At 35.5% G+C, this 144179-nt stretch overlaps 1 protein-coding gene across 3 annotated transcripts; it reads right to left on the bottom strand.

Moving 5' to 3' along the window:
- Positions 1-37251: 37251 nt before the first annotated feature.
- EMB2763 (ribonuclease II family protein) lies at positions 37252-123363 on the bottom strand. Of its 3 annotated transcripts, none has more exons than XM_089796960.1 (25): positions 123086-123363; positions 122881-122982; positions 121092-121229; positions 120763-120920; positions 120263-120318; positions 116053-116175; positions 115693-115817; positions 115315-115555; positions 115042-115198; positions 107215-107455; positions 106735-106891; positions 106533-106601; positions 85923-86048; positions 85743-85795; positions 76227-76333; positions 56406-56460; positions 56217-56316; positions 55936-56047; positions 39934-40054; positions 39651-39710; positions 39319-39424; positions 38242-38337; positions 37958-38039; positions 37787-37852; positions 37252-37626 (listed from the first exon to the last, which is right to left on the bottom strand). In XM_089796960.1, exons 2-25 carry the CDS (start codon positions 122932-122934, stop codon positions 37392-37394), a joined length of 2838 nt encoding a protein of 945 aa, XP_089653086.1. In that variant the 5' UTR covers positions 122935-122982; positions 123086-123363; the 3' UTR covers positions 37252-37391. The 3 variants fall into 3 exon arrangements, with proteins under 3 accessions (XP_089653086.1, XP_089653087.1, XP_089653088.1); XM_089796961.1 differs by having other exon boundaries at positions 122881-122963; positions 123086-123348; XM_089796962.1 differs by having other exon boundaries at positions 122881-122949; positions 123086-123315.
- Positions 123364-144179: the final 20816 nt, after the last annotated feature.

Below are 144179 nucleotides of genomic sequence, written 5' to 3'. Positions count from 1 at the left end.
ACATATACATGATTGTCCTTATGATTTATGGTTTGATCCCTTTTTAAATAGACAACTAGAGAAGGTTCTAGATCATGATGAACAGTCCAAAGTTCTAACTTTTTCCGCTTAGTCCTTCTAATTTTTTGATTGGTTACTCTACCTTCCTAGAGATTGATGTCTTCTGACAAAATAGATAATTATCTCCTTATTGTCTCCACAATCCAAAAATATCACATAGAAATCAGCCAAAATGATTTACATAAGTGTTTATGCCATCAAAAACACATGTCAAAAATTGTTTACTTGACACTTGAATATCCTGATGCTCAGTCATAAATAATATTCATATTGTCCCTCGACTTATGTATGCTTGGCAATTACTAACTCACTAGACATATATTATCTTTGCTTTGCTTGGCTTCCTTGTCTTTACTTGACATATACTATGACTTGGTCTATATTGGGGTACTCGGCAACCTTAGACTTTCTTGAATTGTAATGAGATATAAATAAGTCCATGAATACTTGACCTTCATTATTTGGCTCAATTGCAGTGATGACCAACCAACTATACCTAGAAAATAACTAAGTGTTGGACATTAATAGGCAAAATGGCATAGAGATCAACAATAATTAGGTATTTTTGTAGGGCAATGTTCAAAATCCCCACCATCAGAGAATTATACATGGTTCTAAAGAATATTGATGATAATTTATATATCCCTAAGTACAGCAAATACAAAACCTAGAATCCCTTAGTTTAGGTCTACCCAATATTGGAAATAAAAAATTGGAGGGCCTTTGACGAAAGAGAGGAGGTGATAATTCACAATTGGATGTTCCTGTTAGCTATTACCAAAACTCAAATTTGTGCTGACTAGAAATAGATGGGATGATATTTCCATGAAGAAGGGTTCTGTTAAGTTTGCATGTTGAAGAGTAATTTATTTTCCAAGTGGTTGGTATAGTTTTTTGTGCCAACTATTTGAGTAATGTAACAAGTAGAGGTTTTGGTGGTAATAAAATACCAATAGTAGAATATATTGTCCATAGTTAGGCTTTTTAAAGAATTTCTCCTATTGGTTTTTCGTCAAATTCTAGTGTTTCTTGTCTATGTTCTATAAATATGTTAGTATAAAGATTCGCTAATATTAGCAAGGCTTTGTAAATAGTTCCCATCTTTTCGTAACTGCAACAATGGTTTTTGGGGTCCCCTATCACGGAAGTACGCCAATTAGAGTCAGCAAAGTCTTCATATAGATTCTCAATCAAACTTCTTATAATGTACATATCAAAACTGCTATAATAGAAATGAAGTTTATGCATTAACTAGTTTTGTGGAAATAGAGTGTCCATGGGGCTTGGTTTAGCCTAATTTTTAGGTTTTTTTTCCTTATCACATGAGTTTCTCCTTCTTAGCTTTTGTCTATAATCTATAGCCCGCAAGATCATTGTAAATTGATAAGTTTTAAATGAAATACAAGATTTGTAGCAGAATCTTGGTTTCTTATTTATAGCAAAGGCATTTTGGTTTACCATTTTTTTCCTACTGCATTCATCCTTGATCAAATAATATACTTCAAAATAGTCACACTTTCTTAAATTTTAATTAATTTAATTAGATAATCATGTCGATGGATTTCTATGTGAATGACATTGTTGAGAAATCATCTGGTGTAGACTTAATCAAATTTTAAGGATACATATAGTTTAAGAAGTATGATTTTAGGTTTATTTAGTAGCAACTCTAAAGAGGAAATCAATTGATTAAGCATGAAGGGCTAAACTAAGATTAAATTGAAAATGATATGAAATTATTACCAAACTGAGAAATATTAGCAATTATTTTCAAAGACCATAACTTTATCCAAACATGCTTAACAAAGCAATAATGGAACTCTACAACATTAGCCAAAAACTATAAAGAGTGAACAATTAAAGAAAATTTACTTAGAATGATTTCTTCTTATTCAAAGAACAATTTAACATATTAAGATCAACCTCATTACTTTTAATTTTGACTAGCATTGCAATTCCCGTATTTCTTTACACTCTCAGGGGTATGTTTATAATCATTTTAATCAAAAGCTCAGAGATAGCAATGTCTTCATTTATATTCTAAACTGTAATATACAAAATGAACATGTTAAGTAATTAAAGTTGCAAAGGTAGTTGACCATTTCAATTCTCATGTTTCCAATGAATAAGATAGCTATATCTTTCGGACTCCTAAATGAATGCATAGTTATTCATCTCCCTTGTGGATCACAAGTAGGTGATGAGTAGAGTTAGAGCATTCCTCTTTCCCTAAAATGGTCTTAATGTAGTATCTATTAGTTTTTCGCAATTGTATCTTATGGATGATGCCTTTAATCCCTCTCTATTCTCTCAATCGGTTACTCATCCACCTACTAGAAATCTATATAGCACCCTTTATATTGTTCATCTTTCATTAGACTCCCAAGATGAACTCAATTATCAAGCTAAGAGGTCCTTCTCTTGAAATTTCCTTTGATAAACCCATTACAAATCTTCACCTCTCTCTCATCTTGCAAAACACGCACTTCCTCATTAAGAGGTCTATTTTCAAAATCCCAAGTAAAGAGCTTGTAGACAACATTGATTGGTAGAGGGTCCTTAGTGATATTTTCTCTATGCTCGTGGCCTTTGCTTGTGTAGTACCCTACATATCAACATTATGCAAATGGTATTTTAAGCATGAATATATAGGAAATTTGGACTAAGTAATGACCTACATAAAAAATGATATGTATATATGTCATCCATGTGATATACCCATTGATCAGAGAACTTATTTCACTGTATCCCCTTATTTCAACTTTCAATGCTAGCAGGATGCTAAATGGGCTTCCCATTATCAAAAGAAATATAGAATTTCTCTTGACTTTATTCCCTATATGTCCTGCAAGTAATAGCAACTAGATGATACTTTATCTAGCAAAAGAAAAACATTGAAGTATGGGATAGTAACTCAACCTTGGGTGCCAACATGTTAGAACTACTGAATCCCAACACTCAAGAAGACCATGAGGTTAATGAAACATCATCGCCCCTTATAATGCCAAATGAATAGAATAATATGTCTTTATTTGAAGGATGCAATGTTTATTTTCATTATGGAAAACTATAAGGCAATTGAGTCAGAAACGAAATATAAATAAAACTAGTTTTAGGTTAGAACAAATATTACATTTCTTATAATAATCAGCAATGAGACTATTGGTTTTAAGAAGAATCGGAAATAGAAAGCTAAGTAATGAAATTTCTTAACTATGGAAAGGATTAACTCTTAAACATCTATACAAAGAATAAATCAATAATCCAAATGGTAAACCTATAAATCTAAAAATCAAACTGATTATAAGAAAGATTAAGGAAATAAAGAACTAAGCACCAAAAGATATTATCACTACATTCCATATGTTGCAATCAATTCAAAGTGAAGAGAAATACTAATTTATAAAATAAATTCATTACTTCTAAAAATGCCTCAACTAAAATCACCATTATAATTTCTTTGCCACAAACCTTTAAAATATACTTCAAATCCAAAAAGGAACTATTAAAAGTAAAAGGAGAACTAAAGAATATATGCATAGAATCAATGATTTTTTTATTGACGCTAATGTGTGACATTGGGGTGTCTTTTTTTAATGATACACAAGCCTATAAAGGAAGGCAGAAACAAAGAGATCGAAATGGATAACATACAAATATACCAAGAAAAGAGACATCAATTTCATGTACACTAAACAAGTGAAATTGTGAAGGAATGAATGCTTTTCAAAAGACTATATAAAGGGATTCAAGTCAAGGAAGAAATTGACCCACACTAATTTTTGTAAACTGGGGTATGCACATTTTAATTTTTTATTTATTTATAGTACCACTATTTTGAGATAGACTATAGGTTTTCTTCTCTATTCTTTCCTACCAGTGCTTGTTTGAACAAAGCCTCCATAATTTTATTTATTTATTTAATATAATATGGCTTTGGCCTTTTACCGATAAGAATAAATAAATAAATAAATAAAAGATATTTATTAATTTAATTATGTTTAATTCTAATATGGTAAAAATGCTCAAGTCAAAATAATATTAATTTTTTTAATTAATTAACTCAATTATAAAAAGATAAAGTTGTTAAATTAATGAATGAGATAAAATTGTCATGAAATGGCATCTTTGAAAAAATCTAATTCAAATTTGAGAATTGTAAAAGCATAAGCTGACATTAATGCATGACATAAAGTATCATTAATGACATGACATGACATATATTTTGTATTTTTGTTGGGGGAAATTTTTTTTATCCCTATCAAAATTAGCGTAGACCAATAGAACTAGTGAAATAAGTGAATTATAAAACCTTGAATAATAAAGAAGAGATGTAAACATTTGAAATTTCACTTAGCCTTTTAAATTTTATTATTTAATTGGTCAATTTAGTTGGAAAACTAAATTGAATGCATGCAATAGCATCATGCCTTTTGATGAAAGTTGCTCCCCTTAATACCATAAACACATAAAAGAAACAAAGAAACAACAGCAAATGTGAGAACAAAATATGGACTTCTTATTATCTTTGCAAATGCAGAATTACAAAATTTACAATTACAATATGCTAACCTAAATAGGTGTCTTCATTCCAGTTATCTACTAGACAATGCTACAAACTATTACCTAGAGTTGTCTTAGACAATGTTTGGGCGTTTCTTAAATAGACAATTTTATGCCGCCTGGAAAGTTTCTAGACATTGGAACTTAAAACTTAGGGATGACTAACACTAACAATACATATAGAGTCGACAAAATACATCTTTGACAATTTTTTTAGAAATTTTGAGTAGCCCAACTTCAGAAGGTCATAACTCTCGAATCTTTGCTCTGATTGGCTATTATAACCACTTTTCAAAAATGTTAGCTCCTGATCTACAAGCTTAGAGCCATGCAAGCACCCTTAGTCAAGTTTTCAAACCTCATCCAGGCACTCTAAGGCCTCCAACGATGAGCCTGAAATTTTTTCCATCAAAAATGTGCAATAACTTCTCTGATACTTAACCTAGAGAAATGAGATTTTTATGGTAGGCTTATAACTCTAAAATGAACCTTCATGTAGAAAATGAGAACATTCCAAGCTTGTATGACAAACTTACTAAAAATAGCAAGTTCCCATAAATAGTAACCACCCTATCCACTACTCCTTATTAAAACTGAAAAGATTGAAAAGAAAATATTTTTGGGTGATGCAAGATTGCTCTTACACCTAGGATTCTCCTACATCAGACATCGAGGTAATTTAAAAAGTGATTCCATCACGTCTTAAGTGTTCAGAGGAAAACTAAGACGGTTAACCTCCTCCCTTGCTAATCATGATGAATCCTCTATTGGTCTCCCTTTCCATTTGACAAGGTATTCTTCATTAGTTTTTTTTCTTGTACTTTTTCTAATATGACTATCTAGTATCTCCTCAATCTCCTTTGTAGCCAAACTAGCTACTAGAATACTCCACTATGCTTCTGCAACTTCATCTCCATCACCTCCTTCATAATACTCTGTCAAATCTAAAATATTAAATATTGGTGAAATATTCAACTCAGCAGGCAAAACCAATTCATAAGCATTTCCAGAATCATGTCTTTTCACTATCTTGCACGTGTAGACACCTAAATTTGATTACACCACTTTGGTAATCCTATTTAGTTATCTCTAAAGGCATCATTAATTAAATTCCTATTTAATTAATCCTTGGCCATCCCCTAGCTGATTAAATTAATCACCTATAGTCCTAATTGATAAATCAAATAACCTATTATTTATCAATTAAAATCCTATTCTTCTATCTAATTCCAAAATCCCCATTTATTAAATAAATCTATTTGATAAATAAAGCCCTCAAATCTAATAAGCCCCTAACTTATTCCTAAACCCTCTTTTTAGCCTAATCCACCTCATCCACCCATACTAACCAAGCTTAGCCACTAACTCACCCACCCTCATGAATGTCATCCACTTGCAAATCTCTAACATCCCTAATCTAATCCTAAATCCAAGCCTAATCCACCCCCTAATGTTGTCACATTCCCTAAACAAGCTTAAGACTTTCCTAAGCCAAGGAAAGTCAACAATCTCAACTCCCTCCAAAATATCCCAACCACCCAACAATGAATGTTCTTACAAAAGCCATAAAGACTCTTACAAGCTCTTACAAGCCATAATGAAGGGTCTTTATGAAGATATTATCCCTTGAGCCTCCTTTGTTGACTCATCATTCTCCTTTGCTCCATCCACTCACCCTGTGACATGTGTCACTCTCTGATTGGTGTTAAACAAGCACAATCCATGTGCTCCCCTTTGAGTGCATCCTAGCCCTCCTTAAGCTTTTATCTCTCCTTGCATCTTAACCCTCCATCCCTCAAGCCCTTAGCCTATAAATTGAATCCCCTCCCAAGTCATTTCATCACAACCTTTTAAGCTAAAGTTATAATGCTAGTTTTGAGAAGCAAAAGCCTTAACCATACCCTTATAATGCCAAATTGAGAGCTCACAAAGCTACTAATTTGCCATTTTCCATCTCCATTGAAGCTAGTTTTTGAGAACCTTGAGCATACATCCCAATCCTTAGACTCATCTACCAAGCAAGGAGCTAAATCCTATTGGGAGAGTCCATTCATTTGGCTCACATTTCCAATTGGGGTTTCCTCTTTTGTTTCTCATATATGTTATGGTTTTTATGCTAGTTAATGCCTTGTTCTCTTGATAGATTAGTATTACTTGCTAACATATTTCTCATATACATTTTGGCACGCCCGGTGGGACCCCACTATGGGTCATTTAATCATCTATTTCTATCTATATATTTTTTTTGCTAATAATCTAATGTTTCTTATCGTTTGAGTGAGTTGTAGGGTTTAATCTTGTTCTTGCAGGTTAAAGGAAGCATTAGGGAGAAAAAACAAAGCTTCAAAAATCAAATTCCAAAATTTTTCTGAAGAAAATTCACGTGTTTTAAACCCAATTCTGCGTAGTGTCATCTCCACAGATCGGCGTCTCCGACTGGATGACTGTCGTCTCTGAATCCTGAACTATCGTCTCCGAAGTGAATTCTTTCGTCTACGCAGATCAGCGTCTCTGAGTTTCAGCATCTCCACCTGGCTTTTATCATCGTCTCCACCTCTAACCATCATTTCCACCTGGCTGATTTTCTTATTCAAAACACACTCTGTCGTCTCCGCTGTCGCCATCAGTCAAACTGTCATCTCTGCAACCTAGACTATCGTCTTCGTCGCCACCAACTTAATCCGTCGTCTTCGCCTCTTTCTCTATCGTCTCCGCAGATTAGTGTCTCTACAGATCAGTGTCTCTGCAGTTTGGTGTCTACGCCTGATGAACTGTCATCTTCGCCTGTCTCTGTTGCACTTTTATTTTAAAATCTTTATTTCTACACTTTGTAGTTTTTTTTTAAAAAAAGAGTATAAATCAAAATTTGACTTTTAGTGGTTCCGTAGGATTTAGACCATTTTAAGCATTTTTATGCCTAGGAAAAAGAGCAAAAAAAGTTTTAAAAAAATTTCTCATAGTTAAGCTTTCATTTTGGAAGATTTTGGGTGACTAATCAATTTTCTTTTTTGTCTTATTGTAGGTTGGAGCAACTTTTTGTGTGACTAATCATGTTTTTTAGGTTTTTTGTGAAATGAACATGAATAGTTAAATACATTTTTCATTGAATGTATGTTGTTCAAAACACACTCTTGAATGCCATGGATTAAAAGCAATTTTTCTTGGAATGCATGCTTAAAAAAAACAACTCAATCTTGAATGCAAAGATCAATTAACCATTGCAATATCAAACACTTCATTTGGAGCTTTTAAAATTGAACAAAACAAATCTCTTTTCCACATGCAATTCAGGCAAAGTTTGATTTTTGGACATTTAAGAAACCTCGTTAAGTTAAATACAAATTTGTAAAAATCAATTTGAGTAGTTCCTTGGACTCACCTCTTTTCTAATCACCCATCAATTCAACCATTGGTTGCAATCTTAGCGCCATTTATGGAGATGGGTCTACTTGAAAAAGGTGTTAAATGTTCCACAATCTAACTCACTCACTTGGTCTTTGAACATTTGCTTTAACTTTATCAAAATTCTTAAATGACCAAAATTTTAGATTAAATCAATCACACTTCAAGTTTGGGCACTAAAATTGAACAACTATTGACGTGGAGGGCCTCCGGGCGCGCACTTGACAATCGAGTCTCACACATCTTTGTTTTGAGCTTAAAACAAAATCACACCAACTCTTGAATGCTTTAAAGGAAATTAATTGATACTTGACATGGAGGGCCTCCGGGCACGCGGGTTTACTTTTTTGTTGACCCTAACTCTTCTTCTTGTATTCATTCTTCGATCAATTTTTCTTTGTTGGCGCATTTCAAAGTTGGAATTGAACATTGTCTCTTAAACATGAGTGCTTGCAAAGTCTAGATCAGCACACATAAGAGTCAGCTGGTAAAAAGAACAAGCGTGTTTTTTAGCCCAAGGTCATCCAAGTCTTCTCTCCCCTTGTCATCTTTCGAGGCCATCTTGGGTGCATAAGATTAGGATCCAAAACCTTGTTTCTTTTTAGGAGGCCTACTTGGGGATTTCATCACCCCTTGGATGACCTCAACTCCAGCATTCCGATGGAGTATAAGAACCGAGAGGTGAATCAAAAGACACCTCTCTTGGAATCAAGATTTTTGTCACTCGAGCTAAGCCTCAAGGAACTTTATACCCTTGAGAAGTGAAAGAGGAGAAGTGAGTTACTGCTCCTCTTGGTTGTGTGACATCTTTTTGGTTTCATCTACGGATTTGGGCCTCACGTACCTTGGGTATATTGAGGACTCCCTAGCTAAACCAACTATCAACCTTACAGACAACCATCTAGGATGTTAATGTGTTTGAAGTGATTGATCGAAACATTTGTAGAACACACACACTCCTTGGCGCAAGTATCACATTCTGGGAATCAAAACTTTTATCTGGTTGTTTCTATCTATTGCTTGGTCTTTTACTTATTGAATGCATGTTTGCCAAACTTGGTCAATCCTAGCTTAGGGCACACTTAGCATAGTCACTGCCTATTCCAAAAGTTGAACAAGTTGAAGAAAAACAACCAAGATCTCTCAAAGCCAAGCAGATTCAAGAATTGATGTCACAGCAACCCAAACCCAAACAGAAGTTCCACAAAGTTAAACTCAAACCATCTTAGGCATACCAAGAACTTTCAGCCAAGAGAAAGGAACTAACACCAAGTCCTCGAATTGCCAAACTCCACAAAGCAGAGGAAAAAGCTGCTGACGAAGCCCTTCAAGACACCTGGTTAGATCGCACCATCCAATTTAACCAACATTCAAAAGTTAACAATGCTTATGCCTTACCAACTAGCCATGATTTCTATGATTAGACCCCCTTGTTTCTCCACATCTTCTTGCATAAGCTTCACTTTTGCATTAGAGTCATCTTTGTAGGAAAGCCATCCATCTTTAGTCTTCCCCTTAAGCATTTTAGCTCATCCATCTCATTTAGAATCAAACCATCTAGCCAGCAATCCAAAATCTTCACATCCAAACCTTCAAAATTGTTGTCACTTTTGCCAAAAGTTTGCCATTCCTAAAATCTTCAAAATCCATCAATCTCACCAAGGTTATCCCTTTGACAGAGCTTTGTCTAGGGTAATCTAGCTTTGTCACTTGTCATCCCTCATCACCTTGAGCTAAAGGTTGGGATCCACAAGTGGTCAATCTCGTGTTCTTTCTAAAGGATCATTAGTCTATCCTTAAGTTGACACAATCACCACCAAGCTTGCACATAGGAAGCAGACCTTTCGTGCTTTGGCAACATATCTTTGAAGTTAGCATCCCCAACCCAATCCTCCTTAGGTTTTTTCATATAGCTTTGCCTCAACCTAGGAAATAATTTGCATAGAAAAGCCTTCCCCTTTTGCATCCATCAGCATTGTTGCATCTCATACCTAGGAAACATTCTGCATTTTTCATGCCACCCGTCACTCGCTTAGGCAAGAAGAAGGAAACAATGGAGCCCTATCATATGGATCCAACAGCATCGCTCCCCTTGAGCACTCAACCATCCTTCATCCCAGAGAACACCATACCATCACCTACTGACATTGAAGCTTTCATAAAACAACCAGAAAATGCAGTATTGGTGAATGCCATTATAGACAAAAACAAGGAAACAATCATGGCTAACTTTCAAAGGGACAACATTGGAGCCTTCGATTTTGGAAGACCTCCTCCCCTATCAGAGCCATCTCACCCATTGTTTGGACAACTCTCACCACCGATAGGCTCTTATGATTCAAATTATCCTCAATATATGCCAAAAGAAGAGCCTCAACCCACCCCATATTATCCAACAGACCCAAATATACTAGCCTCCACTCAAGTTGAAATCTCCCTTCCACAAGCCAATCCAGCCACCACCACTCTAGCATTGGTCCATACCACTCCATCCCAAACCCCCTTTGCCCAAAACACCTCGCCATTCACTCCCTTCACTATTGTTGTTGTTGCTCTCCAACCCAGCCTTCCAAATCCACCCATCTCCCAAATCAGTGCTAGCATCTTTGGCCAACCTCAATAATATACAATAGGGATGCCACCCATGGGGCCAAGTAATCAACCCTTCATCACCCCCAGCTTGTTTACCTCAGCTCAAAACACAATTCCATCATTTCCACTAGGTCCTTGGAGCTTAGTGCCATCAACCACAAATCCACAAGCTACTATCCTCACTCCACAAAGCTATCAAACCCCACAAGCTACTACCAATGTTATGCCAAGCTCTCAAGTGACCCAAGCTCCTGCCACCACTTTACCAAGCTTTCAAATCTAGCCACCAAGCTATCAAACCCCATTTGTTCCATTCCCAAGCTTTCAATTCCCACCACCAACCAATCCATTACCTCCTATTACCAACTATTTTTCTATGCCACTTTTAGGAGGAAATCCACCACCACCAACTACCAATTACTTGGCCTCTTTTGCCATGCAGACACCTTCCCAAATAGGGGCACAGCCCGCATATATTGGTCAAACTCCTCAAATCCAAAGTCAAGTTCCACAAGCTCCCTGATCCTTTCCCCAAGCTTCACACCCATCTTATACCTTACCTCCACAAGCAATCCATTTATCCCACAGCCAGCTTATGTTCCTCAATCCCAACTTCAAATCCAATATCAGCAGCAAGCCTCGCAACATATGCAGCAATATGTGCCACCTCCACCTCAGCAACCCATCATCCACCATTCAGTTGCCCAAGCCATGTACAATCCCTACTAGCTCATACCTCAAAGCCATCCATATTCCATTGCCCCATCTAGCACATATCTACCTCAGAGCACTCCTACATTGGGGGCACCCCAGCCATCACCCATTAATTCATATGGGAAGCCATGAAAACAGCTTTGAAGAACATCCAAGAGGGAAATGATCCAAAAACTTTCAAGTTTGAGAATGTGTGTCCTTACCCATTTGACAGAGCCATTACCATGACACCATTTCCCATGCATTTTGAGACACCCAAATTTGACAAATTCAGAGGAAAAGGAGACCCTGTCACACATATCAAAGAATTTTACATGCACTGCCAAGAAGTGGCATACCATGATGTCTTCCTCTTGTGTCTCTTTCCCAGAAGCTTGGCCGGACCAGCTCTGGAATGGTTTTATAGAATCCCCTATGGCACAATTAAAAATTTTGCTGAATTATCTAAGGCATTTGTAGCCCAATATGCCCATCTTGTTGAAACAGAGCTATAAGTAGTTGATCCTGTCCACACTAAGCAAAAAGGTGGAGAAAGCCTCCCTGAATATCTGCAAAGATGGCAATCCCTTACCACCCACATATCTTGTACCTTGCCAGAGCGCCATTTGGTGAAAATGTTTATTGATAATGCCCATCCCAGCTTGGCTCACCACATGACCATGAACTGTTTGCACACCTACAAAGACATCAAAGAGAAAGGAATGATCCTTGAGCAAGGACTCATTAAATATGGTGTGGTCAAGATTTACAAGGAAGCCAACCAAAATCAATCACATTCCAATGACAAGTCTAGGTATTGGAACAAAAACAAGCACGTTGCAATAGATGGCGTCACTGACACCAGACATGTGAATATTGTTGGTCCTTCTCAAAACTAGTCCAACCCACCATATCAACCAAACAATTAGCAAGCTATCAACTACCAACAACAAAATAACCAAAGCTATCAAAACCACAATCCAAGACCCAACTTCCAAGGGTCTAGCAATCAAGCTAATGCCATCAATGTAGCTGCAGGGCAAAAGCCCAGATTCCAACCTGCACCTAGAAACTATACCCCCCTTGGTGAACCTTTGGATGTCATTTTTGAAAAATTAGTCAAGGAAAACCTCATCAAATTTCCTCCTACCCAGCAAATCGACCCAAGCCAATCCAAAGCTGTATGGTACAAAGATAATGAGTATTGCAAATTTTATAGGGTAAAAGGTCACACCACCCTTAGATGCATGAAACTAAAAGATTATGTGCAGGACCTCATTGATCGGAAGGAAATACTGTTGGTGCCCAAACCTCTCCCAATGCAGGCCTACAAATCTATCAAAATGCTTTTCCTCCTCACAACAATCAAAATCTTGAAAAAGCACCTATCCAAACCAACAACAACAACACCAACAACCGCCAGCCAAACCAATAGCATGGGAAGAACAATGACCACACTTCATCCTATATAGACTATGGTAGCCTTATAGATTGTACATCTGAGAAAGAGCCTTCTGTCAATGTTATCAATATCCAAGGACCAAACAATGAGTGTTCAGTCACCACTCGAAGAGCATGATTTAACATCGCAGGCCCACCCATTCCGCCAGCACCATCAGCTCCATCAAAAAGCTAGTACAATATCTTGGAACACCTTGGGAACATGCCAACACAAATCTCCATTTTAGACCTTCTCCGCACTAGTCATGTGTACAAAAACATCCTTGATAGTTCTCTCATAGAATCCCATGTCCCTTCAGATATCAATGCTATTGATTTTTGTAATCTCGTTGGACACTTATCCTCCTCATGCGCCCTATCATTCAAACCCTGGTACATACCCGTGGTCGAGCCAAATCACACCCTTCTGCTTCGCATAGCCATCATGGTATCCAATTTTGCCGTGAAAAGAGTAATGATAGATAATGGATCAACCTTGAATATTTGCATGCTAAAATTCATAAAACAAGCTGGGTATACTGAAGCAGATATCATCAGTGAGGTTATCACCATCAAAGCTTATGACAACTTGGAAAGAACCACAGAAGGAACTATTTTTCTCCCAATCAAGGTTGGGCCAGTCATCCAAGAGACACTCTGCCATGTTATTGATCTAAACCTACCATTCAACATCCTCCTCGGTCGCCCATGGATTCATGCCATGAAATTCCTTCCATCCACTTACCATCAGTGCATCAAATTTTTGCATCAGGGCACTGAGGTAACCATCCATGTCGATCCAGAACCCTTTGCTTACTGCAATGCATTTAAAGCCTCATATACAAACCATTTCCCTCGAATTGATATCGACACATCTATCGCCAGCTCATCCCACACTTGTAATGACCCAAAAACCATCCTCGCCTCCACCCTATCTACCGTAAAGATCAATAGCAAAGGTTGTGGAGAGTATAGTCTATCGGATGCATTTGCTGTCAGGGCACTCCCACTTGATCCACATGCCCATGGATGACTGACATATCACAAAGCTAAGGAGATTCCACCTCCTCGATACAAATAGTTTGGCCCAACAACCTTTGTATCCTCGAAAATCCCTCTTTATGAGGAGCTCACTCTAGATATCAACAATTGGTTACATAAGGATGCATCTCAAATAAATCAAGCACGCCTTGATCACTTTAGCTAGAAGTATCTCCAAGAACATAAGCTCATCACTGATAAATGGAACTATCAAGGTGGTGGTCTAAGACCAGAAGAAAGAGGTATGCAGTGCCCCATCAACTCACACAAGTGGGAATCGAAGTCAGGTCTTGGCTTTGGCATACCACAACTGAGGGCACCAATATGGACGGTCACGCTTTTTCGAACATTCACTGTGACCTTTTTGAAATCAAAGACATTCCTGAGAAAGTTGAAAAGAGAGCCTACAATGATATCCTAGACCGAATCTCCCTCGGAGACTCTGTTCTCCAAGAACTATCCATCCACCTCATTGACCTACCACTCGCCCATCCACAACTCATAGATTGGGACCAACCAAGCGTCATACACATTGATGAGTTCACATTAGAGGAAGCACTTCTGAGATTCATGGGAGCTGAAATTCCTCACAAGAAAACAAAACCAGATTTTGCCTATATCTATAAGCTAGATCCCAAGGGGTATTTTGGAGAAAATCCCCAACCTAGTTTCGATACACCCAAAATTGGAACTAAGGTGAATCTAGGACTAGCTAAGGCAATGAAGAGAATCCCTCAATAAGGAAATTCAGAGCCACAAGCAGAACATGACGATTTAGCATTGCCTCCTCAAGATAATCAACCAGAGGTGTCTTCTATTCTAATTGAGGATACTAGAGAAGTCAACATCGGTTCTTCAGAGATCCCCAAACTTGTTCACATTGCTGCATCCATATCACAAGACCAAGCTAACCTCCTCTTTGAGGTCTTAAGAGAGAACATTGGTCGATTTGCATGGTCATATCAGGACATGCCAGGGCTTGATCCAAAGCTTGTAGTTCATCATCTTGCAGTCGATCCAAAGATCAAGCCCGTCAGACAAAAGCTTAGAAAAATGCACCCCAAGGTGGCATTATTGGTCAAAGTTGAATTAGAAAGAATGTTAGCTGCTAAGGTTATACGACCTATCGACTACTCAGAGTGGATCTCCAACATGGTCCCCGTCACTAAACCTTTCGGTGACATCAGAATCTGCACTAATTTTAGAGATCTTAACAAAGCTTGTCCAAAAGATGATTTTCCCTTGCCCAACATAGATATGATTGTGGATCTTACAACTGGATATGAAATTTTGTCCCTCATGGATGGATTTTTTGGGTATAATCAAATCAAGATTGCAGAAGAGGATCATCATAAGACAGCATTCACTACCCCTTAGGGAACCTTTTGTTACAACATGATGCCTTTTGGCCTAAAGAATACTGGGGCTACCTATCAAAGAGCTATGACAGCCATTTTTCATGATCTCATCCATAGCATTTTGGAGGATTATGTGGATGATATCTTGGTCAAGTCTCATACCTTCATGGATCATCTTGCTGACCTGGAGAAAGTCTTTGATAGGTTAGCCAAATATCATCTCATGTTGAATCCCAAGAAATGTGTCTTTGGGGTCACATCTGGCAAGCTTCTAGGCTTTATAGTTTCTAAACGAGGTATAGAGATCGACCCCAAGAAGTTCAAAGCTATCTTAGACATGTCTCCTCCCTAGACACTGCGATAGCTTCGTTCTCTTTAGGAAAAGCTTCAATCTGTTCGGCACTTCATCTCTCAGCTTGCAGATAAGTGTACACCATTTTCACATTTACTGAAGAAGGATGAGAACTTCAAGTGGGATCCTTTATGTTAGCACAGCTTCGACCATCTCAAGCAATATCTCATCAATCCCCCTATCTTGGTTCCACCAATTCTCGGTCATCCCTTGATTTTGTACATATCAGCAACGCCTACTGCTCTAGGGGCACTTCTAGCACAGCTTGATGACTACAGCAAAGAAAGAGCCATCTACTACATCAATAGAACCCTAGTTGGTTATGAACTCAATTATACTCCTATGGAAAAATCTTATTTGGTAGTTGTTTTCTCAACTCAAAAGCTTCGCCAGTACATGCTAAGTCATACCATCCAACTAGTCTCCAAGATTGACCCTCTCAAGTATATGCTCTCCAGAACAGCACTTACAAGCCGTTTGGCCAAATGGGTTATGCTCCTTAGCGAATTTGACATCCAGTATGTGGATAGAAAGGCAATCAAAGGGCAAGCTATAGCAAATCACCTAGCTGATGCACCTCTAATTGATGCTTATTCTTTGATCACAGAATTTTCAGATGAGCATATCTATCTAATTGAAGAACAGCCCCCATGGAAACTTTATTTTGATGGTTCATACACATCTCATGGATTAGGGGCAAGAATATTGTTGGTCACACCTCAAGGGGATTACATTCCAAAAGCCTTCAAGCTACAATTCCCTAGCATCAACAATATAGCTAAGTATGAAGCTCTTGTAGTGGGATTAAAGATAGTTGTAGAATGGAATATCACTGAGTTACAAATCTTTGGTGATTCTCAGCTCATCATCAAGCAAGCCCTAAATGAATATCAAACTAAAGACGAAAAGCTATTACCCTACAAAGAGCTAGTTCATTAGCTAACCCAGCATTTTACAAAGCTTTAGTTTACACAAGTGCCTTGAATACATAACAAAGTTGTAGATGCTATGGCTACTATAGGCTTGCTCTTGGAAATTCCCCAAGCAGCTACATAGTATGAGTTTTTAGTCGAGCAGCTCCTCACACCTGCCTATGCAAATGATGACTCAAATCGTGTTTGTATCTTGGTTGGTCCCCAATCCCCTTGGTACCATGAGATTCATGCTTACCTTAACGATGGTATCATATCCCCTCACCTCACATGTACCCAATGCCAGAACCTCATCCGAAAATCATCCTGCTATGTTATCATAGCCAATACCCTATATCGTCGGGGTTATCACGATACTCTCTCTCAATGTTTAGACCAAAATGAGGTCGTGATGGTGTTAAAAGAAGTACACTCCAAACTTTGCGGTGCCCACATGAGTGGTATTGTCCTAGTGCGACAAATCCTTAGAGCAGGCTACTATTGGCCTACCATTGAAGAAGACTCATGTGACTTTGTCAGAAAGTGTCTCCCATGTCAACAGCATGCAAATCTCGTGCACGCTCCAACACAGGATCTACAGCCTATTGCACCACCTTGGCCTTTCGCTTGTTGGGGCCTTGATCTAGTTGGAACTATCACACCTCTCTCATCTGATGGCATAAATGGATAATAACCACTACAGACTATTTCACTATGTGGGTGGAAGCAGTCCCCCTAGTCTCAGCTACAGGAGTTCAGGTCTCCAAATTTATCTTGTACCATATTGTTTTCCACTTCGGCATCCCGTCCATCATCTTCACCGACCACGGAGGCAACTTTGAAAATCTCAACATGGAAGAATTATGCACTTCCCTCCACATCCATCACCGCTTTTCTAGGCCATATTTCCCACAAGGTAACGGCTAGGTAGAGGCAACTAACAAAACCCTCCTCAAAATCCTAAAGAAAGTTGTCAATGATTCTGGCCGCAATTGGCACCTACAAATAAATCCATCCCTATGGGCCTATCGAACTTCCTTTCGTACATCCACAGGCACAACTCCATACTCCCTCATCTATGGTGCTGAAGTGGTACTACCTATAGAGGTTGAACTTCCCTCTTTGCGCATATCTTTGCAAGGGCAAATATCAGATGAAGAATACAAAGTAGCTCAGCTCACCTAGCTAGATCTCTTAGACGTGAAGCAACAACAAGCCTATGATCATCTCACAGTCTATCAAACTCATCTCAAAAGGAATTTCAAGAAGAAGGTGCTCCCACGACATTTTCAACCAGGTGACATGGTCCTCAAAGAAAATATGAAAGTCCAAGCAGATCGAGAAAAGAAAGGCAAGTTTGAACCTACATGGCTTGGTCCTTATGTTGTCACTGCATCCTTTGGCTCTGGAGCCTATCAGTTATCTACACCGGAAGGAGAACTCTTGAATGATCCTACTAACATCATTCATCTCAAGAATTTCTATGCTTGAAAATCCTTGGTATACCCAGCTTTTGAAAAAAATAAAAAAATAAAATAGTAAAGAGAAATAAGCGTCCAATGGTGAAAACTTGGCAATTCAAGCACCTTGGATAGGTACCTTGGTGAAAACCTGGTAATTCAGGCGCCTTGTATACTAAGACTAATCCATTAACTATCACTATCCTATCCCTCATCCATTCACCCACCATCCCATAAGACACACCTGCTTGTTCCCTTGGTGTTCCAACCAAATATCCAAAATCTGATGAAGCTTGTAAAACACCTCTTGTACAACTTGTAAATCTTGTACCTCAGCTTGTAAATCTTGCACCCCAGCTTGTAAATCTTGTATCATCCCTTGTATCATACTTTGTATATCTGAATCTTGTCCAAAGCTTGTACCATATTCCAGCTTGTAAATAATCTTGTATCCTAGCTTGTATCCTATCACATGCACACAAAGAATCCCATTCTCCTTAAGCTTTTCACAACCATCTACCTATCTGCCTATCAACTATTGTAGACATCCCACCCTTCACAAACATTTCCATCTCATAAAATCCAAACATAAACAACCTTGTACATTTGTAACATATCTTGGTCCGTCAGCTTGTACATCCTCTTTAGCTTAGTACCATTGTATCTATCCAGCTTTCATGTCAGTTCCTCCCTGATCAACATCTTGCACACATCGCACAACCCTTGGTTAGCTATCCCAATGCATCCTTTAGCTAGATCTCCTGTCACCAAAGTGTTATCCTTCTTAGTTCAACTTGCCAGACGCATCACTCATCCAGATCCATCAGCTTAGGTGCTCTCTGATAGATCCTTGTAGGATATAGCTTTCCTCATGTATGATCTTGGTCCGTTAGTACCTCGTCCCACCCATCTTGTTGGCAAATGGTTCTCTTTTGGATTTTCACTTTCTTTTGATTTGGAATCTTTTGTTTTGGGTCTTGAAGTATCTTTTCCAAGCAATCTCCTTGTTCCCTCCTTAAGGTTGCCACAATCTTCCATATCATGGTATACTGCGAATGGGGCAATCAGAGCGTAAGGTCTTGATCATGTCTTTTGCTTGTTTTCTTTTCTGCTTGTGAGTTACACAGTGTCGTTTCCACACTGCTTCCTCTGGGATTCATGTGTGATGCTGGGGAAATCCTTGCATGTTTGTTTTGAGTCAGTCCATCAGTCTTCTGGACGGTTGGTGAAAAGGCCTTGATGTTCTTGGTAACCTTGGCAATTAACCAACAGTCCTATAGCAAATCTAGTGCTCAACTACATAGTGGTACTTCTCTTTGAAGTATCCCCCTTGCTCAAAAAGCTTCAATGGATTCCCTTCATCTCCATTATCCCCCATCCATATCCAGCATCCATCTCTCCTACCCCAGCTTGTGCAACCGTATCTCTCAGAATCAACCATCACTTTTAGCTTTAGGGATCCACAATCCTAGTCTTAGGGATCCACCAATCCAATCAATCCACCAAGCCTCATCTTTCGAGATCCACAATCCTAGTCCTAGGGATCTTCAAAACCCATCTTCCACCAATCTGACTCTTTGAAATCCTACTACATCAGCTTTTTCCATCCCATCATCCATCTCCCTATCCTAGATTCCCTTTTATAGCACTCTGCTCCTTCATCCTCCCCCCAATCTCGAAAGTCTTAAGCTTGTTTCCTCTTGTGCATCTGATAGCCCTTTATCATTCTCCCATAGTGAGAGTTTGAGCTAATTCAGCCCCTTCTCTTAGCCAATCTGAGTCTCCTTGCTCATCTCAGATTCTTGTACTTTCCAAGAAGTCGTCGAGCCTCACTTTCTCTTCCCATCGCCTTCTTGAGGGGGCATCATCTAAGTCTAGTCTCTCCTCTTCTTATCCGAGCCTGGGGAAACCTTGTTGTTAAAATATCTTCCTCGTGTCATCTTCGTTCGAACTTCTTTGAAATAATGTTGTCTCAACACTATGTCAAAGAGGGGCAAAATGTAGACACCTAAATTTGATTACACCGATTTGGTAATCCTATTTAGTTATCTCTAAAGGCATCATTAATTAAATTTCTATTTAATTAATCCTTGGCCATCCCCTAGCTGATTAAATTAATCATCTATAGTCCTAATTGATAAATCAAATAACCTATTATTTATCAATTAAAATCCTATTCTTCTATCTAATTCCAAAATCCCCATTTATTAAATAAATCTATTTGATAAATAAAGCCCTCAAATCTAATAAGCCCCTAACTTATTCCTAAACCCTCTTTTTAGCCTAATCCACCCCATCCACCCATACTAACCAAGCTTAGCCACTAACTCACCCACCCTCATGAATGCCATCCACTTGCAAATCTCTAACATCCCTAATCTAATCCTAAATCCAAGCCTAATCCACCCCCTAATGTTGTCACATTCCCTAAACAAGCTTAAGACTTTCCTAAGCCAAGGAAAGTCAACAATCTCAACTCCCTCCAAAATATCCCAACCACCCAACAATGAATGTTCTTACAAAAGTCATAAAGACTCTTACAAGCTCTTACAAGCCATAATGAAGGGTCTTTCTGAAGATATTATCCCTTGAGCCTCCTTTGTTAACTCATCATTCCCCTTTCCTCCATCCACTCACCCTGTGACATGTGTCACTCCCTGATTGGTGTTAAACAAGCACAATCCATGTGCTCCCCTTTGAGTGCATCCTAGCCCTCCTTAAGCTTTCATCTCTCCTTGCATCTTAACCCTCCATCCCTCAAGCCCTTAGCCTATAAATTGAATCCCCTTCCAAGCCATTTCATCACAACCTTTTGAGCTAAAGTTATAATGCTAGTTTTGAGAAGCAAAAGCCTTAACCATACCCTTATAATGTCAAATTGAGAGCTCACAAAGCTACTAATTTGTCATTTTCCATCTCCATTGAAGCTAGTTTTTGAGAACCTTGAGCATACATCCCAATTCTTAGACTCATCTACCAAGCAAGGAGCTAAATCCTATTGGGAGAGTCCATTCATTTGGCTCACGTTTCCAATTGGGGTTTCCTCTTTTGTCTCTCATATATGTTATGGTTTTTATGCTAGTTAATGCTTTGTTCTCTTGATAGATTAGTATTACTTGCTAACATATTTCTCATATACAGCACGGTCTAAACTTCTTCATCTTCAGCTTATTATATGTACCCACTAGAAAATGCTCCTATCTCAATTGAACCATGACTTCATCTCCAATCTAAAATTCCTTATACCTCCTTTTTACATCCACCTTAGCCTCATACTATGTATTCATCTTTATAATGTGCTTCCTCACCTCCCCATGGATGTTCTTCAAATGTTTAGCAAATTCTTCTGCTTCAGCACTACTTATCTCTCATTTTTCCAGCTAGCTCATTTCAAAAGCATTTCTGGGACTAATCCTATATACGATTTGGAATGGTGATTTACCAGTACTCCTATTGACAGAATTATTATATGAAAATTCTTCCTATGGTAAAATCATATCCCATCCTTTTGGTTTGTCTCCAACCAAACATCTTAGTAAATTTCTCAAACTTTGATTCAGAACTTTTGTTTGTCCATCAGTCTATGGATGATGTGATGAACTAAACTTCAAATCTATCTTCAACTTCTTCCACAATGTATGCCAGAAATACCCAACAAATTTGGTATCTCAATCTGAAACTATACTCTTTGGTAGACCATGTAGCCTCACCACTTCTCTAAAAAACAACTCTGTTACATGAACAACATCACTAGTCTTCTTGCAAAGAATAAAATGTGCCATCTTTGAAAACTTGTCACCAACCACAAAAGTAGAATCATACCCTCACTGTGTCCTTGGTAATCCAAGAACAAAATCCATGCTGACATCCTCCCATGACTTCTCTGGTACAGATAATGGCTGATACAACCCTGTATTTTGCTTCACTCCTTTTTCCATCTAGCATACTCTGCAACTTTGTACAAACTTCTTCACATCTTGCTACAACTATGGCCAATAATAATTCTCAACAACCAAAGCTATGGTTTTATCTCTACCAAAATGTCCAGCCAATCCTCCACTATGCTTCTCCTTGATGAGATTCCCTCTCATTGAACTTCTGGGAATGCACAACTGGCTTCTTTTGAACAACAACTATCCTGGATAATGAAATCCAACCACTTCATCTTGCCAATTATAACAGGTTTCGTACAAGCTTTCCACACTTCACCAAAATTAGGATCATCTGGATAAAAATTACTGACCTCCTTGAATCCAACCAACTCTATCTGCATTTTTATCAGCAAAAGTTTTCTTCTACTAAGAACATCTGCAACTTTGTTAGACTTCCCACTCTTGTGTTTCAAAACAAATGTATAACTCTGCATAAACAGAACCCACTTCAAATGCCTTTGGTTTAATTTTCCTTGACTATTCAAATATTGAAAAGCTTGATGATCAATATACTAAACAAACTCCTTACGAAGACGATAGTGTCTCCACTTCTTCAATGCTTGAACTATAGCATAAAATTTTTGATCATAAACAAAATATTTTCTTTTTGCATCATTCAAATTCTCACTAAAATAAGCAACAGGTCTACCTTCTTGGCTCATAATAGCTCCTATTGCAGTACCACTAGCATCATAGTCTACTTGAAACACCTTGTTAAAATTAGGAAGCGCTAAAATAGGTTGCTCAGTAACTTTTTGTTTCAACAGATTAAAACTCTTATCTACTCCTACAATCCACTTAAATTTTTTCCTATTCCCCCTCATTGTTTTAGTCAAAGGTCCACAAATACTGCTCAAACCTCTTATGAAATTTTTGCAAAAACTGTCAGTCCATGAAAAGATCTTACCTCTATCGTACTCCTTGGAGTAGGCCATTCAAGGATAGCCTTCACTTTCTCTAGTTCAATTTTCAAACCTTTTGCTAAGACTACAAATCTCAGGTACACCAACTCTTTTAAAAAATTGCACTTCTTCAAGTTTATCAACAATTTTTCTTCCCTCAACTTATCAAACACCTTGCAAATATGAATCAAATGCTCCTCCAATGTCTTACTAAAAATCAAAATATCATCTAGGTGAACAATGACAAACTTACCTTAAAAACTCCTTCATTACCTCATTCATGAACCTTATGAAAGTTCTCGGTGCATTGGTTAGCTCAAAAGGCATGACTAACCACTTCTATAGTCCTTCCCTTGTCTTGAAAGAAGTCTTCCATTCATCTCCTTCTCTGATATAAATCTACTGGTACCCACTCTTCATATCTATCTTTGTGAAATATTTAGCCTCACTCAAACAATCCATAATATCATCCATCCTTGGCAATGGAAATTTGTACTTCATTGTGATCTTGTTGATAGCGTGAGAATTTGTGCACATCCTCCATCCTCCATTCTTATTTGGTGCTAATATTGTTGGTACAACACATGGACTCAGACTCTCTTGAATCAACCCCTTCTGCAACAACTCATGAACTTGTCTATTCAACTCTTCACTTTTTGCTAGTGTCATTCTGTACACTACCTTGTTTAGAAAACTAGCTCCTAGAAACAAATCCATCTGGTGACTGATCTTCCTCATTGGAGCAATCCATCAAGTACATTATCTAATACAATATTAGAAAACTCTCCCAACGTATCTGCAACTTTTGCCGATACCTCCTCTACTTCTTTACTATCTTTTGAAATTATAGAAAAACACATATGCTCACGCTTCATACTTTGAGAAACACTTTTCCATCAACAAAACATATTTTGGTAGCACTACATACCTTTTCTTCTTTATCCTTCAACGACTTCAACTTATGCTTCACTCTATCCTTGGTCAGAGTATAGGTATTTTCTCACCCATCATGTACAACATGCCTATCAAACTACCACAGCCTACCCAACAACATATGACATGTGTCTATAGGTATGATATCACATAGTACCTGATCCTGGTATCTTCCAATTATGAACTTCACTAAGCACTGCTCATTGACCATGACCTTATGGTCATCTTGCACCCAGGCAATATGGTATGGACGTGGGTTTTTCTACCTTTTCAACTTCAACTTTGTGACCATCATTTTGGACACTAGATTGTCAATACTTTCACCATCAATGATCACATCACAACACTTATCTTTACATTTGCACCTGGTGCGAAACAAATTCCTTCTTTGATCAGGTTCATTCTTACTACTCAACAGGACTCTTCTGTTAATTAGGATTTCTACTCTTTCAGAATCCTTAGAATGTGATGATCTAGCATCTTCGTCAACATGTGCAACTCTGGCCTAGCCTTTTGTTCTTTGATCTGTCCTTCCTTGGTGTCGGGAACATTCAAATGCTCTATGCCCTTCTTCTCCCCAATGAAAACATTTCCACAAAAGCCTCGTCTTCCAGATCCTTGTCCTATGCCTCTTCTTCTTTGACCTCTATTGTTCATATCATGGAAACAATTGGAATTGGTTCCCCTCTAGTTCTGACTACTACTTCTAGCCTCATCCTTGTTCTTTTGATCATCATTATGATCACCATGAGATCGTCTGCCAGATCTTCCATTGCGACCTCTTTCACTATTCTTGTTGTCAAACTTCTCACTCAGTTTCTGCTCAACTCTTAGGGAAAATTGGTATGCCTCCTCAATATTGTTCATTCGAACCAGACTCAACTCATCCTGAATACTTGGCCTTAACCCATTAAGGTAACGGGCCACTTTCTCCTTATCAGCTTTTGCATGGTCGATTCTAATGAGAACTTAGAAGAACTTTTCGATATACTCTTGAACAGATTTTGTTGCTTGCTTCAGTCCTTGCATTTTCTTCAATAGATCAAGCTCATAATCTACGGGAATGAATTTTCGTTTTAGTTTAGCTAACATCCGATCTCATATGGTGATTTTGTCATTTCTCTTTCTTTTCCACTCCAACTGAACCTCCTGCCACCAGATCTTTGCATGTGTCTTCAGTTTTGCCTTCACAAACTTGACCCTATCAAGATCCTCAATATCTTCATACTCAAAGTACTCCTCTAACTCATTGATCCAATTGATCAGCTCCTCTGGGTTAAGATTTTTCGAAAATGTGGGAACTTCAAACTTAGGTGTTTTTCCAATCTTGGAGATGGCCTTAAAAAGTCTCTCTTCCTTTGGATTTAGAACTATTCAGGTCATCCTAAATACTTGGCCTTAACCGATTAAGATAATGGGCCACTTTCTACTTATCAGCTTCTGCATGGCCGATTCTAATGAGAACTCGGTGGAACTCTTTGGTATACTCTTGAACAGATTTTGCCGCTTGCTTTAATCCTTGCATTTTCTTCAACATATCAAGCTGATAATCTACAAAAATGAATTGTCGCTTTAGTTTAGCTAACATCTAATCCCATCTGATGATTTTGTCCTTTCCCTTTCTATTCCGCTCCAATTGAATCTCCTGCCACTAGATCTTTGCATGTCTCTTCAGTTTTGCCTTCACAACTTGACCCTATTAGGATCCTCAATATCTTCATACTCAAAGTACTCCAATTCATTGATCCAATCGATCAGCTCCTCTAAGTTAAGATTTCTCGAAAATGTGGGAACTTCAAACTTAGGTCTTTTTCCAATCTTGCAGATGGCCTTAGAAAGCTTCTCTTCCTCTGGGTTTAGAACTGCTTCTAGTTCAACATTTTCTTCTTCTTCATCCTCATCCTCACTTTTATCTCTTATGAGAAGATTTATTCCTCTACGCATTTTTTTTTCCAATGCTTGCATTTGTCTTTGGACGGCAGCTCTAAAACCTTAAGGTGTGACACCTACAGCTCATCTGTCACGCTCTCTTCATGGAGGCATTTTCACGCTAGTGCAAACTGCCTCACAATTAACGATCTATCTACATGCTCAACCCAAACCATGGTCCTAGTGTGAACTATTTCACAGTCGGCAATATGTCCACACACTCAAGAACTCTTTCTCTGATACCACTTGATGAAGGGTGCTCCCCTTAATACCATAAACACATAACAAAAATAAAGAAACAATAGCAAATGCGAGAACAAAATATGGATTTCTTATTATTTTCGCAAATGCAAAATTACAAAATTCACAATTACAATATGCTAACCAAAATGGGCACCTTCATTCTAGTAATATGCTAGACAGTTCTATGAACTATCACCTAGAGCTATCCTAGACAATGTTCGGGTCTTTCCTAAATAGGCAATTTTATGTCACACGAGAAGGTTCTAGACATTAAAACTTAAAACCTAGGGTCAACTAACCCTAACAATACATATAGATTTGGCCAAATACATCTTTGACAATTATTTTAGAAATTTCGAGTAGCCCAACTTCAGAAGGCCATAACTCTCAAATCGTTGCTTTGATTGCCTATTATAGCCACTTTTTGAAAACACCAGCTCCTAATCTACAGACTTGCAATTGCGCAAGTGCTCCTCCATCAAGTTTTCCTACCCCATCCAGGCACTCTAAGGCCTCCAACGGTGAGCCTAAAGATTTTTCTACAAATTTTTCCATTGAAAATCCACAATAACCTCTCTGATACTTAAGCTAGAGCAATGAGAATTCTATAGTAGACTTATAACTCTAAAATGAACCTTCATGTAGAAAATGAGAACATTCTGAGCTCGTATGACAAACTTACTTAAAATAGCAAGTTCCAATAAATAGCAACCACCCTATCTGTTAGTCCTTACTAAAATAGAAAAGACTATAAAGAAAATATTTTTGGGCAATGGAAGATTGCTCTTACACCCAAGATGCTCCTGCATCACCTTTGGCAGGAACTAAAAAGGCAGGCCTATCTAGTGACATGCAAAAAATCAATATTGTATGTATATTCTTCCCCTATCTCAATCTTCATGATTCCCTCTTCTTATTCTTCTCCTACCTTCATAACCATCCAAACACTTGGACTTCTTTTTCTTTCCTCCACATTCATAACTTACTCATGATTTTGAAGTCCAACGTTAACTATTCCCACTAAAAACAAAAAAATATTTCACTCCAAGATTTCCTCATTTTCTCAAGTTGCATCTTGAATAGGTAGGTCATTCTATTTCACTAGGTACTCCTTGATCCCACGCTTCCTAAGAATATGCTCCCTTGTCTCAATGGTGGCCTTTAGAATTAGCATTAGCTTCCCTTCTTCATCTAGAGGTCATAACATAGTAAATGGTACAACATTATGGCCAAATGCCTTCTTCAACCATGAAACATGAATCACATTGCGTACCTTATTGTTTGATGGTAGTTCCAACTCATAGCCAACTCACTAACTTTCTTCACAAATTAGTAAGGGTTGTAAAATCTTGGTTTGAGCTTTTTTGAACCACTTCTCTTAAGAAAAGGTTTCCTATAGGGTTACAGCCTCAAGCACACAAAGTCGTCAACTTCCAAATGCCTTTCAACCCTACATTGATAGGCATAGTGTTTTTTTCTTACATCTGGGCATGTTATATGTTATCCTTCAATGAGTTAATGATATATTCACTGTGATGCAACAAGTCCATAACTTTTGATACTCTATTATCACTTCAAAATAAATTCATGAAGCTTGGTAGTGTTTACCCATAACGAGTCGTGAATGGCGACATTTTAATGAACATATGATATATAGAGTTGTAAGAATACTCACCTAAATGCAGTCATTCAACCCACATTTTTTGCCCTCATACATAGTTTATCAAATAGCCCTCTAACCATTAACTGATAGTTTATGTTTGACCATCAATTTGCAAGTAGTGACTTGTTTTGAGAGTGAGTTCGATTCTCACGTAACTTGAACAATTCCTACAAAAGGATTAAATTTGAACCTCACAAATTTTTATAGAAGTGTCCAGTGTGCCAATAAAATGAGAATGAGAACACACACCCTATTAATTTGTTACACCATAACCTATACCCTACAAAAAATGAGAAAGTATTTCTATGGATTTTATAACTAAGGAATTGCATTTGCGTTTTGGTTGACATGTTAACTAAAATTTTCTCAATTATTTTCAATTTTAGTGACATAACATAATTTCTATCCCTATCCTTGTTACTTACTATATTCTAAGGCAACCTATAGGGTATGAAAATTTTCTTCCAAAATAGATATGTTATGTCACTAAAATTACAAAGAAAAGAGAAAATTTTAGTTAACATGTTGACCACAACACAGATGCAATTCCTTTGATACAAAATCCATAGAAATACTTTCTCATTTTTTATTAGGTATAGGCTATGGTGTAACAAATTAATAGGGTGTGTGTTCTCATTCTCATTTTATTGGCATACTGGACAATTCTATTAAAATTTGTGAGCTTCAAATTGAATCCTTTTCAATAGAACCCCTCTCTATTCTGCTTATATATCTTAAAAAACAAGGATGGCCATCTATAGTAACATCATGAAAATATTCCATAATCATCTATTTTAACTTAGAATTAAGCACCATGAAAAATCTACCTTTATAGAGGATGAGCCCATTTTGCACCATTTGCATCTCATCATCTATAGCACCTTCCAATAAACTTGAAGCCCGAACATCCTTGGCATATTCAGATATTATGTCCTTCCAATTAGCCACGGTCTCTACAAACGAGCATAAACGTGGCCTTCTAGATAAAACGTTAGACACTGCATTTGTTTTCCATTTGACATAGACTATGTCTAATTTGTAAGCTTGCAATTTACTTACCCACCTTTTTTTTTTTCCTTTCACTCAAATCTTGTTGATTTTGGGAATATTTAAGATAATTATGGCTAGACTTAACTATGAACCTACCTCCCACAAGATATTAACTAAACTTGGCAAGAGCATGCAAAATCACCACCATCTCTTGTCATAAATTGAATAACTCATTTTAGTTCCTCTCAGCTTTCAAAGGCAATGGGATGCTTATTTTGCATTAGGACGACAGCTACTCCTTCACCAGATGCATCACATTCTAGCTCAAAAGGTTTGGTACACTCAGGATGGCTAATACTAGGACTATGCTTATTAAATCTTGAATTGATCTAAATACTTTGGTTTTTTTCTAACCATGCAAAAGCTACCTTTTTTGTCAAAACAGTCAATGAGGAAAAACTTGTGAGAAACCTATACAAACCTCCTATGGAAGCCACATAGCCAAAGAAACCTTTCGATGGAGACAAGTTTATTAGAGGCCAATCCATGATTGCCTTAATTTTCTCACAACATGAACTCCTATAGAGCTGATAATATGGCCAAGATATAACAATTTTATTAAGTTGAATTCACATTTAGGTTCTTTTGCATACAAAGATTTTCTCTCAAGAATACTAGGCACTTCTTTTGGATGTTTCAAGTGCTCCTTCCATGTCCTATTGTATATCAAAATATCATAAAAAAATATTAACACAAACTTATGTAATTGTTGGTTGAACACTTTATTCATACAAAATTAAAAGGCAGTGATTGCATTAGTCAACCCAAAAGGTATGACTAGAAACTAATAATGACCAAAGTAATATCTAAATGGTGTTTTCTCCACATTCTCCTTTAAGACTCATTTGATGGTAGTTGAACCATCTCTCTTTGAAAATCCACAAGCTCCATGCAACTCATCTATTAATTCATTAATATGGGGAATAGGATACCTAATCTTTATTATTTTCTTGTTCAATGCCCTATAACTAATGCAAATTCGCATTGTCCCACCCTTATTTTCAACCAAAACCATTGAAGAAGCATAAGGCCTCTTATTTGGAATAATGTCTTATTTCCAACATCCCTTTACTAGATTTCTCAATCTCATCTTTGTGCCTTTTAGAGTGTTTATTGAGAGTAGTTTTGACTAGTTTAGCCCCTTCCCACTCTATTCAATACCCGTCTCGTAGAACTCCACAAGGAATGTCAATGAATACCTTCTTGTGCTTATCTAAAAAAAATTAGGCTAAAAGCTCTTTTTTTCATGTCTTGAATCATTAGGCATGATACCACATTTAGTTGCCCACTCCAATTGATCATTTTGTATTAGTTGTCCATTCTTTTAAAAGCTACTATCTTTAAGCCATCATGACATACCTCTAAGAAGAACCTTCTTCCCATCAACTTAAAATTTTCATTTCCATTGTTTGTGCATTCATCATGAACTAAATTTTAAAAACCACATCAGCATCACCAATGCTAACAACATAAATTCATCCTTGAATTCTTATTCACCCACTTGAAAACATATATCTAGTATATTCCTAGCGCAAGTAAGAGTAAAGGCATCAACAACCATTACTCTTAAACCTTCAAAATTCACACTCTATAGTTCTCAAACCCTTTTTACCAGAACACCTTTATCAAATAAAATTGTGTTGTGCCTTTATCAATAAGAGTAACTATTTGTTCTCCACACAATACACCTCTCACTCTCAAAGAGCCTATTTTTTGCAACTTTTTTAATTATGTCATACAACTCTTCCTACCTTGTTTCTTTTCTTATTAAAATGATGAAGTCTCCTCCTCACTCGTCTTGGATTCATTTTTTTGTTCTAAATTTTCAAAACTTGAATCAAGAGTCGTGAAGTACTCCAATTCATTTGATTTATCCTTAACAACACATTGGTGAGCTAGATCCCAAGGTTCTCTGCATCGGAAGCACAATTTCTTCTTCAACTCACTTGGTTGCTCATCGTCAAGTCTAGTCTATACTTTCTTAAGCCAATTTGAATAATTTTGTGAGTGTTTTTTGTCCCTTCCATTTTTGTAACAAAGGTTTCTTGGATAAAAATTACTCCTTGCAATTGAAGCTTCCATTTCTTTTTCACTTTCGATTGCATGTCACAGATTTGTTGGGTTAAGGGCTTTAACCCACCCTTTTCAAGGTTCTATCAATCCATCTATAAATAAGACCACTCTCCTCATTTCTATAATATCAATCACTAAAAGCTTTTGGAAATCTGCAATGAACTCTACAATACATCATTGTTTCAAATGCCCCAAATCCTTGAAATCTAATTCTAAATCATTCTTATCAAAACACTCTATATGTTTCTCCCACTCCTAGTCCTGTTCGAATTCTTGGAGCTCTCACTCCTGGTCTGGTTCGAATTCCTGGATCTTTCACTCATGGTCCTGTTCGTTCTGCTGGATCACCCGCTCCTGGTCCTGCTCGAAAACTTGGACCTTCTGTCCATGGCGTCCCTCCTCCTTCTACATCTGGTTATACTAGTCGCATGGGTGGAGGTGTTGTTGGTGGGCTATCAGTGGATGGGGTGCAGGTTTCCTCTGCACCTCATTTGGATTCTATATCTGGAAAGGGAGTTGGTTGCGATAGCAGTAAGATCGCTACTAGGGTTTTTGGAAATGATGGTGTGATGGCTTCTACATCTGCAAAGGTCGCTAGAAACAAATGTGGGAAAAATTGTGCTAGGGTTTCTGAGGCTTCTAAATCTAGCAAGGTTGCTAGTTGCGGAAGTGGGAAATCTGGCAATAGTGATGTGTTGGCTTCCGATTCTGGCAAAGACACTGGCTGTGGAAGCAGATCTGTTGTATCCCCTTTGATCCCTTGTAAGCCTATTTCTCTTACTCTAGGGGATAAGTCACTTTTAGAAATTGAAGAACGCTCGAGGGATCTTTCCAAGGATTCTATTATTTGTCGCTTTAAAGGTTTTTGGCCCTCTCTATCAGAGCTCCATGCTTGGATTTCTAAGAATTGGGATCCATATGTTACAGATACTATCGAGATTTTCCCTTTGGTTAAAGGTTTTTTCATTGCTACTTTTATTAATCTTGAGGACAGGAATGCTATTCTTAGTGATCGGGTCTTTTTTTGGGAGCAGCGCTTTCCTTTAATGGTTAAACCATGGCATCCAAATTTCGATCCTCAAATGGAGTCTTTCAAAATTCCGACTTGGGTAAAGCTACCTAATCTTCCTCTTCATTTTTGGGTGAACTCTATTTCAAGGAAATTGGTGAGGCTTTAGGGGATTTTCATATGGTTGATCCCCAATCCTTTGAGCATTACCATTCTACTTATGCTAGGATTCTAGTGGATATTGATGTTTCTAAGGGTCTCCCAACTGAGCTTCTTTTAGATCATTCAAGGGATCTTGGACTCAGTTGATTGATTATGAGGGCCTCCCTTTTAGGTGTAATAATTGTTTCAATACTGGTCATTTGGCTGCTAAGTGTGTGTATAGGAATTCTTCAAACAAACGACCCTCCTCCTGGTGGAAGGGTGTTCTAGAACAGCATTATACAATTTACAAATCTGCTCCTATGGATGGGGATTCTGGATTTGTGTTGGGGAATGCTTCAGCTCCCAAGGTGGATGCCCAAGGTGTTAGTTCTGGTTCTCTTGGTGCAGGTTCTAGCCAAGTTAACGGTGTTGTGGGTCCTGTAGCAAAATTAGGTCGAGATGCTGGTTTTGAGGCTGCTATGGGCAAGTTGCATGTTGTTTCTACAATCTCTAATCATGGTGCTAAATCTGGTACTCTTGTTTCAGAATCTAGTCGAGATAATCTGATTGTTGAATCTGGACAAAAAGGGAAAGTATCTAATCTTAGTGATAAAGTTGGATTTCAAACTACTAGTTCCAATTTGGGGGATGTTTTGAAGGCAGATTGCCCTGGTCAAAAGGATGGATGTCGTTTTGATGTTGTTGCTGGAACTCGTAAACAAGGTTGCAATTCCAGATTACAGGATGTGGTGATGGCAGATGGTCGTTGCCATAGCTTGGATGATTTTCCAACTATTTTGAATTCTCAAAAGTGGCAGTCAAAGGTTGCATTGGTTGAGGGATGGATACATGTGACAACAAAAAGATCTGAAAAGACCCTCAATTTGATATGAATTTGCACTCTCATAAAAAGGGAGTGAAATCAAAATCTTAGTCCTTGCTTTTCTGGTCTGGGAGGATTCTCTAGTTGTTATGCTTTCCAGTCTGTCTTTCCAGGTTCCAGGTTTCTCTCAGGTTTCTCTTTCTAAACTTATCTGTTGGTTTCAGGTCCCTATTTGACCTAGTTCTGTTGTACTCTTGGTTTCAGGTCCATTTAAAACCTGGTAGAGCTTCATGGTATATCTTTCTTTTTGATGTAAAGGGTTTTGGGGGCCCTTCAAAACCTGCTTTTACCTTAATCTAAAACACTATATAAGTTTCTCGATAAAACTCTACATTTGATACAATTTGACCATGGCCTAAAGTAATCAACCCATGATACCACCACTCATGAACACATCCTTCCAAATGTAAAGTTGCATATTTTAGAACCTCAATCTCCGAAAAATGGGCTTGAGCTTAAAACAGAGTATTATTTTTTTGCACCCAAGACCTCATTGTAATCTTTCCCAAACCATCAAGAAAAGGAAAAGTTACCTTGCCAAATCTCCTTTGCAAATCTTGGTTACGAATTCTACCACCACCTCCTTTTTGGCCCAATCCTTTCTCTTGAGACTGTATATTCTAGGAGAAGAATTTCAACATTATAATCTCCCCCCAAACGCTCATCAATCAATCCAAAATTGTCATGGAATTCTTGACCAATCTGTTCATTTTTAGTTGGTGAATTGTTTTCATTAACAAATGTAGGCATTAAAGACCTAGAATTCACTGTAAATCCAAAAGCTTTATGTTGTTCATTTTTATTATAGGTTGATTTGCGTCCTTGGTTTCCATTCCTTTCCTGTCCTTTCTTCTTATTATTTCCATTATTTCTCTGATTGTCATTCTATTGTACCAATCAATTTAACATTTGAGTCATTTGTTGGAGGGATTGAGTTAGCGTGATCATTGTTTCCCTTTGTGTTCTAGCGAACTCCTCCAGTACATTTTCAAGCATCTCTATCCATCAAATTAGATTGTCCAACCTCTAATTGTGAGTTCAAGTTTGAGTTTGATCTATTCCTCTTGAGATAATAGCTATGTTCCCTAAGGACACGTCCCCACCCAAAATGGCCAAGTTTTGGAAACAGGGATGCCCCTAGGATGAAGAGATGAGTAGGGGACGTCCCCACCCCATCCTTCTTTTCTAAAAATTCCCACTAAACGTCTCAAAAACTTGGGGACTTTGGCAATATTTTGGGGGATGTTCGCACATCTGAGGACGGTTGGGGATGCCTTGAAAGTCCTCGAGACGGATGGGCATCCTTCATTTTATAGATAACATCAATACTTTTTTAAAAATATATATTAAAAGAATCTCTTTTAATTTTAAAATGGGCCCCTCCTTCCAACTAACATGTTTATTACTGTTTGGTAGTTAATTTCTAGTATTTGGGGCCCTTTGATCAGTATTTGACAACATTACCTTAAGAATCAGTGAATTAATATTTATTTTACACTCTTGCTACACGCTCATAATTATACAACAAATTATTTGCAAGGTGCTAAGAAAGTTAGAAAAGTGCATTATAGACCTAGAACATGCATCCTTAGCTCATTTTCCTAGCAATACATCAATGTTTGGTTGGTCCTGGGTTGATCTAGGTCCTTTGTGGAAGATATGGTAAATATTGGAAGTTGCATCAAGATACCACCTTACTGTAACAAACCTCCTGTTAAAAAATTGTTCAGCGCTCCCCTCGAGATTCATGCCAAGGGCTTAACCGCCTCTTATGTACTAAACGTTGATTATTTGTATCGGGTATTGACAGATTGGTTTTTTGGTGCAACAACAACCCCACTCTAATAAGTGGTATCAGAGCTTGGTCACAAGTTCAAATCTTCAAACTCTTGTGTAACGTTGAGGAGGATTTTTTTTGAAATTTGTTCAATGCTCTCCTCAAGATTCATGACAAGGGCTTAACCGCCTCCTGTGTACTATAAGTTGAATGGTTGTATCGAGCATTGACAGATCAATCTTTTGGTACAATGACAACCCCACTCAACACCTATATCATTATCATAACTGTATAGAGAACCTTTTGTATTAATATCAATCCACTTACAATGAATTGGAAGTGTGATTTCAGAATTAAATGATAGTAGTGTGTTTCAATTTGGAAGGTTGGTTATTGTTCTTGTTGCTATTGGAAATGAATTCTTAATTATGTTCTTGGGTATATTTCAGATTTTTATGTTATTGATTTAATATGACATGCACATTGACAATAATTCTGAATTATGAATGAATTATAGCATATTAAGCATTGAATTTGATTATTGAAATGTTGTACGTTAAGGTTCTATGATGTTTAAATGGCAGGTCAATCCACATCTTCATATGAATGTAATGTATATATGTAGATTTTCCTGCAGATTTTATATTTTCCCTATATTTATATAGTCATTCTCTATTTGCCATCCTCCCCCGCCCTGACCCAAAAATCAGCAAAAAAAAATTGCCGCCCTAGAAACCCGTCCCTCCAAAGGAACATAGGAACATAGGATAATAGTGTAGTATTGATGGACGCATAATATTATTTGCAAGATCATATCAGAGCTCTAATATCACTCTAAGAAGATGCCCCTTTCTGCCCTTAACAATTCAGTTGTTCACAAAACAACCGAGGAAGCATCCCTTTTTAAGCTTGGCAAACAATTTTCAGATTTATCTAACTCACAAAGGATGTGAAGGGATTCATTGAAATAACAATAATATGCAATTAAACAATCGTCAGCTATTTGGCCTATCAGAGAGGCATAATGATATCATTTTAACCTTCTACTAAAGTGCAAGAAATGTCTCTGAAAATTGTAGTACCAGTTTGTCACAAGGGATTCATCTCCAACCTTATTGTGACTTCCAGTTTATCATCTAGAAAGACCATCGTGCTCTAGAACTCCACGCAGCACTTAAAATTTCTGTGGACCAGCCTATCCCGCAGCTCAGTGACTTCAGATAGAGTTGCACAAGAAAAACAAAGTCTAGTATTTTGTGATTGTTTTTGGTACTTACTGCCTGTCCTCATGCACATTTTGCCAGAATAAACTCTCAATTGATCTATGCAATTGGCGATGGTAAACTTCAGTGAACATGACTATGCAACAATGAAGCAAACCACAACAGTAGGGAAGAAAAAGAAGTCCAGTGTCTGGATGGTTATGAAGCTGGGAGAAGAATAAAAAGAAGGAATAGTGCAGACTGAGGTAAGGGAAAGAATATACAGACAGTTTTGATTTATTGCATGTCAGTAGACAGGCATGACTTCTGTTGTTCTAGACTTCGGTCATTTGCTATCTTTGACACTGAGAGGTGTCCAGGGTAGTCACAAGATTTTCTATCTGAGAATTGAGTTATTATGGAAATCAACTACTTCTTTTCCTTCATCGTTTGTTGTGGAAATTATGGACAGTAATGGAACTGAAGTAATTTTGTACTGTTGAGTCTCTGGTACAAACCACGTGTTGCAGTGAGTCAGGCATTGAATTCTATCTGGGCATGAGAATTAGGAATTGATTGTTAGATTTGGAAGAACCTTATTTTGAAATGACAAGAACTGTGATTAAGCCATTCACAGGAAACTATGTGACGTGCTGTGCGTAAGCGAGTTGAACATTCTGCATAGGTTAATCTGGCACCAGTACCAGGTATCTAGACTTTCGTGCAAATGCCAGATTTATAGTTGTTTTCATCCTTGAACCAATAACAGTGGATTGAGATCAGTGGACTTGTATTTGTTGAAGGGAGGATAGGGGTGCAGTGGACATTGTTCCAACAAAAACCCTACTCCCAACATTATCAAGAAAATCGCCCCCCATCAAAAGTGGAGTACCACCTAACACCTTGAATGACCTCAACCCAAGAATCTTCAAGTCAAGGGAATCTAGACCAGAAACAGCAGCAACCATTGTCTCGCACCGCAAAAAGACTAGGTGACTCCAGCCACTGGCGCAAGAGCCCCCAGATCTAGCATACAGGCCAGCTCCAATTCAGGGGCACAAGTGGGATATGGAACCCTTACAGGGTACAAATGGCAGCCAGGAAATGAAGCTGTTGGAGCCATTATCCATATTTGATTCTTTTTTTCTTTTTTTTTATAAACAATTTTTGTCATGGAATTGTTAGTTTGGGTAGAAATAAGGTATGCCCCAAGTAGATGAACATTACAACAACAAAAACAAATGGTAATAAAATTTTAGCATTTATGAAACTATAATTTCATACAACTGCAGATTTTCATGTCATAAACCAAAATATAAAAAATTTGAAAAAGTGCTTTAGGCTCTTCTGAAATATGCATCTCTTATTTTAAGAGAATTATAGCTTAGTTTCCACTACTTATATGATGTAAATAAATCCAATAGGTTTGCCAGGCACAGTAAAGTGGTGCATACTTCCTGGGTTTAAGCCCTGTCAGGCCATGAGTTCCTAACTGAGTAATAGCTTGCCCCTGCTAATTGTGGTTGCAAACTGAAATAAACAGAAAATTTACAACTTGCAAATGAAATCAAGAAGATGGCAGATTTCCACCCAGGCATTTGAACCAAGGAAATACTGTGCACATTATTGAATACAAATAGAGACCAATAATTTAATTCTTCGTATAATATTATGAATAGAATAAATACTATTTTACAAGCAGATTGTAAACCACAATAGTAAGTTTGGATCAACATCCTGAGGCCACAACAACAAATATCTTAAAACTTAAAAGCAATACTAAACTTTGATGAGAGTAAGTTGAAGCTTGGGCCGATTAGGTTGAGGTTCAACAACCTCTATATGAGTTGTTACTGGTTCTAGTACTTTATAAGATACACTTTTGTCTGCTTTTGTTACAGTCTGTTGTTCCTCATTAACTATCCATTCAACCTCTTCATTACTTACTTTTGCAGAATGGCTTTCTTTAGGCTTTTCCTTGCGGGTCAAATACACAGGACCTTCAATTCCAAACCTGCAGGAATTTCACAATAATTATATTACAGTGCTTGAATGTTTGCAAGCAATCAGTAATGGCTTCTATGTTGTAACATCACTTTATTCAAACATCACTCCTAAATTATGGGAAGGTCATATGTTTCCACCACATTCTTGTATGTTTATATTTTACTTACTTGGGAACAAATACGATAAAGCCATTAGATCTCATTTTGATAATTCTTGCTTCCGCATCAGTAGGCCTGGTTGGGAAAAAAATGGGACCTTTTTCAGTCAACCTTAACAATGACAAGAGTCTACGTTGCCTATCCAGTTCACAATATGTAAACCATAAATATTATTGTTACCGTTTTCTGAAATAAATAAGTGTATGGAGTTCAACTGATGCTCGACTAGCCATTTGGGCATTTCGATGACGGTAGTTCAAATCTGCAAAAAGAATGCACAGTGATCACTGTTTACTTCATAAAATGTGCTTTCCATGTCCAAAATGGAAAAGGTGCTACTATATTTAACTAGTGAAACTAAGATTGTGGCATTCTAAAATTGTAATTTTCAGAATACTACCTTGCCTTCAGCTGATTTTAAATTTTAAAAGGATAATTGCTTGCTACCATAATTTTCTACTTACTGTCGGCGATGCTTGTCAGTTGTGTCCGTTCGTGAAACACGGCAGGTAACTTGCTCAAACCCAAAGCAGCAGCAAGTAATCTATGAACTATAACATCTGTACAAAAGCAAGTATATTAGCTTGGCAAATAAAAAGCATAAATTAAGAGATGTCGTAATTTTTATATTAACAAGGTAATCAACTGGTTTTACACTTAAACAGCTAATGGTATTTAGTTCAAGAAGAAAACTGGATTATTTAGGAACTCAAGTAGTTCGTAGTAATGTAAAAACTATAACAACAGAATTTGAATAGTTGAATTGCATTGTCTGATTAAAATGATCTCCTTGTATACTAAAAGTAATGCTCCTGACATGATTGAAAAAAAAATGTAAACAAAACATTTAACTGAAAGTTCAATCTTAACATTCAGTTATATGTTAACAGATAAAAAAGAAAATAAGATAAGAATGATAATCAGAAACATTTTTCCTGCAAGCTTAATTGTATATTTCATCTTGTACGTGCTATACGATTCAAGGTCCTTGAAAGAAAAGCTACCCTGTGCTTAGAGAAGTGCAGTGCATAACCCAATATGGCGTCTTCACGTTCTGCATGTTGATTTCAATCATAACTAAACTTGTCTAACCATGTACTAAGCATAATTTGACTTTAAAAGCATTTCTTCAATTTCGTTCACATATACAATTACAAGAGAAGCAATTATTCCGGTTAGCTTGTTTTTTCAAGAATCCTCTACTAACCATAAGCTATGATAGGCGTGTCTAACCAATTACATTTAAACAATACAAAGATTTGTGGGTTAAAAGACTCTTAATCAAGATTGCTGATGGTAATAATAAAATACAGCTTTAAGCACAGTGAACTCCCAACAGGGAGATAAAATTGTGCCAAGCACAGATCAAGAAAGCTAAAGCATAAAACATACAATGTGGTAAAAAAGAAAGAGAACCGATATGAAAAAATTAGAAAATGAAATCAAAATTGATAGGTTGAGCTGCAAGACCAGAGAGATGGAGAGGGACACATACTGAATTGTCCTTCCATGTTGATAGAAATTCAAATAATATTACACACCTGCATAACGTCGTATGGGTGATGTGAAATGAGTATACAAGGGGGCTGCAAGGCCATAATGATGGAACTCAGGAGGGGTAAGATCTCCACTGCAGAAATAAACTGCCTGAAATTCATACAATGAATTACTTAGGTAAGGTATTACAATTTTTTTTTCAACTGCATATTCTAGTCGTGACAATATGAGAAAAGGATAAAAGTGGATGTGGCAATGGATCACCAATCTGGGGAACCTTCAAGTGACGAATATACTGTACTTGTATAAAAATAAACAAGGCAAACCTTTTATTGTACTTATAAAATAGGTCCAAAAAATCATGAAAAGAACAAACCTGTGACATGCATCTTGTCGTAAGAATCCGGACTAGCTTATTAAAATATGGATCATCACCCTGCAATGATTTTCAAGCAAGTAGTATGAATGAAAATAATGAGTTGAGTACAAAGAGTCAATTTGAAGCGTGTTGCAGTCAAATATGAGCATAACACATGGAAAAAACTCATAATATAGACAACATATCAGTATAAGTAAAATACAAAGTAGGTTTTGAGATAGACATTATATATCCCTTTATTCTTATTTAGTCAATTTGAAATCATATTTAAGGGTCATACCACGGCAAGATCAAGAGAATTTGCTAATGCTTTTGAAGACGAAACATCAAGCTTAATTCCAACAGATGCTGTTGTACGCAATACAGGTTCAAGCATTTCAGGTGTTGGAGTTGGATGACGCCTGTGCACCACCATTTTTGTAAAACCAGAAAATTAATGTATAATCAAGAAGATCAATTTTATCTAGACATAAATCTGCTGACTAATAATGCCTAATGATCATGGGGAAGGAAAACATGCAAAAGATTCACCAAAGAAACGCAATGCATAGCTTTTAGATTTAAAATATTAAAAAACAAACATAAGATCATTTCTTCTGGATGAAAGTGAAATATACATATATGGTGTAAAAATAAAAGTATGATAAATCCAAAACAGATAAAATGAATCAGGTTATAGTACCACATAGCATCCACACGGATGAAGGATAGAGAAACTTAACAGATTATCAACCTTTGCATAAAGTAGGCACCTTAAACAAAGGAAATAATGCCCAAAACAAATAAAAAAAGCTGTTGTATGGTAAGCAAAGCGTAGAAGTTGCTAGTAATAAGTATTTTAAGAGATCCTTCCTATTAAAAGGGCAATCCCATTCACTATCATGTGGGTCAATATCAGATATTCCTTCAGCACTCAAGGACTGACCCTCTTGTATTAAATTTCGCAGCTGCGATAGAGATCTTTATCTCTTGAAATCTGAACGTTATTACCATTATTGTTATCTTCAGCTGAAAAGGTCACTTAAGTTTAATTTGTAATATTAAATGTAAATGAAGTGTCATTCAGATGCATTGAGGCATGAATATCCGAAGAAATATAATTAATTATAAGAGTTATGTGAATCTCAAGAGACCTTCGGTTATAATGTGAAGAGTCTATCCTATTGTTGTATATTTGCATCAAGCAAAGGATATTGTACACTTGATCATTTCATTATCAATAAAGATATATCTGTGTTGTGTGGCTAGGTTTTTCCCTTCATTCTCAAAGGGTTTTCCCACGATATTTCTGGTGTCTTTGCTTCAGTTTTATATCTTTCTTATTTTTGGTTATCTTCATTGATTTCTCGGCTCAAGTTTTAACATGGTATCGGAGCCTAGTTGATAATAGTAATAAATTATAACTTCAGTATGTGCTCATTATGGGTGCTTCGGGCACAGTTTTAATTTCGCTATTAGATATAATCATCGGAATCATTCTTATGTTTGCATCTTCTTTTGGCCGAGTCATTGTCTGGAATCCATCTTCAGGAGGATCATGAAGTCCTATGCCATTTTGATATTTTGCATTACGGGTCTTTAAACAAAGTCTGCTATGATTTTTGGTAGAGATTCAAAGGCAAAGTGTTGTGTTGAAGAAATATGTGAAGGTTATACTCTTTGCTAATGAGAATTGATCATCTCTCAATCCATTTCCAATTTTTTGTGGATCTTGTTTTCTGAAGTGCAGACGATATTTCATCTTTGTAAACTTTATGTTGTCGTAATGTCCAACTCTTGCTATTTCTACTACACCGTGACCAGGAAAATTTATGGACTCTCGAAATTCATTGGCAATATTATTTCTCCTTGTTTTGGCATAAATGGCTTCTTCCCATGGTAATGGCAATCTTCGTGGGAGGTAAAGAATCATCGTGTTGTTCAGATCACCGTGGTTAATGATTCATTATGGAAAGCAAAAAGTCTTGGATTCATTCATTTATGGAGATAGGTAATAACGACAAGAGCAGTTTGTGATCATAATGCTTGGAGTGGATATTTTCATTCATTTCCGAAGACAACTATTACTGTTGATGAGGAGGCATCGACACAAGGTTAAATTTTGATTGCGGCGACTACATGCATGATTAAGGAGTATTGTTTATTTTCATTTTTTTTAAATCATTCCTGAGGATATTAAATTTGGAATTTATCGCTTTTTGCATCTTGTTTTTTAAACCGCTCACTCTCTAGAGGTGTCATAATAAGTATTGGCTCTTGTCTATAATCTTGCCATGTTGTCACCGTCCTTTATGATCCATGATGGTTCTCTCATTTATTTCTCTATCTTTTATGTTTAATTCATATGGATCGATGGAGAGAAATCTAGTGCAGGACTTGTTCTTTTATGCAAAGAGAAGTATGTAATGACAAAGCAAAGGAAAGTAAGCAGCTGTTTTTTATTTTTAGGTGAAGGCGCTAAATTCAACAGAAATCAATGGCGGGAATACCGAACAGAGGTCCATGAGTTGGGGTTCTTCCTCCTCCACCCACTATGCAACCTTGAGGCCCTCCTCACCCTCCGCTACCTTCAATTGTTGATCATGAAAAGATTTTCCCTTCATTGCTTCAGGTATTCATGAAGATTGAGAGTCATCCGTTGAAGCCTTGGTTAGTTAAAGCTTCAGGAGTTTCTGAGATGTGATGTTACCGTAGCATTTTCTAAGTATATTACTCTCTAAGTATGTTTGATATGGGAGGCAAACCTTCATTTAATAAACATTCACTATATTCTAAGGTTGTATATTGATGTCATATGGTGTCTCAATATCAATAGAAGCAAAAGGAAGAAACATCGAAGATGAGTCGGGTGTATCGTAGGATTTTGAATTTGCTATTTGATCTTGTCTCCTCCCCTAACTTATTGCCACAAGGTGGTCTTATCCCCGTTCTAGTAAATCTTCACAAATTTGGACTCAACTGATTTTTGTAGGCTTTGGTCATCGATTCTTATGCAGAATGCCAAGTTATTATACTTTTGAGGTGATTTAAAAATTAAAAATTAAAATTGCAAACTTTTGTTCAGATGTCGAAGTCTGAAAAGTAGATTTCAGTATATCACTCATTTTGGGCTTCATTCATGCATTTAGCCTTATGTCAAGCTGTCTATGTCTAGATGCCTCCTTGCCTTCCAGCTACTGTTCTCATTTTGGCTCTATTTAATTTGATAATGACATGTGATCCTTGATGGCATCAGCTCATTGTTTTGAGAACTGTCTGTCAGAAGAAAAGCTTGGAGGCAGAGTTTCATTTGCTGTGCCATTGCTCCCTGTATAAATAGCATAGAATGTTGCAAAAGAAAAAGGCTGTGCAGTCTGCATAAGAGGGGGGGATAATCAAGTGCACTGGCTGCATGATCATGGAGATCAAATCTGAAAGAAAATCAAGAGATAAGTTTTCACTTATTTTCTAGTTTTATGCTTTGATGATTCTTTCATATTGGTATTGAAGACATTTGATATTGGGAACGAAATTATTGGATGAAAAATTGTTAAATTTGTATGCATGATAAAGAAGAAGAATGTATTTTCTTTTGGTATATGTATAAATTTTTAAATAACCTCTCTCTGTTGCAGGAAGCAACAAGATAAAGATATTTGCTTTGATGTTACATGTTAAGAGGGAGATGTTTAGCCTCAGTGAGATGCAACAAGAAAGGCAATAGGTTGCTTTAATTAAGAGGGAGATGTTGAGCTTTAGAAGATGTTTTAGCTTCAAAGGGAGGCTTCATCAACTATCTTCTTTTCATAATTAAGAGGGAGTGCTTATGGAATCTCCATCTTTCTCATAATACTTGTGGTATTTGTAATATTTGAAACTTAAATGGAACTAAGTCTTGCTTTTGTTATGCTTGTTTCTATTCTTGTGTGAATAAATGAGATTGTAAGATCAGCTATGATAACTTTTTCACTATGCAATAATGAACATCATGTTGAGAGAGTCGATGATGTCATCACATTGAGAAATTTTGTGATGGAAGTTGATCTCATGTTGAGAGATTCCATGACAGTTCATGTTGAGAGAGTCTATGATTAAAGGCTTAGCTGTAAGTCTAACGAATCTTTTAATGTTGAGTGATTCCATTAATATGAGTAATTGTTATAGGTTTTCATGTTGAGTGATTCTATGAATATGAATCACTGTTATAGGTTTTCATGTTGAGTGATTACATGAATATGAGTAACTATTATAGGTTTTCATGTTGAGTGATTCCATGAATTATGTTTTAAATTCATATGATCAGAATTTATCATTGACATTTTTTGTTGCAATTTTGTGTGACTGTTCAGCTAAAGATCTCTCTCTTGCTAAGAGGGAGTGTTAAAGTTTGTAGCTGCGATAGAGATCTTTATCTCTTGAAATCTATACGTTATTACCGTTATTGTATCTTCAGCCGAAAAGGTCACTTAAGGTTAATTTGTAATATTAAATGTAAATGACATGTGTCATTCACATGCATTGAGGCATGAATATCCAAAGAATCATAATTAATTATAGGAGTTATGGGAATCTCAAGAGACCTTCAGTTATAATGTGAAGAGTCTCTCCTATTGTTATATATTTGCATCAAGCAAAAGATATTGTACACTTGAACATTTCATTATCAATAAAGATATATTTGTGTTGTGTGGCTGGGTTTTTTCCTTCATTCTCAAAGGGTTTTCCCAAGATATTTCCGGTGTCTTTGCTTCGGTTTTATATCTTTCTTATTGTTGGTTATCTTCATTGATTTCTGGGCTCAAGTTTTAACATCTTGTAGCAGTACCTTGATTTGGCTGTCTCGAATGATGAAATAGGTCAGACAAAAAATTGCTTGTGTTGCATGCTCCCTTGGGAATCATATGTTGTTAAAATTGTGCACAGCCACTTTAAAGTCTCACTTCTACTTTCTTTGTGAAGAACCTTCCAAACCTATATATACTATATTGATTCAATTGTCAAGAATTGCAAGGCCTTCGTACTTCCTAAGGCAACAAATTATATTGCATCTTCATTTTGTTTTGACTTTTATCTTTTGAAAATAGCTTAGCAGCAAAATGGCAATTCAATGTATTTACCATGGAGGCAACAAGTTCCATAGATAAGGAAATACAAAAATAATGTTTCAAAAAGAAACTGTAAACTGAAAGCATAAATTGAAAGAAACTAAACTATCTGAAAGTACATAACTGACCATTAACTAACAATTAAGACTTCTTTTTTAATACCCTTTTTTAAAAGTCCTTCTACAAACTACCCCAAGTTGCCCCTTGAATTTTACAAACTTGTCTGAGCTCAATGACTTAGTTAGGGTATCTGCAGTCTGGTCCTCAGTTGGAACATAATGCAACATCACCGTTCCATCTTCAGCAAGCTTTCTGATGAAATGACAAAGAACTACGTGTTTGGTTTTGTTGTGGAAGATTGAATTCTTGGGAAGTCTTAGAACCCCTTGACTGTCATAAAAAAGGGCGAAGACCCTGCTTCAGACAATTTCATGTCAGAAAGCATCTTTCATAGCCATATTGTCCCACATGATGCTTTAACAGTTCCCTAATATTCTACTTTTGTAAGGGAACAGACTACCTGTTGCTTCTTACCAGTCTATGTGACTGCACCTATACCAAAACTAAAGGCATACCTAGAAGTAGACGTCATGTCATCAACAGAACCTACCCGATCTGAGTCTGTCAAGCCAATAAACCAAGGATCTTTTCTTCTTCTATACAAAATGCCGAAGTAGGCTTCTCTGTGAAATAGATGACACAGGTAAATCTGATTTGGCTGATAGTTGCAGCCCTTTCTCCATGTGTAGATGAAGGTTTCCAATCTTCAATCTTGAAAACTCAAGACATAATTTGGCTGAGAAATGAAAATGTTATCCCACCTATCTACAAAACCTCTAAACCAAGACAATAATGCCCGACACAAATTTAGTTTGATCTTTTCAAGCAATTGTGCATATCATCAACATAGATGACAAGACAAATGATGTCATTAACAGTGCTTTTGACTTTCAAGTTGGAATCTGAAGAACTTCCGTGAAAACCCTGCACAGCTTAATAGGTATCAATTTTGATGCACCATGCCCTGGGGGAGCGTTTAGGCGTAAGGAAACTTTAGCAGTCTGCATAGCTTGTGCTCTGTGCCTACAACATTGAAATTTGGATGGTACAACAAATAGACTTCTTCCTCTATATCGCCATTGAGGAGGCAGTCTTCAGATCTGTTGGACCATAGTTTGCAGACTCGGACTCTGAGAGTACTTGACAAACCCAGGACTCGAAAACTTTGCAAAGACTCAACAAAATCTCAAAGTTAGAGGATACTGTAAATTAAAAATTCTTAAAAGATAAAGAGATTATGCAAGAATCAATTACAAAATGTTTTTGGAATTACAAATTGACATCTCAAACAAAAGAAGCATGCGAAACCAGCATGTTATTTGCATTGGCGATTTTATCCATGTTTTTCATGTGTATATAAATGCCCCGAGAGTTGAACTTGTAAAAACTCACTGAGCAAAAATATAGAGTATTCAGCAACTCAGAGAGTACTCATGGAGTTTGCAAACTATGGTTTGGATTTTCCAACCACACATTGTTGTAGGGCCAGAACCAATCAAATGGTGCTCATCTTTGTTGTAGGAACAAAGGTTTCCTTGTGGTGAACACCCTCTTTCCATGAGAATCACTTAGCCACCAACCAAGCTTTGTACTTCACTTTAGAGACCCATATGCAACCAGTCATAACTCATCGCGGGTTATGCAAATATTGACTACCCACAGGCCAACCATACTCGTGCGAGTTTCTGATCCTATCTCGATAGAGAAGGACCACGAGTGGGTTGACTAGGCAGTTAGGGAGACAGGTTATGGCTACGACAGAGGCAAATATGATCAAGCACCCACACAGTTGTTGATTAGAGTGACACCTCACAGTCAGAGACCATGGCTTGTCAATCATGATGGAGCCCAAATTTTTTGCAAATTAGGGCCTCCATTTGAGACACCCCTTTGATCCTTTATTGTATGACTAACACTATATGACATGGATTTCACCATCTTTGTCATCAACTTGATAGGACCTTCACCCAAAATCGAACATTTATGCTTGCTTTGAGAATGAAGATTGCTCGGCTTAAAGGGTTTACTTTTAAGATTGTATGCGCCTTGAATTTTGGATTACAAAGCTCTTAGAAGAATTGACTACAGTAAAAATGAGAGTTAACTTACAGACTAGCAAACAGCAAGAGTGGATATTTCAGATATCTACAGTGAACTTCCTCAGGAACACTATGTGCAAAGACAATCAATGTCTCATGACTTGAGCGGGGGTACAGATCAGGGAACCAACTTCATTCTCATGAATAGACACATAGCATAATATGGAGACTGGGGTAAATGAATGTCCAACTAGCATACAGAAATACTCACAGATAACAAATGCATACTAGTCACTGTAGCAATGCATAATTCATCCTCTACTCCTGTGTACCAGATAGAAGGCAAGACACAACAGTACACCTCATCTATTATAAAAGATGATGCACATGGATATGGAAGTGTTATATAACTCATCCAGACAGTGTATCCCTATAGTGAGGAAACATAATAGAACCAGCCTTTCAGAAGGTCTCAGCCGGGTCGTCAAAGATTTCTCTGAATCAAACTTATTTCTCCAAATTGATAAAGTGCCAAAATAACGAAAATGGACACTCATGGTTATTCTCCAAGGGTTAAAATATTCTGAATTTAGTTTCTTATTTCTCTAATAAGAAGCATAAGACAAAAAGTAAATCAGTGTTGGTCATGTTCGAAACCCACAAACAGAAGCCCAATTTTTCTAGGGATGAGTGTGAAGGATCCAAGCATGCCTGATGATATAGATGAGGTTGAAGCAGGTTCTGAGGGCACACTTTTTGGTGCAAAGTATATAGCTCTGCCTCCTAAAGAAGATTTAATTTGAAAATATACAGCCATTCAGTATCTTTCCCTAATAACAATATATGTTTATTCTACAATCAACACAATTTTTCAGTTTGCAGATAAACATAATTGAAGTTGGAAAGGGCCAGAAGCAATGCCTTCTACAATCATACAATCAAACATGACCTAATTGAAGAGAAGCACATAGACGATCGACCAATTATCCTTTGTGTTGGCTCAATGAAAAGAGTATAGCTTTAGCAAAAACACACAATTTCATGTGGCATAGACAAGAGATGACTTTGACGAAAGCGCCAATGCACAGAGTATAAACACATAAAATAAATATTATCAGAGGCAGTGATATTTGTCATTCTGAGTAACATAAAAGGAGAGATTGAATAAGCAATTGCCATGTCATCTTAAGCAGTGTACATGACACACTCAAACATTAGAGGAGATATGCAGCTATATGTCACCATCACCAGAGAATCAATGAGTATGGGTTTTTTTAACTCTTTCTCGCTACTCTCTCCACCGTTGCCATTGCTACTGCAGGCTATGCTACTTATGCATTTCAACGGAAGAAATAGAAGAAAAGGCCTACAGCCCACAGGAGAGGAGTAGAAGCAAGAGGGACGATGGTGTATGAGGGGTATCGTGAGTTGCATAAAATCTGCACTTGCAGGCATGACATGGACTAAGCCGCTAAGTTTGTACAGGAAGAGCCAAATGTACAGGGGGGGCAAGATATCTTCAGCAAAGAAAAGTGAGGAACCATATCATCTTCAGCCAAAACAAATAAAAGTTTGGCATTAGAAGCGGTGAATTAATAAGAGGAAAAAGTATGACTGTATTTGTCAATGAGGATAAACTTAAGAAGCCTGATGATTAGAAAGATTGAAGGATGCAGTTAACAAAAGGTTAAGTTGTAAAATAAATATTATTTAGAGAAGGCGGCATATCCTTTCGTAAATAAAAGGACACCTTATTTCATGTTCCAAGATATAAATATGTAAAATATCTGTTGCAAAGAAAGGAAAACAAGACATATGCAGAATAAATAAGAAGAAACAGAAAGATTCAGATTTCTGTAAGGAGAAACAAGGATGTAAAGTGATGACTTGTAATATGAATTCAAATATTATATTTCAATAATAAATAAAATGCCCTTTTGTTTATTTTTATTTGAGGCAGAGAGATTACAATTAAAATGGTAAGTCTACAACTGGCTCCCCCAAATCACCCTGTTAGCTCCCAAGGGCCGCTATGATGAGCTAACTCCATCAACTGCACAGACTTCCCAGAAATGGGGACACTGCAACTTTAAATCATTAAAAATCTTTGCTTTTTCATTTTTCCGAGTCATAGGTGAGTCCAAGTCATGGAACTATGTTTGCAACTGATAGGTATCTTCCTTGGTGAAAGATGTGACAGAACCCAAGTGTTGAGCTTCAATAAACTATGATACTCAACTTCCATAGCCCTTTCCCATTCAGGTATCCCTTTTGCCTTTAAATAAGCTTGGGGATGTAAACATTCTAAATGGTGGCCATTAGAGAAAAGCTGATTGTATTCTTCTTGCGTGTGCTTTTGAATAATCTACCCTCAACAAGCTCATCATCCCAAACATCGCCAATAGTCTTTTCCCTCCATTTAGGTTAGAGAATAGATCTTCCAAATCAAGATGATCATCATGACTTGGAGAATGAAATCATCTGGATGTTGGTCTTGATTATCATTAGGGAAATTTGGTGGTATAATGCCATGCCTAGGAGGTTCCACTGGTTCTCATTTGAGATCATCAGAATCTCTCCATTCAGATGAAGCAAATGGAAGCTTAATACCCAAATTACTTTTCTTCAAAGGTTGATCTTCAAGGTGCTGTATAGGAGTAGAAAAGAAAAATCACACTTTTCTCATCAAAAGCCATATCTCTGTTGAATACGAGACAGTCAATGTCCCCATTAATCAGCTAGATAAGCTTTATAATTGTCACTGTAGCTTATAAGCATCAAATTCTCACTTTTGAAATTAAGTTTGGTCCTCTTTGTATCTAGAATCTGAACATTTGTTAAACCAAAAGTCTTCTCGTGGTTGATATTTGGTTTCTTCCCAAAACACACTACCTGTGCAGTCTTATTCTTGAAATCTTGTATTGGAGACTGATTTGGGACATAGGTTTGCCATACAGAGTACCTCTACCTAGAACTTCAGAATATTTCTATGCTCCAACACAAACCAGGCCATCTCCGCAGCTGTACATTCTTCCCCTAAACAATACCATTCTGCTAAGGGTTGTAGGGTGTGATAAGTTGGCGCTAAATATCGTGTTTAGAACAAAAGTAAAAGAATTCATTTGAATAAAGTCCACCTGTTATTTGACCTAAAAGTAATGTTCTCGCATCCTAACTCTTTTTCGACTAATGCTTTATACTTCTAGATTGAATACATCTGGTTTCATGTTAAATTCCACTTGGCACCAATGACCAATGATTTTTTCATTGGTCCACAAAAGTCCACATGAGCCAATTACAAGACCTCTCCAAGAATATTTATTTGAGAAGGCAGTCCGTTGTTGCTTCTCTACCTCCACAAGCTCTACATAGTAAGCCATTTTACCGGATTCTCCCAAGCCAACTAAGAGAAATATGATACATTAAGGTGTCCATAGTATCTATGCCAAAGATAACCAATGGACTCCTTGCAAACACTGCACACTCCGAAGACACTCCAATATTAACAAAGTGAAATAAAACATGACCTTCGAGGCCATTTGCAATTGTTTTCTTGAACTCCTTATCGACAATGTGAGAAGTGTGTGCATAGAAGACAATATCCAACTTTGAACAATTAAAATCATTCATAGAGAGAAAATTGAGCTCCATGTCCGAAACATAGTATACATTGAGAAATATAAGATTTCTCCAACCAAATGTAATCTGAATGTTCCCTTGTCGACAATTGTATATTACTCATCTTACCCAAACATCAATAAATTGAAGCAAGTCGTGTACCTCGTAAACCAATCTCTTCTGAGTGTAATGTGCCAAGAAGTTCCAAAATCAAACTACCACACATATGGTTGACATGGATCTCCTAGTCATGCTCCATAAATGCATATAACCCAGACTATCGCTCAGTATGCTTTACAACATCGACCTCATGCTAAGACCCTCCATGGGTGGATTTTCCATTAGCCAGCAATCTACAACATTGGTTCCTCATACAACCAAGATACTATAATAATAACACATGATAACCTTCTTGGAACTCTTCTTAGGTTTGCCTTGTCCTTTTTGCTGGAAGAACTTTCCTTAGCCTTTGTCTTTGGCTCTAGCAATAACACTTGTTCCACAGTAGTTGTCTAGTTGTTGTTCTCTAAGGCCAACTCCAATTGTTTTCTTGAACTTCTTATTAACAATTTGAGACTTTTGTGCATAGAAGGCAATATCCAATTTTGGACAAGTAAATCTCTCACAAATATCAGATTTAGGCTTCATGCCCAAAACATAGTATAAATTGAGAAATATAAGATTTCTCCCACCATATGTAATCTGAATGTTGCCCTTGTCAATAATTGTATCCTCTTCACATTTACCGAAGTTTACTAAAGATCACTAAATCGAAGCAAGTCATGTACTTTGTAAACCAATATCTTGTGTAAAGTGCCAAGAAATTCCAAAATTAATGTCCTAAGTAGATGTTTGACATGATCTACTAGTTATTTTGCCATAAATGCATAAAAGGAAAACTATTGCTCAATATGCTTTTCAACATGGACCTCCTACTAAGACCCTCCCCGGTTGGATTTTTCATTGGTCGGCTATTTACTGCATGAGTTCTTCGTATAACCAATATACCATAATAATAACACGTTATGACCTTCTTGGAACTCTCCTTAGGTTTCCCTTTTCCTTTATGTTGAAAAGACTTGCCTTAGTCTTTGTCTTTGGCAGTAAATGCTTGTCCCAACATGGTTGTCTACTTGTTGCTCCATGTTAGTAACATTAATTAATTAATTATAATTAAACTTAAGCTTACTTAGGATAGTGCATTTGCATATTAGTTGTGATGTAGACACATAGGAGTATGCATTTCGCATGGCGTAGGAGAAATCCACTTGAGGTGAAGTTAGACGTTATCTCATAGCTCTTTATGTGTGAGATCCACCTTTAGTGCTCTTATCACATTATCCTCTCATTGTTGTATACAGTGCACATACTTTTTTGTATAATGGAGGATGACCACCACTGGTGGACATGTGATTGCACCTAGTGTGATTTAAAGGTTACACTTGCATATCTCTAAGTTAGCATGCATTTCTTATATGTTTAGGCATATCCACATCGTAAATCAATTGGGCATCCATTATTATTTGATCTTTTGTAGAATCAATCAATTGATCATATCATTGCACCAATCTCTCTAATGTTGTCAATTGAGCTTCTAGATCTTGGCTTTTTATTACATGCCTTAAGCAAATTCTTATATTCCCAAATTTTCGTTTCAACCTCTCTTATGGCAAGAGCTTATTGCTAAGTCTATCAAACTTCAGATCAACATTGGTGGATGCAAGTGTTGAGAGTTTTAATAAAGAGCTCAAGAAAGTGGTGAGCTTTGTTGGTGAATTAGTCGTCAAATAAATTTTGTTTCAATATCTCAAATCCAAAACAACAGATTAACTGTCATTTCATCATACAATAGACAAACATGAAAGAGCACACATATGAATCATACACAATGAACAATAGATTTTACATGGAAAATCTAGTTTGGGAAAAACCACAAAGAGGTTAATTCTCACTTATAAAGAGCCGCTTAAGGTGACACTGGTTGGAATGATTTTTACAATAGGTGGTTCACAGCCAAAATACTCATTGTGGGTGAACTCACAAACCAAAAGGGGTCAATACCCTAAGAAAGAAGATAGTAAAGGAAATCCACCAAATTTTCACTTATAAAGAGCCGCTTAAGGTGACACTGGTTGGAATGATTTTTACAATAGGTGGTTCACAGCCAAAATACTCATTGTGGGTGAACTCACAAACCAAAAGGGGTCACTACCCTAAGAAAGAAAATAGAAAAGGAAATCCACCACTGATGGTGCAACTATCAAAACAAACCCTTGGGTCATTGCCTCCAATGTCTAACAAAGACAACAACACACGCTCTACTCACAACCCCACTTTACACTTCTACCAAAACCAACGCATTATATCTGAAGCATCTTCTCTTCCATAACCTTCCTTACTAGTCCATCACAATCAGCCTCTTATACTGATCTAAAATTACCAAATCAGCCAACACAATTGGAAATATGTCTAGACTAAACATTCTTGCGTTGGGGAGGAATGAAAAATGGTCCACACCACACACATTGCTTCGACCAAATAACATGTTAGCAATTACAACTATGAACCACATCAACACAATCCAAACAGGAAAACAATAGAACCATACTGCTGCAAACCATATCTGGAACAGCAGAGAATTTTGAACCAGAACCAATCACAAACATCATAGAATACACCACGGAACATTTTTTGCAAAGCACCATTCTTCCGGGCAACGTAAACACAAAAACACATCAACATGACAAAAATATTGATCATAGTGCTAGCCACCAAAACAATATATTTCCATCAATGACAACCTTACCGACACATCAACAACTCTACAATACTATCAGCCACATTAATCAACCAAACATAATACAATAGCAGCAACAAAAATTCTTTGCATCATCAACACAATAACCAGAAATACTGCAACATCAAACAGTGCAACAACAACAACAACAACAAACTCCCCCTGTCAACAAGCTTTCCAACATGATTACTCCCCTATCCTCTTCTTCCATCAAGCAACCAATGGCCGCCAGCCCATCCTAAATATCCTTGATTTTCATAAGATTCTCCTACAAAGACACCTTGTCATCTATTATAATGGAAAGTAGAATATTCTTTAAAAAGATTGCTTTACCCTTGTCTCAGTGTTCATAAAGAGTCTTCAGATGTGTCCAAACCCCTGCCGCTTTCTTGCCAAATCACATTTTTGGAAGCAGATCAACAATGACTGATAACTGCTTCCCAACTGCGCTCATCGAACTTATTTGGGTCTTTGCCTAGTGTTTTGAGATGAATAGCTTTACCAACTACAATGTGATCCAAACACTAGTACTCAAAAATCGTGACCATGTGCTATTTCCATATGTTGTAATTCTTGTTGTTGGGGATTGATTGTATTCCAACATAACATTGATCAATGATGTCATTCGCACTCCTGCCCATTTTCCAATGACACAAAAAATGAGGTCAACTTTTGAAAAAGCTGCAATTCTGAATTTTATGTCATAAGCAGTGGAAAAACTTCAGAAGGCAGATGGTATGAATTTTGAGACATGTTTTATTGTAATATATCAGTGGAAAAAATTGCAGAATTCTGGCAGGGCTTAGAAGCTGTAGCACAACAGAAAAAGACAGGCGAGTTTGTCAAAATTGTAAAAATTCTGCACCAAATCCCTAGGTTGCAAATGGAAACCCAAGCCGCTCTCTGCAAATTAGATTTTTCCTGACAACAAAACCCTTTATCGGCAATAAAATTTGTGGAGGAATGTCAAAAACTGAGTCAGAGAGGAATAATGTCAGCCAAAACGTGGACGGTAAATGCAGAAGAAAAGAACAGAGATTGTCACTGAAAAAATCTTCGCGATTTTCAGAAAATTGTGTAAGAAATTTGTCCATCGCAGGAGGTAAGACTTCGCAGCACAGAATAAAGTAAAAACAACATGGATTAGAAAAGCCTAGAAAGTCCAGAAAAATGATACTCGAATAAACTTCTGCAATTTTCTCTTCAGAATAACTTTTTCCAATTAAAAATTTTTTTAAAAAACAACTAAAAAACTTTTACAAAGTAATTTAAGCAGACCATGAATTTTTATGTGAAAAAAATTTCACTATAAACTGATTTGACTTTGATACCGTCAAAAGATAATTTGATATGTTTACAGTGGAGGTGAAAAGCTCCATAAATAAGGAAAGACAGATAATGTTTCTAAAAGAAGCAATTGTAAACTGAAAACAAAAATAGAAAGAAACTAAACTATCTTGAAAACATAAATGACCATTAACTAATTATGACAATATTTACTTAATAAGCAGAAGGTTGATGCTCTGCTAGCAATTAATTTTCTCCATGTCTACAGTTTCCATGACATTGATGAGGCTTTGGAGGGATAAATTAGTTTTGGTCAATGCCATGTGGAGATTGGTATTGTTGGTATTGGGTCTGTCATCCTTTCTGTGGTTTTGAATCTTGATTGGAACCTTATATTACAGTAATTTATAAAGTAAATATTGCCAAAAAAGTTCAGCAACCATCTCTGTGTTGGACAAACCACTAGTGTAGTCATTCTATGTCATTATGGCGAAAACAGTAAAGCGATTTTGTCAAATGAGCCAACAAGCTCCATGTTATCATTGAAAACAATTAATGTAAACTTCTGGCAATCAAGTGTTTCCTCTTTCTAGAGAATGCACTAACCAGAATGCCAAAACTATTTAGGATAAAAATTTGCAAGCTCCTCTTCCAAAGCAACAGTTCTTCTAAGGTGATTATTCAAATATCCCAGCTACACATCAGAAAAAAAGGCAAACGGCTCCTGTTCATTCTGGAATTACAATCAATCCCTAGCAAATTCACTTCATGAAAAAGAAAAATCACCCCTACCTTCCACATGGATAAAATTGTTCAAGGAAGAAATGTTTATTCTCAGAGACTTATCAATATCAATCGTCATGCACATATTTTAGTTGTTCATTTTTCAGTGTTTTAAAGCTTTTAATCCCATCTACTACTTAGCTTTATAACAACTATTTTAATCTTCTAAGCTTATCAATTTCTAAAGTTCTCTGTTCTTTTATAATATCACTGTATCATTCAAAATGTTTATTTATCAGCTGATCGATACTTCTGAGACAGTTTGGTTAAGCTAAACCCTATCCTCATGACTATGTTTTCTCTAAAAATATAGCATTTTATTTAACAAATAAAGTACCAATTTACTGTAAATGAGCATGTTTTAAAATTGCTATGCATCACTGATTATCCTTGGGTATTTGTACAAGCATTTTTTATTTACTAAACATGGTTTGCTGTGTAGCTTCGGATTTTGAAAAAGGTGCCATAAGCAAACATATTGACCATGAGATACCAAAAAAATTTATTACCAAGCACAATCTAAATGAATATAGAAGAGAATGGATTATATTAGTAACAACACAGAACATGTACATTAATATTTAAAACCGATGGTTATATGAATATCACAATACCTCAAAAGTGAGCACAGAGGATAATGTTCTAATATTTTCTCGGCTACTGAAACATTTGCAGCAAGCATGAACTCCTCAACCATCTGATTTGCCTCCCGAATTTGATAAATACCTGCATTTAGACATTGAAAATATCAATCAACACAGGCATGCATACAAACCAGCAAATGAGTTGGACAATCTTTAAATAAAGAGAATCATAATACAACTATTTAGCAACCTTTTTCAAAAATGATTCTGGGAAAATGATGATTGAACAAGCTAGTTCACAGAAAGCGTACCAATATCTAGGGGATCATGTGTTTCAGTATCAATATTGAACTTAACCTCTGCTGATGCAAGTGTTAAAGCTCCTCTCTCAATTCGCCTTGACCTCATGGTCTGCAAGATCAACAATTATCACAAAAACTGTGGGATGAAAGCAGAATATTTCATTAGAGTAGAATAAATTTGTGTGAATTTATATATACCTTTGCTAATGAATTCATATTGCGAAGATCAACTGTTATAGGATCTACCATGCGACTGCAAAGAAAACCAAAGCACTATGAGTTTTAAGATCTCTGCATCTAAACACAAACTTCAGCTACTAGATGTTTTCTATCCAATCTTCATTACAAAAAATGAAATGAAAAAATTCTATTTATTTATATAATATATAATCAGCTTTAGATTGATTCTGCCAGTTGGGCACAGCCAAGAAGTTTTAACTGATAGAAAAAATAAGTTTGCCTATACTTTTTATTGAATCTGTAAAAGGATTAGCTTATGCAGCATCTCCAATTTAGATCATGCGGACAGCATGCATACACTCCACAAATGCTAACACAACAATTCATGGACAATGGGCATCAGCCACTACAAAAAAATTAGCGATGTGATGGCCGCAGATCCTTTAATGAACAAAATATTTTATTACAAGCTGACAGAGTTATAGTTTAAGTCGGTGTGTAATAATCTTCACCATATGATTGTAAGATATTACAAACGACTCCATTTGCAACCAGGATGCAGGCACTCATTCTACATTAATGAGCACTAACTAAAATAGGTCCCCAACCTTGAAAACAAGAAATTTGCCCAATTAGATTGATATTTCTATTCAAAGATTAGGATTCAAAAGGGAAAATAAAAGATTTTCAGGATGTTTTGGGGGAGGGGGAGCTGCCAAAGGAGAAAAAATCAGATTTTCAAAAGATGCTGAAAAACACAGAGAGAGAGAGAGAGAGAGAGAGAGAGAGAGAGAGAGAGAGAGAGAGAGAGAGAGAGAGAGATCCTATTCTTTTAAAATTTAAATGCATATATATATATATATATATATATATATATATATATATATAGAGAGAGAGAGAGAGAGAGAGAGAGAGAGAGAGAGGATGTTTTACAATTTTAATGCATTTATAGAGCATATGTATATTGAGCTCTCTCTCTCTCTCTCTCTCTCTCTCTCTCTCTCTCTCTCTCTCTCGCTCTCTCTCGCTCTCTCTCTCCATATACATAGAGAAAGAGAGATAACTGAGATGCTGATTACATTACATTGCACTAAAATATAGTTTCCCAGTAAGGCAAATGCAATAAGAATTTCAAGTTCATAATTGGAGATGCATAAGATGGCAACCATATTATATGGTAAACCCACTGGATTACCCATTGAGATTAAAAATATGTTTTTCTCCTACCATTTATTAATTGGTAGGAATGCTCTGTAACTAGATTATTATTTATGTTTGACTTAGGAATTTCTCATAATATTGTTTATGTTCGACTAGATTACTTGGTTAGATTGTATGCATTTTCCTATATTCGGGTCTAATTATGAACTAAAATGAATTTGAACAATTTAATCCTTAAATAACTTTTTTCAACCAACTAATTACCAATCCCAAAAGCCTTTCTCAACCAACTGAATGAAGTTTGTATCGTGCCATGGAAAATGGAGAAGAATCAGATGAACCCCAATCTGAACTTACAAGTGTGAAGGAGCATTCATTGAAATAAGTTGTTAATGTCAGTTCCAAAAAATGCTATGATGAGAAAACATGTTTAAGGTTGGAACAAAAGAAATATAAATGTGGTAAGTCAAAACTCTATCCCTGTTAACCAAAACAAGAAACATGAAACATGATAACAACAACAACACAAGGAAAAGTCAAATTCGAAGAAAGATAGTATGATTACATAGCATAGGCACGAAATCTTTCTACCATGTCTTTGACACTTTTCTTACATTTGCAGCCTGGCTTTGATACCCTGTTGAATATTAAGATCACTGCAAATGTCATAGCATTGAATGTTTGGTATATATTTTCCAAAGGCAGTGATCTCTTATATTTATATTGAGAATAAATGAAGAAGAGACATGTCCCTTCATGGGATATGTTTATTCATTATATGATTAATATAATAATAATTGATTATTTAGCTACATATATATATATATATATATATATATATATATATATATATATATATATATATATATCACTCACACACACACACATCTTCAGTTTATTCTCATGGGTTTATCCGATTGAAGCTACCAAACATCAACATTAAAGGAGGCAAAGCCAATAATCGCTACTCCTTAAAGAAATCCTCAAATTTTCGAAGAGATAAACAAAACTATTACTGCACTCCTAGAGATGGACCATATCCATCCAAGTCCATGTCTTTTTGCATCCTCAATGGTGCTTGTTAAACATAAGGCATGATGAGAATGAGTATAGATTTTTGAGCTTCAAACAAGAAATCTACAAAGAACGAGTACACTATCCCTAGAGTGGACAAACTTATTGATGAGCTTTACAAGGCCAAATATCTCACTAAGATTGATTTGCAATCGAGGACATCACCAAACAAGAATAAGTGAAGAAGACATTCCCAAGATGCCATTACGGACATTTTGAATTCTCAAATCTTCCCTTTGTATGGACAAATACTCCAGCTACATTTCAATCATGCATAAACCACAATTTAAGGAAGCGATTGAGGAAATTCCTACTGATATACTTTGATGGCATAGTAATCTATAACAAAACATGGGATGAGCACCTTTGATATATTCATGAAGTCTTGGGAATTCTTGAGCAAGAGTTATTATATGCTAAAGCTTCAAAATGTGAATTTAATGTTAGGAACTTCTCTATCTTGGCCATTAAAACAATGCACAAGGAGTAAGTGTGATCGAAGAAAAAACCAAGGCTATTAAAGAATGGTAGACAACAAGAACCCTAACTTATTTAAAGGGTTGTGTGGGCTTATGTAGTGATTAAAAAATATTTTTAAAAGGATTCTCATATAATTCTGGCCCCTCTCATTGACCAAACCAAAAAAGAAGTGTTCTCTTGGAATGAAGTAACCCTTTGGGCCTTTGAAAATCTAATAGAAATGAATTCTAGTCTTGTTCTTGCTATCTTGGATTTTACACTACCCATTTGAATTAGAATGTGATGCTTCCAATGAAAGCATTGGAGTAGTCCTTGTGCAAAATAAACATTCAATTGCTTTTGACAGTCACAAATTCACTACAATTGAGAGATTTCAATCTATTTATCATATAGGAATGTTGGCTATTATGCAAGCACTAGACTAATTTAGGCAATGTTTAGTTTGTGGAAAATTTGTGGTTAAAATAGACCATAACAACTTGCATTTTTTCCTGAGACAAAAAGATCTAAATGATCGTTAGCAAAAAATAGGTTAGTAAAACACAACCTTATAACTTTGTTATAGTAGAAGGGAAAGAACAATATCGTACCAAATGCATTTTCTTGCAAACCCTACTAGTGCACCATAAGTATCACCTAAGTTACACGAGTACCTCCCCCCCCCCCTCCCCCCTCCGAACCAAGATAAGTTCGAACTGGTTCGACCAAGGTGCAATTTTTGCACTCCTGGTTCGAACTAGGTTCAAACCCGAGCAAACCACGTCAAAATTTTCAAACCAAGTTCGAACCCGCAGAGACTGACAACTAGAAAGGTGTTTAATCAGCAATTTTTTATAATATTTTGGCATCCATAAAACCTAAAAGGTGTTATTAATTGGCTTTGACCCTCTCATTGTCATTTTATGTTTCTAAAGAGATTATTTTGTCTTAAGGGAGAGCACATAAGTTTTCGAGCAAGCATCTGGTTGTGCAAGGAGTTTGAAGATTGATTTGTTAGTGTTCTTCAAGTGTTTGTGCATCATTCATATACATTTGCAAACTTTCAATGGCTGGAAAAGGTAAGATCTTATTCCATTTGCTATTGGTTTTGTTCTAATTTTTAACTTTTTTCATTTTTCCATTTCTCTTTCAATCTTCATATGTTTTTTTGAATCTTTTCCATTATTCCAAAATTTGTCATTTTCTTGCATATAAATTATGAACATGTCTCTAATTTCTTGCCATAGGGAAAGGAATGTCATCTACCTCTTCATCAATAGGCAACACCGAACAAAAAATGGAACCTAACACTGATTCTCCTCTATGGAAGTATGTAGACATTTTAAAACCCCTTCCAAGAGGTGGTGCATTCTGTTGGGGATGTCGGGGATGTGGTGTAGAAAGAAATAGTTCTTATTATCGTGTGGTAGGTCATTTATGTGGTTACACTAGAAGAGGAGTCAAGAAATGCCCTGGCAAAAAAGGCGCCCCTATACCAAATCAAACTGTGTTAAAATATATTGAAAAGCATGAGATAGTAGAAGAGAGAGGACACAGGGCAGCAGAACGCAGTAGCAATGCCAATAAAAGTAAAAGAGCAAAGGGAATGCACCCCCCCCCAGATGTTTTAGTACAAGACCACCCCTTCTTTAGTACCACAGCGGACACTGAGACTGAATCTGTCCCCGTTGTACACAAAAGAAAGGGGCCACTAGAAACTGCTTTTCAAAATAAGGGCCGGGAAATTGTTAACATTAAGGTGGGAAGGTGCCTGTATGCAAATGGGTTGTCCTTTAATGTTATCCACTCTCCATTTTGGAAGGACATGTTGAGGGGTGCCAATGAAGCTCCAAAAGGGTACTGTGGCCCCAAGTATGAGAAAGTGTGCACCACCTTGTTGGATGACGAGGTCCAACGGATTGAAAATCAATTGAAGCTCATAAGGAACTCATGGGTTGAGACAAGGGCGACAATTGTTTCAGATGGCTGGAAGGATTCCAAGAACCATCCCTTAATCAATGTCCTTGCAGTGTCCCCTAAAGGGGCATTGTTTCTGAAAGCAGTGGATTGTAAGGGCAAAGTAAAAGATGGGCCATTTATTGCTGATATCCTAATTGGGGCCATTGAACAAGTGGGTGTAAGAAACATTGTTCAATTCATAACGGACAATGCAAAGAATTGTAGAGCAGCAGGTTTGTTGGTTGAATCACGATATCAACATATCTTTTGGACACCTTGTGCAATCCATTCACTCAATCTTATGCTACAAAAGACTGGGAACCAAATTGAGTGGATCAAAACAATGTATGAAGAGGCTGAGGACATACAACTATTTGTCACAAACCACCACATGACTCAATCTCTTTTTAGGAACTACTCAAAATTGGAGCTATTGAAGGTAATGAACTTGAACTCAAGTTAGTAATTTAATTTTTAATATTTGACAACTTTTGATTTTTCATATTTTACTTGTGAATGCGTATACTTTTCTAAAATATGTATCTAATAGTTCTTGTTTTTTGCTCTAATTTATGTCATAGGTTGTTGAGAACTGTTTTGCATCACATATAATCGTCTTAAGATGACTTGTGCAAGTGAAAGATGCACTTCAAGGTATGGTAATTAGTCAAAATTGGGGTGTATGGAAGCAAAAGAACATTGAAAGGACAAACAAAATAAAGGATAGGCTATCGACTGAGTTATGGTGGGAACGTGTGGAATATCTCCTTAAGATCACTGAGCCCATTATGAGCATGCTTCGGTACACTGACATGGATAGGCTTTGCCTTGGAGAAATCTATGATGGCATAGACTCAATGATTGAGAAGATCGAACAAGTTATAAATGAGAAGGAGCAAGATCCGCAAGAGACCTTTTTCAAACAAGTGCAAAAAATTATTAATGAAAGATGGAACAAAATGACCACTCCATTACATTTGCTTGCCTATGCCTTGATCCCCAAATGCTATAGCTCACAATATTGTGATCTACCAGGAAGGTTGCCCCCATATAGAGATATGGGGGTGTTTGACGAGTGCCAGGCAACATTTAGAAGAATATTTCCTGATGATGATATGAGAGATGTAATCACGGATGAGTTCATAGAGTTTGTCAATGCTAGAGGCCTAAATAATGATGCTCTTTGTCATTGGTTCAAGAAGGATGCTCATGGTTGGTGGTTTGGCCAAAAATTCAAAACATTGCAGCCCCTTGCAAAGTTATATCACAAGTAAGTTTTATTTTTTTTAAATCAGCTCACTTGTTCTTCAAAAGAATCATGACTAGAATGTGATTTTAAATTTTTTATAATATTGAATTAATTCTTCTTTAATTGCTTACCCTATGTTGTCTTATATAGGTTGCTAGTTCTTCTACATCAGAAAGAAAATGGAGCACCTATTCTTTCATCCACTCGGTGAAGCGCAATAGGTTGCGATCAAAAAAAGCAGATAACCTAGTATTTGTGCATAACAACTTGCGCCTTCTTTCACACAAGAGTCAAGAATACAATGAAAGGGAGACAAAGAAGTGGGATGTACGTGCAGAGATTGCGAACTTGGATGCTTCCACTGCTTGGCTTACAATTGATGATTTTGATGACTTTGATGTCAACACCATTGTTGATTATATTGTTGATCCTATTGGCCTTAGTGCAAGTAATGAAGGAGAAGAAGAAGATGAATATAAAGAAGATGATGAAGATTGAAGATTGAAGAGAAAGAATATTAATAGATTTTCATTCCATTAGTTAAACAATGAACATGAAACAATGATACTTGAACTTGATAATTTTTAACGTTTTGACTCTTTGATGTTGAAGTTGGTTGAACTACATTACTATATGATGGTATGATCACTATGATTACAAGTTTAATTGTTTATGGTGTTTTGAAGTTTTAGTTGTTTAAATGAGTTTATGCTACTATGCTACATTCTAATTTTAGCTCATGCTTCACAAAAGTGTGTGTGTGTGTGTGTATATAATTATTTTTACATGTTTTTGTACTAACGAACCCAAACCCTTTTCAAAATTTTGTCGAACTTGCGAACCGGTTCTCGAACTTCAAACTTCAAACCGAACTTGAACCGGCAACTTAGAGTATCACAATGGATTGCAAGAACTCCATTATTGCCAAATATGCCAAAGATCCACATGCAAATAATATCCTTGAGGCAAACATACAAAGTGAAGACAATAAAATAGTAGACAAGCTTAGACAGGATATATCTTGCACTAGGGTAAAAATTGAAGATACAAATCATTATAGAATACCATGATAATCCCCTAGCAAGACTCCATGGCTATTTCAAGGTTAATAACAAGTGAGAGATATACCTTTTTAAAGGAGCATTACAAAGAAATGTTTAAATATGTCCAAAGGTATACGACATGTTAGAGGAGCGAAGTGGAGCAAACATATCCATCTAGCCTCCTTCAACCTCTTCCTATACTAGATTAATAGTGAGATAGTATCTCTATGAATTTCATAACAGGTCTTCCTAAAGGTCAAGAAAAAGATTGTATATATGCAGTAGTAGTAGTGGATCAAATAATCAAGTTAATTTCATGGTCATATCTAAAAAATACAAGGTGCCTCAAGTAGCCAAAGTCTTCTTCAAAGAATTGTTGAGAATAATATAATGGTAATTATATTGTAAATTCAATAATAAAACAAGAAGTTACATTACAAAGGCAATTACATCATATTGTTTCTAAAAGAAACAAAAATAAATGAAAGAAGGAATTTTGCCAACCTCTAGCTGCTCCGCTTATCCTCAGTACTCAAAAAACCCATCTCTCTTGATGTTACTTCCCTTCAATGCTTCCTCACAGCGTTAAATCTTTCACCTTGACCTAATTGTGCTCATGTTACGGAAAGCGGAAATTTCACCTTCAGAGGAATATTAAGGCCGAAAATTCTTGATTTTGACAAATTTCAACGAAGCATTTGGCTCTCTCTTTGACACACTTCAACACCGAAAACCTTGCTTTCAACAAGACATGGCACATTACTCACTCCTGCATGCCTCACAATCCAATTTTGATCAAGTCTAGGTGTGGAGATTTAAGAGTTAAGATATACTAATCATCTTTCAACCTTGTTGATTTTGTCTCATGGTTGTCAATTCTCTTATCCCTGATTGAGCACTCAATTAAGATCCTAGGGACTCTATATTGCTAGCAGAATTCCCAAAGTTCGAGGAATTCTGCCACCTTATTTCATGGAATATGTCCAAAAACCCAACCCTTAGACCTATTTTTTTACCAAGCTACCCTCAAAACACCTCTTTTTCTCAATCCAATTTGCCTTTATAAAAGACAGTGAAAGCTTAAGGTTGGGCAGAATTTCCCCATGGCAGAAATCCATTGATCAAAGGAATTCCACCCACGATCCCTTGCATTCAAAACCTACACCATCAAACCATTCTGACTCAAAATTCAAGGTCAATCTCCCTAACATCGTCCAACTTTCACTAAGGCCACAAGACTTGAAAAAAATTAATACCCATTGTTGAAACGAAAATGGGACCTCCATATAGCCAAGGATACTGAGAATAACTTCTCAAACTGAAACCACGATTTTGAGAACATCTCCAAACTTGAAACTTCAAAAAAAAGCGAAGATTTTTGTTTAAAAAAATGGCAAAAACTTTTGCACTCAAGCAATATGACTCAAACGAGACTGCAAAAAACCACAATTTGTGGGGTGAGAATCACCAAACCTTTGATGTGATGTGGAGATCACATTCAAAACAATGCTTTATTTTTTAGGAGAAAAATCAGAAGATCCAACATAACATTTTTGAGGAAAAAAAGTTATTGAGCCTAACCAGTAATATTTAAGGAAAAAATTTATAAAACCCATTCAAGAAAATTGAAGGAAAAAATAATATAAAGAATTTTTTTGAGGAAATAAAAACTATAAAAAACCATCAACCATCAATAATTTTTATGCATAAAAATTAGAAAAACCAATGCTATGGTTTTATGGACACAAATTAGAAAACCCAACAGAAAAAACTTTCATGGAAACAAAATGTACTAAACTGGGCAAATTCCTACAGCAGTTTTTAGTGATCACTGTATTAATCTGTTCTCAGAAATTAGACAAATGTTTGCAAATGCCGTTATATATGTAAGGTAATAACTTTGTCAAGCAATTTACTGACTTCACCCAAGACTCTAAGAAATTTAAACAAGACCAACTGACATCCCAGTTCAACTATCTTCATTGCAACTTGAGTCTGGGCGTGTTCACCAGTTTGAAAGTAGTGTTTAAACATGAAACAACTTCCAGTACAAATAAGCTGAACCCCTGTAATAAACTGAATGTGAAATCAGTCTCAAATACTATTACCAAATGTATTTTACTGCAATGGGTATTTCGTCAAACAAGTCACTGTTAATCCAGTTCAGGAGTTGTGTTCACTGTTCTGTCAAACTGAATATCTTCGGAAAATGTAGAAGGGACATTTCAGCAAACAGTTGTCAAGTAGCCATTAACTGCTCCTACCAAATATGAACCATATGAAGTCGCAATACTGTAACATTTAGGCTCTATAATTTGAGTCTGAATTATGTGCTTAATCTGTAATACCCGTGTGAAAGCCAACCCAAAGATTTCAAGGAGCTCACAACATAAATCCAAAATCAGTGATTACAATGTTCACTATGCTGATTGATATACCAATAATTACAGTATTTTCAGAACACGTTAATCGACTCAAGAAAAAGATTTAAGAAGGTATTGAGTACAGACCCGTTATTCTGAAAGAGACCCTTTGGCATTGGCTGCGAGTCAAACTGAGCTGTGATGCCTTCACCGAGTTTGTTTTAACCTTAGCCGACTCTTCCTAAGTTAAGCCGTAGCTTCTCAAAGAACACACGCCGTTTCAGATTTCCCTTTGATTGTTATGTGGAAGTCCTTTCCCCGAGCTGCTAATGAGGATATGTGATTTCATGCCATCCTCTACCAACAACCCCAAAACCATACATTCACCTTCATACACATGATATCAGACCCGCATTTTCCACGAAACAACTTCACTCGCAAATTTAACCTGCCTGTTCCGAGCCACGATGGAGTCTAAATCCAAGCACAGGACACTCTACTTGCTTGCTGTGCGTGCCAATGATTAGATTCTGAACTCTCAAACACACATAAACAGCTGATGTTATCTCCCTTTTTGCACCCAACTGGTAACTTCCTGTAACACTGAGGTCTGAGAACTTATTGTCACGTTAGGAATGGATATGGAAATCTGTGGCCACTATAACCTGTGATTTAACTTCCAACCAACCCAACTCCACCTGACAATAACAGAACTTCACACAATCTGAACTTAGAAATGGTGCAGCTAGAAGATCGTATTTACTTTCAGGGGCTGGCAATTATTCAGCAAAGTAAACCTCCATTGAATCTATCCATAAAATAAGTGATTCAAGAGAAGCTGGGGCTACGTCCAACGTCTCTTATTTGCTTCAAGGGTTTTCGTCCTCAAAGCGACCAATCACATTTAAGCAACCAGAAATGTTTAAAATGCTGAGTTCATAAATTCTTCTCTTGTGTATTAATCCCAATGCAAACTCGTGCATATAGAGCCTCAGAATGAGGGAAAGTACCACGTACAAGGAATGTGGGATTAAGAGTCATTTTCGTCTTGTAGTCACTTAAAGCTGTTTATAAAGTAAATAACTTTAAAACATTAAAGTGACTTAACTCTGTACCTTTTAATAAAGTTCTGGAATGAATTAAATTAAATACCCCATTGTGACTGGAGAGCATCCTACCTGAAATCGTTATTAATCTATCTGGATGTGGAGATAGATTAATTCTGTCACCCGGAACTAAAATTGAGAAGGGGACATGACATGAAATCATCCCCATGCCTAGAAAATCTGTCCAATTTGTCCATTTGATGATTTAGAAGCCATGATCTGAGTTGCTCTCCTACCCATGTTCAAGTTAAACACAATGCAGAGAGATTTCACCAGTGACAAAAAACGATGCTTGAAAATGGCATGCGGATTGAAGAATGAAAAAAATATGAGCTTAAGAAAATATGAAGATATCCCCAATAGAATCTAACACAAGCACAAAGGAAATGGAGTCATTGAGTGTGAAAGTTGTGCTCGAAGAGAAATCACGACTTAAAATCCCAGAAAAACACAATGCTCATGCTAGAAAACACAGTATTTGCTGAAGAAGAATTTGTTGAAAGAACATGCAACTAGAAACTCGAGGGTAAATAAACATGGGCAGTAGGACAAACAAATACACTCCAATCGTCTAAAAATCGTGGCAGACAAAAACATGGCTCTACAAACATGGTGACCCTTGAAACATAAGAAAACTGAACAGAAATGAAGATGGAAAAACTGTGAACCAGCTGCGATTTCATGCTCCAGAAAATTTCACTCTCAAAGAAGCCCTTAAATATTTGTTCTAATAGTTTCTTTCAAAAAGCAACAGTGAATTTTTCATAAAATAAATAAACTTCATAAATTATGGAAAAAAATTCAAGAAGGCCCAAAATTTTATTTAAAAAATTGCCAAACTCTATTAAACCCCATCAGTCCCCTCCCTTTGATACAATGCAATTGTAGTTATATCGTATTTTCAATAATATAAAGGCAGTTTCTAAAAGAAACAAATGTAAATGAAAGCTAGAATTAAAAAAAACCTAGGACAACTAAGATGGCCATTAAAGAAACATTAAAATATTTTAGTAGTCACATGGATTACTAAGGAACATCATCAGTGATAGAAATAGCCATTTTCTAAGCCTATTTCAGTAAGAGCTCTTTGGGATGCAAGAATCGAATTGAATGTCAGCATAAGTTATCACCCCCAAACTAATGGCCAGACATTAATTTTCAACAAGTGGATTGAGGGATACTTAAAGAATTACATCTCTAGTCAACAAAACACTGGATAAAATAGTTGCACCTTGGCAAATATTGCTACAATAGCACTCACCACATGCCAATTGGGATGAGTACATTTAAGGCTTTATATGGCTATGTAGCGACCTCTTTAGTAAGTTTGGCTCCACAAGAAACCAAAGTACCAATAGCCACAGACCCTATACGGCAAAATGTTGATAGCATGAAAAGCAAATAATCTTCAGCTAGATCTATGCCGATTAGAATCACACTAAAAGAACAGTTGAAGTTGGACATTTGCTTTTTCAAGGCTGCAACTATATAAGTAGTCTTCAATCAAGGCCAGTGGAGCAAAAAGGCTAAAAAACATTAAATTATTTTAATAATTACATGGGTTACAAAGGAAAATCATCAGTGATAGAAATAACCAGTTTCTTAGCCTACTTTGCAAGAGCTGTTTGAGATGGAAGAAACTGAATAGACACCCAACACAAGTTATCACCCCCAAACTAATGATTAGACATAAATTTTGGATAAGTGGATAATTAATGAATCATGTCACTAGTCAACAAAACATATGGATAAAATGGTTGCACCTAGGTGTATATTGATATAATAGCACTCACCACATGCCAATTGTGATGAGTACATTTAAGGCCTTATGTGGTAGTGTAGTGACCTCTTTTGGAAGTTTGGTTCTTCAGGAAAGCAAAGTATCAGTAGCCAAGGACTTGGTACAGAAATATGTGGATATCATGAAATCCCTCAAGGACAATCTTCACCATGCACAAAACCAACAAAAGATCAATGTTGATCAAAATCACACCAAGAGAACATTTGAAGTTAAAGATTTGTTTCTCTTAAGGTTGCAACTGTATAAGTACTCTTCAATCAAGGCTAGTGATGAAAAAATGCTAAAGCCTTGATTTTAACATTACAAGATCCTAAGAAAGATAGATGAGGTATCTTATGAATTAAAATTCCTTGAAAGCAAAAAGATTCACAATGTTTTCCTTGTATCTTGGCTTAAGAAAGTCCTTCAACAGAATATTACTACATCTACAAAGTTACCTCCAAGATGACACATCTTGGCACTCTAGTGCACCCCAAGGTTCTTTATGGATATGCGGTTCGGTGGCTTTCTCTTTTGGAGTTTATCGGATGTGGATGGTCCACACCTCATAGTATTGTTCTAGCTGAGTTTGGGGTGCGGCCCTTTATTTTTGAGGCCATCTTTAACCTTGTTTGGTTCCTCCACTATCTTTGTGCCTTTGCAGATTTTGCGTAGGGTCCTTGGAGATATCCCTGCCTTGCCTATTTTTTGTATAAGTCACTTGTTGTCCCCTCCATCTGGTCCCATGGTTGGTTTACTAGGGCTCCTTCCTTCTAATTCCTATCAAGATCTTAATTGGCCATCCCCCCTTGTTCCAATATTTTTTGGGTCAACCCCCACAAGGCACTTTCACCAAAGATGGCGTGCTATGCTAAGAACTTCTTAGAGATTTAGGATGACACCATCATTTTCTCTTCTTACACCTCTCCTCACCGCCAGTACTCCCTCAAGATCCCTCTTGGATCTTTCATAATTTGTTCCCATCATCTTCGTGTTAGACTAACCACTTATTGGATAGAGGTGACAAGATTTGTCACTTGTGCACTCATAGCAAGGTGGAGTCCCTGGAGCACTATTTCTTTCATTGACCCATATATTATGAGATCAGAGGCAGGTTCTATCCTCTCTTTAGAGAGTCTTGTTCCATTTTGTCCTTCCTCAAGCACATGGATCAGCAACGTGTGGCCCTTTATCTTCAGGAGGCTACCCGCTTGTCCCACCACACTTTTCGACACCCCCAACATCTATTATTGGATCAGCTCATTACCTCTTTCTTCCCAAGGACGATTTGTGGCATCAAAAGGCACTTGGATCAATCTTCCCAATCTAGACCCGTAAGGTCCAAGAGATTCTATTTTCAAAGATCCAATCCCATTCTACCACCTCTATAGTTAGGAGACACATTTCGAGACAAAGACAGCATCATTATTGGCATCACTCCAGTACCACTATTATTGCCACTTCTACGAAATATCCCTCTATACGAGGTTTTTCCTCTAGCTCTACGGCTCAACCTTGTTTGGTATGGTGGAGTCGCCTTCTTACCCCTCATACCTGTTAATGTGAATTTTGTTCCCCTACAACGTGCACGATCAAATACTTAATATTTCAAGGAGAAACCTCAAACACTCAATCCTCTCTTGCTATAAGGTCATCTCTTGCATTTCTAAAGATTTGGCTTTATAACGTGCAATGAAAATATGATTTTGATCTTCAAATGTCCACTTCAATATTAAACTTAACTTCTACTATCTCTAACTAGAAATGCAACTAATCATGGCTAACTTGGACTCTACTAGATGTAGTCTCATCAGAGGCTCTAAGCACCTAGTGCAAGCTTCTAGGAAATACACAAATTATTTCGACATCAATATCCCCTCTCCAATCCCATCATTTGAATGCAAACCAAAGATTTAACATCAATTGAACTCAAGTGTTTTCATCAACTTGCCACACAAGGCACCCTTACCATCAACAAGAGGCTAGTGGCCTGGATTTGTTCGAGTCAAACAAGAAAGCATTCACAATAACTTCAATTCAACTAAATTACTTCAACGTGAAAAGAAATCTACTCCAAGTGCAAGATTGGGGAAACCATGCAATACTACACTATGAAGAACCAGCAATTAAGAACCAGAAATGAATTATCATGAAGAACCAACAATGAATTATCCATTACTTTGAAAGCATTATAGCAACAATTTGATCAAGTCTCTCCCTTAGCTGTCCTACTCTACTCTAGCTCTCAAATCTCCCCTCCTAACTCTAATCCAATTCCTCTAACCTCTAAACTTACGAATTACAAATGAGAAGGCCTTGGCCTTTTCTAGTAGCTCCATAACGACAAAGGGCCAAGATCGATTCAAGAACAAGGGCTCTTCCCACAAACCCTAATTAAGGTTGCCAAATTTACAAGCAATTACATGAAGGCACCAATTTGTGGACCAATAAGAAAATTACAACAATTTTTGGTAGCCAATGAGAAAATGAGACACTTGGCATGATCTGATTAACTGAAAGTTTCTAATTGGAGGAGGCAACCAATTGCCACCTCATCATCCTTTGGAATTTCCTCAGAATTGACTTGAATCGCTTACATCTTTGAGAACCCATGAACTTGATCCCTCTTGATTTTCCTTGAATATACCCTCATGTAGTTGGATTCTCTATGCTTTCCTGAATTTTACCTTGATTCCAATCTAACTTTGCGGGTTGATAGCCTAAACGTGAATCCTTCCTTCTCACTTAAGTCCTCGGATTCGAGCCATCTCCTTATAGTATCCACTTGAAGTTTTGAGGCCTCTAGCTTGTCCTCGAATTCACCTTGCCAATTTTTTATGGCGTGAAAATGGAGTGTATGTGTACGAACAACGCTATGATTTTCTAAGATTTTCCAAAAATAAATTTCAATTCAGCTCTTCTCCTTCTTGAATTTAACTTGCAAAATAAAGGAGAAAAGCATTAAGCTTGTGGAAAAAATCTGAAAATAAAATCACATCTATAATAAACAAAATTCATGTCAATTTAAAACCAAACATCTGCAAATTTGAGGCAAATTTTAATCTCATTCCAATCCAAAACCATTTATTACTATTATTTTTACTTTTATTTCTAATTTTCATCACTTTCTCTCTCCTCATCTTCTTATTTTTTTAATTTGAGGACAGGGTGGTTTTGAAAATTAACAAAGGATGTGAGTGGGCTAGGGAAAGTTTTGAAGATGCGAAATTTCCGCAAGACTAGTATTGTTAAAATTTCCCCATTTGAATGTTCCTTGGCGGTTCCTTGCTCTATTCTTGCTCATGGTGTTGCCCTCATGCCATCAATCGATCTTCTAATGCCTTAGATGATGGCAAAAGCTTGGGAGACTCAATGGGGAGAAAACTTTCAAGATGCAAAATTTCCCCAGGACCCAATTCTCTCACAAACTTCATCAAGCACGCAAACACTTCTCTCCCGGACTAAAATTCCACTCTCCACCTAGACTTGGGCCACAAAATTCCTCTGAGAGGCATCAAAATGCTCGCACAAACCCCAAGCAAAAATTGCTTCCCAGCGAATCAAAATTGCTCAAACTCACCCAAGACTTAGAGACTTGAAAAAAATGTTGTCAACCAAAACAACCTAAGACAAAGAATCCTACTTGCTAAAACAAAATGAAAGGGAGGGTCACTATTTGCAATGGGGCAATGGTGTGAAAACCACACAACACTACCCCATGGCTTGTTGGGGTCTCTACTTGTTCTTTCCATCCATCTTTTCTTGTTGTTTTCGATCACCATTCGGTGCTCTTGCTGTTGGGTTTCTTTCTTATAGTCCTTTCAATCCCTTTGACCCGATTTGTGGTCACTTGTTGGACATTAATAATTTATCTTATCTTTATCTTACCTGCACTTGATGACAAAGGTAAGCTGATCTTGGGACCAAAAGCAGCTCTCAATATAAGGGAAATGCAATTAAGGAATAAGACCATTTATGAGTTATTAATCAAATGGAAGGGCCTACCAAAGGAAGATGCTATATAGGAGGGAGAAGAAATATTCACTCATCTGAACTTGAAATTGCTTATGGATGAGCAATCTTGAGAGGAGAGGACAGTCATGTCCCTACCATAAGACTTCATAACTTCATGATAGTGGGAACTTCCTACTGCTGCTTGTTACATACTGTTGACTTCCCTTTAGCAGCAGTGGTTTTGTTAATACAAGATCAGTCAGGAGATGATAAAAGAAGAGTCAATTAGTATGAGATGAAAATAATTCATGAAGAGGCACTCCTCTCTTACAGTGTGAGTTGGGTATAAGAGTACCTTTCCCAGCACTTGAAGGAATCAAATGAATTATATATCAGAATCCCTACAAATCCGAAACTCTTAATTGGCAGATAAAATTTCTTAGCTGGCTGATTATTGTGGCCATTGTTGAATATCAGTTAGTATTATGATATTGATTATATATTAAATACTTACTTACAATTATGATTATGTCTAAATATTACTAGAGTTAAGGCAGATGTAGGGCCTATAACATAGATATTATAATATTAATTTTATCTTATACATTATAGCAGAAATAACAAGATTTACATTGGAAATTCACACTTATATAATAATTCATTTAATCTAATTGATCACATAATTATTCATAATCCATTTGATGTTAGTGCACTCCTAGCTCATTCCTTAATCACTTGCTATTATTCCTTAAGAGGATAGCCTGATGTAGTTGGGGAGAGGCAGAGTAATTCCTCACAAGGTAGGTGAATCCCAATATGGGATATGGATGGGTCCTGAAGTATGGAGGAAGCTTACTTGTAGATTGGTTTTCAAGCACCCTATGACAAATGATTCCCCACAACCACCACCTTAGAGTAAGGAATTGGGGCTTACTATTGTAACTGTCAAATGTAGTATGAGTCACTAATTGTTTCTTAATTTAATCTGATTTATATGCATAGTGACGCATGCTAATAATTGGGAAGCGACAGCCTCCTAGTTGGAGACATTACATGTCAGATCAGAGCTGTTGTACAGTTAACATAACCATGGATTCAAGTGTTAAATTATCATAAAGAGTTGTATGATGCATCTACTATCCAACATGTTTGTCCTTCATTCCTATATACCAAAAGCATCTTTATAAGTCAATTACTTGTTTGCATCCTTTGACTGAGTCCTCCTAATTCCTGTTACCAAGATAGGTTAATGCAACATTCTACTAGACAGGGTTATACATCAAACCAAATTCAATAATATCATCAAATTTTTAAAAAGGCATATTTCTGTATGCTACCCTTGGACTGATTAAAAATGTATAACTGAGATATGTTCATTTTGAAGAAGATAAATTTTCCTTGGAAATTTTTATAAAAAACATTTTCTGAAGAAAGCCCATCATCTTGTTGAAACCCCTTCACCTTAGTCAATTTCAATTTCCAAATTTTATTTCTTTATCCACAATTATTACATCCAATTTTCAATTTACTGTTTTCTCCTCTTTTTCTCTATTAGATATATTTTATGTGGCTTTTGAACCAGTAGCAGCATCTACAATTCAAACAAATAATCAAGTCTGCATAAAACCTTAGTCCATTTCAATTTCCATATTCTACTTCTTTATCCATAAATATTATTGACAATTTTCAAATTCATTGTTTTCTTCTCTTTTTCTCTATCAGATTTTCTGTGTAGTTTTTGAACCAATAGAAGCATCTACAATTCATACAATAATCAAGTCATGTAGCTTCCAACATTCACTCTATAATAAGATTCAAGGCAAATGTTAGTAATTGCTTAAGAGGAGAAAGGACAACACAATTTTTTTCAAACTGCAAGAAAACTGTGGACAGCTCAAATCAATAAGAATTTTTTGTACATAGGTGACTTGGTCAAGGATACGTAGGAAACATATAGATATCGTTCTTTTATATTCTTTTATACAAATCGCCATTGTCAGCTTCACACAACAAAACTCAAGCCCTGGATATACTCAAAGATATGTCTGATATTTTCCAATAAGATCATCATCGATAATAAATGTAACATGCAAATCTCCAAGCAAACCGTGCATGACATGAAACTATATCAAGATTCATATTGGCATCATACTTTGTCTATAAATACTACGTGACTGGCATAGAGTGTGACAAGGATAACTTTAAGAAACCCCCTTTTGCAAAAAAATATAAAATCTTGGCGAATTAAACATTAGTTGAGGGGAAAAAAATTCTCTTGACAAATTTTTTCTTTAAAGTAAGAATTTATTTAATTTTATTGGCGATTTTTTTCCGATGATATGAAAATTCTATAAAATCCTGGCAAATCTTATATTATTTTAGAAAATCATGGATAGAAGTACACATACCTAAAAACTATGATTTTATTATTACTATATAGAGCCAAATGAATTATAAAACTTGACAGTTAAATTTAGCCCACTTTTATCATTACAATTTCCCTCCAAATTATTGAATAGTGGTTTGAGGACAACACCCCTATTATTTGTAATTGTTGGATGATCCTAAATCAACGGCCTATATCCTATTTTAGGCCAAACTTTTAAAATAATACCAATTTTCAAAGAAAGTCCCCAAAATAAAGATGTATCTCCAATCAAATCTATTTTGGGCCAAAGTAAGAAAGGATAAAAAGTTTCACAAGGAAAGTCTTTGGGACAGAGACACGTGTCAAATCTACTAATTAACCTATAACCTAACTTAAATTCTTACCAAATATTAGCGAACATGACCATCGCTTAAGACAAGCCTTGAAAATTGTAGGCGAAACTATTTAATTTACCACATGGAAAAATTAGATTTCATTGGCGAAGCCATCACTAAAAAAGAAATACTTCTGTATTATTATTGGCGATCGGCCTAAGCATGGGACACAATTTTCGTCAAGTGAAGGCAACATGGTTACCCCAAAAGTGCAAAAAAATAGCCAGATTTTGGGTTCCCTGATGAGTGAGATTAGCCAATTGGCGAATATTAGCCACTAAAGTTATCCTTGGTGTGCGATTAACTGCCAGTAAAAGGAATAAAATGCCATTATACATTCAAACTTGCATATCATTCATGTATATCTTCTACATCGTGGCTCTAACAAATTTTATTTCATGTAGACAGCGAAGGAAGTTTCATGCTAAGCATTGTTATTTCTTACATGAAATGGATGCATTTTCTGTTGAACCTGTCACTGTCTGCTACTTCATGAAAATTATCATCCCGTATTTTGACCACTACATTAAAAAATTACTCCCCACTAAATTTTCTTTCATTCTTTTTCAATTGAATCAAGGGAAACAATTGTAAACCCACACCCCCAAGTGCATAAAAGGAGAAACAAAGAGGCCTAAACTCAATGCAACATGAAGCTTGGTCATTTGCACAGAATGTTTCCTACCTTAACCAATAGCACAGCCAAACAGGATTTCCTCCACATTTTAAGTGAGATGAAAGTAGAACTTCAAAAACTATTTTGCTTGACATTAGAATTAATAAAGAAAACAACCTAAATCACTGGAATAACAATAGCCTCTTTACTAACAGTGAAGTCTGATTGTGTGTGTGAGAGAGAGAGAGAGTGCAAGAGTGTGTGCGCATGCTACATCAAGCATAACAGCCCAAAGAAAACATCCCAGCAAACCTGTCATCGATTCGTGCTTGAGCCTCAACATAGGATAATGCAGCACATGACTTGATAACACTTTTTGTAAATCGCACAGAAACTATCTCAGCTGCAGGGGTCATTTCCTGGAACATATTAAAATTTAATAATGACATACACACAAATATATTTAAGATGCGTGCAAACATGGTCAAGACTTGCAACTTATCTTTTCCACAAGAGAGAAGTAAATAAAGTGCTCCAATGCATGGCCTTCCAACTACAGAAACTACATAGTTTCCTTAAGAAAGACTTCACAAAATCTACTTAAATTCTAAACAAAGTCCTTTACGTGATTTTCTAAAATGAAATTAAGCTCTATCTTGCAATTTGTAAGATATGTTAGATTTTAACAAGAATATGGAAAGTCACAAAAGAATTGCATTTTAGTTATTCTGATCTTAATAAAATGTACACAACCAATAGTTGGCTGCTTGAGAGAAGCCAGAGATATTTGAACGTCAAGCAAGCAATTCCAGAAAAGATGTACTGTCTCCTTTCTTTTGATCCATAGCTGAGTGCATGTCAATTACTTATGTCTGAACTCAGAAGCTACTTTCAGTTGTCAGCCAGGAATGTCTGTTCCTGGAATAAAGTACTTGATTCTTCAATTATGAAGCGGTTAAATCTGCATCTACCAATTGTGCAGCAATGGCCTTTCCAGTTCTACAGCCAAATGTTCTTTCAATGGTTAGATAGGGTCAATGTCCTATCAGCAGAAGTATAAGACTGAGAATAATGGAACTCTTAATTTCAGCTTAGGGGCAACTGATTCTTTGTGGCTGTCAGTAAGCAGCAGATGAGGCATTCAGTTCTTCCAGTAGCATGCAGTTAGTCAGCCTCTCAGAAGCTTCTGTTAACAACTTACTAGTAACACCAGGATTGAGAAGCAACATTCAGTTAGCTGCCATTAATTTAGTATGGCATGACATGGAGAATAAAAAAAGTGCTTGGACAGAAGGTAAAAAATTCATTTTCAAAAACAAAATTTCAGTATTCTTTCCACAAAGATAATGCTGCCACAGCAACTTGGAGCTTGAAGATGAAACTCTCAAGCATGTCAATTCTCCTGAGGACAGAAAGAATCAATGGTGTAAGGTGATAGAAAAGTTATGCAAAGTGTCTAGGATCAACAGCCATTCAGTTGGTATGAGCATGATTGGTACAATCAGCAAGTAATTTCAAAGTGGTAGGTTTTCCATTGATGTATCATGTATGCATTTGCATAAAGATAAAAAAGTACAGAATACATTTCTGTTATTAAAATTTCTTCCGGGTATAACTTTTGTATGTATTTAGTCCAAGCCATTACATAATACTCAAATTGAGGTGGCATTATACAGAAATTGTAGATTGGTATGACATCATGAGCACACAACTCACATGCGTCAATGAGGGACAAGATAGTAAAGGGCTCCACCCAAGAAAGTCCATCCTTTTTTAAAAATAACAGTAGAGGGCACGAGTCAGAGTGGATTCAGATCAAAATTTATTTTGGCAAGCCAATGCCTCAACTATTGCTTTTAAACTACCAGCCTGCTACTTTTAAATTATCAGCCTGCAGTTAGGGGACAGAATGCAATCACTGCAAGAAAATGAGTCACAAAGCTTGGAACTATAGAAATCAGGCAAATGATTTTCTCAACGGAAAGATCAGGGAAGCTAATGTAGCCATTTCGTAAGATCCTTTCGCTGCTAATGGTGGTGAAGAAGTCTACTTCTTTAAAGTTAAGGAGGAATAAAGTAATGATCAGTCTCAACATGGATGGCTGTCCAATTAGCTTGAGAGATTGTGCATCTTGGGAGTCATACCCTTATAAGGGTTGTGAGACAACTTGATGGTGATTTGTGAGTGTATATCAGCATGGTTTGTTGCCCAATGGTACAAGAGGTACATTATTCAATTCTTCAGAGAGGTGGTAATCTGGGAGGTCGGGAATCCTAATTTGATGGAAGTTTCTCAATTATACTAGATTTTGCTTATGTTGTCTTACAAGGGACAAACACAACTACAACCAGAACATTGATGTAAATTATTAGATTGCTCTTCATCAACATCATCAATCAATTTGTTAGAATGGCATTTTTCTCTCTTTCCTTGAACTCCCGTGTGATTTTTTCCTTTCAATGTACTTTTATAGTTCATAGTTTTTATTTGTGATCAGTGCTAAGACAAATTTCACAAGCCTTAAAGTTTTGATCCAACTCCACCTTTTGTTTCCATGAAACTTGTTCCATAATAATCTCCATTTCTTCCAAAAGAATTTATATTGGAATCAACATTACACATACTTTTGCATACATCCTGCATTCTTCGATTGCAATACTTCAATCTATTTTTAGCAAACTCTCGAATTGGTTTAATAGGGTTTGTAATGATTCCTCATTCCAATATTCCAAAAGTGTAATGACCCTGCTCAAATCTAATCCCAAAATGCTAATAAAAGTTCAAGAAAACACTTTGCATACAAGGGTCATATGACTGATATAAAATTTCAGTTTGCTTTTACGGCTCTTTCCTTCACTTAGCATCAATAAGAATGCTTGCAAGTAGACTCTGAATTGACTAAACAATGACCTAACATAAATGTGCAACTAATTTTGGCAGTATTCAATGCATATATATGATCTAAGCATGAGAAATGAACACCTACAGCCAACTGGCATTTTTACAAACAGTTGGTATGCAAACTAACTAGCTGATAAATAATGATATTGAATTGCTCAAATGACACCAGTTATCTCCTTAATTGCAATGAAATTTCTAATACAATGCTTATGAAATATGGCCAAGACTCCTGGCATTTACATGGATTACAAAAAATGATAATGTTGGTATAATGCACACCTATAGCTGAAACTTATAACACCTAAAATGCAATGCTAACAAAGGAACCTGGTTGTAGATGGCTGTAATAATTTTCTTCAATGCTGCCTTTCTGCTTCGCTTTTTCCGATTTGCTTTTTTCGGATCTGCTTTTTCGCTTTGCTTTTTCGAACTGCTTTTTCGGATCTGCTTTTTCGAACTGTTTTTTCAGATCTGCTTTTTCGGACTACTTTTTCAGACCTGCTTTTTCGGACAACATTTTCGGACCTGCTTTCAAAAACTCAAACCCTTAGGTAGTCTGAGTATTCAAATTAAGCTCAACTTGAAATGGCTGAATACCACTTCCAAAGTGCAACCCTTCAGAAGGTCTTTCACTTCCTCAGTTATGCAATCTCTTGAGAGGTATCATTCTCAAGGATTATGCTGAATATTTGCAAACTATCAAGCTCCACAAATGCTCATAGAAGATGTAGTTCAGTTACCAAATCCCGTATATCCAAATGAGAGGCCAAGCCCTCTATTTATTTACTTTGCTAAGAAGTTACTAAGGACTTCTAGAAGCATCCTTTTCTAAGAAGTTACTAAGAACTTCTAGAAACATCCATTATAAAATCCCATTATAATGCACTTTTATAATAAAATAACTTTATAAAATAAAAAGTGCAATCTCAACTTAAAATTATAACATGTAGGCCGCATGTAAAAAGTAATGATAAAATAATATCTCCAAGAGCATAATAAGCCATCCAATCCCCAAATAAACGCTAGAATGACTCTCTCATCACAACCACCAGTCTACAAGAGTCCGTGATAGACTAATCTGACACGCAAAACGATGTCAACCAAAACGGAGACATTACAAAAAGTAATTAGTGTTTGTTATGTGATGAACACTCCTTGAGAAGAAATCATTCTTTTGTTGAAGCTTTTATAAGGCTCTGTATTGAATCGCTTGATTATTCAATAAAGGAACCATTTTTGGGTGTGGCTAGGGCTTTTACTCGAGGAGGAGGGTCTTCCCAAGGAAATCTTGATGTCTTTGTTTTTCATTTTATGTTTTCCTATTATTCTTGATTCCTGGTGCAAGAATTTAACAAGATAACCTAGTTTATTATGTCAAGTGTTCTTGTTTTCACTAAATACCATTGAAGATGACGGAAGTGATATACTTGGAGTTCAAAACCATAAATTTTCTATGGCATAGGAAGAAATAAGAGATATGATGAATGAGAAAGGAAACATTGATGATAAATCGATTGAGATTGAGAATGAGAGAGTTGCAGAGGAAGATATACATATTAGAAGAAATACAAGATATCATGAACAAGAAAAAAAACATTGATGATAAACTGATTGAGATTGATAATGAAAGAGTTGCAGAGGAAGATATACATGTTGGCGATCAGGAAGGAGCTAAGATTGGAACAGAGGAAATTCAAGAAGACATGCATGTTGATGAAGGGGTAAGGGATGATACAATTGAAGAAGCAAGAGACACTGCAAATATGGCAACGAAGAAAGACATCACTGAAATAAAGGTTCAAGGTCCAATTGAATTGGATACAGTTGATGGAGACTAGTTCATGAGGCTTTCAGCAATGGTCATGCTAAGGGAAAAAAAGTATGTTGGGATCTAATGAGAGGGGAAGCAGATTATTGACTAGGGTTGAAATGTTCTAAGCAAAATTGTTCCTGTTCATGAATCTGAATCTAATGAAGATACATCCAGTCAGCTAAAAGATTTGTTGGATCTTTTGATGCTCACTTTGACAAGTTGGAGAAGTCGGCAATGGCCAATGTGCAGAACGAAATTATAACAAATTATTACAATCAATTGTGTTCATTAATTGAAAAAGATAGGATTTCTTTGGATGTTGGAGTTCATCAATTGAAAGATGCTATCTCTCTAGACAGAAAAAGTTACAAGCTATGCATTGATTATTCCATTTATGTAGCAGACATTGAAAAAATCATTAAGGCAAGAAATATTCAGGTATCTGATATTTCAAAGCAATTTGGCTCATTGAAGGAGCTTGTTTTTTATCGTGCAGATGAAGTTGTAAAGATTATTGACAAGATCAGAATCCTTGAAGTTGAGAGGATGAGGATGAAGGGTAGGTTCAATGATTTGAGGAACCTCATGTTACGAAGCTTGAAATATTGCAGAGAGGATTGGAAGAAGCAGAAGAAGCATAAAAACATTTAAGTCCACTGAACATTATTGAGGTTGAGAAATCAGCATATGCAATTTGTTGACTGATCCAGATAGCAGAGAGCCTAAGGAAGACTACGGATGCTGAGTTGGCAGCTCTTAGGAGCAATTATTTGATACTCTCAAGTTTATGTAAGTACATTTGATATACATTAGTACATATGCAGAGTTACTGGATTTTGGCAGTCAAATTTTGTTTGAGATCCTTGCGTTTTCCATTGATGTAAAAGGGGGAGAGTTTCGGGTGTAAAATGAGTTACAAAACTCAGGGAGTTATATTATGAAGCAATTGGTAATATAATTGCTTGTTATTAACAGAGACCGAGAGGTCAAAATTTTTAAGGGAGGCAAAACATGAGACTTTGCATGGTAAAGCACCACATGCAAGTACATGCAACCCTCAAAAAGTAGAGACCCAGAAAATTTGAAGAGTGGCCCAGAAGAGAGCTAGATAAACCCAGAAAGAATATGTTGTCAGTTTCTAGATTGGCTGGCTTGAAAATCAAGGCACCCAAAAAAAACAAATGACAACCCAATTAAGATCTCAAAAAGCCACCAAGAATCTTTAAAAAAAATTGATCCATTACAGAAAATTACACATTTGAACAAAAATGGCCCTGCTGCAAAAAAGACACAAAATGGAGAAAATGTGCAACAAAAACAGACAAATCTGGACAAAAAATGGGTTGCAGAACCAAACCGGAAGTCAGCAGATTTAGATCTCTCAGAATGGAAACCCTAGTCGGACTATAGAGAGAGTTGGAAGAAAATATGCATGTAAATAATTTCGAAAATAAAAGATAATTTCAACCAAGAAATTATAATTATTTTAGAAAAAATTTAGAGTATTGGCTCGGATACCATATTACAAAGCAATTGGTAAAATACTTGCTTGTTATTAACAGAGACCAAGAGGTCATTATATACAAAAGAATGGAATAATGTTTCCTTAGGAAACGATCGCAAAGAATAGAAACATTCTATTCTAGCTGAAAGAAAGCTAAAAAAAAGCTACAGCTAACTAAATATTAAAAACATTCTAATATTTACAATAGTTTACAAATAGATTACCATTAACTAATAATAGAGGATTATCTATTATCGTAATAAGTTATAAGTTTGTGGAGCTTGGCAGTTTTTTTCATAGTAATGAGACTCGTCGCGATTCGGGCGAGTTGTCCGAGTCAAGTTACCTCAGCTGGGTGAAAATGACTCGTGACCCTAGCTCGGCGGGTCAACTGAGCTGACTCACCTGACTCGGCTGGGTGACTCGGCTGATTTTAAATTTTTTTGCCGTTGTAGTTACATAATCGATGTATGTTATGTATGTGATCAAATTACCTTCTATTTTGTGGTGTTATTGTGTCTTTCATCTTTATTCAATAATGGGTGCAAGGAATTAATTTAAATCCAAAAAGATCTCTGAATCTCAAGGGTTTTATCACTTTGTCAAGTCACTACCGAGTCACAGGCGAGTCCAAGCGGGGTCACAAGTCAAGTTACCCTTGCCCAGTCCAAGCCGGGTCTGAGTCTCGTTACTTTGGTTTTTTTTGGACATTTAGTCATTTTTTACTGAGCGTAAGTGTTGCCATCAATACCAAAGGGGGAGATTGTTGGAAAGAGTCATTAATAGAGACATTTTGTATGTTATCTTAACCACCTATCAGATTTTGGAGTTGCCAAAGTTCACTTGAAGAATTTAGCTAAGTATTAGTATACAAGGCAGTATACTGGATCAGTATTAGTAGGACAGTTTACTGGATCAGTTTTTGAAACTGTATGGGAAAATTTTGAAGATTCTTGTATTGCATAGTGACAAGATGATTATACAAGTTATGATGCTTATACTCCTATGATCACAGGTCATGTGTAGTTTGTGGAAGATATAATGATCTAAGTATCGGCTTGACAGAGAATTGTTTATGCACAAACAGAGTTTTTTTGGATTGATTAACGATCCTATCAGATTGATGATCTGACCATTTTGACAATTGATTATGGTTGAGCCAACCTTATCATATCATATTTTATATACATTATCTATTTTGCTATTGGAGTCGACTTGCTTAAGTCTTGTTCTTGTGGCCGGGTATAAGAGAATGATTTTGTGATCAAATTGAATAGCGAAGGTAAGAGCGAACTTGATGATGTGTTATTAACTTTCTGAATATGCAAAGAGACAGATTATTAAGGTCAGGTTGATCAGATTGTACTTATAGGGAACTGTTTAGGCATAAAGGATGCTACTATTCAACTTTGTTTTTTAATTGTAGTCCACTTTGAGGTTGTAGCCCTTTATGTTGTAATCAGTTGGGTTGTAGCCCACTCATTTTGTATTTGAGCAGTGTAATCTAGGTTGCAAGCTTGAATACCTAATCATTCACCCCCTTCATACTAAATCTTTAACAGGGTTAATTACTTCTGCAGAGTAATATTTGTGGGTTCCATCCCCACTGTGGTTTTTCCCTTAACCAGGTTTCCCCACCAAAATCAGTGTTATAAGTTTATTGATGTTTGCTTTGTGGTTTAACAATTTATTTTTTATTGCTATTATTTTATGGTTATGCAATCAATTTAAGATATTTGAAAAGCTCATAACACTGATTCACCCTACCCCTCTCAGTGTTCCTCAATCGTAACAATCTACTTTTGTAATTAAATCAATCGATTATCACTTCACGGTATCAGGGCAGAGGTTGGGTTTTTGGGAAAAAACTCCAGTGAAATTCATGATTTTTATTACATATAAATCTCAATATTTCTAGAATGTTTCCCCTGATTTTTTTAAAACAAAAATTGTCAAGCTTTTTTCGGCAGAATTTTTATAGAATAAAATTCATAGTTTTTCTTGACATTTCATGAAGAAATTTTGAAAAGATTTTTTAGGGCATTTTGTTTTTTTTAGCTTAAACCAAAATTATGTTCTTTTAGTAGAGGATTTTTTGATCTTTTTTTTCGTTCTAACAATAATCCGTGTATGATTTCAGCATTATATTGAGAGTGTAATCAGTTTTCTACAAAACTATGGTAGTCTTATAGCAGCTTTTTTTTACAATTTTTGCAGTGGAATCCAAAGACACTATTAAAATATTAATCTTATCTAATGTTTCTAGTGTCATCCTTAGTGAGTTTAGTTTTATTAGTTAATTTCTAAGTTTGTATTTAGTTAATGTTGTTTTGTTTAGAAACATGGACTTGTACATATCTATTTAGGGAGGCTTCCTCTCCATTGTTTAACATCAAACTATCAACTTTTATAACATGGTATCATCAGATGGAGATTTATAAAGTTTGGCAATCTTTTTAAAATAAAAAATTCATTGTTTTTACCTCTGCAATTGAGGGTTTTGAGAGAACCTGAAAACCTGTGTTTTCTGTTTGTGGGTTTTTGTGCTTGTGAATGCTGCCAAGTTAGAGGGTGTAAATTTTTTGGCTCTCACCTCCAATTCTGTGGCCCGTGTCATGACAGCGGGGTGTTGGTATGAAGATAGCAGGTCCTATTCACACTTGCATACTCAAGCTTACTTAGGCCGCTTACTATTTGTTTACATTATCAAAGAATTAGACACTTGTTTAGATCTTAGTAAGTCCTCGACTTCCATGTCTTCATAACAAGGGTTTCGACAGAATAAATAGTAACAGTTACATTTTAATTTTACTGATCTCTCTGACTTCATAAAATTGCCATTGCTTCCCTCTTCTGTGGAAAGGTTTCTTGGTTGCAGGTGATACTTGGGTTACCGTAGGATTGATCAACTACTCTTACATTCAGTGTGCTTTACACCAGCAGATTGATCAAGATAAACAATAAATTTCCTTAAAAACCACACTTCAATTTTAAACTTGCTTCTTATTCTGACATGATCACTAAATTAGGACATTAAAGTTCATGACAAATGAAATAGCAGAATGCAGACATGATGACAACCCGAGAAACCTGTTGAGGATGAGTTGAGAGGCAATGAGTAAATGCAAACTTAAACAATATCATCAAACTGTTACAAATTTCTCGATCTATTTGTTGTCCATTTCTTAACTAGTTTAAAACTTATAAATAACCAGGCCAAGTGTTGACTCTGTTCTTTTTAGTGGATGATCAAACAAAGCTCAGCAATGCCGGAGCAGTTGGTATGACTATCATGAATATAATTCAATGGAAGGGAGACGCAAATGCAACTCCATATAAAATCTTTGATATTCCAATAGTACCTAAGTCGAATATACTTTCATGGTCTTGATAAATATAAGAATAATTAAGACCTAATGGAGCATTGTAATGATAAATGAAAACTTTAACCCTTATCAACTTGCCTCACTCATTCATTAACACATACATATCTGTAAAAATGCAAAACCCCTATCGCTTCATGTAGCAAAAGAATATACTAAAGGCAGCTCCTCATCCAAGCACTAAAAAGGATAGTAGAAAAAAAATATAACAACGGAATTTCCTTACCCAAAGCACTGAAAAGGCCATTCTTTCCACATCAGAACGCAGTGAACATATGTCTGCCAGTTACAAGAAACATCAAGTCATTTCTATTCAAACAGATCAGTTACATCTGTCTCAATTTATAGCCAAATTCTACATTTGCTAATTGTTTTCTTAATCGATATTCTCATTTGTCTCTCCTACCTTCAGTGAGCGGTTTTGGAAGCATATCTATTCTACGCTCAACCAAATAAACAGATGTACCCCGCATTGAAGCTTCTTCATCGAGAGGTGTACCAGGGTGAACAAAACTTGTAACATCAGCAATATCTGTTTATCATATTTTTGTCAAGAAAAATTCAAGCACTAATCACCAAAACCAAAGCTCAAACAAAACCACAAAAAGCTTTCTGCTTTTACCCTACCTGCTCCTCAACAAAGAGCATAACAAAGAGAACATGTAAAATAATTAAACTTCAAAGTCACCTAATAAATCATGATAAATCATAGATATGCTTTGGCTCATTTATCGAAACAATTGAAAAAAAAGCTATGTTCCCCCCGAGTTTCTAGGATGGGGATGGCAGGAGAAGATGGGACACATTTTTGGGATGGCAAAAGAAATACCGATTTTGGGGAATATATATATATATATATATATATATATAAAGAGAGAGAGAGAGAGAGAGAGAGAGAGAGAGAGAGAGAGATTTTAATATATACACTGAAATTTGCAAATATACATGTCACTCGTATGAAACTAAGCACAGAGCATGTCATTTAAAATTATAGAATCTTAACCTACACCATTTGAATGCAATCTAGGAAATAATAACCAATTTGGTACTCAATTCAAATTGTCACTATGCAAATCAATATGTGAACAAAATCATAAGTTTAGCAGTGAACAGTATCATAGAAATATGCAAATCTAAATATGCCCAAAAGCTAGAGGGCTGCCATAAAGTTTCGTCATCATGTTCAAGTTCAACATAAAATATATATATATATATATATATATATATATATATAGAAACTAAGAAAAATAAAGCAAACTGTTGCTCCTATTTTGCTTCTACCACCATGGCATCAAAACCAAAGTCCTTATCCTCACTATCATGCTCAATAGGAAGCATAGTCTTATCCAATGGAACCCTAACCAATCCTAGTGTTGTCTCATCCTCATCTATTTGGGTCACATCCTCAAGCTCAACATCCCTCTGCAAAGTTGGAGTTATTCTATACTCTGGATTTTGACGATCTGTAAGTCGAAGAGCATGATGCAATGCCACTAGCTTCTTCGGTCATTTAGATGTAAGTCTATTCGTCTTAACAGAGTGGATAAATGAATATGTGGACTAATTCCTCTCTGCAGCTAAGGAACTAGCAAACTACGCAGGGAAGCGAGTGGCAAGTACTTTAAACCCTGGTGTATCTCTCCCGTGCCATGTCCAATATCCAATAGGATCCCTCTATGCCAAAACTACTCTATCCAACCTTGCTTGTGGCTTACTCAAGTTTGGGCCATGAAGGTTGAAGTCAAAAAACTATGCACAAAGAGTAGAGACCTCTTGAGCTGAAAACATCTTATCAATGGCTCTTGTAAAGCCATCCAATACCTCAAGATCATCACATTGGAGGCCCCTTTCACCCAACTTTGCATACCATTTGGGATTTAGAGTCAACCCAACCTATGGCATCCCTCAAAATGCTGAATTGGAACTCTACATCCTTCTTCTTTCTTGAGTAATCTATGGCTTTCAAATAATAAGAACCAGCAAGGAATGTGACAATGATATTAGCAAGTGGTCAATGTCTAACATCAGTCCACCCATCCATCACAATAGAGAAGCCCATCCTAACCAAAGTACGTTTCATATCCTCAAACAAGAAATCAACCTTAGAGTACTCATTATCTAGGATGGTGGTTAGTAGCTTATGCTCACCAGAGGGTACAAATGATGGATTCATAGTCAATATGTCATTCACCATTTGTTTAAAATAAGTGGTACAGGCTACATGCTATGGGATACCATTAGCAACAAAGAATCTACCAATGGATGCCTTAGAATTTTCCTTTACTTGTACATTAAACAAACTTTCCACTGAGCCCTTCTCACGACTACTCATCTTCCTCTTCCCTCTAGTCTTAGTATGGCTGCCACTAGTACCAATGGCAAATGAAATATGCTCAGATGATTGTGAGTGAACAAATGGTGATGTAACAGTGTACCTGTCAAATTTCGCCCCCACATTTCAGTCTCTAAATGCAATTTTTGGCATTCTACTCTCTCCTCGGCAGTCAAGTCAAGACAAGCTTTGAATCCATGGCATGCAACACCTAAAAAGTGTGACTTTGCTCTTGTATAGCTGCCCCAAAAGTCATCATGACAAATATGGCAATCCCACACCCTAGGCCTTCCTGCATTCTTTTTACTCTATTGCCTAGGTGTAACATATTGGAAAAAAGGTTTTCTTCCTATTGAAAGGACCCTTTGCATATTTGTTCATGATGGTGGAAGGGCATTTAAATAAATCAGTTTTAGGCTTAGCTTCTTTCCTAGTCCCACTACAAGCAAAATCACCCCCAAGCACATATTCCTCCTCATCACCACCACTTCTACTAGAACTTCCACTGTTGTTCATTGTGCTATCTTTTGAGATTTTAATATGCAATGAAATTATGAGCTGAAACAATGGAAAAAATCATTCTTTCAAGCTGCAAATCTATTGTAAAAATGAAAAATGGAAGCAAAAAGACTTGCAGACTTGGTGCACAATAGAAGAAGCTCAAATCACTGTTGAAGCTCTTGGAAGCAAAAAAAATCACCTTTTGTTGTTGCAAAATGAAAACCCCAGTGTGCTGCTATAAACTCCAACTTCACATGCAAAACAAAACAAATTTCAAAACTAGCATTATGCGGTCATTTTTGACCTTTTAGGAGCTATTGGAGAGGTAGGACCCATTGGACGACCATGTATGCACAATTAATTTTATGTGTTTTGCTTTACCTTTTTTTTGGGCATCCAAAATAAAGGGTACGGACGGGCGTCCCCGGGAAGGACGAGGGACGTTTGTGGCATCCCCTTTCATATTCGGTACAACCAACATCCTCCTTTTTTTCTGCCAGTAGTCCCTACATTTCCGGGACATCTCCTAAGAATTCTGGGAAAATGGGGACAAGGGAGCGTCCCATACCCGTCCCTTTGTCCCGGGGACGTCCCTATTTCCGAAACTTGGACTTTTAGGCTGGGGACGCATCCCTAGGTTACGTAGAAAAAAGGCATGCATAACAACAGCACTCAAAAATTATGCCTCAAGGATAAAATTCAGTAACAATAATCGAGATATGTGATTTGATTGGTCAATATGCTGCATACTCTGTTTCCACACATGGTTGAAAATTTATTTGTGATTTTGAATGAGATGACCTTGCAGGTGATTGCCAGATTTCTCCTTGGAAAGCTACATATATGGGATCTTCACCAGCCACATCACACCAATATAGACTTGCATTCATTATTAATCTTGACCTTGTTGATTTATGCTAGTACTTATAGAATCCACTATATTTTTTGCATTCAACATATGATTGGGTAATTGTTTGTTTACAGCTGTATAAACTCAAAACCTTATGATCAAAACATGGGATCAGAGGCTAAACATACATCTGATTGTGTGACTGTTTATTTGCTGCTATATGTTGATTTTTCATACCAGAAATGAACATGAGCAGCACAAACAAAAAAAGTGAACACAAAAACACAGTAATTACCCTGGGAAAACCCTCCAACTTGAGGGAGAAAAAACTAGCCACAAAATATCGCTTTATCAATGAATACTCAGAAATCTGATTACATTTCACACAACTAAACTAGCTCCACTAAAGCAAAAATCATAACATCTAAGAAAATGCAAGAAAAACTACCTCCATACAATCATGTTAGAACCATAAACATACAAACAGTGGCAGTAATATCTTCATTTAAGTACAGCATAGACTAATGAACTTCTATTACATATGAGGAGTCAAGCTCTTCATATTTGGACTCTTCATTATGTCGACCTATTGCCATGCAACTGCTGACTCTTCATTGTCTTTAACTTAACAGCATATGAAACAACGCATTATAGAGACTGCTATACCAGTCATTTATTCAATATGAATTTTGGAGAGCGATATCTCCTCCTGCTATATCATCAACACTATACACACCTAAAACATGAAATCAAAACGGTAGTAAATATATAATTTATAATTAATGAATATATTTGTAAATATATAAATACTTTATAAGATGAACATAGTTTAAAATGTCTTGATCATAGTATCATGATATCTGTTAAGATACCATCAGTTACCAGTATCATTAAGAACACACACAATGTTCTATTCTTCTAAATCAATAATATGCCAACATAAAGAAAACATACAGTCGACCCTCAATATGTGATTCTTCACAGACAGCAATGTGTATCATTGATGCCGCTAGGGCAGCGATTATCATGAGTGCTGATATTGCTAATTTGATTTCAATGACTTGGAGGACATGAATGAACTATGGAACAGTATAAGTAAAATGATTGTATCACTGCAGACATGAGCTGATGGCAACTTCAAGAGTTTACGGGTAGAACATTGATTTAGTCAGCTAATTTATGATTAGTCATGACAATCATTAACAAACAACATGGAGGACAGTGGTCTATTATATTTGAAGAAAGGATCGATGACAAGAAAGGACAGATAATAATCGATATTAGTGTTAGCATCATTATTGAGCTATGAAAAGGTACAATGATAATAATATCACCAATTACGATATCAACAAAGTTGGTCTGCATTAAGTGTCAATTGAACAAAGAAGATTAACTAGTTGCTGGCAAACAGTAATTAAAGGAAAAGAAAGATATATCTGAATCCTAGTATTGATAAGGAACCCTTAGAGGGTCTAATGTATACCACATATATCTATTAATAAGAATAATGTCAGCATTATATATCATTTATATTATATATAGATTAACTTATCGCCGATATAAAGGCAATAAGTTGAACCAGGTGATAATTTACTGCAAGATATCACCCCTAAATATCATCTATAAATTGTAAACTTATCACCAACCTATCCTCAGACTTGGCAAGAAGAGGAAGGAACACTCAAACCCTAGGTACAATATTCGGGTTTTTGGTGTCTCACATGCATGATAAGTAGATAAAGACTTAGTTACTAAAATATGTTTTCAGCTTGTTTCCTAACTCTTCACTGCTTATCTTGCAAATGCTTGGTAGCGAAATTGGGGTGGAAATGTTCCAAAACTGCAAAAACTTGCCCTTTGCATCTTATATCAGGCATGTAGCTCATCCAATTATGACGGTAATTGGAGCTTATTTGAGGTCATTCACATGTAAAAGAGGAGCAAGTTAGCACCGATGCACCTCAATGACTCTGTTTATGTGCCTTATAACCTTAAGTAGAGAATAAGAAAGTAGAGTTAACAGCAGCTGGTCCACTTGATTTGGATGATATAGATCCCTACTGTGATTGGACACCATAGGTTCAGCCTCCATTGTTCACAAACGATGAGATCTGTCATTTGGAGATGCAAGCTATGGAGGAGGGTGGATTCGCAATGGGATTGGATGACATTTGTCACATCCCCTATTTTGTTGATTTTAAATACTCTATTTAGCCATTGAGACTTAGAGAAAATTGGAAATGGTTGATTAAATTTGTTATTCATTTTGATTTCATGTGAATTGAAAAATATTGATTATTCATTATGTTTCAAGTGAAATTGAAGATATTGGTTTATTGTTATGCTGTTACATGAATTGGAAATGGTATGGTTATTAGTTATGGCAACTAAATTGTATTAGAATGTAGAAATATGCTTTCACCATGTTATTTTCTTCTTGTGGGAGCGTGGCAAAGGGGGGAAGCATTGGAAGAGAGGAATAGGGCACAAGTACCCACCATCCATTGAGTTATTAGGTAATTCCGAATTCGTTAAACCACCTTAGTCAGGGAAAAGTAGACTGGGACACACTAGATAATGCCAAGTTTCCACCATGAGTTGACTAGGTTGTCTAGTCTAAATAGATATATAGAAATATATTCATGTGAACATTAAGTGAAATGAAAACTGTTACCTTGATTTGGAATCTAGATACTCTACTTTTTTCCTTGTGTCGTCAATTGTCACTTATTATATCAATAACGCTCATAATACTTATGTTCATTTGTATGTGTCACATATATGTATGTATGTGTATATTCAAATATAATGTACATGCACATATACGTAAATTTGAAAATACAACGTATATGTATATCCACGTACATTTGAAGTATGACAAATATGTATGTATAAGTAACACGTATAAACATACGTAACTAGTGTGAGTATTATTAATATAATAATTAGTTATAGGTAAGGATTCTATTTCCCCTTCTCGTCAATATTAGCCTTAAGCATGAAAGTTTATCGGCCCTCATAAATTCCTTAATATTTCAGCCTTTTATGTTTCCTTGTAATTTTCGGCCTTACATGTTTTCACAATTTATCAAGAAATCAAACACATCACTCACCACCTTGCATTCTCCATGTGTGTAACTACTTGAGCCATATGTTCATACAATAGAGGAACTTCTTATTATATAATTTGAAAATACAATTGGAGACAAGCTTGTTTTTCAGTGCACCTTTTCATTCTTGACAGTCTACAATAATTCTTATATGATCCCTTGTCCAACAAGTCGACACAAAGATTGACACCATTTGATTAAGCCCTTTCTTGGAGACCGTAGTTGGTTAATTGTTGTGCTATTACATGAATTGGAAATGGTATGGTTATTAGTTATGGCAACTAAATTGTATTAGAATGTAGAAATAAGCTTCTGCCATGTTATTTTCTTGTTGCAGGAACGCTGTGAACTAGGGAAGCATTGGCAGAGAGGGAATAGGGCACAAGTGCCCACCATCCATTGAGTTATTAGGTAATTCGTTAAACCACCTTAGTCAGGGAAAAGCGAACTGGGACACATTAGATAATGCCAAGTTTCCACCATGAGTTGACTAGGTTGTCTAGTCTAAATAGATACATATAAATATATTCATGTGAACATTAAGTGAAATGAAAACTGTTACCTTAATTTGGAATTTGGATACTCTGCTTTTTTTCCTTGTGTCGTCAGTTGTGACTTATTATATCAATAATACCCATAATAGTTATGTTCATTTGTACGTATTACATATATGATAATGTACATGTACATATATGTAAATTTGAAAAATACAACATCTATGTATATCCACGTACATTTGAAGTATGACAAATATGTATGTATATGTAACAAGTATAAACATACATAACTAGTGTGAGTATTATTAATATAATAATAAATTATAGGCAAGGATTCTATTTCCCCATCTCGTCAATACTAGCCTTATGCATGAAAGTTTATCGGCCCTCATAAATTCCTTAATATTTCGGCCTTTATGTTTCCTTGTAATTTCTGGCCTTACATATTTTCACAATTTATCAAGAAATCAAACACATCACTCACCACCTTGCATTCTCCATGCGTGTAACTAATTGAGCCATATGTTCATACAATAGACGAACTTATTATATAATTTGAAATCATAGTTGGAGAGAAGCTTGTTTTTCAATGCGCCATTTCATTCTTGACAGTCTACAATAATTCTTATATGTTCCCTTGTCCAACAAGCTGACACAGAGATTGACACCATTTGAGTCCTTTCTTAGAGACCGTAGTTTGCAGGAAAAGTAGGTGCATTCCAATATATCACAACTTATTTTATCAGGTCAAATTCTTCATGATTCTCAATGCTATTTTATGTAACAATCATTAGCTATTGTGTGTGCTTCTCCAACATCACTCAAATGAACCCTACAAGTTAAATGCTAAGTTGCCGGTTCAGATTCCAGTACGGACATAGGTTCCAGATTCGAGTTCGAAATTCGTCCAATTTTTTTGGGGGTTGGGATTAGATTTGTTTTGGGTTCATCCATAAAAAACATATACTTTTTTTAAAAATGTGTCTGTGGGTATAACTACCATACAATGCAACAACAAATAATTCCATACACCACTCTGCTAATAGTAAAGAAATATAGCAAATTACACCACCATATCTATGTTTCAGTTCAAAAGGATATTAATTGCATCATTAGCCATACATGCAACATGATACACTTGTGGTCACATGCATGGGACATATTTGTTAGTGTAAATAATTATTATTTATACTTTACTTAAGTTTACTTAGGATAGATGCATTATTTTATTATTTCTTAGGTTAGACACCTAGGAGTTTGCGTACTCATTTGAGTTGTCATGTTGACAACACTGGAGTAAGCAACTCTAATTTAGTACATGGTGTCTACAACACTGGAGTTTGCATAAACAATTGAGATGTCTTGTAGATAACACAGTTGTTTGCACTATTATTTTAGCACATGGTGTCTACAACATAATTATACGTTCTACACCTTTGTAGGCTTATCCTCTCATCATTGCACTAATTCCTATGCTTAATGGAGGATAACCCACACCTGGTGGACATGTGCTTGGTTGTAAGACTTATCATGTTGCTAACCCCTAGGCATTCTAGATGCATCATAGAGATCTTTATATACAGGCACCTCTAGTGCACTATACAATGAATTGAATATCATATTGTTATTCTGATCATACTCTGTTGGTCTTTTGTGCTAGTTATTGTGCTTCTTGGTCTTGGATAAATTTTGCCCTGAGGAATATTCTTACATGATATCAGAGCCATAGGAGCGTCGTTTCATAGCCATTGGAGACCGATCTTGCTTCAGCTCTCTGAGGACACCTCGACCCAGATCCGGAGTATCCACAGATATTGGGAGCGTCTAGAGCCAAAGCGGACCTCATCATTGTGTCCAGAGCATCAATTCGGTGAAAATTATAAATTCACCTATATTGGGCAATAGTCGAATTTGAGGCAAAAAAATTTTGCAGACCGGCCCCCGAAGGCCTGATTTGCAAATCTGGTATGATCTATTAGATCTGCAATTTATTTTATTTTCAGATCTATATTTAATTTTTCTTTGCAAATATTTCGAATTTCTGTATTTTTCAGAAAATTTTTTAGGCCAATAGGGCCTGCAAAGAAAAAAACTTTTACTAGAATCGAGGGGTGAAATCTCGGCCCCTGCAAGCCGAATACTCCATTGGCATATTATTCGGCATATTCCATTGGCAGTTCACATCATAACCTAGCTTCAACCGGCAACTCACCAACGAATATTCCTCAACATTCAATCGAGCACCGGCATCGAGCACTCCACAACTGGCCTACCCAACATCTGGCACCGGCTTACAAACCGGCGGGCTCCTACTTTGGTTTACAAAGCACGGGTTTTGTGTTTTAAAGTCGCCAAAGTTTGAATCCCGCATCAATGTGGGATATATAATCCGCATTTCGGCGACATCTTTTTAAAATCCGACATGGCAAAGATTTTACTAGCCCCCGTCGGTTGTTAAGTGCTTATGTCAGCAATTTAAACTGACTGCCGGACTATGCTCCCACCATGCAACGTTCCCGCTAGCAAAAATTTCGACAGCGGCATTTCAAACTCAACACCGGCCGCAGCTTCCCGCTGGTACTCTGAACTTTTTTTATGCCCTCCCATCTGCCACACAGCACATCACAAGCCCTCTACTAACTGATAGCGACACCTCAGTGCCACATCGGCAAACACGTGCCGCTCAACCACCCTCCACATTGTCCGAACGGTCCACGTCACCAAGACACGTTAGCCTTGCCACATTGCAAGTCATACCAACCGTACAATCATGACATCATTTGCCACGTCAGCCAAGGGCCGAATTTTTTGCTGACGTGAGCATTTTGTTGTCTTAAAATTGACAGCAGTATGATTGTCATCTGGAGAGAAAACTGAACTACTGCGACGGTCGTATGGATGTCAAATTTAACATAGTGTTTTGCTGCCCAGACCCCTCTCCAGATTCAGTTTTGATTTGACAGTCCAACTTTGGGAGGCCATATCTCAGTCATTCGGGCTCCAAATCAAGTGCAATTTTTTTCGATTTTGGATAGAATTTCTTAAACTTTTCAGTTGTGCAGTTATTTTCTCGTTTTGGTGCACATATTTGTCAAAAATTGCAGTTTTTGGTGACTGTACCTACCCAATCTTGCATTTTGCAACTTCAAACGCTCCGTACGGGCTCATCTAGACTCCAAATCAAGTTCCATTTTTTTTTTAAGTGAATAATTTTTCGTCTACTTTCCAGATCTGCAATCAAATTATAGGCTTGTGTAGACAAAAATACCACTTTCAGAATTAGGTCCTTTCTTTGTTTTGTATTACTTCAAAATTGTTGTGCATTGCTTAGTTTCAAATTTGGACTCCAAAAGGAGGTTGTAAACAGCAAATCAGAAGACTACTAAGGCCTAAATTGGCAAGTGGCTATCATAAATGCACTAAATATAAAGTGTCAAAATCTTTCATTTGGAGGGGGTTTCTTGATTGAGTGAAAAAGGGGGTTATCTCTTGGTGTTGTGTTCCTCTTTTTCTGTTGTTATCTTTCATTTCTTGCATCATGGGAAATCTTAAGTCTCCAAAATTAACACCACATAACTATGCTACATGGTCTTTTAAAATGTGTCAATTAATGTATAATGAAGTTTCTCAATATGTTGATGGTACCCTTCCTAAACCAACAGGTGATCAAGTATCTAAAAGTGATATTACTGCTTGGGAAACGGTAGATAGGAAAGCCCTAGGTGATATTATGTTGGGGGTTGAAGACAAAATCTTCTGTCAAATCTAGAGGTATAAGACATCCAAGGAAGCTTGGGATGCCCTCAAAAACCTATATGGTAAAGTGACTGAAGAGGATGTTTACAAAATTGAAGATGAGCTTGTCTCCCTAGATACTAAGACATTTGATTCTATACAGGATTTCATCATTAAGGTGAATGAATTAGGAACAAAGCTTGATGATTGTGGTAGTCCTATTTAAGATGACAGGTTAATCTATCTCATTCATAATAAGTTGCCATCTGAGTACTCCACATTTGTTTCTTCTGACATAACCACCAAGACTACATTAGGGGCTGCCTATCAGAAAGTCACTTTTGATGGTTATGCTCAACTATTAGACGATAAAGAAAAGAAGTTGCAATCAATGGTAATTCTCAAGTCGTCTAAGTCTAAGGCATTGGTGGCTAATAATGAGGGTTCTCAAAATTCAGTTGCTCAAACCTCAAATAAAAGAAAAGGCAAGAAGAAGAAGTGGAAGAACAACAAACAAGAGGATACAGAAAAGACGACACCAACATCAAATCAACAAGGCAAGTCTTCCTCGAATACAAACAAGAAGGGGGACACTAATAAAGAGAAGAAGTGTGCCTATTGCAAGAAGTTGGGTCATGACGAACATGAGTGTTACCACAAATAGATTGATGAGCTCAAGAACATCATGAAGAAACACAATGTTCCATTGCCTACTACTTATAAGGAGAAAGGATCTTCATCTTCAGATTCTAAGGGCAAAGGGCATGCTTTACTCACAAACACTATTAGTCAAGGAGAATGGATCATAGATTCAGGTGCCACACATCATGTGGGTGCAAAAAAATATTCTTTTGAGATCAGATTTGGTTTGGGTTCGGCCGCTGGGCAGCTAATTCTTCAAAGTTTGCTCCAAATTCTGCCTGGGTTCCTCTAACAGAATTTGCAGCGAATTTGTGCCTCTATAGGTGAATTTGGGGAGAAACACAATGTTCCACTGCCTACTGCTTATAAGGAGAAAGGATCTTCATCTTCAGATTCTAAGGGCAAAGGGCATGCTTTACTCACAAACACTATTAGTCAAGGTGAATGGATCATAGATTCAGGTGCCACACATCATGTGGATGCAAAAAAAAATTCTTTTGAGATCAGATTTGGTTTGGGTTCGGCCGCTGGGCAGCTAATTCTTCAAAGTTTGCTCCAAATTCTGCCTGGGTTCCTCTAACAGAATTTGCAGCGAATTTGTAGCTCTATAGGTGAATTTGGGGAGAATTTAACAAGAACCAGACTTTGTATAGAATTGAACCAGACTTTGAGGGTTGTTAGAGAGAATTTGGTAACTTAGGTTAAATGCATGTAGTCCGAAATGGTGAAGACTGATATACTAGTCATGCTAAGTGTCGCGAGCTTGTAAAGTACTCTTATATTTTCATATGATGAACAATTTATATAAAAACTGTGATAAATCTTGTGCATGTTGTATACATCTCAATGCAGGGGAATCAAATTATATGCCTCTGAGAATGGGAAATCTATCTACGGCTGGAACATAACTAGTACTTTGAATCATGAACTCTGTTTTAATTTTTATTTTCATACAGCAATCTCTTGAAAACAAGTAATGGTATTGTATGATGTTAATGAGCATAATGGAAGCTGAATCTATATACACCAAGAATCATCAAGGAAAGAATGGCAGAGATGAAAGGTGTATTCAAAGTAAATCATCAAGCAAAGCATGTGCTGCATTATGTGAAGGGCACGTCTAATTTTGGACTCTTATACGCTCAGAGTCGGGATCATAGACTTCTTGGTTACACAGATTTTGAATGGGCAGGTTTAGTTGATGACAGAAAATCAACATCTAGGTATGTGCTCAGTTTGGGATCTGGTGCAGTCACATAGACTAGTAAGAAGCAACAAGTTGTGGCTCTCTCCCAAACAAAAGCAAAGTACTGTGAAGCTATTAAGGCAGCTTGTGAGGTAGTTTGGCTTTGACAGATGCTTGTGGATATGCAAATATCTCAAGCAAGTCTGTGTTTTGTGATAACCAAGGAGTTCTCAAACTTGCCAAGAATCCAGTCTTCCATGAAAGAACCAAGCATGTGGACACTTATTGTCACTTCATTCAGTAGCTTGTTGAAGACAAATCCATTCAGTTGTTGTATGTTTCAATAGAGGATCAAACGACACATATTGTCACCAAGCCCCTCAGTCCAAATAATTTTCTAAAATTTAGGGACTCTATCGGTGTTGTTGATAGATTGAGCATCATGGGAGGATATTAAAAAAATGTTTTATTATTTTTATTTAATGCTCAATAATGTACTTTATTGTAATTATAGGTGATAAGATTGTCTTTGATCTTATTTGGGATTTCTTCGTAGAAACTTTCTTATTTTGTAAATACTATAAACTTATTTTTATTGAATGCATTTGCTCATTGTTAATATATCAAACAATTTACCAATTACTTGTGTAAAACAACCCCATAAGATAAGGGCTATTTTATATATATAGTATAGGCTATTCGTAAGATACAGAGATTATAATGAAAATAACAGAATTCATTTATGTTCATGGAGGTTTTGATATTAGATCAATTTGAGCCTTTCTTCAAGTTCACTAGTCATTTTAATGTGTCTCTTTAAGACGAGTTAATCAATCCCTCACGCCATCAATCAATCATTTCAATAAGATTCCACAAACACATTTGTTTGATTTTCATAAGTCTACATGCCTGGCCTATGGGTATAATTTTATTTCACCTTCAATCATGTCACATGTAACTATCCACTTACCAAAAGGGAAAGTTCATCTTTTACCCTTATTTCCCAAAGAAATCAAATTAGAGATTACAGTAAGTTCAAATATTTCATTAAACATGAGTCGTACTTGCATACTATTGGTAATGGAGCTAGTAACATCCATTTTCATAAACATGCCAATTATTGATGTATTAACATTATTGGCACAGTTTGAGAATGTCCACCTCTCTTCAGCACCAATATTTCCTAACTATCCACTATTATTAGGGTTCAACTGTATGATATCCCTTCCTTAGGTATTGTAGACTACAATAGAGGTTGGCCAATAATAAAGGGTTTTGTAAGTCAGCAGAGTGGTTAGAGGACCCAACTAGTGATTGTGGAGATTAGCGAGGAGCTTAATGAACAATCCCAAACAATTTGAGGCAATCTCCTATTTTTTAGGAGGGTGCTTCTTTCTTAGGAGGCTAGGTGATGGTTTGGGAGACATTCTAATTCATTTTGATGGTTTCAAGTGATTTCCTAAATTTTAGGAAGGGGTCTTATTTTTTAGGAGGGAACTGGCAATGGTCTTGCGATATGTAGACATCACCATTGGACTCATGGCAGGAATCATTTTTACAAATAAAATGGAAAATTGAAATTATGACTTTAATGTTCTAAATAAAGTAATAAAATAAACATCTAATAAAGTTACTTTATATTATTTTAATATAGTTATGAATAAGTGAACCACCATGGGACATGATGCTTCTGAATGCTTAAATTATGTTGCTTTAAAAACAACTTATTTTTATTAATAAGAAAGTCATAAGGGGCTCAACCTTTACGAGAAGAAATAAGTCTAAAAAAATAGAATTACTTAAACAAGTTGAATTCCAAAAAGAGCCAAGTGTGCTTTGAAGTCAATAAAGTAACATTAGGCGTCATTTCATTATTATAAGATAAACTTCAGAATTCTTTCACAGGGCAACTCTTGCCAAGTATTTTCTAAGGACATAATCTCAAAGAGAATTGTGAATTGGACATAAACTCAATTCACCATTGAGACAAATCCATAACCATTTGTGCTACAGGGGATGATTTACAAGTAGATTTCACAGGTTTTCTTATTCATTCCCGGGCAGCTTTCTATTCATCCCACACTGCCTCCTTTCTCTCACCTGTTCACACCCTCTTGCATTTACGAGCCCATCAAATCGATGAGATTCAACAAAGCGGCAAATGATGAGGGGTTCCAGGCTGAACTCTTCAAGTTTGGTGCCTCCATTCTAGGCCCGCATCTCTCTATACTATTTAATAAGGTGGTTTGTACTAGTTTTTTGACTTCTTCATCCAGGCATCTAATTTATCCAATCCATAAGACCGATCATGCTTCCGATCCAGGGAATTATAGGACTATTATGATCGAGCACACTTTTGCCAAACTATATGCTACAACACTCAATGCTATGTTTTCCAGAGAGCTTGACAGGAAAAGTTGTAGGTGTTACATCCCAATTTTTTACCTAATTTAAAATGTTCATATAACCATTGAGGTTCACATGAAGTCAGTTGACACTTAAATTTGTTATAATCCTGCGAAATGGTAAGATGATTAGTCGTTATAATTTCATGTGAAGATAACATGCTAGTTGATTATTTATCATGAATTCGTGGAATTGAAAAGGTGGTTGGCCGTTATGATTATTTATGATTAAATAACTAGTTATGGTAATATGATTTAACTGCGAAGAATTTCCTTGTAGGAAGCACATCGAAGGGGGGGAAGCATTGTTAGAAAAGAATTGGGCACAGAAGCATCGCCATCACTAGACAAATGGGTATGAATCATGAAACACCATAGTTGAGGACCTAGCAACTTGAACATCAGGATACAATTGATGGAACCGCATGAGCTATTAAATAAATAATTTAAAACATAAAATAATTTAATTAAAATATAATACGTACCTCAACAGATTTTGAATGATCTTTCACCATATTATTTTAATATATGTTCACGGACAACAATATATACCTATGTACGTACACAGATATAAATATAAAGTGACACCATAATATTATTTTCTTTATAATATAATGATGCCATCTCACCAATATATCTACGTGTACGTAGATAGATATAAACCATAATATTTTTCGAATTATAACCTTCAAATCTTCTTCCATCCTTTTATTCTTTTTCTTGTTTGAAAGCGATTGAACACTTGGCACATTTATTTGGCGTCCAAGAGCTGAGACATTCTTTTATGTTATGGCTTCTTGGAAGCCAAAGGGTCTTTTACTCTTTTATATATTTCATAAGGTTGAGAGAGTCAAAGATATACAAACAAATCACATACCTGACTTCCTTTTATTATTCCCGTTTTCCTTGCTCAATTCCGGCTACCATTACAACCCGATACTCTGCAAATACTATTCGAAATTCTGCAAGTTCCATTCGAAAGCTATGCATTATTTTAGCAGTGCCATTCTTGTTAAAATCTGCCTTATATTAATCTTTTCGTGCTGAAGTCGTGATTGCTTTTACACAATGTGGTCACGCCTAGAAAGAAATTCGAAGAAGAGCTGATACATAAGCGTCTAGCAAGACTCTAGACATCTCCGGATTATACCGGAAGTTCTGCTGAAATCGTAAGCAACATTCATACTGAAAACTGGCGTTCAAGATCTTTTCTGAGGCAAGTTGTTGAGCATCCAGCAATACTCCATTCTTTCTTCAGATTATACCAAGTTATGTGATTAACCAGAAATTCAAACATTGCTTTATAATTTCTTACCAGCTGCTACAGCATTCTGATTTATATAGTAGTAAGCTACAACTTATATCACAGTGCAAATTATCTTGCTTAATATCATAGGTTAGATCTTCTCTAAGTTAGAGTTGTCTCTGGTAAATAAAAGCCAAGTATCCATGACATGCTATCATATTCTATTTATACCATTGAAAGTCAAAATCAATGATATTTATTCTACAAGTCTTAAAGATTACTTTTCTTGGAATTGTAGATTGTGATGAACTGGAAACATATGATATTCTTTTATCAGTTGAGGATCAAAAGAAAGAGCGGGTTGCTCTGAGATTCAAACACCTAGAACTCACCCGGTTGTATGGCCAAGGAAAAGGGTGAAGAGGTGAGAGAAAAAGAATCTACAATAACATGAAATAGAATCAAATGTGACATAACAATGTTTATCATTTTTAAAAGGAATCATTTAATAGCTCATGCATGATCATGTTTATTGTTTTCTCCTGCTATCAAGTTGAGTGATGTGATTAGATACTAGAATGCTCAGTGGTTGACAAGGTGTTCCATGTCTATTCCGAGTAGGGAGGGTCTTTCTTGTTAGAGATTGTGTGGGGATAAGTTATCGTCCGAGGTTGGGTGGTTTAGCCCCTATCAAGACATGCATCCGATAAAGATAAGTTGACCAATTCAATCAAATATTGATAACAGGTATTTTTACTTTTATGATATATATATATATATACAAGTAGAAGATATGATGGATTAATTTATATCGTTGAATTCAGTTATCTACTTTGATGCAAGCAATCTTTCTCGTCAATGTAATGGGTAACCTGTTAGATCGGATAATCTTCCAACTGAATATGGATTGTTATTTCAGTCTTTCATTTATATGAATATTGATTATGAGCATATCTTCTAATCTTATGTTATTGCCACAATTAGCAATGGGAAGAAAAGAAATAATCCAATGGTACTTGATGCCCTAATTGATACAGTGGTATCTGATGCCCTAAATGATCCAATGGTATTTGATACCCTAATTGATACAATGATATCTGATGCCCTAAATGATCCAATGGTATGTGATGCCCTAATTGATATAGTGGTATCCGATGTCCTAAATGATCCAATGGTATTTGATGCCTTAACTGATACAGTGATATCTGATGCCCTAAATGATCCAATGGTAATTGATACAATGGTATGTGATGCCCTAATTGATATAGTGGTATTTAATAGTAATTGTCATTTGATTTTGATATAGGGGTATTGGATGGTAGTCATCATTTGATATTTAATATTTATATTTGTGGACTAACATGGGTGTTTGCAAAAGCATCCTTAGATTGATTCGGTCTCGAATTCCATGGTATGTAGATTTTAATTTCCATAGTAAATTCATTGATAATGTTTTCAATTCTCAATTATGAAATTTTGTTTAACTGATTTTAACAGTTAATCTCATTCATATGAACATAACTGATTTAACTGTCTTCCTATGAAAATGAAGTAATAATTGTATTTCTTTGAATATGTTAATTGTTAATTAAGACCCGAAAAAAGTGTATGGTATAGTAGGAACAGAGGACAAACAGATTTATAAGCTGATTACCAAACTATGGATCACATTTTCACTTTAGGAACTATTATTGAGGAGGCTAGACACAGATCGAAGAAAGTGTGCTACTACTTTGTCGATTTTCACAAGGCTTTTGATTTTGTTCCTAGGATGGCTTTATTTCAGAGGCTTCAAGAGATTGGAATTTCAGAAATGTTACTAACGACTATCATGAGATTATACAAAACTGTTGTGGGTAGATTCACGACTCTTGATGGTTTCTCAATCCCGATGCATAGCTGGGGTTAAACAAGGCTGCCCTCTCTCTCCCACTTTGTTTGATTTATATATTGACGAGCTTAAGGACTTCCTTCTGAAGTCTTCGCTCCCATGCGACAGTTGCTACTTACACCAGGTTATGATCTCCATTCTTCTTTTCGCAGATGATGTGGTTCTTGCTTCTTCTCCAAAGAGTTTACAGAGACTTTTGGATGGTTTGGCTTCCTTTTGTGTTCAGAGATAGCTAGCGATTAACCTACGTAAGACTCGGAATATAATCTTTAATTGCCTAGAGACTTCTCATCTTCATTTCTTTTTCGAGGGACAGGAGATTGAGATTAATTTGTCTTATAAAAATCTGAGAGTTAAGTTCTCTAGGCCTCATTTTAGTATGAGACCGGCGATACAATCTAGAGTTTGTAAGGGTATGGGCTCTCTTGCTATGCTTGAGAAACAGTGCTTCAGACACCATTTCCAGGATACCTTGTCCAAGTTATCCCTCTTGGACTCCCTTGTTTGACCGACTATTCTTTATGGCTTAGTGGTTTGGGGGCCTTCTCTCCATAGTTCTTACGAGGCCTTGATTGAGCGAGTTCAGACACTGCTTTTACAGTGCGTTATTAGATGTCACAGATTCACTCCTCACAGTATCATTCTTGCCGAGTTTGGTGCTCATCCCTTTAGTCTTGCAGCTATATTTGATCTGATTTGATTCCTTCATCGTTTGCGTGGTTTTACGGATTCGCTCAATGACCATGATAGATATTCCTATCTGGCTTATTGTTCTTCTACAATTATTGCACGTTCCGATACTAGCTCTCATGTTCGTTACTAGTATGCACAGGAATCTTCTCTGCTGAGCTCGATTGGGATTGATATTGATCGTCTCCCTCCTTATCAGTTCTCTTTGAATGCCCCTACTCATCTCCTCCCTTCTAGACAAGAGTTAAATGAGGATGTCAGACTTGATATTTATAGACAGTATATTATTACTACCTGGACTAATCCACGTGGTGGCTTACACTCGAGGATGGTCTTTTATGCGGAGCACTTTTTGGGGATCAGTGATGGGATTATTGTACACCCTAGTTACCTTTCTCGATGGTGGAGTCATACCCTTCATATCTCTCTAAGGTCTTTCAAAGTTGGTTCTCACCGTCTTCGTGCTTAGACAGACCATCATATTGACTAAGGGGAATGGATTCATAAGCTATGTACTTTCGCTGAGGTTGAGACGAAGACTCATTTTATTTTCCAGTGCCCTATCTTTTATGAGATCTAAGGGAGATTTTATTGTCTGTTCCAGGACTACTTTTCTCTTTCAGCTTTCTTCAATTATTGTGACCAACGGTGTCTAGCGCTCTATCTTCAAGAGGCCACTCTGCTTCGTGATAGTACTCTGCAGTCGCTACTTCCTCACCGGCATAGTTCCAATCAGCCTATCACTACTTTTTTGCACCCTATCTCCTTTGCGGGGTGGGAAAAAGCCAGCTTGTTTAACCAGTTCTATTGATCATTCTAGATCTGTCAGACCTCGCAAGGGTTTCTTACGCCAGTGACACTCTTCCACGAGTTCATAGAGACAGTTCAGGGCTCCTATTCACTCACAGCGTTATCCTTCTATAGCTGATTTATTTTTGCCAAGGAAGAGCTCTTAGTCTTTTTCTTGTCCTCTCTCTTCTTGTTTCTTGTTGTTTTATGTTATTCACTTTTCTTGGACATCATTTGGTGCTCCTGCTGTCAGTTGACTGTTTGTAAACTCTCAATCCCATAGACCTCTTGTGGTCTTTTGTTGGACATTAATAATTTTATCTTATCTTATCTTACAGAAGTAAGGTTTCTCAGGTTTGGTGACTTCAGATCAGAATTATTTAATTAATTAAAATTTCACCTAGAAAATGATTGGGCATTGTTTGATGTAAATTCTGAAAGATTTCCTCTATGAATTGATTGCAGCAAATACAGAACTATTTATGAGCAGACTTTGAAGGGTCGCAGCTTCCTAAGCCAACCATACCATTGACATTGCAGCCTCGCCACTCATCCTGCAAGCCGTAGCATCTAGATCTCACATTGGAAAGTGGTGTAACATTCATTACGAGCACTCATCAGAAAAAGATTTAGATTTGTCAAAAACCAAGAATAATTTGTGAATCGGTTTTCTTATGCCTATTGAGGGTTTAGCATTTCTATTGTTTGTTTTCAATAATTATTGTTAATCAGAAATAACTAATAAGGCATTTGGTGACACCTTAACAAGCTAGACACTCCTATTCTTGTGACTCCTCTGTTTCATCTAAAATTCATGAAGTGGTTGAATGCTGATTTCCTAGCATGCATCCCTTACTATTTGAAATTGCAAATATGGGGTTTAAAACACTGTGATAAATGTATCAGAACTCAGAATTTAATATTAGTCCTTTATATTTGCATTTTGGAATGAAACATTTTGTATCTTGCATATGCTTCATGGTTAGAAATCCAAACAATCATTTGGCATTTAAAACTGAAACAAAACCCTTGAAATAAACTCAAAAAGAAAAAACAGATCAGATCTTGGAGGTAATCTTTCAAACTTGTTCGGTCAGTTGCATGAAAGAGAGCAATTGGACAAGTATCGCTCTTAAGGATACGGACTCCAACTTCAAAATTGCCATTTGGTAGTGGTATGCAGCTTAATGCATCATCAATATCCCTGCATCCTGTAATAACCATAAATAACGCATTCCAATATTATCAAGCTTGGCCCATAAAATTACAATCATTAAAAAAATGATAAGAAAAAAGGAAAAAAACAGATTACATTTTGCTAGAGTTAAAACTGCAAATACTGACCAGGTGGATCCACACTAAAAACTCTCATGTGACGCAGGTCCTCTCTCTGAGGATTGCAAAGTTCTTCTGATGGTAATGTCCACGGCAAGGGTGGCAAACAAGCCAGAACTTGTTCAGAAAACGGTCTTGTATTGATGTCATTCTCAATTAACAAAACCTGTAACAAGATGTCAAATTTGAATTTTCTTGAGTCTTAATAACATAATGCATCTATGTAAATGGCTTTTATGTGCTGCATAATATCAATTGTTCTCCAAGTAAAATTTGCAATAAATATGTTTACTGCAGAAAAGTATAGATGTTAATTCATCCTTTCTTAAAATCTGATGACACAGATGTATATTGCTCAGCTACTTATTCTGAAAAAATATAGTTTACAGAAGAGCGATGGAATAAATGAAAGCCTTTTACATAGCCTTGTCACTGGATAAGATTGTACTAGCTTTGACACTTAATTATGAAAACAAATACCAAACATGCCTCAGTTTCTGTGTCACGATCACCAATTTCTCCAATGGTCCGCACATAGTGGCCAGATGGATATCTAGACATCCGATCCCACAAGTCAACAGCTACAATGATTCTTTTGTCAATGAGATTTCCAAGCTGCCGAGTTTGGATCCGAATCTTGGGTATCCTTCGATCAGTAGAAACAAATAAAGCATGGACAATTCCGCCACTACCTGCAGGCATTGGCATTGGCTCCAGAGAGCCACAATACCTACAGTAAACAAAAACAATTTCCAAAATATCACATAATATTGTATTAAAAAAAAATACAGTGCTGTATAAAGTGGAGTTGAATTTTCAGCAATTCTGACAAAAGGTGTGTAAATATGAAGTTGGTACACAAAATAAAATACACTTATAATATTTTGACCTATATTTTATGCTCTTTGTATTGGTATGAGCAGTGTTATAGTAATTCAGTATTTTGTGTAATTAAAAGAGTGATTGGAATCCATACAATAGCTTGACAGGCCAGTCCACATTTTTGTCCATGGCCCAACATATATGATAAAATATTCAGAGATATACAAAATCAATTTCATGTAATATTTCCCTGCATTGCAATTCATTAGTTTCACCCTTCCCACCAAATCTTTAAGAAGAACTACCAATTCATCCTTACACAATTCCACTTTTGGAACTTATTACAAGCTACTTACCATCATTTACAAAGTTCAAGAATCTGGAAGTGCTTGTGAATGAAGAAGCAACTGAAAATCCAAAAACCAATGTCACATAAGAAAGCAAAGGGAACCTTGGAACCGGCATTTCCCAAGAGTATAGAGATTGTTGAGCACAACATAGCTAGATGTATCAAGCTAATGGATTGGCAATTAATGTTGTTCACTTCTCTTATTGGCAAAAAATGGTGAAATGACTAATGAGGCTCCAAAGGGCTACTTACTCATTGAGAGAGGCGAAACACGTAGACAATGTATTGAGGCCCATCAAGGATTTATAGATCGAAACAGGGGTATCCATATGATGGATGGACAGATGCAAGAATTCATCCTTTGATTAATGTCATTGCATTGCCCCCATAAGAGACCATGTTTTAGAGAGTAGTGGATTGTGAAGGGTAAGTGATGGACGGTTCATTTATTGCCAACATCCTTTTCCAAGCCATTGAGCAAATGAACCCTCAAAATGTTGTTCAAGTTGTAATAGACAATGCCAAAAATAGTAGGGTTGTCAGGCTATTGGTTGAAGAGCACTATTCACACATTTTTTGAACAAGTTGTGTTATTTGCTCACTCAATATAATATTGCAGAATATTGGCAGTGTTAAATATATCAAACAAGTGTATGTCAGTGATGGAGAGATCTGAATGTTCATTACCAACCACCATATATCACAAGGCATATTTACACAACTCTCGAAATTGGAACTGTTGAAAGTAAGGAAAGTTGTTTAGATATGTTTTACTTTACTAAACTTTTTAACTTTTCAATCTTAATTTTAATTTTACTCTTAAATTTTCTTTATTTCTTTTTATTTTTTAATATGTTTTTACACAGACAAAGTCAAACCCTCTAAATCAATTTTAACCAAACCCACAAGCCTGATCCTAATCCCAAACTGGGACTAACAACTTTAAAGTAAAAACATAGAATGATTATCAGATATTCCGTTTTAACTAAGGGGCAAAAAGTCTCTTTAAATAGTCCAAGGGGTTTAGCTTAGTTGGTTGAAGCGATGAATTTTCATTGTGGAGACCCTAGTTCAAATCGCAAGAGGAACATCTTTGTGGAATTTTAAGTTGTGATTCTTGGTCTTCCAATGGTAGAATTTGTCTTAAAAGGTGGATTCTAGGTTGTGATTCTTGATCTTCCACTTGTTGTTTCTAGTGTGGCTGCTCGTAAGGAACTCGAATAAACTTGTAGTCTCACCTTGTTGCTTGAATGAGCACAAGGTTTGTAAACAGTCTATAATATAAAACAAAAAGTTTCTTTAAATAAGAGTTGTAAAAAATATATGCACAAAGGATAAGATCGACAACTAATAAAGCAAAAGAATTATGGACTTACTAAAAGAATAAGGAATATTTCTAAAGTTATCCTAACAATATAATTGACCGTTATAAACTAATGATTACAATATCACTTCAATAATACCGAAGAAGAAAGATTGGCTGAAACTTTAACTTTGAGGATTAAATTTAAAAATTTGAATGGCATTACATATTAATGGCTCTATGCAGTGGTTATATGGTTTGCTAATTAACCTCTATGAAGTGTACAATGGTGGGTTATGGTGGGATGAGTAAGACTACTTGAGCATTGCTGTACATAAAACAGAAAATCCAAAGCTACGCTCAAAATGGGCAGTGCAATGGCGGGTTTTCCATTTAAATCTGAAGCCTACACTTCTCAAGAGCTGAAATGCCACCAATACATTACGCTAAAAAAGTTCTAGTCCACAAACTGCAGATGGTACAGCCAATATGTTGTTCCTATGTTGTTACTGGAATTTTGAGTTCTGTTTTCTAAAAGTATCTTTTATTACAAACCAGAAAGGTAAAATTATAAAATATCATTTGCCATAAGTATAAAATCAGTGACCATATTTGCAAAATACGTGATGTTGCACTTCCAAATGCACATAATTGCACTTGTCCCTGTGCATTTGCTATTTTGTTTGTCACACCCCTTACATATATATATATATATATATATATGTGTGTGTGTGTGTGTGTGCAAAGACAATTAAGGATAACAAAGTGTTTTCTGTTTTCCTTTATGAAGGCATTAGATGAATAGCTCCAAGCTTTTGGGCAATTGAGAGTATATAAAAATAAGAACGCAATCTGTTAAGGTTCTAGCTTTAGTCGGATTGATTCGATCTGAGATACATTATTGTTATTGGTAAATCAGCATTTCCTATATATGATTATTTATGTTAAATAATATAAATTTTTGAATATAATATAATATACATATATATAGTTATACATATTGTTATTTTGTTAATATATTATTATTAATTAAATGATGATTAAACCATAGAGACATGTCTCTTCATGACACATGAGTCATTAATTCTCCTCTTGTATTTATATGAGATTCAAATCTGCATTTTGAACACACCAATACCATGGCAGTGTTATTACATTTGCAGAAATGATCCTTAAAACATTAACATGGTATCAAAGCCAACTGCAAGTGTAACAAAGAAAAACTGAATGTAGCATCTATGTTCACAAATGAAATTGTTTACTATAATTTCTCACACATAGATAGTGTTTTTGGAGTGTGCTATATGCAGAAGATAGATCTGTTGAAAGGGTCTTGGATCCTTTTAAGATAGTGTAAGTAGTGAACGTTAAATCTGCCGATAAATAATGTATCTTAAGCATTGAATTAAAACAACTTCATTCAAATTGCAATCTTGCATACGTCCATATAGAGGTGTTGTCGAGAGTTTAGGAGACACAAGCAAATATCTCTGACGAAAAGATCTGACTTGGTGTGAAGGAAACTGGCTATCGACTCATCATAGATGCCACCATGGAAGGATGAGGAGGACCCACCTCTGAAGGTTCACAGTATGAAAACAGTTTGAGCATGTTTAAAAGGGCGACACTGGATTGGTGCAACCTATATATACATAAAAAGAAAAATAGTTATAAAAGAATCCCAATCACATCGACAAGCAAAGACTTGAAAACCAGTCATGTGGGAAGCAAGGCAACATGTTCGAAAAGCAAGGAAAGCGATCAATGTTATTGCTAGCGCCAACAAGATTACATAATGCCAGTAATGCAAATAAAAAAAGTTAAGTGAGGTATTAAGAGAAGAGCCCCCTCCTTATTGGCTTGCCCAGGGAACTTAAATGATTCTGCCCTATCAGATGTTAACAGTCTGAGATCCTTATAAACCATGCAACACACATTGAAATTGCGAATGCCAAGCAATACGGACATTCCCGGACATCAATGGGCAATAACATTATGAAAGGAATTCCTAATAAAATAAAAGGTATTACATTCGCCATGGGGAAATCAATTTGTGATTATAACAAAAAGAAAATATGCAAAAGAACAAAATTATGATTATTGAAAAGAACAAATAAGATGGTGATTCAACCTCATTATTGGCAATAGTACTACCAAACAGATGGCACAAAAGGCGACCTCATATGCGGTGGAAGCCCATAATTTTGATTTCAATCTAGACATAGGAGTGTCGACTCAGCAACTCAATACAATCACATATGCATAGTAAAATTAATGGACTATTTTGTGCTTAGACGGTGATCGCATTTCCAGTCTTCCATGTAGAGACACGAGCCATAGCCAGTATGGCAATGATGCAGCATTTACTCAAATTGCGCTTTCTATATTGACTCGTGCTTTCTTTCATAGACTATCTATGTCCTTGCCTCCATGGACAGCTCCTAGTCAAGAAGAGCTAGGCTTGCTTTGAAGATTTGAACTCGCATCAATTACTATTGTCTCAATTGATATGAATACTAATATGCTTAGACTAGATGTTTAGGTAAATGTATACTAAGTGACGTGGGCATACAACTAGGCTCCAATCGACAATCTAGTCAACGAAACTTATGTGATCATATTTTATAGTGTTTATGAGAAAAATAATATGGCATTGCATGAAATATTGTATAATCAAATATTAGACGTTGAGGACATAATAAAATTACTCATCAAGTGTTGTGGGTTTAGATCCTGAGTAAGGAATATTACAACAATGAAGAATTTGACACAATGGTAGTTGGCCACTGAAAAATATAGCCTAGAACTTAATAGTGTGGATGGAACATACTGGAAATCCTAAATCCTTCTGATGAATACTATCCATATTTCTATTGTTCAACGATATCTTTTGATCGCATAAGGTTCCTCTAAGTAGTGATCCACTTGTCTTATTTGGCCTTGATTCTTGGATGTCTCTTCTATGCGGCACTTCAAAAATATTAGCACAATGTTTACAATTAGAGCCAGACAACTAGCAGGGGGAACCAATTTCTACATCAGATAATTTTATAACATATTTCATTTCCAAGCAATGTCTTGAAACTGACTTTCAGTGGTCGGTATGCTCCTATTATGGGAAAGGATGTTGATTCATCTCTGATTGAAGACAACATTGCTAGAACATCTTTGTAGTTCCATGATTTGTAACAATATTTTTCACTCCTTTGAAAGACAAAGAGTGGGGTACCTATGAAGGATTGGTTGTGTTATAATGGTTAAACTATCATAGTGGATGAGCATTACTACAATAAATTGAAGGAATTAAATCAACTACTTCTTCATGGTCATCAAGCTTATTCATTTCCTAAATTTTTGGTCCTTAATTTTAGTAGGTTGGCTCAATGTTCTCTTAATGAGCCTTTCTAAGAAGAAGATAACTAACTTGATTGAGTGATTAAAGGTTATTGTAAGATCTTCTATCGAGAGTTTCTTATAATGACCCTTTTATGTTGATAAAACTTGGGAATCCAAAAATTGACAACAAGAAAATATTTGTGAAATGTTAAGCATTGAACTATTTAGAGACAAGCATTTTGTAACTCAAACACGTGATTATCCTCATAGACAAATTTTTTGCTATTGGATGTGATGATTTTTTGAAAAAGAAGAATAGAAAGGAGATTGTACAGATGATTATCCTCATAGACACATTTTTTGTTATTGGATGTGATGATTTTTTGAAAAAGAAGAATAGAAAGGAGATTGTCATATTTTATGTGATGCAAAATTGTTCAATGATACAAGAGTGAGAATTTTACATTGTGGGGGGGGGAATAATAACCAATGTTCCATTCCCACTTGAACCATCTTTAGAAGGGAGATGTAAAAGACACATTAGAGTTTCAACTCTGAATCATCTCTTGGGCAACTTGTATTAACGATGGTGATGTATAGATAAGAATTTATTATTCTTAAGTATTACATTTATCTACTCATTATAGTCCCTCTGTCATTTGCAGTTTTATATGTACTATATGAGTTATTTTTCCTTGATCTTTTCCTTTGTATCTAAAGTTGATCTTGCAAGAAAATAAGAATGGCACATTAGGCAACTTATGGCAATAGCTTCAAAGAAGTTGTGAATAGGCTAGATAAAGTGAGCATCTTGAAGCAAATATCTTTGATGATTGAGATTATGAGTATCCTTCGACATTAAGAGGGAGTATGACACTTCTTTGAAGGCAATGCAAGAGCTTAGAAAATTGATACTCAGAGGGAGTCTAGAAATACATGTGTGTGACTGCATGATTTTGATGGGCCTACTCTTGTGTGCATCGTGAGGAAGTATTGACTTCTCACTAGAAAGTCGGAAGATTGATATCAGATTCAGAGTGAGTTCGACAAGCATCCTTGCAGGAAGAGAGCCTTTAAGAGAGTAAATATTGGACCTGACTTCCCAGGATCATTGTTCAGAGGAAGAATTTTAAGGTGCAATCCTTTGTGAATGATATTTTCTCTATGAAGGAGAAGTTCTAAGTGAAATCCCTTGTAATGCATTCTTCTCTTTGAGAGAGAAAATGAGGTGAAAGTCCTTGTTCCACCCTTTGACTTGGTTCATAGTGGTTACTATTTTGCATATGTGGATTATGTCATAAAAGGTGACGATCTTTCATTGATGTATTCTCAAAGGATTGTTTTTGTAAGGTGATGATCTTATTAATAGCTTGACCTGTTATCATGGCAGCCTACATTAAGTTGTTGTCCCTGAGTGTCGGTAGTCATGATAATGAACGTATCATGATTAGACTTCATTTGGTGTCCCTAAGTGCTAGAGATCATGATAATTGTCATAATAGAGACCGTGACATTGTGATTTCTTGTTATTTGATATAATGCATTAAGTTGTTCTCCCGAAGTAACAGAGATCAGACAACTCGTATCCTATTAGTATATAACATATTCTTTTAGTAGGCATCAAGGATTTTTTTGATGCCAGTGCACATACCAAAAGAATATAAGTATGATGAATATGATATGATTGATATTTCTTGTTGAATCATGCTTCGAATGATATTGAAAGATAACATCTATGTTGATGGATATATGTTGATATCCTGAAATGCTTCAGAGCATAATGTGTTCTACAAATCCTCCCAAGGTAAGAGGGAGTGTTAAGGTTGTAGCTTTAGTCAGATTGATTCAATTTGAGATACATTATTGTTATTGGTAAATCATCATTTCCTATATATACTTATTCATGTTAAATAATATAAATTATTTTATAATTATATATATTATAGTATATAGTATATACATATATATTATAGTATATACATATATATTATAGTATATATTATTATATATATATTATAGTATATAATATATATATATTGTTATACATATTATTATTTTTGTTAATATATTATTATTAATTAAATGATGATTAAACCATAGAGACATGTCTCTTCGTGTGACATGTCTCCCCCTCTCATATTTATATGAGATTCAAATCTGCATTTGGAACACACCAATACCATGGCAGTGTAATTACATTTCCAGAAACGATCCTTAAGACATTAACACAATCAAGAATGATGAATATTTGTAATCATGCAAAGAAGGATGCAATCATGCCAAGAAGTAAAAACAAACACTTCACAGATAAGAGTACAAATTACATTGTAAACATCTAGGAATATATAACAATGACATACACAATTTATCGATATGACATTAATGTAATTATTATGGTCTTTGATAGAGCTATGATCAAATCAACAGTAAGTCAGATGAAGAAAAACAGCACACAGAAACAGTCACCTATCTCAAAAACAATTTAAAAAGGTATTCAGTAACTTACGAATGCCAATTCCTCTTTATTATACCAATAACACGGCCAGTTGGGCGAGCAATAACCTTGGCTTGAGTTTCATTTGACTTCTGTTGCAAGATGGTATCACGAGGAGCATCATCAGCACTGGCTGGAATCAAATGGAACTCATCGTCTTCCTCTTCTTCTGAACCATATCAAGGGTAGAAAACATGATCACATAAACCAGCAGAAAGTCATGAAAAAGATGTATACTGTAAGGCTTTATCCAAATTCTTCCTCTTGATAAAAATAAGATATTACCATCTTCAATTATTTTCATTGCTTTCCCTCCATGCCACTGATCCTGTGGCTGGAGCTCAACAGCAACTACATCTCCATCAAAAGCTCGATTCATATTAGCACGTCCATAAATTATGATCTCATCTCCAATGCTCTCACTACCAACATAGGCCTCAAATGGGTTGTAACGATTAACTCGAAGTTTTCCTTGATGGTAAATTCCTTGATGCAATCCAGATGTAATTTCAGACATGGGCTTATGCTGTACCATTTTACAAGAAAAGATTTTTACATTGATGCTCGAGGAATACCATGTACAGACTCAAGAAAAGCCAGATCAACAGTAATAGAAAACTTCATTTCATTGCAAATGGAAGGTATTGGAAAAGCGTCGTCCACCTCACTAAATATGACTTTCTTCTTCGAGGGCCTTAAATCTTCCACTTCAACATCATTTTCAGAACTAGATTGGACAAGCAAGTCAAGCAATTCTGGTTGACCAAGAGATTTGACATATCCTTCAACTAAAACCAAAAGCATAATGCAATATAAGCATGCATTTGAATAAGAAATCTTTAACTGAAGTCACATTAAGAATTGCATAAGCTAATTTTCACAAAAGAATTGCATAAAATGAATCCAGTGCTTTAAAGCCTTTTGAACAAAACAATTGTTAGAAATTTTACGTCAGACAGCTACTGAATAAAATCACATTCTATGCTGTAGCAGTAAGATCTTTGTGACTTGCAAATGAATAACCTGTTTCTGCTGAAATACCCTCCTCAATGGCTTTTCTCTTATTTTCCCTGTCGTTTGTAAGTAACAGTACTGGCACTCCTTGACCTAAATGCTTCTGATACCATAAGGTAGCGACACGAATTGCTGCAAAATTTTAAACTGTATCAATATCAAAGTTATGCAATTTTACGACCAGATATACATTCATGTACACAAAATCCATGCCAAGATAAGCAATGTGTATAAACATGCAAAACATTTTCTAACAATGTCAACAAAAACAGTAAAGATAGATTAAAGACGTTAGAACCAACTCATCACAATTATTTAACTATAATACTCCATCATATGAAGTCAGCAACATGTGGAACAAACATTGGCATTTTATTTCAAAAACTCTACACTTTATAAAACAAGATATAAGAAGGTTCCTCCGCTAATTTAGTTTGGAAGGATTCTCATAAAACATAAATGCCTTACGTTGAACCTCACTCATAAATAGAAAAAATATAACTAAAGTTTGTAGTCGTGCAGAATAATGTTTACATAATAATAATCAGACAGTTTGATTTACAAATACTTATAACCCCTGAAATGTGGCATTGACATTTAATCTGGCACAACTATCCTCTGTAGTTAAAGATTAACAATTATCCCAATAAAGAAAAAGCTGAAAAGACACATGTGAGCAGAGCAAGGAAAACAGGATTTCCTCCATAGATTCTTGAGATTCAATCTTGACGGAATGGCCAAGGATAACACAACATTGGCTGGTTAGCTGGATATGTGATACCCTCACACAACAAGCACTCAGATCAAACATTTTCCAGATACAATGCAGGTACATACTAAGTTACAAGGTTCAAATGATCTCGAGTTCATGGATCATAAATTCGAATGAAATTAGACAAGGGTAAAAAATTGGAGAAAAATTTGACATTAACTTCAAGTTATATATATTTTAAGTATTTATAAATATTAGTAATATCTCCATTAAGTTGTCAAAATAGTTTAACATTGCTAAATAATTTAACTAAATAACTCAATATCATTTTAAAATAAAAAAATATTCTATCAAATAACAGTATTATATTAAATATCATAAAATTCACATGAAGTTTGGGAAGGGTAAAAATTTGCCAAAATTCGAATCTCATGGATGAAATTCAACGTATCCTGTGACTTAGGGTACAGATTCTGGGCCACACACAAGGCCACATATGCCCAAGCAAAGGTCAACATGTGTAGCAGATATGGTGGACACAGACTACCTACCGTATCCAAAATAGGGAAAAAAAATATTTAATAAAAAAAAACTACATTATCAAGCAAGGAGAAACATCTCTTTCCACACAGACCACTTACCTTTGTGCTTATATTTGGATAATTGACTGGTTTCTGCTGCATCATTAGAGCTATTTGCACGGGGGGACGGGGGGCTCAGGACAGTAAAAATAGCATGCAAAAATGATAATACATCTTTGTAAAAAAATCTCAACCCAAGTATAACAGAAACACCGACATAAGTAGGGATGACCGAACAATAGAGAAACAAATGATTTTTTGTTTAAAACAGAAAGGTCATCCAAAGGGTTGAGTATTTCGATCTTCAACAAGGACTTGCCGTGCTAGCCAAAGCTTCTTGGACCCCAACTAGAATGTTGGAGACTGTAGTTGCAAAAGATATCTTTATTTGTGGGCATTAATACCGTTATGGTCATCTTCAGCTGAAAATGACAGTTATGAAAATTTGTAATATTAAATATTAAAACATGTGTCATACAACATGCATTGAGGCGTGGTAATACAAAGAGTTGTATTTGAAAATAAAGAGTCATATTATGGGAAACTCAAGAGACCTTCAGTTGTAATGTGAAGAGTCTCTCCCCTTGTTATATATGCCGCATCAAGAGAAGGACATTGTACACTTGAATTTTTATTATCAATAAAGTGATCTTTGTTGTGTGGTTGGATTTTTCCCAAGGTATTTTTGTGTGTCCCTTCTATCTATTCTAGCTCTTCATAATTGGTGTTTATCATTGATTTCTAGGATAAAATCCAACATGGTATCACAGCATTGTTAGATAACAACATTTCAGGATGTATCCTTTTCATGGGTTAATTATGAAAAGTTGAAGATGCTTTTGAACGTGAACGAAGAAATTAAAGGGAACACCTTCCTGGTGGTCATGGATTGTGGGCTCTATGTTATGCGTCGAATTAATGAGGCATGCGGCTGACGAGGTTAGGAACAAGGATGTTAAGAAAGCTCTCTGCAAAGAGCAGACTATGGTTTACATCTTGATTTCTATGGCATGGCTAAGTAAAGAAATGTTTCAAGAAAGTTGAATTGATCAGGCAAATCTAATTGGAACTTATATAACATTGTGTGTGGTGGAAAAGAAATGCTTAATCACATTGAAGCCTTGCAAATATTGATCCATATGGTTGTGGTAAAGCTCTGGCTGCTAGACCATTAAAATATCAAGTCTGACTCCTCCATTTGCCAAGTATATTTGTTGCTTGACCAGAAATGGCAAACACTACATGATCTTACCATCCATGTCATCTCTATCATCTTTTCTTCAACCATCCATGGTGGGTATATTCATGGATTGCATTTAGTCTTATCTCAGGCTTTACCGTTTTCAAGTTTTATTGCATCGGATCTCTTTTATTAGAGATTGCCTCTCCCTCTTTGTCAGACATCTCCTATTTTTTCATAGAGGTATTGCTTGTGCCTACCACCGTATGACATGGCTCCAAATTTGAGATCATCGTTTTTGGTTTGGTTTTAACTTTCCTTGCAAGGGACTCGTGAGAACCAAGTTCCAATTTTTTTTTAATATATTGGGCGGCTTGGTTATCGGATGTTATGGATTTGTGTCATCAGTGATCAATCCTCTTTGACAAATCTTCTTCAATGCACGTGTGGATGTGTATTCATCCTTCGTGTTATCTTTGCTTTTTTTAACTCAATTTATGTGCTCGTTCTTGGCAATAGCATGCATTTTTACGGCAATCTCTGTATTTTTGCTTCGGCTTGGTAGACTATCTTTTAATATTTGATTCTCCTTCAAGTTCCATACTATTAGTTATTTTTTCTTTAAGGCAGCTTGATTATTGATCGAACTTTTCAAATAACTGTACAACATCATTTTGAGTGAGTCCGTGATGAAAGGTGGTAATGATTTTCGCAGGTTTGTCATGTTGAGAGGTTTCATGACAATATCACATTGAGTGAATCCATGATGATGGTTGCTTATGACTTTTGCAAGTTTTTCATGTTGACTGATCCCATGATTATGAGTAATTGTTACAAGTCTATCATGTTGAGTGATTCTATAATTATCAACAATGGGTAAATTATTCTCTTAATGTCATGTTGAGAGATTCCATGACAACATCATATTGAGAGAATCTATGATGAAAACTCATTGTGTTTCTTGCAAGGTATTCATGTTGAGTGATTCCAGGAAACTATATAGGATCTATGTGATTAGATTTTATCATTGACATTTTGGTTGCAAACTTGTGTGACTGTTCAACTAAAGTTTGTCTCTCTCTCACTACGAGAAAGTATTGGAGATTGTACTGTGATAGAGATATTTATCTCTAGGCGTTATTACCATTATGGTCACCTTCAGCTCAAAAGGACAGTTATGATAAATTGTAATGTGAAATATTAAAACATGTGTCATATGGAAATACAAAAAGTTGTATTTGAAAATAAAGTCATATTATGGGAAACTCAAGAGACCTTTGGTTGTAATGTGAAGAGTCTCTCCCCTTGTTATATATATCGCATCAAACAAAGGACATTGTCCACTTGAATTTTTATTATCAATAGAGCAATCTTTTGTTGTGTGGTTAGGTTTTTCCCTTCATTCCAGAATGGAAAAATCAAGCTATTTCTGTGTGTCCCTTATATCTATTCTAGCTCTTCATTAGTGTTATTTATCATTGATTTCTAGGATAAAATCCAACATAGAAGAGTACCCATCATAAAAAAAAGTTCACTCAAAATGTCCTAAGCCAAAGGTGGAAGAAACTAACAAGTAAATCATGCAACACAAGCATAAATTACACAGAAAGCTTAAAGGAAAAGAAAGTGTGTGGACTTGAGGTAATTAACAATAGGAAAGACGTAAAATAGTTTCAAAGGTAAAAGATTAAGTATGGCCTATCATTTGCTAGAATCAAGAAACAGCCACGAACTATATAACCCTACCTCTGTCATTTCGATCATTAGGGCTCTCACCAACCATTGCTTTCACATATGTATCCCTGAAACACAAAAGAATTGGAATAAGTTTTGGGTTCATTATAAGTAGCAAAAACATATTACTATTGTAGGCAATAGCAGACCCTAGAACCATTATGGTAAATTAGTTGTAAAAGGCCTCATGGACAGCTTTACTGGCTTAAACGTTTCATAAGTGGCCGTTACATTCATGCATTGTCTTCTAAAGGTAAAAGGTGAGGAATTGTGTCATAGAGGGCAACAAAAATTCTATTAAAAGATACAAAGAATAAAAAACCTAACATAGAAAGTAGAAAAATTCCTTGTTGGACTCTTTTTATCTAGAAATTCAGTGTTTCTCGATACGTGCTCTTTCTTGCACAAGTTGCAATTGCACATTTTATTTATCCATTGATATCATTCACTGAATCAGGTAAAAAGCAAGTTTTCCAAATGCCTGAATTACAAAATAAAAAATTTCTACTCACTTATGATGTTCATTGGAGAACACAAAAAAGTGCCGCAATGGATTACCGCAAAGAGTGCGGACCCTGTTATATACTGACATATTTTTATTCTTCACTTCATCAAGAACAACTGAAAGCACAACCACATCACTGATGGCAGTGTTTTCCAGCAAGTCAATCTGCAAAGCCATTAACATATCTTTTGAATAGAATTTAAATATTTTATTCACAAAATCAGAAAGCAAAAAGTGAGTTTTCAAACATTTAAGAGTTGTTAAAACAAAGGAGAAACAACTCTTAAAAACACTACAGCACATGGCACATAAAATTCAAAACACAGACAGAAATACCTGATTTAGAACTACATTAGTGTCAACAATCAAAATATTAGAGGCCAACCGACTGATACGGGCTGTAGTTGCATCACATGTTTGACAACTAAGAGCTCCACAATAAATATCATCTCGAAGGTAGTGCTCCCTTACCACCTGACAACATGAACTCAAAAACTTAGTCATGAGACTACTGATTATTTAGGTTATTTTTACCAGACAGCTATTTTCAGGCTAAAAATTCACCAATTAGGAATTTCAAATCATCCATTACACAGGAGTTTATACAGAATGTAGATGAAAATCATTATCATGGTGAATGCATGCCGTTGTGGGTAGGGGATATCAAGAGAAGTGAATAAATTCAATAACCCAAGAACTATCATAAGCTCACTGTAGAAATGTGCAGTTGTGCAAGAATTGGTTATCCGAGTGAAGTAAGAAGGCCATGGCTGATTTGAAAACTACAGCCCTGGAAGCCTTCCAAGAGGAGATTCACAAGGAACCTGCTCTTAAGGCATCTAGCTGTAATGAAACTGTCTCATTGCTTAAGGAAAGCTACCTGTTCTGCTTGTACTTTAGGAGAAATAACATCTGGTATGTAACTGATCTACTCCTGGGCAAGATTGTGTGTAAATTTTTAGCATCGACGTTTTGGATCATACTCCATGATTCATTCGAATACTCTCTGATCCTGATGATGGATCATGGAGTATGAGCCAAAACGTTGATGCTAAAAATTTACACACTATTTTACCCAGATGTAGATCAGTAACATTTAATGGATTGTGGAAACCTCCTATCTTTAACTTCTGGTATGATATCTGGTTTTGATGAGTTTATCAGGCCTCCTAATTTTATCTTATGTTCTATTGAGAATGAGGGTTCCCTGGTAAAATGCAACATGGAACTAGTTCAGCCACATGGACCAAAATAATCAAATTTTTAGCATTATTTTGGGATGTCCCAAATTTAAGGCTGGGTCAGCTAGCCTATTGTAGGTGGTGTTAATTAACACCCCTTTGTTTGCCGGTGTTTTAATTAAATAAGCAAAAAGATATTAAAATGCCCATACTTTCGAGGGTCAGCTTGCATAATGTGGAAATGTGAATACTATTAAAGAATTTTACTCATAGTTTCAACTTTCAGGGGCCAACTTGGAGGAATAACTCTGTAACTCAGCATTATAGTCAATTTTCATGTTAATCTCAATTAGTAAGTGTCTTAGTGTTACAATGCCGACAAAACCTGCAACAAGGCACTCTGAGTTATGATATGGCTATCAGGATTTAGCTGTGTGATTTTGAGTCAAACTCATTGACCCATGTTTCATGACTCAAAATCACACAGCTAAATCCTGATAGCCATATCACAATTTGACTTGCTGTGGAAATTGTCTCCTACTTATCACTCTTAGTTAGTTTGTTTTCTTCCAATTTTTATCGTCTGCAATAATAGACGGTCCAGGCTTGTGTCTTGTCATGCACCTTTGTCATAGCCGATAGGTTTCTGTACTCTTCTTGGTTTCGATAAATTAACCCTCAAATTTATAAAGAGACTTTAAAACAAATTTGCAAGCGCCTCACCTCAACACCCGAGGGTAACCATTCTGTGTAGATTTGCATTTTTTAATAAAATGAGCGGCTATATGATTTTACAGCAACTCGAAAATATATTGTGGTTTAATTTCAAGTATGTTAAAATACTTTAAAAGCCTGTTCAGAGCTTGATAATTCCGATGCTTAGAACATCTCCAAAAATGAAAAATAAAAGCAAATTTTCGAGAAAGGTTTCACAGCAATCTTACCTTCATGACACGGCCATTTTTTGTTTTCCTCACAAAGGACTTGCTCTGCAACATTTTGCCCTGCCAGTACTGCGGAGCTCCAACTATTCAATATTTTTTGCACTGTTACAGTGTTAAATCCATGAGAATAAAAGGCTTCATTTTCAAACCGCCAAAATAATAAAAAGCGTTTTCATGACACCGTAAGAATTTAAATATTTTCTACCTCAATTTCGAGAATGAACAAGAAGTCTTAGATGTTGCAGAGAACACGACGTTAAAACATTCGACGGTCAATTTGTAAAACCCTCTGTAAATTTTCTTGGGATAATACACTAATCTAACCCAACCTCTTATTGCTGATATCTCACTTACAATGAACCAGCGGAATTCTCTCAATAATGTGAAAATGGCTTGTCCAGTCTTAAAGAAAAGTACAGTATGAAGAATACTGGTCTGTTCGAACAAGCTATGATTTTGAAACATCGTGTAGTTGAATTATATTTTACAAAATATATCAATAAAAATATATATGGTTTTTTAATAATTTTATTATAATAAAAAATTAAATAAAATGTTAGTAATTTGTGACATATAATTAAATTAAACATTAGTGATTGTACTTTTAAATGTAAGGGGTATGTCAAAGGGGCATGCAAATCAATATAGGGAAAAATATTCATCTATTTTTGCATAAATTTGTGTATCACATGAGGTTGATTAGTAGGTCGTTTAAAATATGATATTGTTTGTGCAACAAATATTTCAATGGACAAGTGGTAGCTTCAAATTAAATATGTATCCACTTTCAAAGATCCAATCATAACTAAAATAAAACCTTTAAATCGGGAAGATAATCCAATTATATTAGTAATAGGTCATGTTATGTTTATAATAGGATGAGAAAGAGAAAAGTATATATAGGGATAGAATGTGGAAGAGCGAAGAGTGAAAGAGAGACACTAAGTTAATAAAGAAAAAGAAGATGGGATTAGAGATTAGAAAGAAAAAAATGGAGAGATGAGAGAGATATGAAGAGAGAGAGAAAGGATAAAGGAATAATTAGAAATAGAAGACAAAAATTAATAGAGAGATGGAGAAAGAGATAAAATGATAGAAATGGAGATAGAGATAGAAAATGATATATAGTGATGAAGATAGTGCGAGAGAGGAAGATAGATAGAGGAAGGTAGAGTGAGAGATAAATACATAGAGAGGAAGATGTATAAGGAGATGTAGGAGAAGATAATAGAGACATCTATAAAGAAGTGTTGAGAGGTAGAGATGTGTATATAGATTGTTAGATTGAGTCACACACACACACACAGAGTTCAACATTTTTTTTTGTTGGGGAGGGGGCCTGGGGGGTGAATTTTCACTTCGATGGCAAAAAGAAAATTTGTTGATAAATTTTAAAATGTATAAAATTTCAGAAAATTGTAACGGTTAATTCATTATTGTGAATGAAAATATGTAAGGTATGAGGCAAATGTTATGCTTGTAAAGAAAAACTTTATAAATTTTATCTGCCATCTAAAAAATCCTTAATGTTATTGGCTAAACTTTTGTTATTTATGGGAAAATAAATATTATATTACCATTTTTTTAATCCCTTGAAAAGTTGCATTCTATTAATAGCCACTTCTTAGGAGTTGTGAGTCATTATGTGTGCCACTGCCAAATGACAATTGATCAAAGATATAATTAATGCAACATTGTATCAAGAGGATAATGTCTTTATTTGTTGCTAACGTGTTTGGGCACTCTACATGATGGCATCAATTAGCATGACCACATCGACACATTACACGTACCTAACATCCGTCATTTTATAATTTTAAATGTATTATCTAGGACCATTCAATTATCCTAGATTAATGGCTAATTTTTTTGTTTTGGCCCAAAATTTTGAAGGAGACATAGTTCTCTAGAAAGACTCTAGAATGGAGACGCATAACAAATCTTAACCTCATACATAGGTTATGTAGATGATTTATAATGTTGCATAGTCCTAATCAACATTAAATAAGAAAGAAATATCTTATTACTAACATTCTCTACTTGTGATCCACTTGGGATGTACGAATTCCAATTTGGTACTGTCAATATTAATTTGCCAATTTCACACACCAATGCATCTATGGGAAAGAATTACAAAGAGATGTGAAAGATTTCAAAAGAATTAAAGGACAAAGGAATTAATAGGGTTGGAAAAGAAATTGTTAAGTATCAAGGGCTATGATTACAAAAACTAATCTAGAAATGGAACTACAAATGTAAAAACCCATAGGCACAAAAATAATGTTTTGGTCAAATAGAACTACAATTGGAAAGAGGGTAAAAAAACTAAAATACAGGGGTTAGGCTCCTCCCCACCATAGTATTAGATGAAACCTCAATAGCTACTAGTTATGAAAAAAGGCCAAGAGAATTGAGTAGATTATGATAGAAATGACCAAAAGGGAAGAAGAGAAAAGGATTTCTGAAATGTGGGTCATCCCAATTATTTCTAAAACCCCAAATTTTGCATCTAGTTCCAATCAAGTTATGTTGGGAAGGAGGAATCCCTAGCCTCCACCCTTTCATAATTTTTTTTTAGCACAAACTATGCCCCAATCACTCTTAGAAAATGATAGGTTCCCTACTTTACATAAAAATGTGGGGGGTTTCTCAAAATTAGCCCGTAGTAGAAGGAAGTTTTATCGTAATCATTTTCAGCAAAACCATAGATCTAGGATTTAAAAAAGTAATCCTCCATGCATCTAATCAGTGAATATAAGGCCAATGAAAAAATAAAATAACAGGAGAAATAATATTTATAAAGTTACACATCTTAACATTATTCTTACTCCTTCGCCAGATTACGACATCTAGGAAAAAGTGACATGTCATGAATATAGAAAAAATTACTCTAGATATTAGCAATTACACCACTAATGGTATGTGGTCTCAATGCAAGAACATATGGTTTATTTTCCATATGGTGTGGCTATGGGAATCATATGGAAGATGTAGAAATTTGGTTTCAATAAGCCTATAGGAATCAAGTATGTATCTTATTCATGTCTAAAGGTTTCTTCTATGTTGGTTGCTATAATCTAAAATTAACAAAGGAATTTTTATCTAGTAGGAATCCTTTCTATAAGGGGCACATTTTTACATTCATGAACTGCCAACCTAATTTTAGCCCTAGCAATCTTAAATCAGTTAAAGTTAATAGATTGATTATGATTCCTAGTCTTCCAAGAGAACTAATGAATGGTGAAATCATTAGGAATCTTGGTAATCAACTAGGAGAGTTTTTAGGGTTAGGAGAATTTTTAGGGTTGGAAGAGGATTTTCTATTGTGTTCTAATTTTTTTATAAAAGTAAAGAGAATATAGATATTTGATCATTGAAACTTGTTGAACTAAGAACTAAAAATGCAGTATATTAGGTGAAACCTATATTTTATAATGGATTTGTTAAGAATAACATAATAGAAGATCCTATAAAAAATATAGCATGATTGATGAAACCCCATGAGAACAAGAGGTTAATAATAGATGTAATAAATAACTAGGAGGATTTATTATAGAAAATCAAAATGTTCTCCCTTCAATGTTGCATTATAAATCTATAATGGATAAAGCAAAACAAAAGTAGGCCTTGACTATGATAACATCTTTGTCAAATGGGGAGGATAGAACAAAAAATACAAATAAAGGAAATTGCAATGATTGAATCATTAGCCCCCCTCAACTAAATTTAGAAAACTCTAGCCAAGAAGAAAATCGCAATGGCTACATAATTAGCCTCCCTCGAAAATAAGTTAGAAGTTCCTCCACTCAAGAAGGAAATAAATGCTCAATCAAAAAAAGGAAGGTGAGAATACAAATGAATTGGAATTAGCAGAGGGTGAGTTATTTGTAGAAGATAATCAATATCCTAATCCTATGAAGCATATCGAAGTGATATGTCCTAACAAAGGAAGGACTTTAGAAAACCATGAAGAAAATAGTATGAAAGATATCCCATTAATTATGGAAGGGATGGAAGACGTTAAAAATAACACAGATGATCATGAATCTGAGATATCAAACATTGGAGATATTAACTCAAATAATATATGGGATGAGGTAATAGAAAATATGGTAGAGAAGGCAAAATTTGAGAAAGTAAAAGAACAACTTTTATTAGAATTGCAATAAGAGGAACAAAGTCAAAATAGGTAGGAGGAAGAGTTGGAAACTCTAGGAACTAGAGATCCTAAAGATGAAACACGTATCTTATGAATATTCACCACTAAACTATGCAAAGAGGTTCATAGTTATGTAAAATCCAATAAGAAGGGGGTTAGAAAAACACAATTAGAATTAAGGAAGAAAGATGGATTGTCTTTGGATCAAACTAAAATTACTATCCTATTTAATTCACAGAAGGGGAAGGACCTTCCATAGAGCAATAAGGATCAACACATAGAATTTTAGGGACCTTAATGTCCCTAACTACTAATGGATATTGAAACATTGGACATAATTGTAACCAAACCCAATGTATTATTAATTCAAGAAACTAAACTCAATAACGAAGAGATAATTATACTTATGAAGAAATTAGGACTATAGGGAATGGTCAATGTTCCTATTGAGGAGGCTTCTATGGGATTATCACTAATATGGTATCCAAGGGAAGTCTCCCTTTCAATCATTTGCGGAAAAAATGGTTAGGTGGTACCATAAAGAGCATCTAAAGTAATCTTTAGTTTATGCTTGTCAATTTATTTATGGCCCTACATAGAACAAGGAAAAAAGAGTTGCTTGGGAAGAGATGGAATATTTCTTAAAATCTATTCTTGGAGTGGATTTCAATCACATCATTGACTCAAAAGAGAGATGGGGAGGATCAACAAGATTATCTTCAACAATTATGGACTTCAAGGAATGGGTTAGTAAAAAATAATTTGATGGAAGTCAAGATAAAACAAGACAAATTTACATGGAATAATAGGATGCAAGGATTCTATAATATTGCAATAAATATCAATAGTTCCTTCTCATATGTGATTGGACTCGATTTTCTTATCAACTTTTAACATAAATATTACTATACTCTAGGTCCTTTTCCTATCCAAATAAGTATCTCTAAAGAAATAAAACCTAATATATTTCCCTTTAAGTGTGGCTTAGGGATAAGAATCTATTAAAACTCATAGAACAATGGTGGGTAGAAATAGAAGTAACAGACTCAAAGAATATTTATCTAACATAAAAAATGATATTCATCAAGGAATAATTATTATCATGGAACAAAATAACTTTGGAAACATCTTTGAAATGAAGATTAATTCAAAAAGAGAATTATAAACTCTTAAGAAAATAGTCATTGAGAAAGGTATGGATAAAGAACTTTATTTAGAAGAGAAAAATTTAAAATAGGAATATGAAGGTATATTAGAAAAGGAATAAATATTTTAAGGAGGCAAGATTGAAGAGAGACTTTTCTTGAGGCAAGAGGTAGAAATACAAATTCCTTCCATAATAGTACCAAACGTTGTAGAAACGTTAATAGAATAACAAAAATAAAAGACTATAGAGGCTCTATTATAGATTTACTACAATAAATTGCATAGGTTGTTTGTGATTTTTTTTTTTTAAGTAATAGTGTGAAAGGGTCCAACATGATTCATCAAAGGAAACTACTTAGCAATATACCAAAGATAATATTTGATGAGCAAAACAAAATCCTAATAGCTAAATTCTCTAAAGGAGAAATTGAACAAGTCATAAAATAGATGGATCTTGATAAAGCTAAGTGCTCATATGGTTTCCTTACTCTCTTCTTATAGAAATGTTAACATTTCATTGGGGATGAGGTTGTAAGTTCTCTTGATAGAATTACAAACTCTTCTTACCTCCTAAAAGAAGTAAATAATATCGTCCCCACACTTGTTCCTAAAAAGGACATGGCATAAAACTTTGAGGACTTTAGACCTATATTAATGTGTAGTAAAATCTATGAAATACTAAATAAAAAAATGGCAAACAAGATTTAGAGAGTTTCACCATACATCATTAGTAAGCAATAAACTATATGTTTTCCTAGTAGATCTATCTATGATGGGGTTATTATAGAACACAAAGCTATTCATTCCATTTAGCAAGATAATAGACTTGGCATGTTGATTAAATTAGACATTAGTAAGGCCTATGGAAAAATTGATTGACATTTTCTATGTAAAGTAATGGAGTCATTTGGACTTGTAAAATAATTTATCAACTTAATTTACTAGTGTCTATCAACTCCCAAACTATTTATACTAGTTGATGGATCTCCAAAAAAAATCTTTAATATATCAAGATGATTAATTTAAGGAGACCATATCTCTCCATTTCTCTCCATAATAATGGCCTAGACCTTAGGGAGGTCGATATATGAAGGCAAGGAAGAAGAACATATTCAAGGTGACAAAATTACTAGTAACTTTGGCCCGATAACTCACCAACAGTTTTTGGATGACTCAATGATTTATGGGGAAGGAAGATTTGTTGAAGCCAAGGCATTCAAACAATCCTAAATACTTACACTAAAGATTTAGGTCAAGAAATTAATGTTGCAAAATTAGAAATCATATTTTTCAATAATTATCCCAACTTAGAAAATGAAATACACAAGATCTTTAACTTTTAAAAAATTAGAGCTACCCTATAAATATATAGGCCTTCCCTATATAAAGGAAATAGATCCAAGGATCTACATGACCATATAACCATGAAAAATCAAAAGAAATATTGTCTTGGAAAGAAAAGTGGTTGTTTTGAACAAGAAAAACTACTATGTTAATTATAATTTTTTTGGCGATCACCATTGATTAACTATCTCGCATATGCGTTATAGTAGAAAAACAAGATTAAATAAATAGATGTCTTAAGACCTTCTTTTGGTAAGATGCTAGAGATAAGAAAAGGATGGATTTAATTTCTTCCGATATAGTTTGCAAACCAAAAGAGGAAGAGGCCTTAGGGTTAAAATATTGACAAGAGTAACATATATGAATGTTATGTTATTGTCGATGGAAACTATTTGTACTTACTCTGGACCATGTTTGTAGATAAGCTACTCTACCATAATTTTTTATACTAATAGTTAATTGAGTATCGAGAGCAGTATACAGAAGAACCAATTAGAAATGGTCGGATAAGATAGATTTTGGCAAGGTACAGGATGCGATTACAAACAATGAAATTTGACATAAGATTATGTCTAACGTGATAATCACATATCTAGATGTTGACATGTCTAGATATTCACTATTGAATATTTGGTTGATAGATTTTATGAAGAATAGAGAAGTTTGATATAATCCACCGATATACATGGATAATCAGTATTAAGTTTTGTGTAAATGATACATTTTGGTAGAGCCAACATGACAGATGATTTATCTTAGTTATCACACTATGCTTTGATGACTTAATTGTACTAGAGTAAAGGATTATGCATTTTTCACTTTGGAAGCCAATCTAGATATATTTTTGAGTTACAGTTCAATATATGAGATTACATTTTGATTGTGATGGAGATCATATATGTGATGGAAGAGAATTATGGTTGGTGAATATGATGTGTAGATGCAAATCTAGTAACTAGAGACTACACTTCTTACCAGAACATCATTAGAATTGTAAAAGCTTTATTTATGTTATCAACCAGTTTGGTATAGGACTCTAAGTCCATTTTGATTATTTAATTGGCTTCATGTCTTGATATATATGAATTGTGTAATAAAGCAATGAGCTCTAGGTCATGGGCCTGAATATAAGTGCATTCCCTTTTTGTACTTAAGGCTTTAGTTGGGAAACCTTTAATAGAGCACCTTATTACTAAAATATTGAGTTATTTATGGGTATCATTCCCACTGGGTTTTTTTTTCCTCAATGGGGTTTTCCTCAATAACAACTCATGATGTTATGATGTTGATGTCTTGGATATTTTTTGTTTTAATTATTTTTTCTCTTGGTTTTAAGTTCTAGTTTGGAATCAAGTAAGTTAAAGAAAAATGTTGAATTGAGTCCCCCTCCCCCCTCTCAATGTTACATATTTATTTAAGGTTGAGAAAGTTAAATCAAAATTGGTGAGAAGAAGAACTAAGTAGAAGACCTCATGACCAAAGAGGAAGAAGACACAAGATGAAAATTCTTCTACTAAATATAGTCAATCTGAGAAGAAGTTTGAGATTGAATATGCTATAAAATAAAAAGGTTGTAAATGACAAGCCTTTGAGTGTATGTAAGGGATAAAATACTATTAATAAGATACTTGACAAGGTAATTAAACATGATATCTTAGTTCATGTAAAGAAATATTATCATTTATTTAATGAAAAAGATAGAATAAAATTATAGAAAGGAGCAATACATCACATGATTAAGTTCAACACAACTTTATCAAAGTTACAAGATCAATTACCTAAACATTCAAATAATATATTGGAAGAGAAAAAATTGATTGTTTTGAAAGAAGACTAGAAGATTCAAGAAGCATCTATATCTAGGATGCTTTCATTAACTAGTGACGAAGAGATGAACAATCTATTAGAGAGAGATAAGACCAGGTTTACTACAAAAATGAGAATTAAATTTTTGATGGTTGGTAGAAAAGATGAAATCATTACTGAGATAGATGATGTTATTAGCAAGATGTTTGTGGAAGTGAGACTAGATGTTTATAAGAGGAAAGAACCTAGAACTAAGAGGAAGGGAGATAATAAATTCACTGATGATTAATTTTTTTCACAATAAGAGAATCAAATGCATTTATAGTATAACTTTTCATAGCAATTGATATACAAGAAGATATCAATTTTGAGAAAGATGAGCTTAGATATAGGATGACTAATATAGGACTTTCAACAATTGAGCCTATGACAATTAAAGATGAATCGACTAAGGAGACTAATATACATGATGTAATGAACACAAAGGTCACCGAAGTAGAAGATGTAAGAACAAATGATCTTTAAAATATGCAAGTTCAGAATGAAACTAAAAAGTTAGATAATATTGAAGAGATGCATGTTAATTTTGAGAAACAGGATGAGGTTGATGTCATTCACATTGAAAAAGATACATCTTCTAGTGGGATAGAGTAATTGTTCGCAAGAGATCATTAGAATCCCTTGATTTAATATAGACTCATTGTTAAAAAAAATATGGAGAATATGGATTAAGATGAGACAATGAAGATAATGGTTCTTGTACAAGTTAAGGCTCACAAAAAATCATTAAGAAAGAGGGAGAAAGAAAACAAAGTAATTTCTAAAGAAGTAAATATTCTTGCTAAGGTAGTGCTTGATATTTAGATTAACTCTAGTAATTCCCCTCAAGATCAATTAAAAATTTTGTTAAATAATTTTGATATTCATTTGAGATTTTAGAGAAGTGTGCTAAAGATAAGTTGTAGGAGGAGTTCGATGCTAAAATATTAATGCATCTACATGCTTAATTGATAAAGAAAACCCTTATTTTGACATCATTATGATACATATCAAGATGGATATTGAAGAAGGAAGTACAATTATGAGAGCTTGTGTTGATCCATTTTCTAGAGTGCATGATATTGATAAAACCATTGTAAGAATCTGCCTTAGGCTATTATACTATGTAAGAATTTTCCCAAGGCAACAATGAAATGCCAAGATATAGAAGCACAAAAGATAACACAAGAGAGACAAGAGATGATCAAATGAGAATGGATAATCTGATAATTGGATTTCAAATGAATACATCATGGAAGTGCCTTGTATATAAAGGCAATTGATATGTCTAGAAGTAATACAAGAGATAAGCATAACAACTAAGCACATGTCCACCAAGAGTGGATTATCCTACATTGTGCATGAATGCACATGCAATAATGAGAGGATAAGAATACAGAGGTGTATCTCATAAAGAGATGTAGTAGACAACATGTGCTCAATTGAAGTGCAAACTACTATGTTTTCTACATGACAAATCACATGAATATGCAAACTCCTAGGTGTCTACATGACAACTAATATGAAAATACATTATCCTAAGTAAACTGAAGTAAAGCATAAATAGTAAATACTTAATTACACCAACAACCCCCCTTAAGTGCAACTTAGGGGAATGCACTTAAGCTCACAAAAGCTAGATAATAATGCAATATGGGTCTTGACTACTAGGCCATTTTAGGTACCCATGCACAAACTTCAAGTGCAAAATAGATGCAATAAAATCTCTCATAAAGTGGAGAAAGAGGGAAAACCACATGGGAAAAACCCCCCTCCAAAAAGAGAGATAAGTACAATAAGAGAAAATGAGAGAGAAGGAAACCTCATGTGAGGAAAAGACCCCCACACCCCCCCCCCCCCCCCCCAAAAAAAAAGAGAGAAGAATTGGAATACAAACCAAGTAGCCCCCCCAATGTAGAATGTACACCTATGGTAGATGCTCTAGGTTTGATGTATAAATTTCTCCCTGAGTGTAGAACAACATTCTTCGCACTGGGAAGAAACATAACCAAAGGTGTATCAATGAAGCCTCCCCCATGTGTAGGAAGAAACCTCAAAATGTATGGAATCTCTAAAACCTGCTCAAGTTCCCCATGTCAATACTAAAAGGTGTCTCCACCAAATCATGTGTACTATGCCACCCTACTAGAAAAGACAAGTCAAGATCAACTGAGGATGCATGTAGAACAGGTATCAAAGACTTAAGTGTCACCTTTGAAGAGAAAGTGACCTCCTGCAACTGTTGCATCAAAGGATCTACCATCATGTCAACCTTGAAAGATTGATCAAGGAGAGATTGAAGATGAGGGTCAACATGCTCCCTTGCAACAACTAAAGAAGGATCATCTACACCAAAGATAAGATGAACGTCATTAATATTGTCTCCCAAATCTGCAATATAAGACTCCACAAATAAACTAGAAATGTTTTGGCAAGTAGTCATCCCATTGAACTAAGTCCAAAAGACAATGAATATCATGTTGCATTGTGTAAGAATTTGTCTTAGGGCAAGATTCACCCAAGATCATAGAACTCGAACACAAGCACAACTGTAGACCAAAAAAGAGTATGATCAATATATCAGAGTATGTCCTCATACATTGCTCTGTATTGTATGTTCAAACACACTAGGAGTGCTTGTATATAAAGGCCTCTTAGGAAGCACCTAGAATGTCTCTAGAAGGTGCCAGGAGATAAGCTTGACAACTAAGCACATGTCTTATCCATCATTCTAGATGATAGGATAAGAATGACAAGGTGTATCTAAAGTGGAGATGTTTTAGACACCATGTGCATAAAAGAGGTCTGAACTCTTGTGTTGTCAACATGACAACTCACAAGAGTACACATACTCCTAGGTGACTAATAAATAAATATTAAAATAATGCATTAACCTAAGTAAACTCAAGTAAAGTGTAAATAGTAAATACGTATTTACATTAACACATTGAATCACCTGAATCTATGGCTATATGAATACAAGCATCATTAGGAACAACAATATATGCAATATGAGTGGGATATGAGTGTAAACAATAAATACGTATTTACATTAACACATTGAATCACCTGAATCTATGGCTATATGAATACAAGAATCATTAGGAACAACAATAGATGCAATATGAGTGTATCTAAAGTGGAGATGTTTTAGACACCATGTGCATAAAAGAGGTCTGAACTCTTGTGTTGTCAACATGACAACTCACAAGAGTACGCATACTCCTAGGTGACTAATAAATAAATATTAAAATAATGCATTAACCTAAGTAAACTCAAGTAAAGTGTAAATAGTAAATACGTATTTACATTAACACATTGAATCACCTGAATCTATGGCTATATGAATACAAGCATCATTAGGAACAACAATAGATGCAATATGAGAAGCATTGGATGGATCAAGAACTTGATCACATGTGAGAATACCCAAGTTCAAGTAGCCAAAATCCTCCTCAATGTCTGAATCATCACTAGAAATGTGATCAAAATTTGTTGAAGAATCAATATCATCATCATGAGAAAAATATGAGTTGTATAGCTGAGATGCATTTTCAACCAGCCCTGTAGCAATAACCTCTCTAGTCTTCAAGTCTTTGAGAAACACTAAATTAGGTGTGAATTCCATAGTCCTCCTTATATCCCCATGAGTGAGAAGATAAAAACAAAGAAGGTTGCAACTTAGGTGAGGTATACACAACACATCTTTGAAGCATCCCTCCCCCTTATCAATAATTCCTTTCACAATCACATTCATGTAAGCATGATTGCCCATCAAAATAGGTGGAGTATGACAAGGATCATATGATGAAAACATAGATTGTGAAGATGACATATGATGAGAAGCCCCTAAATCTAGAAGTCATCTCCCTGAATCATGAGTTGTAGTAGCAACTAATGCTTGGCCTTTGCCCGTGTGATCCTTTACATTATCAGAATTTGAAAATGAAGAAGAGGATGAAGTACTCATTCTTGAAGCTAGACTTATTTTATTCTTCTTGAGAAGATTCTTGAGTTCATCAATTTATTTCTTATAGAAATAATGTTCTTCATATCCATTCTTCTTGCAATATGCACATGTTTTATTGTCATTCTTGTTGGAGTTGTTCTCCTTATTATTGTTGGAAGAAGACTTAACTTCTTGTGACGAAGATTGTTGTGTGGAGGTAGATTGGTGTGTGTCATCTTGTGGCTTAGCCTTCCACTACTTTTGCTTCTTGTTGGAATTCTTACCCCTTTTCTCTCCTTGATTTTCTTGATTGCTTTTACTAGATACCAAATCCTCGGACTTAGAAGATTGGAGAAATCCCATACACACCAAAATTTATTTTTCTAAGACCAACATTCTTGTAAATGACTCAAATGAAGGCTTAGAGAAGGCATCACCCATTGTTAAATTGTGTGTATTATAACTTGAAACAAAGGCAACATACTCAGGAGGAAGATGAGTCATGATATGTGTGATCAACTTCACATCCTTAATATGTTCACCACAATCTTTAAGTTGTTCTCTATAGACTTCTACTTGAGAAAGATACTCTTGTATGGTGCCAAAGTTTCTAGGCTCTAATTAGAGAAGGCTATTCTCAATGATATAGGCCCTTTCTTCATCTACTTTCCCATACAAGGATTCTAGTTTATCCCAAGCTTCTTTTGCATTCTTAAAATTTCTAAGGTGATATTTGATAGGATCTGAGACATGTTGAAACAAGGTTCCCAAGGTCCTATATCACTTTTCAAGCCAATCATTTTGTGTTTGACTATCATCATCATCATCAGGTTTTATTGCAGTGCCATTAACATGGATAAGTAAATCTAATCCCACCAAATTTTCTATCATTTTTACTTTCTAAGTAGCATAGTTATGAGATGTTAAATTTGAAAAACCCATAATGCAAAAGAAAGAGCACAATATCAAAAGAGATAGAAGAGCACAAGATACCCCACCCTTTTCACTAAGTCAAAGATTCCCCCCCACCCCCAAAAAACAAAAAAGAAGAAGAAGAAGAAGAAGGTTTGGCACTTTATATTTAGTGCGTGTACAATAGCCACTTGCCAATTTTGGGCCTAAGTGAACTTTTGATTTTGATGGTTATAATAGACAATATGAAGCTATATCAAACTCAACAAGATAAGACACAAGATCTCTCAAGGATCTAATTAATTACAAGTGCCAAAATAGGCCAAAAATGACCAAATGTTGAAAGTACTATGTCCACTCAAAAATACTTCAAATTGATACCAAATATGAAAACTAGAGAAAAAATTATGCACTTTATATTGAAATCATTTACAAATATTGTGCTCATTCAAGAAACACCATGAGAATTACAAGATTATTCAAGATTCTTTCGAGCAACCACACTAGAAACAATATTCGGAAGACCAAGAGTCACAACTTAGAATTCTACAAAGATGTCCCTCTTGGGATTTGAACTAGGATCTCTACAATGAGAACTCATTGCTTCAGCCAAAATTAATTACAAGATTTGAACTAAGGTATCTACACAAGATCTCTCAAGGATCTAATTAATTAAAAGTGCCAAAATAGGCAAAAAATGACCAAATATTGAAAGTATTATGTCCACTCAAAATTACTCCAAATTGATAGCAGATATGGAAAGTAGACAAAAAAAATTATGCACTTTAAAAAAAAAGCACCTGAAAATATGTCTGTATGAACTTGAATGAAGCCTCTGAAGTTGTAAAAATTGGGATTTGCGATTTTTAGAAAAATTCAGGAACAAAGATCACAAACAATCTCTGTCATTTTTTTTCCTAAATCATTGCCGCCACACCACCAAAAATCAAATCTCTAGATTTCATCTCAGATGTTCAATTTGGATGAAATAAGAGTAAATTTAGGGGTTTTTGGACCTTTCTAATATCTAATTTGCACCAGCAAGCTCCAGTATTGACCTACAATAAAGTTGTTTCTAATGGCTATGCAATGAATGCTCATTCAACTCTGATACCATGTAAGAATATGCCTCAAGCTCTTATATTGTGTAAGAAATTTCCTAAGGAAAGAATGAAATGCCAAGATCTAGAAGCACAAAACATAGCACAAGAGAGACAAGAGATGATCAAATGAGAATGAATAATTAGATAATTGGATTTTAGATGAATATATCATGGAAGTGCCTTGTATATAAAGGCAATTGATATGTCTAGGAGTCATACAAGAGATAAGAATAACAATTAAGTACATATCCACCAAGAGTGGATTATCCTCCATTGTGCATGAATGTGCGTGCAACAATGAGAGGATAAGAATATAAAGGTGTATCTCATAAAGAGATGTAGTAGACAACATGTGCTCAATTGGAGTGCAAACTACTGTGTTATCTACATGACAACTCACATGAATACACAAACTCCTAGGTGTCTACATGAAAACTAATATGAAAATATATTATCCTAAGTAAACTTAAGTAAAGTGTAAATAGTAAATACTTATTTAGACCAACAATCATCAAGAAAAATCAAGTAGAACTTGCAAATAAAGAAAAGGGATTTAATTCATCAAAGACATTTGCTTTTGATTTTATAGGAGACATTGTAGCTTTACAATACAATTGATACACTAGATGTTGAGAATAAAAGAGTGTTTGGGTGGTTTTTTTTCATTCAAGGAACCGAATAGTTCCCAAGTTATGTGTTCTTTAGAGAAGTCTTGAGGATGATGCGACATTGAGCAATGTTCCACTTCTATCAGATCATATACACATTGAGGAGAAATATTATGCATTGAAAAATAAAATACATATATTAGATGCCTTGACAAAGACTTGGATAGTAAACATTATTGCATAAAGGAGCAATTATGTAGATATTTTCAAGATGATTTGAGTTTTTCTTATCACCTATACATATGTATACGCAGACAAAATAGGGTTTTGGTTAATATTTTTTTGAATTTTATTTGTCCTTACCTTTTCTATTTATTTAAAAGGGGGTCTATATAAGATTAGTACATGTGAAAAGTGACTGATCAAGTTAGGGAGAGTTCAATTCTCGAGAAGCTTTTGATTTGGCATATTTTGGGATAAACACTTAGCCATTTTTCACAAAGTATTGCCATCAATGCCAAAGGGGGATATTGTTTGTAAAAGTGATAGATATGCATGTCATGTTTTTATTGATGAGAATTAATTATATTTACTTTTGACATGGTTATAGATAAGACACTCTACTATATTTTTTTGATACTTATAGTCAATTAAGTACTAAGAGTGGTATATTGGACAACCAATGATAAAAAGGTTAGATCAAACATATTTTGGGAAGTTAGAGGATGCAATTGAAAACAATGAAATTAGACATAGGATTATTTCTAATTTGATTATATCAAATCTAGATGTTGACACATGCCTGAGATACTCAATATTGAATATCTAGTTGATAGTTTTTGTGAAGAACAAAGTAGTTTGGTTTACATGGATAATTAGTATTAAGTTTTAGGTAAATAATACATTTGGTAGATCTGACATCATAGATGATTTATCTTGGTCATAACTTCTTTTTTGACAATTTGATTGTGCGAAAGTAAAGGAATACACACATTTCACTGTGGAAGCTGACATAGATATATTTTTGAGTTACAATTTAATATATGAGATTGAGTTTTGATTTTGATGGAGATAGATGTGATGGATGAAAATTATGGTTGGAAAATATGATGTGTAGATGAAAATCCAATGATTGGATATTACCAAAGCTTCATTGGAATTTTAAAAATATTATTGATGCTACTAGTTTGTTCAATATAGGATTGTAAGTCCATTTTGATTAAGTGGATTTATGCCTTAATGTATATGCATTTTGTAATTGAATAGTGAGTGCTAGGTCATAGGCTTGAATGCAAGTACATTCCCCTTTTTACCTAAGCCTTTAACCAAGCAGGCTTTAACAAGGCACCTTATTATTGCAATAGTGAGCTATTTTTGGGTATCATTCTGATCGGGTGTTTCCCTTAACTAGGTTTTCCTTGATATAAAATCATGGTGTTATGATGTTGATGTATTGGATAATAATTTTTTAAAATTTATTTTTCTTTCAATTTTACATTATGGTTTAGAATCAATAAATTTAAATAATACTATTGGACAGATCCCCCCCTCTTAGTTCTTCCTCATCTTAAAGTAAAAAAACATTAGAGAACAACGAAAAGCTTTAGGGGCCAAACTGATATGAAGAATGTATACTAATCTTAACCTCAAACGAGTACAAATTCTAAGGTGTAAATACATGGGAAGAGTAGAGTGAATCCTCTATTTTGAATTTCATGTTAGAATGCAGGAAACTTGTTATGGGAAATAACATGGAACATATGAATGGTAGAAAAGTTCTATTATGGGAGTTCTCATGGGGAGGATATGAGGCAATGAGAGTTGGCTTAAACTTTGAAAATACTAGAAGAGAACTAGAAAATTATTGGAGAAAGTATGTTAATGATTACATAGAAATCCCAAGTGATGATTTATCTTTAGATTGGAAATGGAAATCATTTGAAAAAAATGATATCATTGAAAATTAAAAATAAAAGCTAGAATATATTCTTCATAATAGAAATATTATCTTTAAAAAGGGGAGGATAAGTTGGCATAGAATGGAGTATATCAAAAACTATAATGCCAAGGATGGCTAAATTTTCTAATAAAAAGACAATTGAGACAAAAAATTGATCTCCACCTTAATCTATGTTGGGACAAAAATGTCTTCTAGAAGCTTAATTATTTTCTTGGATAGCCTTACAAAATTCTAATTGCAAATATATTTATGAGGATGGTCTTTGAGGGATCTAGTCATTTCCCTCTTTGTGAGAAGGAGAATGAAGATGCATATCGCATTCTACTTAATGATAATTTCTTTGATAAATGTTGGCAATGGATATGTGGAAATTAACTTGGATAACTGCACTTCCCAACAGCATATTTAGAATCTTCTAGTATTGACCCATCACTCGTAAACAAATCATATATCACATGATATGGATAATTAAATTATCAATTATGAAATGGGAATTGTGGAAAAAAAGAAACATGCATATATTTAAAGATAAGAAAATGACATGGGAACAACTAACCAATAAAATAGAAGCAATTATCGTAGGAAAAACCAATGGTAGAATAGAATATTTGTCCAAGGTAGAAGCATATATGACCAATTAGAATGAAAATATGAGGCATAGATGGATTGTTTTAAGGCTTCAACTCTTTATATGTCTAGGTAATATTAATAACAATAAGAAAAGGTAATATTGTACCTAGTTGGCCCCCAAAGAAGGGTGGTTTAAACTTAACTTTGATAGGGCCTCCAAATGAAATCTTGGCAGAGATGATATTGGATGTACTATTCAAAACCAAGGTGTCCAAGAGATAACTATAATCACTAAACTATTGGGGCATGCATCAAAGAATGAAACAAAATATTTTTCTATGATAGGACTCAGAATTTATAGAGGGTTACAAATTGACAAATTATAAATTGAAGGGGACTCAATAGTTATCATAAATTCCTTAATTAAATGTAGTATGCCTAATTGGAAACTGAGCTCTAAGTTATTCATTGTTTTAGATGTTATTAAATCTTATAGAAGAGTTACTTTTAATCATACATAGAGAGAAGGAAATGTTGGAGATGATTAATTGACCAATAAGGGTGAAGATAGAGCATGATTGATCTCCATTACAATTAGGTAAGTATGGAGCAATATTAGACAACTAGTCCTATAGAAAAAAGAAATACAAAAACTTAAAATATGTGAAAAAAGAAGGCATGCCTCATAGTTGGTTTTGAATTCTATCTATACTTGCAAATAATAATCCATCTTATCATATTCTGGCATATAAACATGCTTATGCTAGTTTCTAAATATTTGTAAAGATATCGAGATGGCTTAATAACTCTATATGTATTCACAAATTACACAACTCTATTTATATTCATGAATTTGACATATATGTACACACATGCATACAAACAAACATGTATGTGTGTGTGTGTGTGTGTGTGTGTGTGTTTTTAAGAATAGGGATGCTTTATATTCTTTTTTAGTATAATAGAGGTGACTATTGAAAACTGATATAGTGGAAGCTAGTATAGTTGAAAGGGGGGCTTGGTTTGTAAATTATGATCTTTTAAACTTTGACTTGAGTTGGTAATGATTCACTTTATGGAAATCTTTCCCTTTTGGTGAGGTCTCCCTATCATTATAAAGAGTGTATTCTCATTATATACTTAGCAATTGCATTTAATGAGTGATGGCTCTTATTTTATTTCATCTCCAATAACTAGCATTATCAATAAAAAAAATATTTTAAGATTCTTCCACCATATTATAAATTAAATACTCTTATATCAACTAGCTATCAAGTTATTTCAAAGTCATAATAAATGAGGATATTTATTAATGGTGCAAAGGACAACTCTCTGAAGGAAAGCTAGGACTTATAGATTAAAAAGCCTATAAAGATGGCTCTTATTGCTCTTAATCACCATTTGAAAACATCAAGTTGTCCTTTTCTCTAGCTTTAGCCATATCTCTTTGGTTTCTCTGTTTATCGAGTAATAAACATGGATACAATGGTGAAAGTAACGTGTAAGAAATGGCAAATGACACCATTGGTGTGGTTGCAAAGAAGCAGTCTGGGGGTATAGTTAAATTCCCTTATGAACTTTTTATTGGGGCTATAATGAAAATATTTATTGAAGAATATGTCCTCAAAAAGGATAGAACTAGGGATAACTATTATATCTCTTGTATGTTTTTAGCATTGGGAATGTATTTTGAAAAGGATAAGCGAGTGGTCAAAAGTTAATGTAAGAGTATTTAAATCAATGATACTTTAGTTGACCTTAATAAAGTCTTGGTTAATATATATAAAAATCACTATACCCAAACCTAGGCCTTATGATTAAGTTATATTGAGGGATCAACCAAACCCCAAATATCTCATTCTTGTGACTAAGGAATGAGACTAGTTCAAAAGGAGGGTCCCTGTGATTATCCACAACCTAAACTTTCTTTAAAGATTTTTTAATGTAAAAATACCAAACAATCCCCATTGGTTTGCTAAATGTTAGTTGGACAAAGGAATTAGAGGATATGAGGAAGTGTTGGGCATACACAATGCCTCATTTTTAAATGAGGATGAGGACAAACATGTCGTAAATGGAAAACCCAACTTGACTGCTAAAAAGAGGGGTAGGGAGGGAAGAAAGAGGGATACTAAAGTCACAAGAAATTTGAGGCTAAGAGGTGATGAAGTTAGTAAAGATGGAAAGGGAAAAATAATCAAAATATTAGATTGAGAACTTTCCTATGATCCTACTCTTTTTTTGCCTAGTGCTTTTGGGATTTTAGCTTGTTAATATGTTCAAGATTGTTTTGCACTTAAAATCATTAGCTACTTAATTATATTTTGGCTTTATATTTTAAAAATTATCAAAGGAACATTGATATGTACATACTAATAAGGACTAGATGTATTATGTATATCTCACATATGTTTCTTTCTTTCTTTACCATCTTAAAATGGAAACACCCATAATTTAAGACCTTTTAACTCTTGCTCTTTAGTGATTGAACCATGGATGTATTTGTGCTCAATCAACTTCTCCTATTTTCTCTCACTTCTTCCATTTTCATCAATGCAATTTATACGACCTTAAGGTTACCCCTTCTCGAGATAACCCTGGATTAGGTGATCCAAGTCAACCTATTCACTAGAGATTTTGAGTCACATGAGTAGTTTTGTCTTAGGAAGATAACTTTTGGAAATTATGTGACCTAGTCTAGTTGCTTTATTTTCATGTTAAAAATTAGTATAAAAGACATTAAGAGACATTCAATCAATCACAAGGAAATATTGTTAGAATAAAGTAATAACTTAATGATTAAGTCATCTTGACTTGATCATTAAGTTACCTTTAGTTCTCTCTTAAGATATCACTTTATGCATTAGTGGTATTTACTAATTATATTAATTTATATTATTATTTTTTAGGGTTTTTTGTTTTAGTTTATTAGATCTCCTATATTAGGATTGATCATTGTATACTTTATTCATTCGTTTGATTTGATATATAATCTTTCATATTTTCGGAGCCCAAACCCTTGCTTTGTTATTCCATTCTTCTCGATGACAGTTTATCTTTGCATGCAAGGGATCTTGGTTTCATGAAGTTGGATTAACAACTTTTACATGATATCAGAGTGTTGACCTACTACATCTTGTTCTGGTTTTAAAGATTTTGGATAAATGAGGGTTTGCTCAGATGGATCACAAATTGGTTCGATTATTATAGTAATAGGGAGTCACCTATTTTTTGGTGCACTTTGAGCTCAAACATACATCACTTTTGGGTTTCTAGTGCCCAAAAATCCTTATCTCCATATGAAATACATTCAATTTGGATGACATTACAATTTATCGGTAAAAGAAAAATCAGCCCAAGGTCGTATGACCTTGGGCACAAAAATTGATGTGATGATTATTTTATAATAAAAAAAAAGCATAGAATTTTTTTCATAGAGCATGCTTTTTAATTTTTAATTATTAAAGTTCCATGTTTTTCTTTAAAAAAAATTATAGTATGCTGACATGCACGAAGGCCCGAGGCCAATGTAGGACATGCTACTACATGGTCAACATTTTTTTAAAGTGCATGGTGTGTTTCTGGATCCACCTTTTTTGTCGGTGCTCCTACAAAGACCACCTCTAATGCAACCACATTTGACCCTATTGAAACTTATTAGCCCACCGTGCACTCCTTCTAGTGGGCCCTGTCTTGCCTAATG

This window comes from Cupressus sempervirens, chromosome 8 (genome assembly GCF_028749045.1).
Source record: "Cupressus sempervirens isolate cs-2001-9-10 chromosome 8, ASM2874904v1, whole genome shotgun sequence".
NCBI lineage: Eukaryota > Viridiplantae > Streptophyta > Pinopsida > Cupressales > Cupressaceae > Cupressus > Cupressus sempervirens.
The sequence above is the reverse complement of the archived record's forward strand: the minus strand, read 5'-3'. Positions and strand labels throughout refer to the sequence as shown.

What these genes read in the sequence shown, in the direction of transcription:
- EMB2763 (XM_089796960.1), bottom strand. Translation starts at nt 122,934, where the DNA reads ATGTTGCAGAGCAAGTCCTTTGTGAGGAAAACAAAAAATGGCCGTGTC. An exon ending in ATATGAATTCATTAGCAAAG is followed by an intron (nt 56,317 to 56,405) that starts GTATATATAAAT and finishes TTGATCTTGCAG; the next exon opens with ACCATGAGGTCAAGGCGAAT. An exon ending in CGACAAGATGCATGTCACAG is followed by an intron (nt 39,425 to 39,650) that starts GTTTGTTCTTTT and finishes TATGAATTTCAG; the next exon opens with GCAGTTTATTTCTGCAGTGG.